The following is a 144,179-nucleotide window of genomic DNA, read 5'->3' on the forward strand; positions in this document are numbered from 1 at the left end:
TTCTAAATTACTCTTATTTACCGTCCTTCCCCCCCCCCCCCCCAACCTTAAGTATTCAGTATAGGTGAATTTCCTTTTGGCTTACTGTCTCAGTTTCTTCAGTGAAAAAAAAAAAATATTACGGTCTCATTGGGAATTACTAATATTATCCCTGACTACTGAGTGTTAAGAATGATTTACATAATCTCTGGGTGACAGGATAAAAATGAAACAACACATCGCTTTCTTAATGTGATTTATTTTGGAGTATCAGAGTTCCTTGTATTGTGTTCAAGGACATTACTGTGGCTTAACATTTGTACTTTTATATAATTGCCTCCAGATGTACTATATTACTGCTTAAAATAGTACTTTTAACAATTTCTTTTGGAATTTACCAACAGTAATCATGGAAATAATATCCCAAGAAGTTAGAACACCACAAAATACCAGAAAGTAACTGTTGCATTTCATAAATAGTAGCTATTACAGGCATCCATGATTTGTGCAAGACTTAACATCTGTGCCCCAACTGGACTAAGTCAGGGCCTGGACTCATAAAGGTGGGGAGGTGCTTGTGCACCCTGTGCCTTTGTGGGTATGGTGCTAGGTGGACAAAAACATTGGAAGTCTGGGCTACAGACTCCTTGCAGTAAGGCACGGAGTGGATTTAGGATCCACCTGTGATGGATTCTATTACATCTCTGCCTTCAAACACAGTAAAATAAAAAGGGTGATGAGGAGAATGACTGGAAGGCCACTGTGCATCTTTTTGACCTGGTAAGTTGCTTACATTCTGCAAACCTCCACTGTTGGATTAGATTTAATTTCCTACCACCATGAGATCCAGAACTCAGGTGACAGTACCTTTAGTGTGTTTTATCTGTCCTACTTGACAAGTCTTTTCCCCTTGCAGACAATGGGAAACCTGTAGTGGAAGAAACATTTAGTTCATGTTTTTTCCTTTAGTAGTACCACAGAACAGACTTGTCATGACTCAGATTTTGCCCACCTGCTTTCCTATAAAATGGTACATGTAAGTACTCAGAATTACTGGTGGGGTAAACTAAAAACAGTTCCTGGAGGTGGGAACTGGAACCAGGGTTTTCCACCCAGGTGCAACATGGCAGTAGTAGGTGCTGCCTGGCTGCTCTGATTTACTGCATTTGGGGCTCTGGGCAACCCAGATCCAGAAGCCACAAAACTGACAAGTGGCTTTTCCTCCAATTGTTTTGATTTGTGCTTTTCAGAGTAGGAACTGACCTCAAGTCTTTCAAGAAGGCACCTCTTTTATTCTAACTGAAAACCACTACCAATAGGCCTTGGGTCCCATCGGTCTGCTAAGATAACTGGAAGCCAAAATAATGACCTTGACTCCTGGTCCTGACAATCCGTATGCAACAGAACACCAACGATGCGGGTGCTAGACGATGTTACGATGCACCAGTAATGATGTTACCTCTTACCTCCCAACACGATGAGTTGTTCTTGTATCTCTCTGGCTTTCACATGTTGAGGCCCAGCCACAACCATTTGGATCTGTAAAGACTGTTGAGCACAAAATTCCCCAAAAGGAATTGAGTTCTATACTTCTGTTTCAAAGTTAGTCATGGGAAAGAATCTGTTGTTTAATTATGTATGGATTTATAAGGAAATACATTCTTGTATTCTTGACTAGATGGGTCTTTAGTGAGGTTAGCAGAGTAGTTGGAAAAGTTGAGATAAGCTACATGCTGTTTCCTGTAGGTGTCTGTTTTGAACTTCATTTTGTAGCAGCTTGTAAACCCCTGAGGATCCAGCAGGTGGGTCTTACCAAAATAAATATGTAGAAATTGTGTAAATAATTATAGTAACACTTCTTGTGGTTTAACCCCAGCCAGCAGCTAAGCACCATGCAGCTGCTCCCTCACTGCCCCCCCGCTCCCAGTGGGATGGGGAGGAGAATCGGGAAAGAAGGTAAAACTCGTGGGTTGAGATAAGAATGGTTTAATAACTGAAGTAAAATATAATACTAACAAGAATTATAATAATGAAATATAATAATAATAATAATAATTGTAATGAAAAGGAATATAACAAAAAAAGAAGGGGGGGGAGAGAAAAAAAACCTAGTGATGTGCAATGCTCACCACCTGCTGAGCGATGTCCCAGCAGCAATCTGCCCCTCCCGGCCAACTCCGCCCATTTTATATACTGAGCATGACATTCTATGGTATGGAATACCCCTTTGGCTAGTTCGGGTCAGCTGTCCTGGCCATGCTCCCTCCCAGCTTCTTGCACACCTGCTTGCTGGCAGAGCATGGGAAACTGAAAAGTCCTTAACTTAGGATAAGCGCTACTTAGCAACAACTAAAACATCAGAGTGTTATCAACATTATTGTCACACTAAATCCAAAACACAGCACTGTACCAGCTACTAAGAAGAAAATTAACTCTATCCCAGCTGAAATCAGGACAACACTAAACAGTGCTTTTGCTGATAAACACTCGCATTAAACTGAACAAATATGGAATTATTTTAAAAATGGAGCTATTGCAGAATAGAGGCTTGATGCCTTCCTGTTGAGACAGAAACTCATTTTTATATACATCTGTCTTGGGGGCGGGGCAGGACTGCTTAGGTGTAAATGGAAGCTAAGGGCCACAACAGGCTGCTTCAGCCTCTTTCTACCCTGCTGCTCTCCTTAGCCGGGCTCTAACAACTAACGGGGTAGTGCATTAGCATTGCTAAATCTAATTGTAAGGGCTCTGCAAGGGAGTGAGTGTTGCAGGGAAATGTAATCAGGTGCCCACACAGCTCTAATGTCTTTGTGGAGTTAATAGACAAAAGTGGGCTTGAATATCCACCACGAATGTGAATGTCATTCTATGCAAGTATCCTGGGCCTCCACGGAGAAATACACCCAAAGGAAGTCTAGAAGGATCTGAACTGCACAACAAAGAAAACCAGGAAAAGCTCCCCTTTTGTTATACCATTGAAAATCTGCCCCCGTGGAGGGCAGAGAGACGGTGGGAATTTCACTCTTTCTGGAGCAACAGCACGCAGCAGTATTTGGCGAGTTTGGGTCAGCACTTCACAAATCCTCTGAGCCCAATCATTTATTTTGCACATCAAAACCCCAGTGAGCCACTGGTCAAAAACTAGACATTAAACTTGCTTTGTTGGTGGCTGGCTCTTGCAGACGAGCCTGGAGGGGGTGTTGGGTTTTCTAGTCTTCTGGCCTGAGGCTGAGGGAAGGGACGATGGAAGCTCTCCATGGAGAATTTAGCAGCCTCCTACCCTTCCCGCTCAGATGGGACCGTGGGGTTGACCAAAAATGAGCAAGCCAGCAGAAAGCAGGAGGCCTCAATGGATTTACTATATTTATCTAATTAGATAACAAATCTATCTGTACGTATGTGTGGATTTTACCCCATAAATGCCAATAGAGTGCCGCAATGGATTCGCAGCACTAAGGGAGGCGTGAAGCCACTCCATCAAGTCAGGCAGTAACTGCAGGGGGTTTGCAGCAACACCAAAGTGCAGTGCCTCTATCTGCTTGAAAACAGCTGTCCAAGGAGACAGACTCCTCAAGATTTCATACACAGCTCAGCGCAGTCCAGAAATCAGAGGAGCAAGCTGCTCCCACAAACCCCAGCAGTGGAGGCTGAGGGCCCCGGTGCCGGCTCCCAGGCTACACCTGCCCGTGCAGACGCTGCATGAGATACTCCTGCGCGCAGAGGGGTTGGGGCGCTGCACAGCCAGGGTCTGCACTGTAGTAAACCTCACCTTGCAAGGTGCAGGGCCACCTGCAAAGAGGAGTGGGCTGATTCAGAGCCATACCAGGCAATTATTTGCAAAAACTGCTGGTTGGCCTGGGCCAACACCACGGCAGGGCCCATGCCAAGCAGTGTAATGATAGGGGTGGTCTCCTTCTAGCATCTGAGAATATTCCTGGCCACTTTTATAGGTGTAGCCTGACGAATCACCAAGAATGCGTTTTTTTCTCCCCATAGTTTTACAACAAGCTGTTTACCTTGACACAGAGAGGTCTCTCTTAAACGCTGCCATCAGCTGGTTGGAGACATTCGCTCTCCTGATAAACTAAACAGAGGCATGAAACAGGTCTCAGAGGAGCTGGGGTAAACCCAGGCTGTTACCTGCTCACAGCACGGGGGAGCATGTCCCCTGCAAGCAACCACTCTGCGGAGGTGACCGAGGGTCCCAGAAAGGCTCCCAGAGAGGCGTGGGCTGCACAGAGCTGCTCGAGGGCAGCCAGCGTAGCTGCATGCCCTCCTCTTCCGTGCTACAACCCAAACTGGGCAATTACACACGGCTTTAATCAGGCAGATGTTTGCAAGGGAACATACTGCCAGCGACGATCAGCTAAAGCAGCTACGGAGGAAACTCTGCCAGCCTGCCCCTTGCGAGTTGTCAGACGGTGATGTGATTTCTTCACATGGTGGCAAGGGCAGGAATTTTAGAAACATGGATACCACGCAGCCACCCTCAGGCAGCGCAGGGCTTCGGGGCGGTCCTGCTCCCAAACCCTCTGCACGTGCTGCAGGGGACAAGGCAGGAGGAGCACTACCTGGGAGCATGCTGCCCTCCCCACGGGAACAGGGACCCTGCTACCCCCCCATTGCGACCTTCCAGCAGGCGCCCAGCTCTGCAACATCTGGCCAGCTGTGCTCACACCCAGTTGTGGCCCCACCAGCTGCTGAATGCAGTGCTGCTTTTTGGGCGCTGCGCTTTGAAAAGCAAGAGCCCAGAGGAGCTATTTTTAGGAATGGGGCAGCACAGACCTTTGTGTCTTCACTCCCTGCACTGTTTTCCAGCTGCAAGGGAGACTCGGAGGGGAAGGAATGCCAGGTTTAGCTCTCTGTCCCTCCCCTGCTGTGGTTTTTTTTTGGTCTGGGAAATGCAGCTTAATCCAGCTCCCCCCTTGCTCCCCAGCCTCTTCTTTGGGGGATGCCTCCCGGTGCACAGCAAAGTGCTTACAGAAAAGCAAATGCATCCAAATATTTTTGGACAGGGCTTCCGAGTGTGCAGCAGAGTGCAGGACTGTTGCTGCTTTAGGACAGGGGATGCAAGAAGAGCGCTGTGGGTCAGCCCAGCCATCACTGGGGAGCGTTTTGGCTAATCCCGAAGGGAAGAGTGACCACGCTGGAGCAACAGCTTCCCATACGAGCATATTTATGTTTTCATGCAGACGATGCTTGCCTCCCGAGAGCCGCTGAGCGCAGGGTACCCGCTGCAGCACCACTCCTGGGCAGGGTTAACAGCACACCGTGAGCGTACGGGGCCCCGGCCAGGCAGGCAGGAGCAGACGGCCGCCTGCCAGGACGCGGGGAGACGGGCTCCAGCCCTGAGCTGCTTGCGGGGGATGATGTCACCGAGATGTGCCTGTTTCCAATCTCCAGCTGCTGGTAGGAGGCCCCATTACCAACCGTCTGAGCATTTCAGGCTGTTGGAAAATGTACGAGGAGGGCCAACACTGCGAATCTGGACAGATCAGCGTGCAAGCAGGCTTTTAAAATAATAGACTGAAAAACTGGTGATTGTGTAAATACGTGTGTTGAACTCGTCAAATAAGAGTCTGTCAGGGCAGCCAAAGGTTTGTAAACAGCAACAGATGCATTGCCATAAAATGCCTCAGGAACCACAAGTTCTATCACAAAACAGACCCTCCTGAAGCCGCCGGTGGGACTGGAGACTGGCATCTGCAGGACTAAAAGCACAAACCTCTACTGCTGGTGCAAAGGGGCAAAACCGACCATCAGAGGAGCCTTATATTGGTTACACATCACCCCAGGATCCCATCACTGGGTCCAACGAGACAGAGGCCATCGTTTCTCCTAGAAGATGTTTTGTCACGTGCTATTGTAACCTGGGGAACCCAATACTTGCAGGTGTTGAGCAAAGCACACGGCTCTCTCGCCAGCAGCAGGGTCTGCTGGTAGGACTATTCTGTAGCTACAAAAATTGTCTCTCAGGCTTCCTCAAATAAGTAGAAACTTAGTAAATCACAGATTTTAATTTGCTTCAGCTGCAGTTCACCACTGTATATAATTCTAAGACAGAGGGTTTATGGAAATGACTGTTAACATGAGGAGAATTAGTTTGTTACTGTCCTGAGAAGAACATGGACATAAAACCAAAATAAAGTATGGTTCTAGTCTGTACTTAGTATCTCTGTTACTTATTTTCAAAAGGATCAGTGAAGGATCCAAATAGAGGAGGCGGCGGCAGCAGAGATGAAGAAAAGCATTTGGAAACTTCACTTGTATGAAATGTTTTGCTGAGTTGGCTTGCACCCACAAGCACTGCCAGTAACCCGCATTTGCAGAACTAGACAGTGTTGCTATAGATGAAGGTTTCAAGGTACTCAGACAAACTCTTGAACTGTGGCTTGACATTAAATTCGGAGCACTTTCAGCACTCCCTGTGGCAGACCAAAACCACCGTGAATAAAGGATTTAAACCACTGATCTGTCCTAAAAGCCTTGCACCCATTCCTATTTGTTTGAAAAAAAATTTGCTGGGTTATGCTTGCGCCTGCAGAATATGGGCTGGATTCCATCACATCTGCCTGTGCCGCTACTCTGAAACCTCAACACCCAACTCCTCCGGGAGCTTTTCCATGAGTTTATTCAACATGCAGCACCATGACCCACGGCGCAGCTGCTTTGCAGCCTGGATCCTGAGACCTCCTGCAGCAGCAGGCTGAGGCCCCAGCCCCACAGACAGCTGAAGTCACAAGAGGCTGCCTCTGCTCCAGGACCTGCCCCATACTGGGAGGCCTGACCACACTGCTTGAGCCAGAGATTCTTCCCTGCAGCACATGGGTGTCTGCCGCGCTTAAGGGCAGACTGCTTCAGCCTTTCGTGTCTGCCTTTTGCTCAGATGAAGGCTGGCATCAGCTTGGAAAAATCCTCAGGATGTTTTGGCTGGCCCAACCCAAACCAGAGCCTCCCTGGGGGCAGGTCAGACAGGCAAAGGCTCACATGGACACCCCTGCTCCACCGCCGTGAGGCAGCTCTCCTCCTGTGGCCCACACGGACCTCCAGCCTCTCTGCTTATCCTCCTCCCTCCTGCACACTCTGGGCTGGTACCCCACACTGCCAAAGCCCCCCAGAGAGCAGCTTTTGTGGTCTAAACATGACATATGTATAGCAACAGTAATTTATTTAGCTGTGAAACATTCAGAGCAGTGAAACCACACACCACCCACCTCCTTCCCCTAGCCAGCCAGCGCTCAGGAAAACTCACATAACATGAAGTGGGCTTTAGAACTAAATCGCAGCTCCACATAGCGATGTAGCATCTGCCATGTGATTTCCAGCCAGCTTTTCCACTGGCCCTCTCTTGGTTGCTTCTCCTAGGGTGCTGTGCTGTGGTTTACTGCAGCACACAGCAGCGTGGCCTTCCCTTGGCTTCTGCTGTCTCGTGCTGACGCGTCTCACGAGACGTCTCACACTAGCACGTCGTCATTTAGTTGACCTGAGGAGTGGTGGAAGGGAAACAAGCAGGCATTTCTGCCATCACTGAGCCCCCTGCTCAGCCAGCATGGGGAAATACTAGCTTCTTACTCATGTCTCCATCCATGAAGTACCTGAATAAACCATCTGGCAACTGTTTCTTTTACTCTCAATCTCCTGTTCCTCTGAAAAGCCAGCCTCAGGGGAATGACACTTACTGATGCGCTCAGTTCTCCAGAAGTAGGACTGTGCAGAAAGAACCCAAAACGTACCAAAACCAGGTACAGGGGGACCAATGACCACTTTCCTTTTTCTGCATAAGGGATCTGTGAGCAGGAAATAGCCACAGGCCACAGTGGGAGCATGCACACACTTTGATGAGGAAAGGAACAAGAGGATGCTGCTGTCCTGCTGGTGTGGAGCATGCCCAGGTAGTCAGGCTCATCTAAGACGGTCAACCACCCTTGAGCTCAAGTATGGGCTATGTGCCACTACATGTTGCTGGAGCCAAAAGATCTGTCCCTCAAGGAGACATGGCACGCTCCAAGAAGTTCTTGCCTGATTGCTGCTGAAATCTCCTGAATCACTTCACTCTCCATCATCTTCTCATGCCCACCTGGGTTGGCAAAAGAGGGAGCCTGTGACAGCCAGATGCCAAATAACGAGGGCAACAACTGCTTACAGGGACTTGCACTTCCCTTCTCCAGCAAGAGAGAAAAAAATAAAAATAAAGAGGTGATCTTAATGCAGATCTAAACAGACGTCTCCTCCCAAATTTCAACCCACTTGCAGTCCTCTTAAGTCTGCTACCACCATTTGTCACTATTCTCTACTGTGACAGGGCATGGGATGGGTGAGAACAGCCAGTACACTCAAGCTGAGCAGTCTGACCAAATTATCTCTGTTGTGTGTGAACTGCAGTCTGCGAGTTTGATAAGAAGATTGTTCATCCCCAGTACTCATATGCTTAGGGGGGAGGGGGGAAGAAATCAGCTATAAAAATGCTGCCCAGAAGACCACCCATGCTGTCATGACTGCCCATGCAGGAGGCCAGAAATAAATAACCACCAGACCAGTGATGCTCGGGAAGCACTTCTACTTGAATGTGGCAACAATCAACTTTGAAGGCAAAATGCAGGACTGCCACAGGTCTGCCCCTAAAAAAAAAAAAAAAAAAAATCTGTTATGCAACAGAGCTGGCATCTGGCCATCCACAAGGAAAACAAATGGCAATTCAGACGGGAGATACTAGGTGGCAGGCCCATTGCTTGTGATGGAACAAGAGCCACCAAAGCAGCTGTGGTCTTCCCTGCCAGGTGATCTCACCATGAACAGATTCTGCACACCAGTTTGTCAGCAGCCTTCTTCAAAGGAAACCCAGTACTGAGTAGCTTACAGAAATTTTCTACAAGGCGCTAAAGAGCTACTTGACCCCCAGGATGCAACCAAAAGATGTGCAATTCCTGCCATTTGTGTGTTCTGCCCTCAGACAGGAAGATATTACTAGCAAATAAGTTACTGAAAAACTAGTTTCTCAAATAAAACTCAGTAGAGGGAGAGATGATAAAAGGCAATGGGGCTGACTGTGTAACTATTGCTAAGTTTAAAGAGAAGTATACATATCCATATATGCATATACATATATATATACTTTCACTGTAGTTCTGTGCATGAAGTGCTAAGTGATAGAGAACTGCAGTTCTGAAAAATTGTGGGACCTCACCAATCTGTGCTATTGCTCTAAGGTACTTTTAAACTTAATTGGAATGCATCCAGTGGTGAATGGGAAACCTGTATTATCTCTAGCAGGATGTCCACATGAGAAATGGCTCTGAACTTATCAATCAGATAGAAGGCATAATCTGCAAAGTGGATTCTATTCTACCTGACAGATCAAGAAAGTTAATAACCAAGTTGCAACCTCAGGGAGGAAAACCTGGCACATCTGACAGCTATCTAAACACGAGATGTAGAACATATCTGCACTACGTTTAAACAGTGTAGTAAGATTGCCCTCAACAGAAAAGGTAAATGAAGGCACAAAAAGAACAAAGATGAAAAAATTGGAAATAGTTTATTTGCTGCATAAGGAAACTTCTTGTAAATTACATATAAAGAAACCTGCTATGCTGTAGTATATAATTTTCAATATTCCACAAAGATAATTGTAATAAATATACAAACCAAAACAAAGTAGAAGACTAAATCCATCAGGCAACCTACAAAATGGTTCATCAAGTTTTATACTTTGCAGCATTAGCATGCTTAAAATCTTGTTGTTCATTTTGAAGTGCTGCAGCAAAGTTCTTTTCACATTTCTTTGGAGCATTTTCAAAACCATCTAACTATAAAATACTGTTCAAAATTAACAGGCATTAGTTAAACCACCCAAGAAAAGTAACACCGAGGTCTAACTGATACAAAGGTGTGATTTTTCTTTTTGCTTTTAAAATCCATTTTAGTTTTGCCAGGGTTAGGAATTATCTGATATAAGTGCACTATGAGTCCAGTCAGCCTGAGGCACTGCTGACTCTTGTCATATTATGACTCTATATAAACTTCATAGATTATATAGCTTTGGAAGATTTCTCTATTAGAGACATATCCACTAACAGGAATAAAAAAAAAATACCATAGTGAAGCTACAGGCTAGTTAGAATGGTTGTACCCTCGAGTGCAGTGTGTGCTTAGAAACCTTTTTGCACAGTTTCATACTATACCACATCGGGCATTTTTATCTGACTTTTAAATTCAAAAGTGCTGATAAAGGCTTTACTGATGCCCCTAGCCTCTAGAAACAACATGTAGAAATTTTTGACACATTTTGCTGTTCTCTACCTACCGTTTCTGCATTTTTTGAAACAGCAGGCTGGATTGCATTTTATACTTCACTGCTCTGGACCACACTGACAAACAGGTCTATTATTCTGTACAGATCTTTTACAAACTGAAAACACTTCACTATGCTTCACTATTACTGAATACTTGGGGGTATAAAAAGAAACTCTCTAAAACATGATTACCTAAAAATATTTGTTAATAAGCTTAATGCAAACATTATGTAGAAAAAAATGGTTTAGTTACAAAAAAATTCATTAGAGGGCCAATAAAAATATACGGAAGAGAAGATCTTTACAAAAGTGAGGTTAGGAAGTATGAGGCATTGACATTCACTGTAAACATCCTGTGTTCACTAGAATCCCTTGTCTAAAGTATATGTTCTGGTTTTGTTCCTGAGCTTCATGGCCAACACTTGCATAGATAGCTAAACCTATCATAAAGGGTTGTTTATACAGACATTTCTGTACTGCTTTGTACAGAACTTCAATAAACTAATGATTTTACCTTTTGAAATAGTTTCATTCCACTACCAGGCAGTTCAAGGATACTATGAAGCATGGTATGATTTTTGTGTACTCAGTGCATTGGATGGGTTGCGACAGCTACCTTATGGTGTGTTAATCTTAAATAATGTTATACTTAGAAGTGTAGCTGTTTGATGTTCTGGCTTAGCGTAAATATCTACTTCTGCTCACTGCTGCAAGGCTCACTTCTGCTCTGCCAAAGACTGCATATGGCAAAATGTCAGGAATCTGAGTGCTACAACATCAAGTAACTAAGTCACTCCCCGGTAACAAGATGCAGTTTATAAACAGTACAGAAGACCTTATGGAGAATTTCACCTCTACCCAGGCAACACGAGTGCTTTCCTCTAGATTAACCTCCCTCTGTTGGGGGAAGCTAGAAAGTACTTTCAGGGTAAACATGACATGGAGTGGTCTAAGTAAAAAGTCTGAAGAACATACTTGCATTTTGGATAGGAAAAGCAGGTGTGTGTTTAGTTACTGCACACACAAATGCACACACATGGGAAGTGGTAGAGACAGACAGACAAATCCCCCTCACAAACAGCACAATAACACAAAAGCAGCAAATTGCCAATTTAAAATCTTATGTTAAGGCAAATCTAGATAAACACCCATAACAGGATTAATAAAAATGGGGAGTTTTCCTTGGCTTTTTTGTTTACTTTTTCTGTGATTGGCTTTTACACATCGATAAAATCTGTTTAAGCACTTTCTGGACATCTTCATCCATTTGACCCTAGACAAGGGGAGAAAGAAGAAAAGATGATTGAATTCAAGCATCTCTCTACTCTTTAAGAAGATTTACAAACTATTTTTGAGGTATAGTAATTAGATCCATTTCCCAAAAGGAAGCAGTGTTAAATTTGTGCTTAAACAGTCATACCTTTTGGGTAGGCTGTCTTAGCTAAAACATGCAAAGGTCTTACTAGATCTGCAGAAGAAAGATCTTTCATTAAAATACCAACACTGTGTAACTGACAATATGCAACCATACCTGCACAGCATAGAGAAGATGCATCCTGTAAACTGAGACAATTTCCTGATGTTGTTTCTTTGTTTCCTGGAAAATAGTTAAGCAGAAAGTCACAGAGCATTCAGAACTGCTGAATTCAGAACTCCCCAACTAGATTTAGAGAGCTCTGGGGAATTACAAACCATAGGCTTAAGCATGCATGGAAAACCAGCTCAGACAGTACTCTGCCACTAGCCATCCAAAACATAATTTGCTCGGAAGTGTGGTCCACAGAAACACTGTAATTCTACCCATCCCAGTAAAAAAGCTGGTGAGATGATATCAGTTGTAAGAAGCGCTGAGCTGCAAAGATGTGGAATGAGCACATACATACTCTACTTCTGAGCTTATCAGCAACCAGAATTGAGAAAAGCCAACAATATTCTGACAAATCAACCCCCAGCTGCAACCGAGCTCTTCCCTGAAGTCAGCGACCCATCTGTCAGCTAATGCCTTCCCTGGGAAGAGGAGGTGCTTACAAAGGTCTTAACCCATGAAATCCTCAGTTAATTACTATATATTCAAACAAGGAAAGCCAACCTCCTTTTCATGATCACAGACAACCACATCCCAGGAGCCATCTTTCCAAATAAATGTGAAGCTGTTAGGAAAGCTAGCCTACAAGAAGGAAAGAATGCTTCTGTCCTGTTTTAAATCCTACCCACGTTCCTAATGTGTTGCGTATCTTTGCCCATTATGCTACTTTGCCAGTCCTTAAGCAGTGGGAGATGAAAGGTCCTTTCGGACTTGGTGGACTGGGATAAGAAACAGTCTGGGCCTTTACACTGACAGGATGCAGTGTTTAACTGTCTGCCTACTTATTTCTCCCCACTGCAAGGGAATTTTTCTGGCCCATATGCATATTGACTCTTCTTTCTGTCTCCTGGGGAAGGTAGGAAAGCAGACACCAGGTAAGCCATTTAGCATGTCAGGCTGGGAATTCTCCTTTCAGAGTTACTCCAGAGCTCTCAACAAAGGCCTCTGGTGGGCAGTACTTTTTTTTCACCCTCAGCAGTGAATTAAAGTGCTCCTTTGGACAGGCATGCTCTTGGAAACAGCAGTTACGACTCAACTCAGCTTAGAAGACTGGACCTTTCATGCACAAACAAATACAATAAAAAAAACCCCCTCTAAGCAGTCCAGAATTTCAGAGAATAAACTGTGCTCCCTTTAAACAGATGGATTTGCTTGATTTGAAACTTCATGCCTTCAGTGACTACTTCCTTCCAGAAAGTCAAACTTATTTTAGCTTAAAAAACCAAAAAGACGTCAGCTGATGAATGTTTTTGAGAAAACACACAAATCCACTGCACACTGGCCATATTTTTCACAAATCAGGGCCTCAGCAGCAGGTCTGGTCACTACATTCCACTACAAGTACAGGAACTTTGCTCCACTATTGATCTGAGGAAATACATTGGGGAAAACAGCTTTCTTTAGTTGGGCTCTTTCTAAAGAGCCATTTGTGACTTGCAGATTCCTAAATGTTTCAGAGAAACAGAGAAATTACAGAGTTTCTGGATGAAAATTCCTTTCCTTGTACTCATTAACTGTGCTCCATTTCAAATAAGGCAGAGTGAAGAATGGCACGCATATCTTCGGAGAACTGGGAATAATGGTGGGTTTACAAATTATCACACTTACAGTCAGTTGGTTTTGCAACTGCTTCACTTGTTGTTGTAACACCTCCAGCTGCTGGCTTTGTCTTTTGGGGGCACTGGTCGAGTAGGAAAGCTGAGAAAGGCTGTTCAATGCTTCTTTTAATTTGCTAACTTCCTTGGACATTTCATTGATCTAGGGAGGCAAAAAATAGGTTTTCATGAAAAGCTGCAAGGCATACTGTATTCTTGTGGGTCTCATCTTGGGGTTATTTGTGCCTTAAATTTAAGAAAAGGCGAAAAACAAGATGTAAATAAACTCAATGGACAAACAGAGACATCATGTAAGCAAAGGGTTACAATGCTTCTCTATCCCCCCTCCTAGCCCAGTCAATTCAAAATGCATTCCTTGTTCTGAAAGCCAGCAGTATTTACAAACAAGGATTGTATTTACCACCTTTACAAATACTGCTGCTGAACACAAGACAGAAACATACCAAACATAGGCCAGCTATTCACAGCTAGCAAAATACATAGCTTTTAATAAAGAAATTTGTAGTGACAGATATGGTAGCTGCAGAGAAAAAAATAGTCAAGTCATGCTAAGGTTGAGATGATATAGTAAAATCAGAATAGTGAATTTTTGCTCCTTTCTGATCTTTTGCTTTCTTGTCTCCTCTGGAATCTCCTCCTGCTGTAAATCCCACTTCTTTGACTTCAGTTGCCTGAATAGTGTGAACTCAACCTAAACAGAACTTAAAACAGGTAAATTGAAAGATCATGCATATCTCCACAGGGGAGGGAAACCAGCTGTAAAGTTAAACATACTGAAAACTTCTTTGATTTTGATATCTGAACTTTTAGATGGGCAAATGCACTCAAAGTTATTTCACTCTGTGACACTTGATACAACATCATCTATTAAGTCACCCATGCACCATCCAACATGTGTTGCAGTCTGAATTCATGTACTACCCCTCCACTGTAGTGAATCACTAACCTTTTTATCTTTATCCTCTTCTAGTTTTGATGAGCTTTCAGAATATCTTTTCATTTCAAGAAGATCTTCTTGAGCTTGATGGTACTTTTGGTGAAGACCAGTCACCTCCCGTTCCTTTGCTTCAAGCAGAGTCTGCATACCTTCCTTCTCTTCTTTCAAGTGTAAAACTTCATTTCTCAGTTGCATAGCATCTAAGGACACATTTTCCTTCTCTTGGATTACATCCTTCAGTTTGGATGACAAAATACTAACTTCACCCTCCAGTGATGACTGCAGCTTTTCATATGTAGCCTTGGGTACCATTGCTTCATTAATTGCAGCTTTTTCTTCCAGTAATTCCTTCTGTAAGTTTCTTACTTCGCTTTCCTTGTTGGTAAGCAGTCCTTTGAGATCATTTATTTCTTCCTCCATTTCCTTTACAGTATTTCTGAGTGCATTCATCACCTGACGGTGTTCAGTAATTGGCAAAGTGTTTTGTTTCTGAGTGTCTAACAGTTGCTTTAGTTCTTCTGCTTCATCTAATACTTTTGTGTACTGGGATTTCATTTCTGATAACTCATTCTCTGCTTTGTATTTCAAAGCATTTGTTACCTGCATCAGTTTCTCATGTTCATCTCTAGGAATGTAGTCCAAAGCTGTATCATCTAGAGTTTTTCTCTTCCTGTAGTCTTCAAGCTCTGTTTGTGCTTCTTTGTACAACTCAGACAATTCACTAAGTTGTCTGTTGAGCTCGTCTATCATTCTGTGCATCGCATCTTTCATTTCTCCAGCTTCAGCACTAGATTCCAACTGTGTCTGATTTGTCAGCTTGTCCTGTAGCCTTTTGATTTCCTCTTGCCCTTCTTTGTACCTCTCAATCAACAATGCTTTCTCTTGATTAATGTTATCAATAACTGAACAATAAGAATTCTTCATTTCCTCACACTCTTCCACAGACAATTTGCTTGCCACATACTGCTCACTTTCTTCAAACTTTTTCTGTAGCTCTCTCACTTTCTCTTTTTGTCTTTCACTTTCCTCCAACGCTCTCTTCAATTCTTGCTTCAGCATTTCAACTTCTCCACATGTAACCTTCAACCTACTCAGATCACAACTGGTTTCTTCGCTTTCAGAGGACACAAGACCCAGCTTCATTTGCCTTTGTACATTCAAAACCTCCTTCACAGCTTCCTCATACCTGTTTTGAGTTTCTTGGAACTTCAGGTTAAGATCAGAACCATTTTCTGAAATGTCTGTGCTATTTAAATGCTCTGTTTCTGGGACTCTAGACTGGACCTGAGATTCTATGTGCTTTCTTTTGGCTTCAGAACTCTCTGATTTCCTCTGCACATCCTTTAAGTCTTCCTGGAGGTACTTCGTTTTTACTTCACTGGGACTTGTCAACTTTTCTTGAATTTGGGTGGCATTTAATGTAGACTTCAGCTCCTGAGCCAAGAACTCATTTTGTCTATCTGCTGTTTGCTCAAACTCTGTTTGGGTTGAATGATAAGATTCTATGGCTGAATCCACTTCTTTAGGTGTTCTTTCCTGTGCAAAAAGAAACCCGAACAATTGCACAATAAAAACAAGTACATGACTATATTTTTCAGAACAGAGTAAGCAAGGAAATCTTGCCACATCCTACGGAGACCGACAATTAAAGCCCCATGGAAGAAAGTTTTAGAAAAATTCAAAACCCAGCTGCTCCCATTTAGTCATCTACAGCAAGAGAAGGCAGTAAGTGCCAAGCTCCTCTGAAAGTCTGGGCTGATCTCCATAAGCTAATAATCAAAGCTATGCAAATTAAAATTCTGCTAACACAAGTGTTAACAACATCTTTTAGAATGTGGTTATCATAATAAACAAAGCTATTCAGTAATTTATGGGAAAAGTGAGAAGATCAAAACACCGATTTAATCCTTTGGAGCAGGGTGTTTCCATGATCTTGCCACCAACAAGCTCGTTAAATTATCTTCGCAGTACACCTCTTTAAAACGGTAAGCAGCTCTTTGTTCTGCTAGCAGATTAAGAGAGCACTAGAACAGGACAAAAAAATGCCACCTGTAATTTGTCCTGCAGCTCCTTATTGTGCAATGTCAAAGAAGCAATTTTTGCTTGCATCAACAGAAGTAGATCTTGCTGGTCAGCTTCAGAACTCACATCCAATAAACTATCAGCACCTTTGGAGAAAAAACAAAGATTCAAAAGCTTTCAAAAAGCTGAAATGCTAACTAGTTATTCTAACCTTTCATATTAAACAGTTTGTTCCCATGACCACTAAGTGCAGTGAGCAAGCAAACTGTTCCTAGAAACTCTTTCCCCAAAAACGTGTTAGATCACCCAATAGAAGCAGGAGGTTTTGGTGGGGAGCTGCTAGTGAAATTACAAAACATTACTCCCAACACGTACTGTCTCTCACGTTCTAAGTGGAAAAGCACAGAGGATTTCTGACCAGATTTCAACATTTCACACCACTTATAACACCCAACCAAATATGACAATAAGGATTAAGTGTTATTGTATACCTGTTGTGCTGTTGCTCAGTCTGTCTTTATTATCTCGATGCAAGGAGTTGAATTCTTCCTGCTGAGACACCAAAAGAAAACGCTTTCACAGAAAGCAGATGTAAAGTTGGACCGTTCACCAAAGAAAAGTATAGACAGTATACATTTTGCTGGATAAAGCCTGGCAAAGTGGGTTTCTTTTATTTCTGGGATCTTGTTTAATTGTAGTGTGTGGCCAGTATTTCAAAATCTGCTAAAGCCATTCAAGTTCCATTGCCCAATTCTCATTAAATACTAATGAAATATGGGCAACTATCTCATAGATAGTTTGGAATGCTGCATCCCCTGTGATAAATAATAGCAATATATTGTCATGTATTAAAAAAAAAAAATCTTCAATACTGTAAGGTAAAGATCAGACAGAACACACTCAACCATTTCCCTGATGTCTTTGGTGAAAGGGTCTCTACTTTTTGCATTGCACAATGCCATGCACTTTGCTGGTATTAGGTAACGATAACTACCTCACAGCATTAATACTTACTTTCATAACCATATTCCTAAATACTAATTCATGACTAATTCTATTTACATATTCAGTAAACATTGAAGTAATCCACACTTGCTTTATAAATCACATTGAAATAGATTTGGATTCCTTTTTGTTCCTAAAACTCAGCTAATTAATTCACAGTAGACTCTGCAGTCAGCAAAACAGATTATTAAGACACTATACTTTCCTTCCCTAAGCTTCGTAAGAACAGAAAACTAATACCTTGCACACTTGATCAGCAAAGAAAGCCTGTCCTTTTCCAGTCATGGGAGTTGAAGTTGATGAGTAGGGAGAGGACAAATCACTAAGCTGTAAAAGATTTTATATAAATAGATATGTATACGTATGTGTACATATAACTACCTCTCTAACATGTGCCCATATATAAATACACACATACATTAGAGAGTACTTTTCCCTGCACTAACACAAGTCACAACTCTAGGTTAGTTTCAAAGAGCAGATCTAATTATTCAGTGCTCTTCTGAGTCAGTATTACATATGCAGTGTAGGTGTTATACAGGCAACATTCCAGTTTAACGTTAAACCTAACTGTTAAACTGCGTTTTGATACTATATAAATCTAGTTAAGTATTTTACTTTCACATGTATATATGCATATAATAATGTGTACATATATATGTATAACTAAAATATACATGATTATTTACTTATAGAAGTCGGCAAAACCAGGAGACATTCAACTTTAGATGGAAGAAGCAATTGCACAGTAAAATTGGTACAGTTGTATCTTAGACTGTGCTGTATTTCAAGCAATTTTGCTTCGTTAACTTAACCAACATGTGCTTTCATGGTGTCATCCTAATGTCAGGAAAAGCACTGATGGTAAGACAGGCATCTAAAATAACAGTGACAGAGCAAATCCAGCCCACATCATTCACATAATGTTCAAAATGCTTTTCACCCCCTAAAAGCAGCTCAAAATTGGTCTTTTCTTTACCTGAATAGGACTGATAGGAGGAGGTGGGGCTTTGCGTTTTTTTGGAGTTCCACTTCTTTCTGAACTTAATTTAGAGCCTTGATCATGCTGAAAGTTTCACCAGCCAGAAAAGGTAGGTTTGTTAGTTTGGTTAGTAAAGTCCGAGCAAGTTGTTTTATAAAAAAAAGATAAATAAATAAAAATCCCACATTAATATCAACTTTAGCAGCTCATGCAGTGCTTTATTTTTTTTTCTATGTAAAGACTACACCTCTACTAACACAAAGATATTAAACATGCCTGACAATAAGAATCTGCCCCCTTGTAATCCATGCTTCAGTGAAAACAAACAAGATTTAGTGAAAAAGCAGAAGCTGACAATAGATTTAGCACTAGTGATCTTAAATACTTCCATTCATACATAGTCCAGTCATACCATTCTTAACGGCTACCATCTTTCCTCTCCACCAACTTCTGCCTGAGCTTGCTGAAAAACCCACCTCTCCACTCAGAGAAGGAATGAACCAATGCATTGCACCCTCGTCCACTTCCCAGCCACCAGCAGGTCTACAAGGTCTACTTGCACTCCAAGATATGATACTAAATAAAAAATGTAAGAAACTAATTTAATGGCCTAAATCTGCTGGGATTCCCACAGGTCAGGGTGTCCAGGAAGATGTAAACAAGGATAACCTTCAGTTATATGTTTTGGAAACAGAACTTTTCTAGATCATCTTCTCCACAGTTTAAAGAGATAGCGAGTCCAAAAGCCAAGGTCCTGCATTACACATGAGAAAAGTGGCCTATCTTCCTGGCACACGTGCACATACACACACGACCTCCCTTCCTTTTCTCACTGAGGCTGCTGGCTGCTGTTACAGAGAGAAGCTAAGTCTAAAAGCGATGTTTCTGAAACACGTTTCTTAAACACGCAACAAAAACCTTTCACACTACAGAGCAGTCAATGGCAGCGCATCTCACAGCAACATTTACTAGTGCTTCTAGTCATGTCAATTACTGTTTTTTCTTAAGTTACAAGTCTCCATAGCCTGAGTATTTTTAAAACCAAAAGGACAAATACCTGCTTTGCTTTTGTCGGTGACTTTGTATCTGTGAAGCAGAAAAGAAGTGGAATTAAGAACAGCTATCAAAGAAAGAGTTATCTGCCATTCCTAATCCATCTCTCAGTTCTACTTCCCACACCGTAAATACTTAATTTGGTTTTTGAATTCCTGTCTGACATTTGAGAAATATACTTTAATTTCCAAATTCCATTTGAACGACATCCTTTCTCTGCTGCTTTTTGCATTTCATATTGAGATAAAATTTGAAGGATTGTGACAATTCTTATTCTAGTACTGTCTTGCACCATTCTTGCACATTAGCTTCCTACTTTAGAAATCTGTCTTAGTTTGATCATAAAACACTCTGCCTGCATTAGTTCCTTCTCCAGCCCCTGTACTGAGGAGCTACATCTTCAACTTTTTCACGTAATAAAAAAGGATCTATGCCAAATTGTATGTAAGACTTCACGATGCTGCTACATCAGCTTACCTTTTCTTTCTCCAAAACACCTCTTTTTGCACTGCTCAGTGCTTTATCCCATGCTAAATATTACCATCTATGGCAAAGACCACATTTTCCTGCTTTTGGGAAGCCTCAGCCAGACCATCTTGAAGATGGCTTTTGAAACTTTTCAGGCTACCTTATGAAGTAAATTTATTCATTGCTAAACATACATGTAGCCAGTTCAAGAAGTGACAAACTACAGATCAGCATCTCTTACATACCCACATCCTGGGACAACTTCGATGATAGGAGATTCTGGATCCCTGTATTCTCAGAGAGCTTGGAGTAATGCAGGGCATCCTGTCCAAAGACGTCTACTAAAGTGACATCTGCACCTTTCCTAAGGAAGGCTTCCACCATGTTAAGGCTACCAGCTTCACAAGCCATCATCAAAGCAGTTCTGGACAAAACAAACAAAACACACACAGAGTAAGTGTCAAGAGTATACCCTTTAAGCACCAGCTCATTTTTCAGGAAAAAAAATGTGACAGTTATTGTGCAGTCAAGTCCAAGATGTTATCAACATTTGCATTGACACATGTATGTAACTGTTGTTTCTCCTTACAAACACCTGCCTGCCCCTCCTCCTCTTCGCCATACTCCCCAGCTGGACCTTCTGCAAAGACCCGTCATGTTTTGCACAGGTCTCCAAACATTTCTAAAAATGGGTTCCTGAGGCTAAGAGGAGAGTCATAGATAGAAATGGCTGCAGGATAGAGTCAGACTATCAAATCTCACTGCCACACTCCAATTACAGCTCTGCAAGTGGTGGTACAATATGAAAGCATTTATTTCATTGCTGCTCTCCTTCACATGTTGCTTTTAAGACAAAAAAGACAAACAGATTTCAACGAAAAAGCAAGACAAATCTCAAAGCTCTTCAGTGAGACTGAGAGATGGGTTTGACCTCAAATCCTGATCTACTCCCAGTTTAAAAAAAAAAAAAAAAAAAAAGGTCCATTAGAGCACAATCAATCCCTCTCCAACACAGGGCAGCTAGACAGTGCCAGATCCTAGAGTAAGCGTAGCATACAGAAGGAGTGTTTTCCTAACAGGTTGTATCTGTTTTTCTCAATTACTTGAAGGGGTCATAAGAGATGTACAGAATAATTACAAACACACAGAAAACCTCACCTTTCAAGCATGCTCTAATATTGCTCTCCTGCTTGGGCATAATTCTACCTTCTCAACATAAAAACATGCCTAATAGGTTGGCCAGGTTCACTGGCAAACATAGTCCTCAGTGCAGATATGAAACTGAAAAGTTACTACAGTGATAATATTTGCTCGATGTTAAGACAATCGTTTCACTGATGAATTAAACATACTCCCCATAATAGGTGAGCCCTGGAGAAGTGATGGCTGTTGCAGTGCTGTGTTAAAAAGTAGTGCTGAGTGGCAACTTGGATAACACCTCCAGAGTCACAGGGATGGTTTTATATTACCAAAATAATTCACTTAGTTTGGACAAGATAGGAAATTGGAGATGCCACTTTCAAGGATTATCCCCTTCCTCTCCCAATAAGGCTTCTTCTTTTTCAGTAAAAACTTAACCACTTTTGTGAACATGAGATGCAAGAGAAGTCACTCTCCTACCAGAAGGAAAGCAAGAAGTAAAATGGTATATTCCATGTTATATCATTTTCTTGCTTCTACACACAGTACTTTCTTAAAAAAGAAAATACAAAAATGCAAGTTTGTCCTATCTATGACAGAAATGCCTTCATCCAATTAAACTAGAAACTCTTAACACTGTCTGTTGATTAAACAGTAAGACAGTGAGGGAAAGGCAGAGGTCCCAGAGTGGGCAGCTCCTCAGGTTCAAAGCACCGATGAGGCCATTCAAACCAACCAAGACAACAAAGGGGTTTTGTTTAGACAACTGAAAACAAAGAGTGCGCTGATAAACTTTGGACTGATAAAAAACAAGTTAGGGCCCAGTCTTATCGTCCCAGGTGCTGCCAAAGAACAATACGAGCATTGTATCACATACAATAATCAAGATTGCTATCAGGTGTAAGTGCAAAGTCTTCTCAGCATCCTCCTTTACCTTCACAGTTTAACCAACTGTTTATAAAACAGTCCATAATTTTCAAAGACTCTTGATCTTTATCAGTGTCATCAAAACAAGTGCATTTTTCACTACAAAAAACAGTTTTCTGATCTATTAATGCAACAAATCTCTAAATGGCACCTTTTAAGAAGACAGCATCTCCACCATATAGTTTTACTGTATTTTTCTCTTGCTGCTGTGCCTGCATTATGGTAGAAAAAAGAACCCTCCACAGATGTTGCTCCCAAGTAACAGTTTTAAGATTTAAGCTGCAGAAACTAACTCATGCCAAGAAGAGAGCAGCATTTAAAACTGGGACATGTACAAAGTGATGTGTGGGTAAGTGCTATCAATCAGATTCTTGTAGGAATTATTTAAAAATGGGATTTACTGCTCTGGTAGCCCAAGGGGAATCTTACAGGCACATCTAGTTTTATAGTTGCACAGTTTCTGTTTCACCTTTCCCTTTAGGCAGAATTCTGTAAGCCTTCTCAACAATCAGGATATGCTGTCTAGTACAGAAGGCATTATTTCACCTAACAACAACTATTTTGGGAAGGATTTGAGAAGAAAGCTTCATCTGACAGTCAGCCTTGGGGAAGAATTAACATGTTAACCTGCTGTACCTTCCACTTTTATCCCTGGTGTTGATGTCTGCTCCATGATCCAGAAGGTATTTGCAGACTTCCATATGACCATTTCGTACTGCAAGCAGCAGGGGTATGTTCCCATCCTAGGAATGCATTTAAAGAAACTATGAACAGTAATTCATCCGCTTACAAATATTACTCTGAGATTTAAAGGTCAGCTATGACCTTTACTTCTATATAGCACAAACGAGGCACTATCAGTACATTTTTCTTGTGTACCATAAATGTAGCTGGGTTTACTTTAATTCCTTTCTTGACCACTGGGGATGCAAAGCATTAGGAGTAGGAATGCTTTCTGCTGTTTGTACTCCCTTTGCTGTTTGCTTTATGCTATAACATGATGATTTTGGAACTACACAATACCTTTAAGTAGCTCCACAACAAAAATGGTAATTTTAACTAAGTACAAGGCAAAAATACAACATTTCATATAACCACAGAATAACTTAGTTGGAAGACACCTTTAGAAGTCATCTGGGGTTTCTCCCCCTTTGCTCTCAATCCAAAGCTAGGCAAACTTCAAGTTACAGTACATTGCTCAGAGACTCATCCAGTCAAGTTTTAAGCATCTCCGAAGGCAGACACACCATGACGTCTCTGGATACCAGTTCCAGTGTTTGACCACCTTCATGGTGAGATTATTTTTTTCCTAGTACCTAACTGGAATTTCCCAATTAGGTCCACTGCCCAAATTCTGACCATTGCTTGTCATCATTTTGTCATGCACCTCTGAGGTTAGTCTGGCTCCCTCTTCCCTATATCAACCATGATGTAGCTGAGGACATTTTTAAGATACTCCTACAGCCTTCTCCTCTTAAGACTGAACAAACCTTTTCTGCCTTTAAAATGCATCTGCTGAAATTTTAGGTCTAACCTCTGTGACAGATTTTTTTTATTAGAAAGACCAGATAAGGAGGAGATAGATCCAAGTAAAAAACAAACGAACAAACAAGTTTAAATATTTTTATGCCTTTTTTTTTTTTCCCTTTGTGCCTCATTTCTGTCAGGTCTCCTCCCTTTACCATCAGAGGGTTTTCTATCAGGCAGTTGCATCATTCCCAAAAATAGACCTGGTTGGTTGTAGACATTTCATAATAGTGAATGTAATGTCCCTGAGCCTTTAGACTACATCAAGTATATTTCTTCCCCTCAGGCTTATCATACTCTGGTTGGGCTTTGTGAGCATGTCACAGCACTTGGCCACATAACAGGCCTTTTCCATACTGGAGTCAACGGGAAGACTTTTAATCATGTTTTGAATATATCAGAATTGATTCTGGCTACCTGTACCAATGTCTCAATTTAATGAGCAGCACTTCCTGCCACTACTGTATTAGCTTGTGAAGTACTTGCCCACCTCTGCTATGGCAAGCTGCAAAAGGAACTTCCTCCACCAGAGAAATCCAAGAAGAAATATAAGCATTGTATTGCTTTGAACTGCACCTGAGATTGGCTGGAGTGAAGGGTAGTAAAAGGTCTGAAGTATCTGAAGCACACAATGGGAGAAGAGGTACGTACCAAATCTTTGACGTTAATTGGACATTTGTGTTCACACAGAAGTTGAACTGCCTGAAGACAACCACATGCAGCTAAAAAAAAAAAAAAAAAAAAGACAAGCATGAAAGTCCATTAAACCCCATTTTCAAAATTTGTGTTCCGCACTTCCACTTGCAATACTGCAGAATTACAGTACAGTCCAAGAAAAACAAATTAAACTGTATTTCTCTGTTTTAAGAAGGAAGGAGAGAAAGACTAAAAGGATGAACAGCAAGTTGTATGCAGAAATACAACCAATATTCATGGTCCAAATTAGTATGAGAAGATACAATCTTTAAAGACTGAAATCAAAATCAACCTAATCTTAAGTATTCCAGTGGCTCTGCACTTGCAAGTGTGCAAGTTAAGCTTTTTAACTGTAATTAACTGAAATTCAGTATTCACAGTATTTATCTAAAAAAATACCTGAAATTTGTAAACCATCACGTGGAGTCACTAGATTTATGTAATCAGAACCTAAAAAGCTCCACCAGGCTGAAGAGCTAGGAATATCAAGCACTACAAAATAGATAGTACAAGCTTTCAACAAAGGAGTTACCTGCATAATGTAAAGCTGTTTTCCCAGAATTGTCAGTGCTGTCTGCTGGACATTTACTCTGCACAGTTCAACACGGAGAAGGAGGGGGGAAAAAAGCAATTAGAGAAACACCAAGAACATAGAACATATGTTTGATGCTAAGGACAGAGTGCTGAACACCTTTGAGGAACGTTTTATGAACTACTCCAGAAAAGAATACTGAAGAAAGACACAGCTTTCCTCTCTGCCAATATGGTCTCTCCTTTCTTGGTACCAGCTCATACTGAAGCCATAGGAAATATTCATGGTGAGAGAGACATCCCTAAAAAATGTTATAGTTTTGGAACAATTTAAATCAGGAAGTAAAAAAGGAAAGAAACTCTCTCCCTTGCCTGAGAAAACCTTCGATTTTTTTTACATCACAGTAAGAGCTAAAGCAACCACATCCTAAGGCAATTAGTCTTGCATTATTTCTCTCGAAGGCAATAAATTTGCATTTGCAAAATTCATTTGCATTTGTAAAAACTAAAGCATCAACAATCCAGTTATATTTTGTGGTATTATAAGCCACCAGCTACTACTGATCAATCTAGACTTCAAAGTAATAAATTAAAAAAAAAAAAATTAAATTTCAAATCTTTATCAAGACTTGTTTTGGTACAGAAGATTTTAGTTTTAGTTTACAGTGAAGAAAGAGAATCATAGAATCACTTCGGTTGGAAAAGACTTTCAAGATCATCAAGTCCAACCATAAACCTAACACTGCCAAGTCCACCACTAAACCATGTCCCTGAGTGCCACATCTACAGGCCTTTTAAATACCTCCAGGGATGGTGACTCAACCACTTCCCTGGGCAGCCTGTTCCAATGCTTGATAACACTTTCAGCAAAGAAATTTTTCCTAATATCCAATCTAAACCTCCCCTGGTCCAACTTGAGGCCATTTTCTCTCATCCTGTTACTTGGGAAAAGAGACTGACACCCACCTCGCTACAACCTCCTTTCAGGTAGTTGTAGAGAGCAATAAGGTCTCCCCTCAGCCTCCTTTTCTCCAGACTAAACAACCCCAGTTCCCTCAGCCACTCCTCATAGGATTTGTTCTCTAGACCCTTCACCAGCTTCATTACGCTTCTTTGGACACCAGAAGATATGACCCTGAAATAATGAGCTTCTAAAAAAACAAACATTAGAGCTTTTGACTTTTAAATGTAGCACTGCCTCCAACACTTCTACGATTTTCTAGGAAAACAGGTTCACATAGATTACCACATTCTGTAACAAAACCCTCAAGATTCTGCCTGTGTAAAATAATTATTTAGCCTGTTTTAATTCAACTCCAGCATGTCAAGATTAGACATTCCTCACACATGCAGTTTATATCACCAACCTGGTCCACAGAAGCAAGAAAGAAATCCAAAGAGATGAATTATTGGAGAATATTACCAATGGTTTTGCACTTATGATCATATTTAGAAATCTGCATATTGTAATAAAATTAGCAGAATATCAACAAAAGCACTGTGTGGTTGTAGCTGGTAAGTGAATGGGCAGCAGATATTTGGTATTAAACATACATCTAGTTGCTGAGTTGATCATGCTGCTGCATGCAATACCATCACTGACAGCTTGATGTCACTGTTTATGCTGTAAATGGGTTCATGTTAGAAGCAGTAGACGCAATGAAATCCCGAAGAGGGGAGCCTCAGTGGTTAATGATGATCCCTTTCCAGGTGTGGAGGAACAGGGGAGTCAGCTTGCAACGAGTATGGACGTGGGAATCAGTGAAATTGGACTCAATATTGTCAGAGACATTGACAGGGGTCAGTCACAGGACAATTGGAGAGCCCTGAGGTAACAAGGGAAAAGCATTTCAGAGGTTGGGATACGGGATCCATTCTCTTTCTGTACCACTGCACTTGAGCGGGGTTATTATTCATTATTTCATCTGTAGTCTGAGCCACAGTCTTACTGATAACTCCAAACTCCTAAAAATCTGTCCCATTCCTCTGATCACCTCCACCAAACTCACCTGGCTTTCTCAAATGGAACAGAGATGGACAACGTCTCTCCTTGCTTACTAACGCACATCTTCAGCCTCAACACCACAAGAATCTTCTCTTCATCTTCACTTTTGTTTTTTTATTTTTTTCCCCATTCTTTCTACTCCCTTTCTAACCTCATCTGATTATTTGAGTATTTCCATATTTTAGCATCTAAACTACTTTAGTTTCTTCTCCCTTTGACTTTAAACTTGACAGACATTTTGATGGTCAACAACAGACAGAAAACATTCCAGTGGCACAATATCAAAACCCCCCCAGAAGTGAAAAAACTTTTTCCCCTATACCTCTTAACCCATCTACTTCCAAGCCATCCAACCACATAGACAAAACACAGGAAGTTAGACAGAAGCCACAACCTGCTTGAAACCCAACCCTGCTATGTCAGATCAGCTGCACATGGAAAACTGTATTTGTGGACCACTCTGGGAAGATACCACACTGTTTTCTATCATTCGTTTACAGTGCCTAAAAGGTCTTTAAACTCAAGCACCTCTCTTGCTTGCAAGAAGACAGGACAACAATATAGGAGTGTGATACAGATTATTAGCAGCAAATGGGTCAATATCTAGTGGAACCAATCTAGAGGAACAAAAGGAAAACTTCAAAAATCAAAATCAATTTAATTTTACTTTACCTGAAGTAACCTCTTAATGCAATCAGGGTGGCTGTTCTTTGCTGCAAGATGTAAAGCGCTGTGCCCTAAATGAATAAAAGCAAAGCTAATTAAGTATTCACAGGAATACTTAATTTAAAAATGTGTCAAAGCGCAGGAATAAACTCTTCCATGACAAAGGCAAAATTTTAAATTACCCATCTTGTTCCTATCACAACACATGAAAAGAAAGGATAGAGAAAATAAAATAAAAACCTACATCAAGCAGAATCTATTTACAACAGACTGTTGTTCAGGCAGGTAACAGAATAATCTTAATGTCTAACTTCATATAAAGGAATGACACAAACATTGTGTCAGACTATACCTTGGCAGAAGTAAGTCTAAGATTGCGCAGTTATGTTTTGTTTCTTAAAAAAAAAAATTCCTATATTACTCAGCCTCCCTTGCAGAGAGATGTCTGTCAAGTGTCTTCATGATTTCTTCCATTTGGCAATGAAAAAGGAACCCAGCACCAAGAGCAAAACCAGCCAAATTCACCAGCTACCACTGTAACAAATTTGTATCATCCATGAAGTGCACGTAAAAGAGGACTCAGAACACAGCCCTACTTTGGTTTGTATCTCATAGATTCCCTTTTCTGTTAATTTATTTAGCATCTTGTGAGCTCATATTTAGCTATGCAATACAGTGATTTAGTGACTATAGATTTATGATGAAAGACTGCAGTCTTTCCTCTAGTTTCATCTTACAGAGCATCTGAAAAATTAGAGGCCAAGACAGCAAAAGAATAAATTATCCATATAACTAAGAAAAGAAGGAGCCAAGATTTAGTACTCAATACAGACAGAGCCACTTGTGACAGTAGAATCTCACCGTAAATAACGTGACTATTACAGACAAGGCTTTCCCTAATGAATACTGGGTCGACACTCTCAGGTGAGAGCAGGCAACCTCTTATTATCCAAAGAACTAATAAATCCTGAGGCAAGATGAAGTATGAATTCTGAATAATAGTCTGTATCAGGTACATATATTCTCTTATCATTATGTATAATCTGAATGCTTCTTCCAGTATCACAGACACTTCCTTATAGAGGCAAATCATTTCCATGTATGACAGAAATTCCCTCAGGCTGCAGTCAGTGGCTGAAACAGAACCCGTGAGCCCAACGTTTACAAATCATTAGTGGAGAGACAGAATGCTGACAGCTCATTCAGGTGACTTGGCTAGCCAAAGAAAATGCTGGGCACAGATTCCACAGATATGTCAACTGAAATCTATTAAGAAGAGTTTGCCAGTTTCAAATTCAGCTCCCATCATTCTCCTAGTGTAGTAGTAATTAAGGCATAGGACTTTTGAGGGCTGAAACAGCATACTTAATAGCTCTCAGCCCTGTTTTGGCCTGTATCAGCTCTTTTCACTATGTCATAATCCTGAGGAAATGTCTTACTGCAACTCCTGCACAGTTAATGGGGTTAATAGCTTGGATATACATAAAAGCAACACCTAAGATCTTGATTTAGCCTATAAAAAGCCTCAAATGAAGTTGACAAAAAGAGTTGGGGGAGGGTTGTTTTGTTTTTTTTAATTTAAAAATAAAAAAAAAAAATGGAGCAATTATTTTGCATCTGGAGTCCACTATAAATCCTGACATTTATAGTAGTAGGGCAAAAGTTTTAAGGGCTTTAGAATCTGAATTGTATGTGCAGAAAACGCAAGTATGCCTAAACCTGCAAGTGTTACAACTGCTTTTCCTACACGGTGTGTGGGGAAAAGCAGTATTGTCAAATCTGTAGTTGCACTCTGTACATCAAGAACTATATAGGCAAATTGAGTGTATTATGCTACATGTGTAGGTTCACAGAGGCATACCTGCACCATCTTGGGCTGTCACATCTGCACCATGTGTCACCATGATCCTGAGGCACTCTGCATGTCCTTTTGTGGCTGCCAGGTGAAAACTGGAAGAGAGCATTTACATGTCACTTTTTTTTTTATTAAGAACCCCTTTCTCTTTCATTCACAAACCAAGTACTGGCAAGTTCTCCCCTCCCTGTCCTTAGATCTTTTGGCATCCCTCCACTGCCTCCCAAGAAGATAATAGCTCTGAAAGTGAGAAGGCACATCAAAAAGGTTTTGTAGTCATACTTTACACAGGCTGCTGTCTCATTAACCCATGCCATATACTTTATGTGCATCTAGTCCCACCCTATTTCTAAACTAACATCCCTAGTAATGGAACATAACCCCACAGAATGCCTGAGCTTGGGGAATTAACGAAGAAAACATTCACAATGACTGACTTTGCTCTAGTCATTCTAGTCAATCCTGATTTCCCCCTTTCAGTGGGCAAAATTCAGTTCTTCTAAAAGGTGATTCAGCTCCTAAATTAAACTAAATCAAGTTGTGCTTCTGCACTGTCCTTTACATAGCTCATCTTTCTTCTGTGTAGAGGGGGAAAAAAACCCTTAGTGTTTGTGAACATCACCTGGAGAAATCAAAACTACTGGATATTTGTGAGACTCTGCTAAAGATGTATTTTTTTCAACTTTTGGTTTTGCTTTCACCTCAAGCACCTGCTTGTTTGAACAGCGGGAAATTGCAGAGGTTACCAACCACACCATGGCAGGATGCACTTAACAGCATCAATTACCAAAGATATAATTACAGAACAAACCAAAGAAGCTATACTGAAATCAAGCCTTTTTACAGCTGAACATTCATGTTTGACACCCTTGGCACCTCAAGATTCACAGAAACAGTCCTATATACATGCTGCTGACATAATCTTGCTGGGAAGCAAAAACGAAGGAAAAGATTCCGAAAACAGAGAAGTTTATATCCTCCTCACGCATATCATGCCAACATCGGCGAGTCTCAAGATACAGGCACAGTACAGACAGACATACTGCTTTCCTGTGCGTCCTACCAATATCAGCTTCATATACAGAGCTGTTTTCCACTGGGAGTGATGTGAAAAACAAATTCAAGACAAAACACTTCCAATTACTATTAAATTGCCTGTGAAAAGTTGGGACCTTCCTCAACATGCCCCAAACTGAAGCAGGCATTATTCCCGGGATGTTTTCTAATCTCTTTTAAAGGAGACGTCCACTTTTAACATCATGTACCCAAGGGAATGTCACAAATCATGTAGCCACACCAACTACTGTATTTAAGAGTCTACATTTTGAGCAACTGCTTCCTTTAAATGTTAGAACTAACACAGAAAGTTCAGCCTGCTAACCAGGGAAACTGGGAATAACAGGCAGGAATGAAACGGGTATTTCTGGCACATAGTATGTGAACTGCCAACACTGTTTCTCTAAGCTGTAGACTTCTTTGCAGCCTTCTTGAAAACTCAGCAGAGAAACAGACCCATGGACAAGATCTGGCAAAGGGCGGAGAATTAATCAAAACAGGAGAGCTCCTGAACAGAGTCCTCTATCAAGTATAGCAACTACCTCACTTCCTACAAGGAGTCCTTCCATACTGGCTGCTGCTGATTGCAAATGGCACACACGCAGCGCTTAAGCTTTGAACCATTCTCTGCAAATATAAAAATATCCTGCGTGCTCATCCTCATGCTTACTACTGCCATAAACAAACCAAAGAGTTAACACTTCCAAGAGCATAAAAAGCACTGCTGCTGGCTGTTGTCTAGTCATTCAGAATCAAAACTTCACGTCCTTTGTGACCAATGCAAAGTTGTGTAAACATTCTTCTTTAGAAGAGGTTTCTCAGGCTCTGGGAAAATGGCTGGGGGAAGGACACAAAAGGAGACTGACAAATTCCAACACCTCTAATTTAGCCGGAGCAACATACCAGCAAATACCAAAACACATTCAGATACATTTGTGTAGACACACAATACAAACCAAAGTCACTTAAATATCAGGAAGGCTGTGAAGCACGCACTTGGCTCACTTACATTTGACAATATTCATAAGAATAATAAATACCTGAATAATAACAACTTGGCTAAATCTGGGACACTGAGGTTTTATGGACAGACTGTGTAGGATGGTGCCAAATGCAACATGAATACGCAAGTGCAAAAGAAGTTTTATTGAGGTAAAATCAGACTGCAAAGAAAGTATCAAAGAGAGAAGAAAAACTTAACCCCTTTCAGACTACGCACCTATGAATACATCAGTCCCACCAGCGCAAACAATTCCCATGGCAGTTCTCAACAAGTCATCACACACGCAGATGTTTTGTTTCACATGGCCAAAAATATTTTCAAGTAAGAAAGGCCTGATTAAAAATATTGCTTCTCCCAAATTGATGGGATGAAAGAAACGTCATCTGTAAGCAGTACAGGTGGTGTGAAGGATGAGAGAACATGTATGAAGGATGTAAAGATCTAATGAGAGCAAAAATATAGAAGCTATATGGACAGTCCCGTGAAAAGAAAGGATGATAAGGTCTAACTCCCAGTCACTTATACGGTGACCAAAGCCAAACAGCACTGGGCTGCTACAGCTCCTTCCCAACTGCTTGCTGTGCGTCCCCTCCCTATGTCCTTGTACTGCTACCATCTCTCACATAACGCAGTAGTGAGATGTTTCTTCTTAATAATTTAAAAGCAATTGGGAGGGGAATGGGGGACATGGTGATTAGCTGCTGGTTTAGTAAACTGAACTGGCTTACCAGGAAATCAGCCCTCCTCAAGAGAGAGAGAACGACTCCAGACCGGCATGACCCTATTACAGTCATATTTAAGTCAGAGTATTTACAGAGCGCTGGGCAAAAACTTCCCCTTGAGGAGTAATTCTAACTGATTTTAAAGTTAATAGCCCCCGCTTTTTAAAAACAAAAACAAAAAAACAACAAACAAAAAAACCCCAAACCCACAAACACTTCAGCAGTAGATACTGAGGGCTCCTGTGTAGCAAGGGAGGTTCTTGAAACAAAGAATGTAGACATTCGTTTCAGTACAGAATAATTCTTTACAAGCTACATAAACTTTCCTAAAATATTTGAGGCAAAAGCTGCAGGTTTCCAAACACTGGAGTTCTCACCATGTGGAAGCCTTAAGCAGTGGTGCATTTTACTTGCATCTTTCATGAATAAACTTCCCTTGATATGAAAGCAAACAACTCTTCCTCCCACTTCCTGGTTGTGCAATGACTTGGGCAAACAAAAACAAACATGTAAGGCTTGATTTGGAGCAAGGGCCACACTAAGGGTTAGATTCTCATTCAGCCTAAAATCCCATTACAACATAGTTAATTTTCCCTTCACAATAGTTAAGCCTGTTAACTACTACTTAGAGCCACATCTTGATACCCCAGCCTGAACTGACTTGAGATAGATTTCTTCTATTGCTGTAAAAGATTTCTATTCTTCCTGAGGGGTGAGATGGTCTTTTATTATTGTTTCCAGACCTTTCAGTGCAGCAGAGGAGCAGCTACCCTTCCCAGTGGTTTTCTCATTGGATCCAGAAATGAAGCACGTCAGCATTTGAGACCCACCTCTGCAGCCGCTGATAAAGATCAGTTGGTTGACACTGCTTTTTCCTACTGGGAAGGTACAGGTCTCATAACTACTCAGTCCTTAACAAGATAAAGTAAAAAATGATGGGTTTTGGGAGGAACACAGAGCCCAGCTGGAGTAAACGGGCCTTGAGAGTAAGAGCGAATACACAGCAAAATTTCATCAGATTCGGAGTAAACTGGAGAACCGCTACAAGACTATCACCTCGAAGTCCTGTCAGGACCTCAAATTTCCTGACCAGAAATGTTACTCAAATAACATTTTCCAATGCACTGATAGAGAGATGCTTTTTATGAATGCTTGGTGACTGAACAGAGTAGACAGCTGTGTATGACATCCCTGAATTAGTTTTAAACAGCAAATTTCTTACAGATAGGGGATGTCAACCGGTGAAGCACTTACAACTGTCCTAAACAAAACCATCCCTTATTCAGGGCAAAGGACCTTTTCCACATTTTGGTTATAAAGTCAAGCTAGCAAGGGAATGGAGACTTCTTCAATCACTGTCTGACACACAGAGTACAAGAGTTCAGATAAAGCTGGTCTTTGCTAAAAGGCCGAGAACAAGTGTTTCCAGAAGTTATTTAAACGTCAGTCAAACAGAAAAGGGCTGTAATTTTTACTACTTGGCTCACATAAAACATTTATTTACAAATCATTTCACCACAGGTAGACCAGAATTAATCCACATTTAGAGGTTACACTTATAAAAATGGAGCTAATTGAGCTTGCTAAGGTGGTGTTAGCAATAAGACATCGGTCTGCCATATCCAGGTTCTCTGCTTAACCATTTGCACAGCTACATCCTGCAAAACTGAGCACAATCCTGTTACTGAATGTTATTTTGACAGCTGGCTTAAAAGAACTGGGTGGTCCATATATCTAGGGCAAATGCCACAAAAGTAGAGTGGAACGTGATAAAATAAGAAAAAATAAATATGAAGTCTTAATTTAAGACAGTAACCTTCTAACTAGGAAATCTTCATCTGTGAAAAGAAAAACAGGAAAAAAAGAGCAGAAAAATTACACCCAATCAGGGGGCTCCATCTCTGTTTGGCAAGGTCATGCTCCAGAGTTTTTTTCATGGCAGAATTAGCATTCTCTGTAACACAGATTTTCTCCAGGGCCTCAAAGTAGTCTGACACATTACTTACCAAAATCCAAAGCAAATAAAGAACATGGTTAAATTATGGATGCTAAGTGAATATTGTATTTGCTATTTTCTATTACGACAAACATGGAACAAAGTCAAACTTATATGCAAGCGTATAATACTACTGTTCTCTGCCATTTTAATCTGAGTGCTCTGAAAATATTTTAAGTGCAAGAATGTTTGAAATACACTATGAACTCACATACACTCATTGTCAAGGTTTATTTTGAGTAAAAACATCCCTCCCCAAGGTAGATCATTCTTCTTCATTTTCTAATGTATGTCAACTCTTTGTTGACTTTTAAAAAGTCTGACTTGTCTGCCAGCAGTTTGATGATTTAGTTTCCTGACCGACCAATAACTTCACACAAACAAACAAGATTGATAACATAAAGATACCGAGCTGCTTGGAGTCTTTGTAATGCTGACTAAAAAAAAAAAATATAGAAATGGAAGACATTCAAGCTTCGCTGCTACCAGATCAGACAGGCAAGCAATTCGCCAGCTATCTCAGTCAGAAAGAGACCCACCGATAACCTGGCTGATTTTTGGCACTGACTTGAGCTTTTACACATTTTAGAGGCAGCACCTAGCTTACAGTGTCTATAATCCCTCAAAGCCTCAATTCCCACTTCAGTAACAACAGCAAGAACAAATACATTAGATGATATCTGGCTTTTGATTGTTTTCCACCACAGGCTGAGTGGCAGGAGTGCTAGAGTGCCTGAGACCTGACCTGGAAGAGAAAGGGCTGCGAGTACCACTAGAGCAGCATATTCTGTGCGTGAAGGAAGTGCCTGCTGTTACTCAGGAGGAAGTCCAGTGTGGTCTCCTCTCGCATGTAGCACAATGACCAGTAATTAGAGAAGAATACAGTTTACTTTTCTGTGAATGGTTTGAGATTTTATCAGCATAAAAACGATGATGAAAGTAAGCCTGTTAAACAAAACAAATTTTAACAAAAATTTAAAAACAAAACATCCTGAATCTAATTCATAGAAAAATTATGTCCTTCAGATTTAAAGACTGGGAAAGTCCCAGAATGGTCCTGAAACTGGAGGTGTTTTCTGCCTTCCTCTGCCAACCCAGATGGGGCTCTCAAAGTTATAACTGTCTGTTCCAGCAAGGATTATGCTTCTATGAGCAGTGCCTGCCCGGTTCTGCTTCTTCCTTGCACCAGCACATGTAGGTAGGTACCTGTGTGGCTGGTAAGCTGATACAGGGAACAAAACCAGTTGAAAACCAAAGCTGCCTTCCACTGTTTCATATCACAGTCACAGGTGCATGCACTCTGTCAGTGCAAAGGAAGGAACATGACGTAGAATTTCACCTTAAATGTAAAAACTAAGATTAAACCCTGAATGTTTCCCCATGAAAGCCACAGAATCTTTATCCTTCCCTGACTGCATTATCAAGAGACAGTTACTCATTTGAGACGATATAGGTCTTAGGAACAGCCAGTCATTTAATTATGGAGGAACCATCCAGATGTTTGGCAAATCAGACTGCCTTAAAGGAAAATCAGACATCTACAGGTACCACTACCAATACTTACTAGTTCTTAAGGGTTTTATTATTTTTTTTTTAAACAAATAAAAGCCATAGCTTCACACTGCACCCATTTAATCTCCTCCTAAGAGTAAAGGTAATAAATGTGGCTTTTCATTAAATGCTGGCAGTCCATGTCATGATCCTGTCACACACATGCATGCAGCCACAAGAGTGCAAAAATCAGCTTAGGAAAAATAGTTACAGGAAATACATTTTGTTTTCAAGCCAGAGTTGGCACCATTACAAACTGAGAAAATTAAGTATTTTGAGTTTTAAGACATTCAATGAATGAGTTGCTATTAACATCTTCTGGAGTGCAGGCAGATTAAGATTTTAAGAAGTTGACATAGGCAGGTATGGATTTACTAGGAGCTATGGGAGATTTTTTCCCTCTCTCCCCCTTAGCACGAGCCACTGCAAAATGAAGCAACGCACACAGCCTGTGTTCTCCTATCTTCTTCTATTTAAACATGAGATGGCATCTGCCCTCTCCCAATACACACAAAACCCTCTGGCAAAACCCCTGCATGCCACTTCTGCGTTAGCATATATTCTGGAACAGCTTTCAAAAAAAAAAAAAAAAAAAAACCAAACAAAAAAAAAAACCCCAAAACCCCAAAACCAAAAAAAACAAATGCAGTTTTCATATAAAGTTTCCAGCTTTGCCTCAATAGCATAAAAAGTCTTGTTTCAATCATACACACCTCGAGGTACAGGACATTAATAAAAGGCAAGCCTGCTGAACGGCTGTTTTCTTAATAGGAAAGAAGCAATTGCATCATGCAACACAGGAGCTGGCAAGCTACAGACTCCTGATTCTAGCCTTAAAACTCAGCAAAAATATCCACCCAAACTGCTCTTCAGAGAGATTTCTGGGATCCCCAGAAGCTTTATATTTTTCATTCTCAGGTTGTGTTCCAGCAGTTCCATTTTCATACACAGTTTTCTTTGGCAAACTCTATTACCACATTAACACAAACTCCCATTTCAAGTCTGAAACGTATAGACTTTTCTTCCATGTACCATTAATTGTAAACATAAGTGCTCACAATTTAGATTTATCATATGAAGTTTCCTGCAGTGTCCATTTTTAAAGTCCCTCAATAACTAACGTCAGCAAATTGCTACAGAGATTCTGCCAAGGGTGAGCTTCAGGGCACTCCTAGGTGTCGACAGAAAGTCTGAAGTTTTGAAGTACTCCTTTTATTTTTGGTGTTGTAGGGTAGGATAACAGACAAAGTACAACAAACAATGAAGTCTCAAAAAGCTTGAAATGCCTAGAAATGAGAGCAGTGTTGCCTGTGCCTCCAAAGCCAAGTTCAGAGGCATGGAGGAAGGCAGAGGAGTAGGGAAGATTCCTTCTGATAGTTTCTTTAAAAACACATCCCACATCTAAAGCCCAAAGGGGTGCACAGTTAGCTTCTCCATATACATGCCTTCTGCCAAAACATCCTTTTAGCATAGGGTGAAATCCCTGAGGATGCCATGGATGTGCCCAGACCAACATAACTTCCTTCCTGAGTTAGGTAAAACCAGCTAGCCATCTGCTGTGCTTTCTTGCAAGGCCAGAATAGAGTTCAAAGCTAAAATTAAGCCCAACAATGAGAGCAATGACTAGCGTCTCCCTTGACCTTCATCCTCCAACACAACCCACTTGGTATTGCTGCCTATGGGCCGGCAAATGCTAATAACCACCTTAGTATATGAAAAGTCATGAAATTAGAGCAAGGAAATCCCAAACCATGTTAGCATAACAAGAGGCCACAAAAAGGCTGGAAAGGCTGAGAACAGCTGAGTAGAAGTTAATCTAAAGAAAATATTTTTGTTGCACGAAAATCCAGCAAGGCTTAAGAACTGCATATAGTGCTCCAAGAACCAAAGAGCATGGATATCCGTATGTGATATGAGGGACGTTGACAAAGGATAGCTCAGGGTTATGTACTGTGTTTGATGTTTCTGTGCCTTTTACACTTATAATACTTCAGACCTCTTCAGATTTGAAGCAACAGAACTATTTGGAATTTTTTTATTAAATTGTAGAAAGTGAACTTCTCTTACTTCATAGGGGAATTGCAAACCAAGTGCAATAGTATGTGCTTATAGTAATTAATCGACTAGTAACACGTTCCTCAGAGACCACTGGTTAAGATGACCTCTTCACATTTGTTTTTATAAAGTCTTTAAATGACTATGACAATATATTTTTATTTTGCATTTCAGAATAACTATACTACTAAAGCTTTTAAGATTCCACATTTCTGAAGAGGAGTAGAGACGGGAACACAGACACGTGCAGGAAAAGGCAACTTCAGAGCTTTCCTACATTTTCCAGTTAGTACTTTCCTAACAGCATGCACCAGTAAAGCAGGTAGCAAAAAATGCAGTGTGATACATAAACGTGATAAATAAGCAGCCACCAGCATAGTCTATTGTTGGAGACCTCATTTTGAAGCTAAAAAAATGAAATAAATCCAACATTTGCACATTGCTGTGTTTTGGCTGTCTGTTCCCTTTCCCTTCCTAGATTAGAGTACATTTTTAAGCCAGCAGCAGCCAGCTGGTGTAATTAAAATCTACACATACAGCTCATTTGGTTGCATAAGTCTTTGAAAAACATGTAAAACAACTGCAGCCCATTACGTAGATATAAATCTGAAAAACAACTGGAGCCATAGCCGTGTCCCCTCCAGCCTTAGAGAGCCTGGTTCTGACCTGACCTATGAGAGGCACGCTTCCCTCGTGCTCCCCTGCCAGCTCCGATGAGTGCAAGGAGCAGCCACAGCGTTCCTCACCCGGAAGCAGAGCGCTGGGTTCTCCCTCCACGTGAGCCAAGCTGCAGCTATTTCAAGCCAGGCATACAAAAACTTCCAACCATCTAGGCTATGCTCTGATCCAAGCAACCAACAAACTTCTTGAAACCTGGCCAGGTCTGGTAAAATCTGGGTATTTGGCAACTCGGCAAATGGAGTTGCTTTACAGGGAATTCCAGCGGCTGCCTGATGCTGCGTTACAGGTTTGGCAGATCCTACCCGTGAGCAGGAGTGGAATGGGCGGCTCACAGGCTATCCGAACATATGTACAGGGGCCCTTCAGAAGATGACTTGCTTTCTTCTGACATGACAGCCCTACTAACAGATAATGACATGCAATAGTTTATTAAGAATAGCCATCCTATCAGCCTGTGTGAAAAAGCAAGTATAAAACAGAAGACACAAGCTGGCTCCTAGAAGAAATTACAGACTGATTGTTTCCCCTTTGAACTCTAGCTACCATCTGCAGGAAGATGCAAAACCCGTTGGGATGTTTCTCAACGCTCAGAGAACTTTATATGAAATAGGGAGTTTGTTCATTAAATAAGTAGAACGTTTGTTTTACAATATAGGAAATCACTAAAGAGAAAAAGTAAAAAGCTTCAGTTTTTCAGAAGTTAAGTTTAGGATCTTTGTAACTGAAATCAAACTAAAAAGCATTAAATTTCTGTCTCTTCAGAAGATGGCTTCTTCACTTTTTTTTAATAACATGAAGGTATAAAAATACTAAAACGTCTTATTAAAAATTGCTTCGAAAATGCGTATGATAGAACCTGAATGCTATTGATTTCAAGTCCTGTCAACAGTATAGCTAAGAACTAAAAATTGCATCATGACGTCTCCAAGTCTAAGTGAGGGATCATGTACTCAAAACCATCAGAAATGGTCTACACAGTTTCAGTCAAGAGCCAGGAACAAACCACTAGCACGAATTCCACTCCATCGATCTCATTTAAAAGCCTGCATGGTTGTCAATACAGTAATATTTGTATGAAATATGGATTTTTTCATGTATTGCCAAATTATAAAATCAAAGTTAAGTATTGCTCCTCTGTTATGGAGATAGAGCATTTCCTCTCACCATACATTAACAACTGGCTCATATTGAATGTAACGGAAAGTTAATTAGCCCAATTTAGTATCCTGGCAGAGGACGGCTTTGCCCAACCATGCCCAGATGTTTCACTAACATTTCTAAGTGTCAGTCCAAAGTAGAAAGCAATTTTTCAGGAAACTTAATAGCAACATCTTAATGGAATTATATTTATAACAATGCTGCAGGGGAGAGGGGGAACAAAAAGGAACAATCAGGATTTGAACCTGAAAAGAACTTCAGGGAAGTTTTGGAGAGACAAAAGCTTTTACACCCAAATCTCCCATGGAAATAAACTTTACAAGAAATTTTGGAATAAGAACAAGATTTCAGCCATCTGTTGGCTAGAGATAAAACACAGGTGGACATCACTGTGGTCTTCCTTATTTTGTCTATGCTCTGAAACCTAGACATTATTGTGACCATCTGGACCATCATAAATTAAATATCATGATAAAAGTAAATTAAAGAATATTTTCTGTTAGGGATTATATCAGGTCACTGGAACACCAATGAACTCCATTCCGGGAGAGGTGGTAATCCTCAGCCACTAGACCTTTCCTGCAGCTCCCACCCTGGAACAATTTTCAAAAGACAGTATGCTTTTCTACTTAAGTGTAGAGTCTACTTTAGGCAATTTTAAGAGATGACAGAGAATCTGTATAAAAGAAACATCTTCTAGAGCATGGTGTTAGGCTGAGGACCCCCAACACATCCACAAGAAAATAATGTAGAGACTGCCCGAATTTCAAAGGTCTCCTAGAGGATTTATAGCAATTTGTAATCAAGAAAGGGAGGATAATACAATTCTTCTTCCATTTCATATGCTCACCTGACTTCTCCAATTTTGAAGATCAGCCATCAAAACCATTTTCTATGGTTTTCTTTCTCAACTAGAACAGTATAACGACTGTAGTAAGTCTGTATTCTTCCAATAGCTTTCTTTAAGATAAATATTATTACATACAAGAAAAGACTCTCTCTCAAAGGTAATTAAAACCTGATTTACTTTTTGAACAGTGATGTCCTTCATGCCACTCACCCCACCTCCTTATACAACAAGATCCGAAAGAGAGAAAAGAAAAATGAATACTATGTACATGATAAATATAAAGGATTTGGAGTTGGAATATGCTCCAAAATTTATTTTCAGTTCAGCCTCCAAGGCATGAACATTCTCGTTCAAATGAAAATATATCATTTCTACTAACTGCTATTGACAATAGTTCTGTGAAAGAGTCCTTAAAGAGTGAATTTGTGGAGGTTTCTAAAGCTTTTTTGTACCATTGTCAGACTCATTTTATTAAACAACAGCGGATTCAATTGCAGTTAAAAAAATTTAGAGACCTGTTGTTTCATTTAATAGTCATAAGCATTTAATTCTAGTTCAGTACCTTGCAGAAACATGCAATCATGGCAGTGATGGACTGGCACACAGACAAAATAACTTCAGGACAAGGAAGCGCTGCCATTTATACATTGTGAATCCTTTCCAAAATTCTCCCCTCTGCCCCTGCAGTCCCCTTCAATAATAGCAGCAGCTTCTTTAAATAACAGCCCATTCGAACACTTGCTCTTGTGGAAAGTGCAGTACATGAATGAATCCTATCCCCTCCTGAAAAGGCTTTGAAAACCCTTTTTTGTTAGTTTAAGTGGGATTTAAATGATCAAATTCCAAACTGGAACGCACTGTTTTGTTGTTTAAGGAAGCTGGACAAAAAAACCCTATCTGGCAGAATAAGACTACAATGGCAGAGTCAGATTTCCAGATAGGTTCTACTACAAGTGTGCTTGGCAATAGTCTGTGCTGTGTAAGTGGGAGCAACAATGGGGCTGTGTCAACTTATGCCAAAGGTGGATTTGCTCCATGGCCTTAAAATTGATTTATTGTTTATAGAAAGGACTGAGTCAGAGGCAGGGTGGTGATGTGGAAAGTCAGGCAAGTCTTAAAAAACTCATTTCATTACTCTGACAATATTTTTTTCATACTTTTTTTAAGAGGTACTGCTGGCGAGTTAAACCTCCTGATGAAAATCTGTAAATACTACCTCTAAGAAATTTACTGGTACCAAGACCTCATTAATTTAAGCACCTCTATTTTACTGCATGTGGGCAAGCCACAAAGAAAAGGACCTATAGGACAGAGGCAAAAGAGGACACAGGTGAAATTTAGCTGATTATGTCCAAAACTGAGCCAGAGCTGGAGCACTTCATAGCAGCACTCAGTGGAATGATGCATACAGTACTCAACAAGACAAACAGAGAAAATCCTGGGTTCTGGTCTCTGTTCCTCTCAGTTCAAGCATTTTATATTAAGAAGCCATTTGATTATAAAACAAAAACTTAGAAGTACCCCTTTAAGCATGAAAAATTAAGAGTCCTCTCCACCTTCCGTTTAAAATAATGTACTATGTTACTAAACTTCAAATAAAGACCTGGGCAGTATTGAGAATTTTGTTTGTAAGGTTATGAACAAAAAGAATGAAAAAGATCCTAAAAGAAACATGTCACACCTTAAGGGAACAATGACAGACCTAACAAACCTGTACTACAACATGTAATTGTTTCTCCTTTTTTGCTTTCAAGCACGTTCCAAAGTCTCTAACCACATTATGCACATTGTTATATAACTGAATCCATCATGTTCTTCTGGTTAGTCACCTTCAGCCTAATTATATAAACAAATGCATCAATATATACTCACAGGGATCAATAGACTACTCATCCAAAGAGTTCCCTTCCCACATGGCACTGCAGACCACTTTCTAAAATGTAACCAGTGAAATATGAGCACAATGGTGGCCAGTTGTCCCAAAAAGACCTCTCCAGATTGTGCTTTCCCAGCATGAGAGTCTCCCATGTTACAGATGAGGTAGCTGACAAACTAGTACCATGCTTCTGCAGGACACTAACAGACCTCAGTGGTGGGCTGCAGCAGGGTCTATGCCTCTAAGCAGAGCTTCTGAGATAGGGCAAAACAGCTATGTTAGGCACCCAGAACCACTGTGCAGGAATGAAGCCCTGGCACCACACTGCAAACATAGGAGAAACAAGCCTACCTATACAGAAATGATGGCTGCACTTCATTTTGCACACACTAAAAAAAGACTCTGAAGGGGGAAGAATGCCAACAAGACACTGCTAATTAATAATAAGCCATACTGGAGAACATTTCTGGGTCACGATACTCTTTGGTAGCTATGTCTCTCCATATCAATGTCATTGTTTCTACACCTGCCAGTCTCTGTCTTTCAAAACTGAGACAGAAATAACCTGAGCAGGCCTGCTAAGTTTCCCAAAGCATTGGAAACAGAATGAGAGTTGACACACTGTATTTCTTATCACAGCAATACTATTTTTCTTCGTTCTCTCTGAAGCTTTCTTTTAAACCACTACAGAGAAATAAATAAAAAAGTAAATGACAATTAAATGAGCATACGGAACAAGCAGAAGCAGAGATCTTCATAGCATTAATTCACATTTGTTCCAAGCAATTAAAAGAAGTACTTATATCTGCATTATTAGTAACAGCATCATTAATATAAATATACGGTCATCAACTTCTTTGTAGTTGCAAATAGGAAAAAAGGGGAATTTTGTAGTGTATCCCTGTAAAGCTGGAAATCATTGCACCAGATCCCTACAGTTACAACAATCCTATTTCTTAGAGCTAGGAGGCTTGTCCATACTCATTGATAATTTCAGTCTTGGTTGGTTACCTAGAAAAATTCATAGTATCAAATTATACACGAAGCTTGCAAACTAGGTGTTACACTGGATACAGCGCAGCTTAAGAATCCAGCTCTGAAGTTATGTTGACTGTAAAAACATGAGATGCTAAACATAGCTGTAATTCAGAAGATTCAATGGAAGTCATGCTTTGATTATGTTCAAAAGAAAAACATGTGTATGCAACTTTTTTAAATGAAAAACATATTTAAAGTGTGGAGAAAGCCCACTTGAAGTAATTAGAGGACGTGGACTTCTGCAGTAAGAAGCTGCAGGTCATTATGAGTCACTGCCATCATTCAGTTTCCTCAGATGCAGAACAGAAATAGAGCAGATGTAGGAAACAGAAACAGACCAAGCAAGAAGCAGAGCGTGACTCAATAAACGTAACCTAGAGGTAATTCATTAGAACTTATTATTTGGTATAAATTGCCTTGTGCTGCCTCTCCCAAGACTAGAAACTGTTCTCCTTTCTCTCCATCTATCCAGAATTTTACGAAGGCTTTGGTTCTGCCATGGGATGCCTATTTCTTATTCATCCATTTAATCGTCTTTCTATGCTGTAAGAAAGAAAGTTTAAGGATAGCAATCTCTTGGCTGTAATTTTCTTACTGGAATCTTTTATCTTCCACAATTCAGGATGTTCACAGGAGAACAAGAGGAAGAACAGAAGAAGAAAATGCTATATATGAAATACATTGAGACTGCAAAAGGAATCTCGTTCACACAAAACTTTGTTGCCAAACTTCAATCAAAACAAGGAACAGTTGCACGAATCATTAGCATCTGCAAGATTTTAAAACTCAGTCACCATAGCTTCAGTTCAAACTAACCCATTAGAAAGAAAATTTGTCTTTCTATGTCATTAAACTAACGTCCATGGGAAAAAATAGCCCCAAAGATTAATGCCTTGTGGAGTGTGCAATCTGCAGTGTGCCATGAAATTCCCGAGTCCCAAAATACCCTGTCCTAAAATGGCCCCAATCTACCCAGCAATCCAGCTTCAAGTTACCTCAGTGGGTTTGTGATTCTGAAATGGCATTTTAAATGTAGAATTACAAATACAGACTACCAGAAAGGAGCTTTCCAGAATGTATTGTGCTTCAGACGAAAAAGAAAACTCCGTTTCCAGGATGGTCTCTGGTTCTTAATTCATGTAAGTGGTATACACATCCAAGTCTGTTTTTTCCCCTCCCTTGTGCTTAAATCACAAGTTTAAGTTGGACTTACGCAGTTTTGCCCTCGCTATCTTGTTTGGTGGCACTGGCTCCCTTTTTACCCAGCAATGAAGCCACTTTCTCAGGATCGCCATTCTCCACCGCCTGCAGCAGCCGATCATCATTCTTATTCCACTCATTGGTCTGGAATAAAAGAAGGGAGAAATATTACTAGTACCAGCACTGTGTCCAGGCTCTCCTGAATGATCCTGCACACATTTATCACCACTGAAAGCTGAAACAAAGGCCCAACCCAAAGAAATGGCACAGAGAAAGCTGCATAAAAGTAATTTGCAATCTGTGCAGCACAGGTTCCCAAGGACTTAATGGCTCAAGCCTAAGCAATCACTGGAGACGACCTCTAACATGGAAACTCTGTAGAAAAGTAGTGCAGGAAAAAAAATCTGTTTGTTCTTACTGTATTTTAAAAAGTTCTCCTTCATTTGTCTAGTCCTGGTTTCTATTTTGGAGCTGCACTGGCCCCATCGGACCTTCATCACATGTATCCTGTGGATAAGCAATGAGGTGCCTCAGCTGATTCACACCCCACCCTAACAACACAGGCCAGCCAAAGCTTTCCATATTTAAGGCTTTTCCCAGCTCACACTTTGTACAGAGTAACAGGTTAAGAGACTGCCCTTTGCAGACTGTAACTAGCTTTACTGAGCTTTTATCCTCCATGTTTGTCTTTAAAACAAACAAATCAACCGCTCAGATAGATGGCACATCCCTAGTGCTGCTGAAAGAAAAGATGACCACCCTACATTTAAATCTTCCCAAACTTAATCCACTAAGTCTTTTCGCTCCTTCTCATCAGCTGAATCAGGGAAAGGACATTACTTCGTAACATGATGATTCTCCCTCCCAGTCTGAACTCTCAGGACATGGTCTATTTCCTCTACCAGACCTCCAAGCTGGATCCAGCAAGATACTAAGAAAACAGAGGACAGTTAATCTTCTGCATCCTATGTGATCACAGCAAAACAAGTACTGGAAAAGGAGTGAAAGGTGCATCCATGCCTTCTAGTCTGGATTGACAACAGGGTTCAGTCTTCAGGAAGAGCAATCTGGTGCAATTAAAAGCTGCATTTGGATTCGTGTTAGCACCATACTACACTCAGGAGAGTTATCTTCAACAGACTATGGCTTTCTCTTTGACATCTCTCAGCTCATCTCCAGCATGACTGCCTATTCATTAGCACTCGATTTCTACACAACTTTTGGAATGACTAAATTCATATTAATACACTCCTTGAGAAATAATCAACTTGAAAAAAACCACTTTGTCCTGATGCTCTACACAGACTCTTTTGCCCCCAGTTGAACAAAAAATTCGATGTTTCTCTGTCTGGACTTGTGAGGAAAAGTGTACAACGTGCACACTGATATGAACTAACTCCACAGGCTGTGCACACCCTGAAAACCAGAACAGGAAAAAAAGTGCTCCAGGTTACTAGTTATTTTAAAACCAAATTAAAAAAAACACTAGGGAGAGTGCAGTCTGAGCAGGAGAGGAGACAGGAGTTGAAAGAACACCATCTGGAACCAAGAGTATGAATGGCAGCTCTGTCAAAGGAAGTGGCATGCAGAAGACAAAGAGCAACTGCAGTCTGTTGTGGCAGTGGTATGACTGATAGGTAAATGCACATCAAGCAGGTTATATTCTTTATTCTTATAGCACTGGAATAAACCTCTGTAGATTCTAGAGCATTAATTACATCAGCAAAAAAAAATTGTTTCCCCTAGCAATATTTAGACTCCATGACAATGAGTGGCCAGCCAAGCAGCAGGCTCCACCTAAAATGAAACTCGTTGCGTACTCTTCATCTGGGGAATGTCATGCTTTAAAGGGAGCCTATTATTAAAAGCAGATGTTAAAAAAAAAAAAAAGTATCTTACTTGTAAATACAGTCCTTTAAAGTTAACACTGTTTGTTTGACAGCATATTATGCCTTTTGTTTTGGAGTTTGTCCTGTTTCTGTGTTTTTTATTATTCAGTTGTATAAGATATTTAAATATAGGATATTTGATGAATCACCCTTACCCACAAATCACGCAGATGACTGTAAAGCATTGGTAGCACCTAACTCCCACACTTTTGTTTTAAATTTTGGAAAAGAAAGAAGGAGATGGCAGGCAACATGACAATCTACACACACACACCCCACACCCACACGTCTAACCCAATACTAACCTGTACTTTGAAAAAGAAATACAACACCTAATTTAAGATTTTCTCTTGACCTGAAATAACCAGTTTACTTCTGAAACATGAAACAGAATAAGCTACAGGAGAATGTTAAGATTAAGGCCTGCTGAAAATCCTTGGCAGAACAGCTTTCAGAAGAGCATTCAGCTTTTTAGTACAAAAACAGCCATGTCTTCAAGAAGCAGCTTCATGAGTATTCCTTCAATATTCAGCTATTAAATTGAAACATTACTGCCATATAATCCAATATTCAGTATTCTGGTATAAGCAAGCAAGCACACTAATGCCAACTCCCAAAATTAAGAAAGAACTGAGATCAAGAGTCAATTTCCCCTTTGAGAAGCTGCTGTGGTAACTATATCCCTGTCTATAATTACACTATCATTAACATCCCAGACCCAAGAGAAACTAACACAGCTGGGTCCCAAATTACCCCTCAGTATTTATCTAGTGTGGAAGCTGCACCTAGGAGATATATAGATATATATATCTATATCTATATATATATATATAGATATACACTTCCAGGGGAAGCCTGGAGTGTTCTGAAAGTGATTCTGATGTTGCAGAATGATGCCATGTTCATGCTAACAGTAAAACATTTTATGACATATGGTATTAGTCTCTTAGAAGAATAGAGAGACTTTACTGTAGTTTTCAACCATGCCCTTTTTGATAACAAAAAATACACACACAAACACAATTAAAGAAAGATTTAACAATGCCTCATTTAAAAAACTGCTTCCTACTTACCTGTACAGCTAAACGGATTCCCTCATATTTAAGAACTAAGCAGAACCGAACTTGGACAAACCGTTACGTAATGCAGTCTCTCACAGGGACCCTGAAAACACTCAGTTCTATCAGATTCATCTCAGTGTCAACGAAAGGCTATCAGTGTACATTTCCTTATTTTTCACACAAAGCTGAGAATTCTTTTTCCTGCTTAGAGGAAAGCGGTAGAGGCTGAAGGCTAGGATAGGAAGATCTGTATTTGGTAGTCATTTTAGACCCCTGTTTTCAGTTCTGTATCTAATTAGTGTCTCTTCTTCTAAGCACTATGACTCAAGAGTTGTTAGAGGAATGAATAATTTTAGAGACTACCACATACGTAATCCGCTTACATTAGTTCTTCCAATTGCATGTTTTCAGATTTCCTTACTGATGCTATAACATCTTTAACACTACTGTACCAGCAATTTGGTTTTGCTCCTGGAAAACAAAAGGATACATGCAGTTTCCCTTCATCATTGTGCAGCAGAGTTATGCTCATTTATAAACTAAAATAGCTGTGTTCTACATAAGATGCTTAAAAGCCATCATGCTGTATTACCCATACAAAAGTTATGCATCTTTTCATTAAAGCAATAAAGATTCCATTCTAGGGCATCAATAAACATGCCATTATTGTAGATGAAATGTCAATTTTATATTCAAGCTCTCTCAAAATTATACACATTTAACTAAAATGCAAGTTACATAAAGGTATTTACAGACCTCATTTTATTTTCAAAATGAAATCAGGGATAAATCTGTCCACACAGAAGAAACAACTATGCAGGCATCAACTGTTGCTCAAGTATTCCTCTGATAGGATTGAACTGTTTTTTTCTTCTGTACTGTGTTCAAAACAGCAGCGTTGTACAATGCCTTCCAGAAGTTAAAGGTACAGCTAATAAAATAAATGGCATGCAATGGACTCTCAAAAACATCCATTCCGATAGGGAATTGTAGCCCTACTACCCATCCTCTTCATGGAAAAAAAATCTAGAAGGAAAGAGAATACATATGACACCCAGAAAGACACCGTACCCAGGACTTGGCAAGCAAATAGGAGGCATTTAAATCAGTAGGGCTCTCACAGTGCCTCATGTAATCAAAAATTGCACAGCCACTGCTGCCCAGAGCAGATCAGAAAATACAGATCTCTGAACAGAGGCAGTGACTACTGCATTACATACAATTCCTGAATCTCTTGTAATATTAGCCTGGTTTTGACCCCACAAATCACATTTATCATTAAGTATTCACCAAAGACTTGGGACGTAACTTCTGCTGGGATGATGCAAAACACGGGTACTCCCAGCTATGGTTAATACTGTTCAGTGTAAAAGCCACCTTGAACTGCCATTTATCATGCAGCACCCAGCATTTGTTTCTCCTGGAAAACATGCATATGAGGGACGCTCTCATCTGCCAAGAGTACGGGAAGGACTGAGGTGGCCAGCATAACTTGACACCTTAACTTCTAAACCCGCTGCATCAAGCTTCCTCCACCGCAACCCCACAAACCATCCCATTCCACTTATCCAGGCTGCCTAAACATTTCTGCTCAGCTGCTCCCCTTCTTCAGCTGCCCCAGCGCCACATCCTGCCCTCTCTATCACAAGGCTCCTCAGCACCCTCCCCTTGCTTTTATCTATACCCACTGACTCAACTTCCAAATTTCATCCAAGTAGCATGGCACCATCCACCAAATAGCCCTTGGGAAGTTTCAGTTCTGTTACTGCTGCTCTTTCAGGTAGTATAAATGAATGTTTCCTTTTGTCAGAGATGCCTAGACACATAACATTCTCAGAAAACCTACGTAGGACACATCAGACTGAAAGTTAACACAGAGTAGCAGTAGGATCTTCAGGAAAATCTCTAGTATAGCACCAGAGCAACAAAAACATCAGATGCAAGCAGCTAAGCAGGTACCTTTCATCAGCAATAAAGCCAAAGTTTTTGGGTTTTTGTTTGTTTTATGTTAAGATTGTTGCAAATATGCAAGTTAGCCAACTGAGTAGTACAGCATGACACATGGTGCTATAACACGCAGCATGCAAATAAAAAAACTTGAGCAGCTCAGTGTAAATGTAAACACACACGTGTAATGAATTTGGAAGAATCTGATCCTGGAACAGACTGCACATGGAGTTTCTTTATCTCCACCCTCCCACCCTGTACCCCGCTTCTGTAGGCCACATGCCAAACATTTATCAACAGCCTTCCTTCAAACAATTAACAGTCTGCAATAACAATGGTTTGTGAATACATGCAAAACTCAGCTGACAAAACAGACATTGCAGTTTCATGTAACAGAACCAGTACTCCACTCAGTACTTCTTTGGGTGGTAGGGGGGTGGGGAGTTGGTTTGGTTTTTGGATTTTTGGGGGGGGGGGGTGGCGGTGTGGGGGTGTGTGTTTGGGTTTTTTTTTACATTTGCATACTGTTCAGTTTAGGTAGCGATAACAGGCATTACATATGAAGAGACAAAGTAAAACTGATCAAAGCTCAAGAAGTGCAAGTTTTTGGATAAAACAAGAAACTTTCAGTCATGCCTAAAAATAGTCATCTTTTCCTATTAACAGTAGTATAATTACGCAGGGGATCAGATAATCCATCATCCCTAATAAACCTTAACTGCAACAATCACCTGCCATGCTGAAGCAAGGAAACACAAATACAACACAGTGATAGTTGAAAGGATGGTAAGCCAAAATCCAAACATCAGGTGGCTTAGCACAGCTGGGCTGAAATTTCTGACTGAAATTTAACATCCCTCTCAAGCATGCTCTTTAGTCTTAATTTTCATTTTTCAGATAGGAAACTGTGCTGTATGGCCTCACTCAGAAGCATCTCTCTGGTAACAGTTAAGTGTTTTCCATATTTAAACATTTAGGAACCTGAGAAAGAAGTTGGCAGGAAAGAGCCAGCCATGCTTAGGATGGAAAGCCACTCCAGCACAGGGTACTGGCTGGTCAAGGTTAATGGAGTGAGGCAGAGGGCAGGAGAGAACCGATTGACTCGATTTACACCATCTGTTTATGATTAGTGATTAAAAAGGGCACGATACTCAAGCCAAATGCAGAGTGTTCACAACATCTTCAATGATCACCATCAAGACAGGGTGAACTCTCAAAAACTGCAGCTCCATCAGGCACAGACACACACTTTGGCAGCAGTTACTGACAGTAATTGTACTGACAGTTGTCAACCCTGTGTCCCCTCTAAGCTTCCTCTATGCACAGGTTATTTCCTCTGCAAACCTAGAGATAATTCTATGGTTGCAAGGTACTAATAAAGTAGCTACCATACTCTTGGGACTGAAACTGCCCAGTAAAAATCCTTCATCACTGGGTTCACACACAGTGTGTTGACAAGTTGACAGATTGTTTTGAGTCCAAAGAGAAACCTTCATATCAAAGTCTATTTTTTATAGTTGAAGCTTGTACTACCTATTTTACACATTGTTTTCTCTGTCACAAAGTGAACATTTTCCTTTCCAGAAAAGAAGCTCAAGAATTAAAAAATATGTTTAAAGGTACCCATTCTTTTTTCATCACCACATCAGGATATTAAGCCTCAGTTGCCTTTGAGATTATCAGTAAATGTCATGCAAGAAATAACAACATATAACAAGAGGTGACAGTTCTACTTAGCACTTGCACACAGTGTTTTTCATATGTAAAGACCTGAGCAAACATTAACTGGACAACAACTTTGTTTCTTTATCTTTGGCATGCAGCCTACAGGAGATGATTTAAGTGACCTTGCATTGTTGCAAACTTACTGGAGACAGAGTTATGTTATCTCCACTGAAATCAGAACTGCAGGGAAGCTGAGTAGCAAATTGAAATTCCTGATAATTTCAAACTCAGCAACTCACTGTCTGAAAAGGAAAGGAATACTTAAAGACTGGCGTCACAAACAATCACATGGCAAAGACACTGAACACCACTGCGTCACAAGGTCATCCACGAAGTCCACATGTGCTGGACTTCCCAAGAGAGTCTTAAAAACAAGAACAATCCTATTGTAGGGAATGCATTCACTAGACAAAACATCTCTCAAAGTTAAAACAACAGACGATGGCTTTTCTCTAAAGAATGGCTTATCTGAAAACGTTTTAACATAGGAGTCAGTGGTATGTGGGTAAGCAACCTACACCTTTCCCTGCCCTCCATCCCCAATTTAGAGATTGTATTTGCCAGTAGCAAACTTGTGTGATGGGAGTGGAAATCTCCCTTGCAGAGGGGCAGGATGTTATTGAGCTTATCAGCAACAGCTTATCCAAGTCTGTGGCAGCAGCTCCTAGGACATTCAGAGCCTAGCAGATGCCAGAAGCTGCTGCCTCCCAGGCCCCTTTCAACTGCTGTGGCTCCCAGCTCTTCCCTGTACCTTTCAAAGTCTGTCCATGGTGCACATATAGCACCAGTGGCATTGCAAGCTGACCTCTGCTGCACCACACTCCACTGAAGCAGCACCCTGAAGGCCATGCCAAAGGATGCTATGTTCATTAACTTCACCACAAGTAAGGTCTTGACCTCTAATTAAGTTGTCAAAAAAGCAAAGCGTGACAATGGCTTTCGAAGTAATTCATCGTGATATTATCTAAATGTCACTAATTGCTACAACAGAAACAGTTTTTTCCAGCTTTGCTTGGCCATCCATGTTCCCTATTTTAGATGACTGACGGCTAATAATATTAGTTATATTTACAAAAGACGACAAAACATTTTCAGCTCACAGAGCTTACACATGCATTTCTTTAAAGGTGGAAACAGCAGCAGCAGTGCAAGTAACCTGTGAACATTTTACAACCAGAAGTGTTAATCCATTGTCCTTCTCTTGCTTCTTGAGCTACTGTGCCTAGTTGGGGTAACTGTCCACGCTAAGTGCATGAGGTCTGTTTGACACTGGAGACTGTATTTGTGTCAGACCATGAATTCCATTTGAACCGGAGATAAAAAGCACCATGGGGAACGCAGGAAGCAGTTGGAGTGAATGAACAAGGAATGGTAACAAAAAAATAATGGTAGATTGTCAGTAAACCTTGATAATTACCCATTCATTGAGTAACTTCTGTAGATAAAGAAGTGATTATTATCCAAGCAAACCATTTTTTTCATGCTGAGCCCCAGAATAATGCAACTGAACAGCAAGTCACTCAGCAGGGCGCTTCTATCAACCAGTGAGGCTGCCTGGAAACTTTCCTGGCAAAAGGGGACTACAGGCTGTGAAATGAAAGAGTCTTTCACCAGCAGAGAAGGGGAAAGATGACCTGACTGAAACGGTCATCTGAGACTGCAAGTTTGGGTGTGTGGGGAAAGTTGTAGAAAAACCTTAGTGTGGTCTTTGCTTAAATAATGACTGGAATTTGCAGCAGGCTGTGAGCTGTGCTCCAAGAACACTCAAGAGGGAAATGAAAATAAATGCATTTAAGAGTTTGCTGTTTTGCTGAGATATCTGTGTTTCTTGTTAGTAAGTTTCTTGTTTTGCTGTTTGGTTTTTTGTGGGTTTGGTTTTTGGTTTTTTTGTTTGGGGGTTTTTTGGTTGTGGTGGTTTTTGGGGTTTTTTTGTTTTTTTGTTTTTTTGTTTTTTAAACAAACCTGTGTTTGGTTCCACAATTTCAGTCAGGCTTTAAATGCAAGTAGCCATAAGGTCAGCACAGGGAATCTGCACAGTTAATAAAGCATAGATAAGTGGCCTCTTCCTAACTCAACTGTAAGATTTCATTTCTGTAAGAGTAAGAAAGTGAAGAGGCTGAGCCCAGAAGTCTGCAAGGGAGGCCAAGAGAGTGTGACACAGTCCACCCAGACCGAGGAATACAGTTGGCCCACATCTAGTGAGCTTAGAAGCATGTGGTGGAGTTCTGTGTGGGTGGGGAGGCACACAGCTCACACATGCTGCTCATTTCACTTCCTAGTAAGGGCCACAATGTGTTTTTCCTTCAGATACTACTTTTAAGCCTTCTAACAAGATAAAAGAAATCAATCTTTGCATTTGAGGAACAGTGGGAATTCCTGTTAACATCACATCTAGGTACACCAGGCCTTCTATTTTCTTTTAAGCAATTACTGATGTTTTCACGTAACCAATTTCATTCCAGTGGAGATAAAGGAAAAGTGATGAGCAAAAAGCTCACAACATGCGAGGCATTAGAACAAAATACGAAAAACTGCATTTAAATCATTAGTAACATACAGCCAGAGCATTGGCAGTAAGTCCAGCTACTGCCCATTTTATCACCTCACACATCACCAATACAGCAACTGGAGATTTATCTTTACTTTCAGATAGCAAAGAATGTAGCAGAAACCACACCACGTGCAACCGATCATTCTCAGTAAGACAGAAAAAAGTAAACCCAAGAATTAATTGCGTGTATTTGTATAAATGAAACACTGTTTATCTTAACACAGGAAAAAACACAAGGGACTTTTTAAAAATAAAAAAGCTAAATCAGTCCTGTTTGAACTGACCATCTCCCATTGTTCTGCCTTTTCTCATCGTTCTAAAGATTTGAGCTACGATGAACTCAGATGACTATTCTTCTTATCTTGAAATTACTCAGTAAATGTTACTAAAACTAAAATACATCTAATGGACTACTGTTTACTGCTCGACACATGGCAGCTCCTTCCTTCAAAAAATCCATGGGGTGTCAAAACACAGACTTAAAAAAAAACCCCACACTTCTCAAATGGTTATCAAAGGACTACCAAGAATCCTCAGGTTTTGCTTTGTGCTGGTTTTGGCTAGGATAGAGTTAATTTTCTTCATAGTAGCTAGTATGGGGCTATGTTTTTGATTTCTGCTGGAAACAGTGCTGATAATACAGGGACGTTCTGGTTACTGCTGAGCAGTGCTTACACAGAGTCAAGGCCTTTTCTGCTCCTCACCCCACCCCACCAGCGAGGAGGCTGGGGGTGCACAAGAAGCTGGGAGGAGACACAGCCGGGACAGCTGACCCCAGCTGACCAAAGGAGTATTCCATACCATATGATGTCATGCTCAGCATATAAAGCTGGGGGAAGAAGAAGGAACGGGGGAATGTTCGGAGTTATGGTGTTTTGCGTTCCCAAGTAACCATTATGCCTGATGGAGCCCTGCTTTCCTGGAGATGGCTGAACACCTGCCTGCCGATGGGAAGCAGTGAATCAACTCCTTGTTTTGCTTTGCTTGCGTGCGTGGCTTTTGCTTTACCTATTAAACTGTTTTTATCTCAAGCCATGAGTTTTCTCACTTTTACTCTTCCAATTCTCTCCTCTATCCTACCGTGGGGGGAGTGAGCAAGCAGCTGTGTGGTGCTTAGTTGCTGGCTGGGGTTAAACTATGACACCTTACACTTAAAAATATATAAACAAGAAACACCATCAGCATGAGATACATGGAAAAGACTGCTTTCTAACAACGTTTTAAGACTGAAGAACTACCAAATGAACAGATTTTAGCTATGTATCAAGGTCAAATAGCAACTCACATAAGGTCTTTCAAGTTTTCAGGATTTCTGCTGCACAACTGCTTCACAGTCAGTTGGGAAAAAGAGAATCATGAGATTTAAAGTGAAATTGGCTGGACAATCTACTCTCACCTTTTATCTGGTAAGTATATTTCAGTGGGAAGCAGGCTGTAAGATACAGAGACAATGCCAACTATGCAAGCAAAGTTTGTTTATTCAGCTATTGTGTTGACTATCTTGCATTCCTCAATACCGTGTTGGACACAATGGTCTGTGAAGACCAGTGTGTCTAATGACCAGGGCATACATCTGAACTCTCTAGTTAGAGACAGTGACAGGAACAGCCTGTTAGCTTTCAACATTCAATGCCATACACAAACCACTTCCTTAGTGGATTGTTTTTAAATTCAGCACCACTTATTTCTTGGTATGAGTATCTGAGCTGACTACGTCTACCTAGATTTTTAGTAACACCCTCCAGTTTCTGTTGACTAGTAAATTTAGTGGAAGAACACGGGTACTTGATGGATCTTCTTGCTTCCAGATGGGCAAATGGACATCCATCGTGCTGGAACTCACTCACCTGCAACATAACCTCACTTACTAGGACTGGCACTTTAGACCCATGGTTCCATCTTTCCTCCTGTCTACTGCTAAACCTCTCCAAACATTGCTTATCTTGCCACTTCTGCACAGTAAGCTGGTTTTCATTAAGTTTAGAGCTGCTGCCCTTTTTTCCTCCCCATTATTCTGCAAAGGGGAACACAGACAGACAGGCTAATTATGAAGTCTGCAGACAAGAAAAAAAATTCAACACCAAGCAGAATTGCACACAGTCCAGAATTACATTAATTGATCAGTATTACTACTGCTGTAAGATGTATTCATAAGGTACCAGCCACCATGGCACCTTATTTTTATATTACAAATGTCTACATGATATCACAGCTCACAATGAAAGCTGTTTCCTTTTTTTTTCTCTACTAGCAAAACTAAAGTAGATTACTTGACAAAGCTCCACTGTCTTAATATTCTCCACAAGCACCAGAAAACATCTTAGATGGTTGTTTTTAAAACCACTTCACATTATTTTTTATATCTACTAGAATGCCATTGTAGGAAGCAATACAATTTCAAAATTCGTAACAAAATATGTATTAAAATCTCAAAACTATTCAGAGTAGAAAAACAGTCTATTTATAGTTGAATTTGTCATTCTTGTAAAGGGCATATCCACTGTTACAGAGTTATAGCCTTCTATTCTGAAACCCATGACAAAGCCAAACAAAACACAGTGCATACATAGAGACAAATCCCTATTCCAAGGAATTATTTTGTTTGGAGTCTTCAAGGGCTCTACCCAACCTCCAAAAGTACTTCATGACTACAAAAGAAGGCAAAAAGTTTCGCTATCTGTCTGATCTTCATGAAGCCACTGATAGATGTTTGTGCCATGGATTGACTTCTAGATCTAATATTTGTCAGTCTCCAAAATCAAATATTAAAGCAGCAAGCTAAGCTTAGCTGCTTTTATTTCCATGGGTGCAATGAAGGATAATCCAAGAGTCATAGGAAAGTTATACCTAAGACACATTCCCAGTTGCACTTGAGAAATTGGGAAAGTAAGCAATTGTTTTGCATGAAAATAAAATCCACTTCAGCGGCCAGAGAAGAGCATGTGAGATTTCACACCACCACATCTTCCCACGTTGTTTATCCTCCACATCACATGCACTTGAGAATCAGACAAGTCTTTTATGCGTCAGACTCTATATGCAGACCATCAACTGCCCACACATGGCAGGCCTTAAGTAAAAGGAGAGAAAGAGCAAGCAGGCACTCACCCTGGCTCCTTCCCTTAGGCCTCATCTGCAGATGGAGCTCCGTTTCTCTACAGGGATGAATAATAACGTGCACAGCCCTTACGCAGATTTTCTGTTCAGCAGGCATGGATGGCCTCACCTTCCATCTGATCAGGGCCACAGCTGGCACACCATCCTCCAGGCACCCTGCGGAAACTCAGTGTCGGCTGCCCCAAGCTAGTGCTAGGGTCTAACTCTTGCCTGTTTGAACAATGATTGAGCTATCCGCTGCCTGGCGCAACCACCCCAGCTCAGTATTAATGGACCAATCTACACATAAATAACCTTCCCATTCTCACCTGAGTATTCTTATCCATGTGTGATTTACTAGAGCGCTAAGTGCTATCGCTACAGTGCTTTTGCTGATTTGGATACCCTGCACCTCACCAAACATGCTAGGATTATTGACACAAGATGACAGAAGTCACAAAGAGACTTTTTTTTAAATTAAAGATTCACTTGGCTCCTATTAATTACTTCTAGGCTAGATTATATTTGCATGCCACAATCATCAAGTTACTCTTCTCTTATCAGAGGTAAGTGCTGCCAATGGTTTGTCTGTTGCAGTCTTGATCCCCCTCTGTGAGGACTACTGTTGCTACTACATCAAGAAACCCTGCTTTGGGTTGCCTAGCTTACACTCTGATTTGTTCACAAGATCCATGCACATTTTCTATAATAAGAGAGCTCAGCAGCTCAACAACCTAAAGACTTTCACCTTCCCAGTACAAAGCCACTGTGAATTAAAAATCTACAACGAAAAGATGCACAAAGCATAAAATCCTGAAGGGCAGTACAATGCCCAGAGTCTCTTTGGAGACAGAACACACAATCCCATGTAAAGTAAGTGGGCCTGCTGTGCTACCAGCCTCTTTCTCATCATCAAAAACATCCCTCTTACAGCCATAACCTCGTTGTCAGGGTCCACGGAGGGCTGACATGAGAGAAATGCCTACTAATAATATAAATCTTACAAAATGTCTCCCTAAAGCCACCCTAGCCCTTTGATGCTTACAAGTAGAGCAACCTGACAAATATCCCTAGTCACACTCTCCATCACATTCTGTTTATATACATTTCAAAGATTGAGACTGCACACCAAGGCTATGCTGGATTATGTGGAGTGCATCTAATGCAACAACTATGAATGAATAACTGCTGAATTCAGACTGTTCCCAGGAGCAAATGGCCAGTCAGCAGCGAGGTAACTCTCATCCTTTTCAAAACATGCTTGTCAATAATTTATGTGAAAGGGTGGAATAAGAGAGGGAGAGCAAGGATTTGTAACAGGTTTTAAGTCTTCAAGGAAGAAGAAATAACACCTAAGAGCTTTGTGAGTCATGACAAAAATGCAAAGAATGTGTTTTGTTGGTTTTTTGGTTTCTTTTAGGAATCCACGTCACATATCTTTAGGGTTCCCTTCCATCTCATGAGATAGGAAACCCAAAATAACATACAAGCATCTTTTTTGCACCCTGTAACAGCATCTTTAACAGATTCAGTTAATAACTGCAAAGGATTGTATAAATAAGCTGAAAATGGGGTAGTTTTCATTTCCGAGACAGCAGAAAGTTTCCAAATTTTATGGGTTAAAAAAGCCAATAAATTTAAGTCTTTTGAAGATGCTAGTATAATCCTTCCAAAACTGAAGAGAACAGATGACTCAACCATATGGCCAAGTTCCACTAAAATTCTGTCTTGTAATCATAAAATATGATGTAATGTAGTTTGGTCCCAGGAGAAGGAAAGGCGTTAGACATATGTGACATTCACAAGCATTCCCTGGATCCATCTGGCTAGCTATTTTACAAAGGTATTACACAAATAAGCATGGTTTTTTTAGAAGTCTCCAAGACAAATATTCTTAAGCCTTCTCTTGGAAAAGAAATGGGTAATGCTCTTAAAATCTACATTAATGCATCAACCATTATTGTTACAAACACTGCTCAGCTAAATAGGTATAATGAACTACTTGTTGCACCTTTCTGCAGCAATCCAGCTTTAAAAAAGTTTGCCTTTATAAACTTTGAAAGCAATCCATGGTTTATTACTACTTCACACTTAATTAACATGAAAATGCTAGAAAAAAAGAGTTTAAAGGACTATTTGCAAATCAAAAGAAGCTTCCCTTTTAAAAATATCTAGGGAAGAGAAAAGAATACACATCAACTAAGAATACATATACACTAAGTGGCAAAGAATATTATTTTCTGCATTATGTAAAGGTTGAATAAAAAAAACTGCTGAGAAGGAAATCAGAGCCATCAACTGTAACAGGTAAAATACTCTTCAATTCATTAATTACCCAAATATGGACAACAGAAGTCATCAATACCTCAGTTATTCAAGTATTTCACATAATCACTTAGAATTAATGGCATCCATTCAGTACATTGTTATCACTCTGGTCCTCATTCTATTCAGGGCACCATTTAAGAAGGTATACACAGATGCCTTAACTAAGCATGTAATATCTAACAGTGCTACAACAAAACTCCACTTCTTATTGCAGGTAGTTTAAATCCACCCACAACTCAAGTCAGGCTACCAGAAAAATAGACAGATTCCAGCAAGAAAAGTAAGGAAAAACGACAAGCAACAATAGTTTAATTTCTCATAGTGACAAAACTAGCAAGGGAAAATTATTGGGGACTGACTGAGATAATTACTCCAAAGCCTTCTAAAACCACCATGTTACAATTCCCCCCTATGTAGTAACACCATGCTCCGCAACAGTGACAGGGCCCTGGCAGCCACTAGAAGAGCTTACACTGAGTATCCTTTTCCATAAGAGTATGCACATTTAACCACATCATGGAAGTTTAGAGAAGCAGCAGAAACCAAGAAGCCAAGTGACTACACAAGTGAGCCAGGAAAAGCATGCATGTTGCCCGACTCCCACTCCAATCCCTACAAAATCAAAGTGTTAGGAATCATCAGGTAAGGCATAAACAAGAAACCAGAATAACTATGGACTGTACACCGACTGTACATTCAAACTGTTCACCAATGTGCAGTACTAGTCTCTTTCTCTAAAACGGCATTAGAGCTGGAAAAGTTTCAGAAGTGCAAAGATGAACCAAAACAGCATCTGTATGAAGAACGAATAGGCTAGGGTGCCTTGGCCTCAAGAGAGGCAAGTTAAGGTGGATACAAAGTCAACAAAAACCAGTAATATGGGGAAGGCAGATGGGGATCAACTGTTCAAGTGTCTTTTCCAGCACAGCGAGGGACCATCACATGACAGTGGAACCAGGTCAAAACCAAGCAAAAGAAAGTCAATAGTAGACTTGTGGAACTCCTTTCAAAGGATGTTGCAGATGCAGTAAGTTTACATGGGTTCAAGGAGGGACTGATCATATATTAGGTAGAAAGATTTACTGCAGATTTGGAAGAGAGATTCATTCAAACCACAAGGAATGAATTTCTATGTTCAGGAAACTGCTTGAGCTGAAAAGAGTCAGCAGCTAGGAAAGTATTATGGAAAGTGTCATACCCACTTGCTCAGTGCTTGCTCTTCCCTAGATGTGCACTGACAGGCACTACTGGAAACAAAAGACTAGGGACCTTCAATCGGAACCAGTAATTGCTGTTCTGTTCTTAATAGAAATCTGTTCAGCCCTGTTGCTTTTTGCACCACAGCTCCTATTCCCTCTCCTGCTCTGCAGAACAAAAATCAATGACATACTGGTGTTCGTACAGCCTGATAGGCACCAGGACCAGGTCACGCTAGAAGCACTGCCCTAAAGAAGCAGCTAACCACACATGATGACACTGCTTTTCTTCAGTAGTGAGATGGAAAGTAGAAAGAAAAACACCAGCATTGCTACCGCTCATCCGTGCTTCACCTCCCCAACAAGCATATTCCTAAGAAAGGAACCCCTGTGTTGAAGCAACCTGTATGCTATAGGTCCCTAGCAATCTCTTAGCTCCTTCTCAAGTATCCAAAGACAATTAAGAAAAGCCAGGCAGTAATCTTGAAATCAACAGGCCAGCTCTATATCACTAGCCCAACATTTTTTAGACGACTGCAGGGAAAAAAAAAAAAAAGGTTTAAAGGCACCAGATTCAGCTATGCTGCCTTAACCACTCAGGCAGAAAGCTGCAATACTTTTGATTGTATGGTCTTCTCAAACCCCAGCCACTGATTCCTATAATCTTCTGGCAAGAGTTTTTAATGACAACTTGAGTCAACGGTTGCAGTCTAAACCGAGGACAAGCTACAGCCATACTTTAATTCAGGGTTTGAATAAAAAACTAAGGATGGATAAAACAGTAATTCTGACAGAGGCTGAGGACACATCTTTACTATGAAAGGATACAACTTCAGTGGACTATCATCTCTTACATTAAGTATATTTTATGTCATGCACATCCCACTATAGAAATATTGAATGATTTGTTGAACCAGCCATTTTGAAAGTTAAACATCTTGTTTATGTACCTAAATATGGATTTGGAAAGGAAGCTCTCAAGAGCTTGGCCTGCATGCTAGCAAAAAAATTTTTTTTTTTTTAAACTATTGAAGTATCAATTACAACATATCAGTTTTGTTTCATCCTTCTAAAAAACTTGACTGCACTAAAAAAAAAAAAAATCAAGGACTTCTATTTGGAAAACTCCACATAGTACTTCAGAACAGCCACGCAATTACTTCTGAAAAACCAAATTTTAAAGATTTTGGCCTGGTACGCTGTTTGAATGGGAAGAGACTGACAAAGATAAGAAAGTGAAATCAATCTCCTGTTACTTTTCCAGAAAAGGTTACAGTGAAGATACTGCTATTAGCAAAATATGGGAGTAATATTACTGTAGTGACTACAGAAATTACAGTGAAGTGTGAACAGACAAGTCCTCCATAATCTCACCACAGAACATCGCTATCTGCTTGAGAAAAAAACCCAAAGTGCTCTTCAGCATCTCCAAAGAACTCTACAAGGATGAGCAATTATGCATTGGAAAGTGTTTCCTGAGGAGTGAGCAAAGTTTTGGCACGCACTCTGCAATGTCACTATAAATTAAACCTCTGTGCTGCAGCTGTCCAAGGCTTTGTACTCAGTCCCTGACACAACACATTGCCTCAGGCTGCTTGCTGAACGCCTGCCCAGCCACTGAACTGGTTTTACTATGCTCCCCTTTGTAAAACTGGGCTGTTATGCTCACTACAGGCTGGCCATCTCCAATGCCACTTCCTTTTAGCGCAAATGCTGTCGATGTCACAAGACGTCAAACACCGGGCCAAAGTTTCAGGTTTGCTGGAAAGTTACCTGCAGCCTCCATGGAATGTTAAAAAGAGCTAGGAGGCTTTTATTCACTAGCTTTTCACACTGGAAATTAAGACAAAGAATCAACATCAGGTATAAATGAGGGGAAGGAGAATTCCACCACTCCAATTCAGTTTTGTTTTGGGGTTTTGTTTTGGTGTAGGCTTTTCGGGGTGTGGGGTGGCGTTTTTTTGGTTGTGTTTTTTTTTAATGAAGGCCACAAACATTTTGGCAAATGAAAAACATTTTGAGAATATTACATTATTTAGAAATAAATTAGAAGTTTTAGATTAATATTGAGCTTCATGGGTAGCTAGCCACTTCCTTAGCTTTGTTTTATTTTAGAATGCGTCATTCTTTTATTTCTATGCCTATGAAAAAGTTTTCCAAACATTTAATGTCAAACAGGAAAACTGAAGTGGAAAGTGGATGACAGCCAGACTAACTGAGCTTTATCAACACACTCCATACATCCTGACACACTATATGTGCTCTGAGTTACCTCAACCACTATGACCAGTCATGCCACTGCTATTTTAAGAGACGTCATATTCTGCAAACAGAAACGACAGAATTTCAATGTAAAGTCCAAAATAACATACTGTGCTGTTTATGATCCATATGTTGTTTGCATGAGACTGCACCACACAATAAAAGGGCAATAAAAAAAAATCCATGCATGTCAGTAGACCTAGAAAAATTAGGTGTTGTAGTGCAACATTTTAATTATTTTTAAGCCATGACGATTATGTTTAAGAAGTATTTATTTAGTCTGACAAAAAAAAAAAAAAAAAGAGCATGAAGAGCATGTAAGACTTCAGGTTTCATTATCTATTTCACTGGCTGCCTATTCACCTCCCACCAGAGCAAGTCAATACTGTGTTTTAGTTGGCTGAAGGAGAAATCACTGGGGAGAAGAGCACAGAAATATTTCTTCTCAACCTCAGAAGTTGAGCGTGCTTCAACACGTGGTCTCTTCCGACCCTGGGAGCTTGGGACTGAACTCTGAACCCTTTCAGAGAGGTGACAGAGCCTGCCTCACATGGATGATCTCTAAATAAGACACTGGTCCATAAGCAGAAAGCTAATTACTTGTATCTAATAAAAAATTATGTTTCTTGCTACTGCACCAAGGCAGCCACTACCAGCACTTACTTTAGACAGAGGTATTGAGTTATGCCAGGAAAAGCCTGGTTACCTTGGAGACCACTCCCAGACAGCTCTGGCAGAACTCACAAGATGTATTTTCCCAAAATGTGTATCTCTGTTGGATACAGTCAGCCAATTTCTATGTGTTTGAGCAGAACACAAGGACACAAAAGAAAACAACCACCGAAGTAGTTAGTATTTAAAACTACCCTCCCAGCATAGCTAGAATTTCAACATAAAGATAAAGGAGAAAATAATTGTCTCCAGATCCTAGTATATATGGGAGTATTAACATCATGGTGTGATAGGAGCCTGCTACACACAAAGGCTTTTGTTTGTTTGTTTGTTTTTGTTAGGGATTGTACAGATAACACATAACAAGTATGTATCACTGAAAACATTCATCTCAGTAGGCTTTCTCCCCATGAAATGTAGAAAATATACCAATTATTTCATTGGTTTAATACAATCTCTGGGACAGAGAGAGAGAGTTGGTATTTAGGGACACATGCTGGAACAAATACTCATGTTTATTTTTAAAAGAATAGAACAGCAGACTCTTCTTGAAATTGCTCCTTCTAAACCGAGCCTGAAATCAGTTGTATCTGGGAAATGCACTGTGGAGCCCTGCAATAAACACAGTCACATGAGAACTGGAAAGAGCTATGAAAAAGGAGCTTAACACATCTATGATGATGCACTGTATTCAAGAATACTTTTGTTCTGTTTCTGAAGACAGCATAAAAGAGTATTTCTTGCATCAACAGCCGAAAAAAAAGGCAAAGAATCCATTCAAAGAGTACAATTATATCTGATTTGCATGGTTAAAGCATTCCAGTTTCCCTAACTGTTTACGTGGGAGGATGGAGCATGTTATCATGGTGACCTGTTCCACAATCAGCTAGACTTAGCTGTATTATCTGTATTTACCTGTATTCCATACACCTAGGTCAGCCACAGGTAGTCCTCAAAAAGGTAAAAAGACTAACTTTTTTCAAAACGTTCACTTCACAGTCACTCTATGAACACAGGTAGGAGAAAGGGAAAATTTATAACCACTCAGTTAAAAAGAAAAAAGAAAAAGCACACACTTCCACATATGCATTTTGAAACTGCCACAGGGAGAGACTGAGCACAAATTTCACCCAGTATTAAGGTACATGCATCCCTGTACATCTCTGGGATGATCAATAAGCCAGTAACAAAGTCAACAGAAGCTACAGGCTGGTCAGGACACGGAAAGCATCATTTGTTTAGAATTCACTGCATTGATTTTACAATTTCCTCCTATTTCAGCATTTCTGCTGAACAGACACAAACACTGATCCAAATTTAAGTTTCTGCCTTTTCTTACTGCATCTGTGCAGCCTACCTACTCACAAATCAAAACATGAGGTATTTGCACTTTTTTTTTTTTTTAAAAAGCAAAGGAATCTTTACCACCACATTCTGTCAGAACTGAACTCTTGCATAAATCAGGCTCTAGGAAAACAGACAGCTCCACTGCCTCATTTTAATTCTGTACACAGCATTGTCAAACAGGAATTCTGGACCCTTTCAACAGAGATGTGTTCCTTATTACGTTAGTATACATAACACCCTCCTGCTTCATAAGACTGCCTGAGGATGTACAAGAAGTGATACATGCCATCTCTACTGCTCTAATAACACATAGCATTATTCCGGTAACATGTATATCAAGGTGGATATGCTTTTGCAGAAAATGGATGCTCCTCTTCTTCGGGAAAGTCAAGTAGAGGTTTCTAGCACTCTACAATAGTCAATCCATCACCACAATTTAAGCTCTTCAGCTACTCACACCCAACTTCCCCCTCAACCTCTTGACCCTGAAGCTTCTTCAGAAGTACAGCACAATTTGTACCTTTGTTACTACAGCAGCTACCTCTTAGGCTGCTCAATCTCTGAGCTACAGAAAGCTGCAACTAGACTGCACCAGCCAGAACTTCATATCCCATTAGGCAAACAGCTCAGCTTCTGCTTGGAACGGAGCCAGATGAGTAGGGAGCAACAGATACAGCAGGAGCCGAAATTAACCAGCTCAACAACATGCACACAACTTGCAGACAACATGCTTTACAAGGCGTGAAGAATTTCAGCGTTTTCAATGGAAAGCACTGATTGCAGAAGGCTCCCCTTCCTCTAGACCAAAATGCCAAGGCTAAGCAAGACAGCCATTTATCTTTGCCTATTATACATAATTACAGACCTATTTTTAGCCCTCAGACAAACGTGTATTTTTCCCTCACCATCTAAATACTGTGAAGTTGTACACAAACATAAGATGGCTTTTAATTCATGACTTACATTCCAAAACCTCAAACAGGCATCAAGTTCTTCTCAAGATAAAAATCATTTTAAAATTCTTTCTGGTTTTAATTTCTTTTAGTGAGAATGCTCTAAAGAACAGAGGGTTGGGCATGGAGCATAATTCTGTTCATATTTTCTGAGTTAGCCTCCCCCTCCCCCCGAACTTTTACCCCCTTGCAGAAGTTCATGCCTGTTGAAAATTGAAATGTCTGCATTGCAGGATGGGCCATTATAATTCAACACATGCTGCTTTGGTGGAGAAAAAGCATGTTTTTGGAATAGCTCTGTTACGGGTCAGGAATGTAAAGCAGAGTTCATATTTCAGATGAAAATGGGAACCAGAGCTTTTTCTTGCAAACCCAACTCAGCTTTTCAGTAATGAAGGAAAAAGAAGTCTGTGCAGTAAGGTCTTTGTAGTGCCCTGCATCAGGCATTTAAGTATACTAATGAAGAGGTCACTGACTGCTTGTGTTTTACAAATGGCAGCATTGCAAAGTCCTGTTTTTACCGCTGAATGCAAGTTTTCAACATTTGCTTTAGAACATACTTTCCTGCTCCAGCCTTTGCACTGCCACAGATGACTGAATGGGCAATCACGTGCCCTATATCATTCCAGATGGCATCCCAGGCTCACAAAACAACTGCACTATTGAAACACCACAAGTAGAAACAGTACAGCTCAAATGAGATGGTATCACAACTATGCATTCTATTCCTCAAAGCTATGCAGACTGTGGTTTGATGCATTGTGCTACAAGTTCCAACACCTCCCCACAGAAGAGGGCAAAATCTCTTTGCACCTAGTCCCACAACTGTTTTGGATTGTCTACTCTAAACAATCCTTTTTTGCACTTAGATTCATGTGTGTTCTTAAGAGAGAAAGATTATGAAAGTCACTACATCTGTACAATATCAATATCCTGTAGTGGAGCATCTTGCTTGCTGGGCTTCTCGGAAGATGGATGGGAAGCTAAGGGAAGGGAAACAAGACCACAAAGAATCCATGTTGCAGAATTTGTCCATCCCTCACTTGTATTTGTCCAAGATGCAGGAATCAGTCTGATAGAGTAGCACATCTTGACTGTTCACTAGATTACAGCATCTTGTTCAGGTAACAGGCTCATGTGAAAAGCTCTTGAGGAACCCAGCAAGAATGCTATACATATCTCCCATTCAGAACATGCATGTTTTGCATGTAAGCTTACCTAATCACTGCCTGTTTTCAGGCGAAGCCTCCCGAGACAAGGCACCTCAATACATTTTTCCCCTAGAACCTGTGCTGCTCCGACAGGTTGGAGGAGGCAGCAACCTGGTCAGAGTAGACACCGGACAGAGAGCATTCCTGAAAGCCGCCCAGATTGATGCATATGTGAGACACTTGCATCTCTAGATGTAAGAGTCAATAATCTCCATCTCTGAAGGGTAAAGCAGGAAAATGTACATCATACAATGAAGCAGGATTATGATAATGACAAAATACCCTATTCTAACTCTTTCACTTCTTGTCTGCTTCAACAGTGTAAAAGTAGCAAGAAACGGGATGCAAGATGTACTGTTTAAGTTCTCAAAACAATGACAGTGACAGAACATGACTGTACCCTTTTGGGCAGAGGTTACGCCCATCAACATAACATGCACGATGTCAGGCAGGAAAAAAAATAATATTGCAATGTAGCAAAATGTTGAGATCTATTTATTTTACAAGAAACTGTGCAGTTAGATGCACGTCAGAGTTCAAATTATCCTAACATTTCAGGGCCCCAGTCATGGTTGAAAGTGCCATTGCACAAAGCACTAGAGAAAACAATCTACCCTTGATTATTCTCAAATTGCAAGTGTAGCCAGATGCTTGCCAAAATAGTATCCAGAATAGCCATGATAAGTAGCTTTATTAAACAAGTTCAATGCAACACTACTTTTAGAGTTGCATCTATTTTACCGAGTGGAATCGGATCTCCTAACAAGTTTATTTAGCATAGGCAGAAACCACATCCCTATTCTTGAATATAAATTGTCAGCTTTAAAAACTGGTCCCAGCTGGTAGCTTTCTGTTTGCACTACTAGTATTTGCAACCAAGTGTCTCAGAAATCTACAGCCCTTGGTAAGGCTAATTTTAGCAAACTCAGCAATACAGGTTTGAGGGTCCTGTTCTCGTTCCAGAATTATTTCTTTTGAAATAGCTTTTAATTTGGTGTCAGTTCCTTCCCCCCCTCCTCCCCCACCATGAGGTTTATGCAATCATTCTATACCAGTACACCTACTCCAAGATTACTGAAAGCTAGGAAGCAGTCTCCAAGATAAATAAGCTCATGCAAGTTTCATGAAAAACAGCTATTATGTCCACAAGAATAATACAGTTCTTCCACCAAAGGCTGCAGCATGAGCTTAGCTGTTTTGTTTGATCTCTGAAATGCCAAACAGCTAACTGCACTACCTGCTTTAGCAACTTGGAACAGCCCCAGCAGACACTGCCTGATGCCCGGCAGGCACATGGGGGACACGGGAGAGAGTTGCCTCTACACTTATGTCAGAAAAGAACAGGAAGGGGAGACACTGAAGGCCAGAGTAGGAAAACCACAGATACTGTGATGAGGTGGAGAAGGAGTACAAAACAACCATGCAGGGAGGCCAGGCTTCACTAGTTCTGCTGCTCACAAAGGACCTTGTGAAATCTAAATCTAAGATTGACTCTGCCCAATCTCAAGAAACATTGCAAAATGCTTGTATGATGTTTCTTAAAAGGGTCACTTTATTTTCTTACAGCTTTTACAGAATATGTAGTCATATTTACAACATAAATCAGGTAGACCTTTTACTAGGAAAGGAGGTTTAAATCGGGGGATCAAAGAGGAAGGTAAGGGAGATCACAACAGGAATGTGTTTGGTACTTTTAACACCAACCACAGCAACTCCACCCCATCATCCTGCATACAAAAAAATTAATTGATTAACTCCCTTAAAAACACTCTCTCTATTGAGTCACTGAAGACTGAGAACTGCATGAACACTACAGAGTTAACCACACTGCTTTCCGCTACTGGAAGTAAGACTCTCTCCCTGTCATTCTCATCAGCTGAAATTATGTTCTCCCCAGCAACTGCAGTGCATGGCAGGTCTGGCAAGCTTACATACTAAAAGACTGAGACAGTTAAGCATTAAGTAAGAGAACACAAATTAACATCAACTGCTGATTTTCCCCACCACTAGGCTTTCTTGTAACAAAGACTAAGAACATTGTAATTAACTTTGCTCATGAAATGCTATGTTCTAAAGTTGGGCCTAATTAGATGCAATATAATTCCTGCCAGCAACAGATAATGTGTGTCTTTCATCAACTTGGGTGATTGGAATTTATTAATGTTCGGCAAGTCTGCATAGCACAAATTATGTTTACCCACTGCTCCACAAACAAGCACGGTGTCTCTTATAGGTATGATCAACTGTATTTGGTATTTTATGAGGGAAATGTGGCTTTCATTTTAGAATGAAACTTTGTAAGAGAAGAACCCTCAAACTGCAAGGGCAAGAAGAGGGAATAAAAATAACAGCATAAGCATAGCAAGATCCTGGCCCAGTACGAGCTTTCTGTGGTACAGATACATAATAAGCTTGCGGGGAACAGCAAGGGGATATGGAAAGAGAGAAGGCGGCACAGCTTAGCAATGATGCTTTTCATTATAGCAGTAACAACAACTAAGATCTATTGGTAAGCACAATGCCTCAAGGGCAGCGTGAAAAAGCCACATGAAGAAATGCCAGAAACATCCTCAAAGCTGCAGTAGGACAATGGAGGCCCCGGCTGATGGTAACTCTCTCCCAAGTTTGTGTCTTCTGAAGTTAGTTTAGCTTGAAATACTTCAGAACTCCACCCACTATCAGCTAAAGAAAAAACAAGGAACAGAACATGGATGATGATTCATGTCAGTGCAAGCTCCTATTTTTCTATTTCAAAAAACACTCAGGCTTCAAGTCAATAGACATATTTTCTTTTCCTTTGGTTTTTTTGTTTGTTCTTGGTTGGAAGCAAAACTTTTCTCCAGGGCTCAGTAGTGGTAGACGATCTCAAATGTCCCAACCCTTTTCCCACAAAGAGAGACTGAAGTGACCTCCTCACTTCTGCAGGAGGCAAGCAGTGTTAAAGATCCAGCTAAGGTCTCAAGCTGACTTTGCCAGCGTAGTCCTGAAGTAGAAAGAAAAACAGCAGGCTGTCTCCTCTCTTAATGTCTTCCCATACCAAAACAGCCCAGGAACAAACAGAAAACTGAACAGAAATGCACAGGGAAGGAGGGGTATAACACCAGAAGTTCTGTAATTTTGAGTCTCCCCTTACAACCCAAAGCTACAACAAATCACACATTTGTTAAGGATTAATTGCATGGAAAACCGATTAAGTCTAGAATTATGAGTGTCAGAAAGACTGGAGAAGACCCTCTAATTTCATTATAAGGTCCTGCCCACATGTCTAATGAGTTACAGTATTCAACAACCAAGGTTTTGATGTCATGTAGCAGGCACTCAGTCCTAACTGTAGATTCTTAGCATATTACATGCCTTTCACCCAACCACTCAGTTTTAATTATTGTTATAGGTGTTGGATTTCAGAACTAGAGCTCCTAGTCCTCTCTTCAATAATTACTGTTGTGCAAATATTTGACTTCTGTAAACACTGTTATAAGAGATCATCTAAGCTAGGCAGTCAGCAAAGCTGCTGAACTCCAGAAAGCCAAATCATTGTGTTCAAAAGCTACAGAAGAAGATACAACTGCATCTTCTGAATAAGACAGAGGCCATACATTATTAAGTTTAAACTCCTGAATGTGTACCCACACTACTAGTCAGCTTATCTAGTTTTGCCATACTTTAGACATCCTGGGTTGATATCCAAGTTTGAAAGATCACAGGATAATGTCTAATGTGACTATTTAAGGATATTTTAAGATAAGCAGTAGGTTGGTTTTGGAACTTACCCTTATGTGTATGCGTTTGAAATGACTCATGAAAAGACAAGACTAAAAAATTCACATCACACATACTACATGAAGGAATTCAGTACATTTCTGGTTCAGCCTTGCATGTTCAGCATGGCAGCACTCTGGCAAACATAGCGAGTATTTGCAAGATTTGCCCTATTAACCAGCCAATAGGTACAACCATCACATATACCACTAGTAACAACCACATTGGGTATGAAAAGATTTATGAGCTTTTAGACTAGAAGCCAGCTGTTAAGTCAGTGTTCATTACATCTGTTCAAAGCCTCAGAAAGAGGTGACTTGCTCTAGCAAGTAACCTTCCCCATAGAGGAAGGGACTTGCCTCACCTATGAATAACAGGAAGTCCAAGATCATGCTGTGTACAGGTCACTGCACCTCCAGAAAGCAAGCTATTCCCTCTGCAGCTCTTTGGAATATCTACTTCCAATTTCTCTTTTCTACAAGGAGATGTTCCTTTGTGTTTCTTAATTGGATGTTCAAGGTGACAAGCAAAACCAGCAAGGAGATATAAACATAGTCTTAAATATTTCAGTGAGTGTGCTGTACAGAAACACTTCAAAGAAATCCAGGTTTGGGGTTTTTTTGTTCATTTTTATTTGTTTTTAATAGTTCGTAAGAGCATGGATTTGGCAATGTTTAAGTTGTTTTTTTTCAATTTTCTAGACTTTGTTTTCCAGCAGATGACTTGAAGAAAAGAAAAAAAAAAGAGGCTGCTTTGAAGAAAAACCTAGCTAGAAACAGAAAAATTGGAATTCATGGAATAAAGTGAATAAATGGGGACTGTACTGCATAAATTCAAATTCCAAGTTCCTGAAAACAGTGGTAACGATTGGAAATTGCAATGAATATTCTTGTCACATTAAACTATCACCATTTCTACTGTTAATAAGGTAGCACTCCCACCACTTCTAACAGACCAGTGATGCATATAGCAAAATCTCAGTTTCCCCACACCTGGTCTGTATGTTGTATTTAAAATCCAGTCAGTTTTCTTCTTTAAACTGCAGGCAAAGGAACTTGGATGATGTAACTTAAGAACACACTGAAACCTTTCCCTATTCTCAACCCAGAAATGCTCACAGCAGCTGAAGCATGCAATATAAAATAAAGCTGATTAAAAGAAGACAAGGGAATTCATTAGGGAAGAGGGGCTTCCTGGCATTCCTTTAAACCATTTCCTGTTCACCCTTGTGGAGTGTAATATAGCCCTAAGAAAATATATCTAACCTCACTCTTTTCAGCTTCATTAAAAAAGTTTTAAAAGCAATTTAAATATCAGATTGCACATTCATAAACTAAAAAAAAAAAGTTATACATATTATTGCCTTTGTCTTCCACTAAGACAAGTTGGTGGGTTTTTTGATTTGGTTTTGGTTGGGTTTCTGGTTTTTTTGGGGGGGGTGGGGTGGTTTTTTGGTGGTTTTTTGTTGGTTTTTTTTTTTAAATGAGAGCTTTCATTTTCCCTGGGAGACGAGGTCAACAGACTAGGGCACTTCCTGTCTGCAGCAATGCGTGTGCTTATGCAGACATGAGTCTTCCGACAAACAATTGATTTATTTCAAAGAGGGGGTCATTACAATCATGGCATATAGCAAGATCACATTCTTTCGTACTTGTTTTGCTTAATCACTATGGATTACTCAAACATACTTGAAAAGAAGATGCATTTCAGCTGTGTGTGAAAACCAACAATTCATCCAAAATCCCACACACACACTGAAAACAGAGGAGATGGCATGTTCTAGGTCAGACTGTGATCATGCATTGACGAAAACTGGGAGCAATCCTACTGAAAACAACTGAGCTATTAAAATGTAAAAGATCTGCTCCTACAAGGTCCTGAGCACCTTGTCACCAGGAACATAGGCCTCTACTTTTCAGAAAAGGTCATTAAAGGAGATCATCATTGGGACCATTTATGGCTTCCATATTTAAAATCACCCCTCTGAATCTTACTGATGGAAGCATCCATGCAAACCTCATGCAGTCCTATTACACCCATTTGTGATAAACTCAAGTGCCCTTGGAAGGAAGGTCAGATTTCCAGCAGTGTGCAACAGCAGCACCTCAGCTAACTACCCACAGATTTTAAACAGCAGGAAACTCAAGAGACAGAAGTTTACAACAGCCAGTAGATATACCAAGGTCAGAACAGTCTGAGGAATCTCAAGCTATGTAGAACTGAGAAAGAAATTAAGCTGGGCACAGTAGAAGCTGGTTGTCTCTCAAGAGAATTTACACAGCCCCCACGTTTCCACAGTATTTGAGCACTGCAGAATTACTTTTCTATCCACCACAATTACCCCATATAAATATTCTCTCACATCTTTAAAATAAGGGAGAGGTGTGTAAATGGGATAACAAGCCCCTGCACAAAGATTACAGAAACTTGCATTGAAAGATGAGGGGTTGAGCCCTTCTTCCAATCTTCTAACCTTTCCTTCTTCTACTGCACTAGCTTGGCAGTTCTCATGCTGTTCAACTAGCAGCTTAAGTCAATTCTGATGGCAAGATTTACAGTATCCATTCCCCTCCCTCTAAATGAGGCTGTACTAAGTTTGTTTACAGCCACCTTCAGTGCATGTACGAACTACTTAAAAATGGTTAATCTGTTTTTCTTATGTCAAAGAATGTAATTTCATAATTGTGTTTGCTGCATATAGAGAGAGCCGAAACAATCCTAGATTCATAAAACTGAAGCTACTAAGCACTATATAGGTAATTTACAGAACAATGAAAAAATAGAAAGACTACTAGTGTTAAAAACAAACATAAATCTAAAAATTAAAATGCTGCCTAGAACACACTCATTAAACCTACGAGAGTTACCCAGGAGACTGGAGAGGGGAATGAGTGCAAGAATTGCTATTGCAGAAGAGCAGGAAGAAATCCGTCATTAAGTAATATTTAGGTTTAATTTCTAGATAGCAGGCTTTTTTCTGTTAGCTTAGACAGACACAACCCAAGTCACCATTGCAGGAAACAGGCAACTTAGCATTTCAAGAATAAATTATAAAGTGACTTGACCTGAATCTAAAAGTATCAGGATACATTTGGGGCGGGGGGGGAAGGAGATTATAAATCTAAATTCCAGGCATGGAAACTCCCTTGTAGGGATTGGGAAAAATACATCATGGCAGAACAATTACATTCTTATGCTACCAGAAGAAAAACACTAAAAAATGCCAAGTACATTTCGGCTACATGTTAACTTACTAAACTTGCCTTCCTGGTCCCTGAAAAACACTTACTTAATTTTCTTCCATTTCGTATCAGGAAGTCTCAGATTGGACTTGGTGCCTTCCCTTCAACAACACCGCACAGCTACACAAAGTACATACTATGTATTTTACAGGCTGAAATAGCAGCCATAGCTGCTTATTTGCCCAAAACTGCAATGAGTTATTGAATGAGAAGAGCCTGGAAACAAGCTTCTGTGGCCAGAGGATAGTCCCATGTTCCCCCAGCTAGCCTAAATTAAAAGAAAAAAAAAAGCAAGTTTGGTGTTTACCACCTAATGTGTAATGACTGAGCAAGCATCCACATTTAAAAATGAGAAAAAACGTACCATACATTATCCCAAAGTCCTAGTCAATAAAACAGAAACTGACGGTCACCCTTCAACAGGCCTGAAGAAACTTACCTGTAGCCATTTTCCCCACACACTGCTCATGTTTGCCACATCCCATTCACTATATCACAGTTTAGCAAGCAATATAATATAAATTACTTTCTCCCTCAAATGATCCTCTAAGGAAAGCAACGTTACTCAAACAAAAAAAATCCAGCCTTCATCTGACCTCATGCATCTTACCATCATCTGAGTAAACGGAGATAGCTGAAGCGCACCACAACAGGAAATTTTCAAGAAATTTTTACTGTGACATTAATCTGAGCTGATGGTCTTCACAAATGCATGGATAACACAACCTTCCTCTTGAGAGCACAACATGCTAAATAACCAGCACAGCAATCCAGCTGAAGCGAGACCTGGCTTGCAAACAAGGAACCTACACTACGAGTAACAAAACCAAAACACCCTGAGCAACTTCAAGTTTACAAGCAAACAACATATGCATTAAGAAGTGGTATTCACTACTGGAAAAAAATTGCTGCCCAACATGAAGCCTAGGGCAGCTTCTTGCCGTACAGCGCTTCACACACATAGCCCTGTTTGCAACACCTATTCCAACATAACTGCAAGGATGCACACCCACTGCTTGTTGTACTTATCACACTTTGACACATGGTGGGAGACAGTTGTGAGACAAATCCAGCAAAAGCAGAGAGAAATAGGCTGTTTGTACCAAGAGAAGTGGGACAGGAACATAATTGGGTGGGCAAAAGAAATCCACAAAAATCCCACCCTTAAGTATGCTATTACTGTGCCAGTCAATGCAGTTAACACTCCAAGACAGCTGGAACTTGCAGTCCTTCTCGAACAACTACATAAGGCATAAGGACAATATGCTGTTCACCTTTCCTTAGCCACAGCCAGAAGAACTAAAGAAAAGCATCCAGCTTCCTCCCCTGATAAACACAGAAATAACATGGTCAACACACAGCCCCCCACAACATCCTTCTCTCTAAATTGGAGAGATAGGGATTTGATGGACTCTGCAGTGGATAAGGAACTGGCTGGATGGTCACAGCCAGAGAGTAGTGGTCAACAGCTCAACGTCCAGGTGGAGATCAGGGACGAGTGGTGTCCCTCAGGGGTCCGTATTGGGACCAGTACTGTTTAATATCTTCATCAGTGACATAGACAGTGGGATCGAGTGCACCCTCAGCAAGTTTGCAGACAACACCAAGCTGAGTGGTGCAGTTGACATGCCTGAGGGATGGGATGCCATCCAGAAGGACCTGGACAAGCTCCAGAAGTGGGCCCATGTGAACCTCATGAGGTTCAACAAGGCCAAGTGCAGGGTCATGCACCTGGGTCGGGGAAACCCCCAGTATCAGTACAGGGTGGGGGATGAAGGGATTGAGAGCAGCCCTGCCGAGAAGGACTTGGGGGGACTGGTGGATGAAAAGCTGGACATGAGACAGCAGTGTGCACTTGCAGCCCAGAAGGCCAACGGTACCCTGGGCTGCATCAAAAGAAGCGTGGCCAGCAGGTCGAGGGAGGTGATTCTCCCCCTCTACTCTGCTCTGGTGAGACCCCACCCGGAGCACTGCGCTCAGCTCTGGAGTCCTCAGCACAGGAAAGACGTGGACCTGTTGGGGCGGGTCCGAAGGAGGGCCACCAAAATGATCAGAGGGATGGAACACCTCTCCTATGAGGAAAGGCTGAGTTGGGGTTATTCACCCTGGAGAAGAGAAGGCTCTGGGGAGACCTTATTGCGGCCTTTCAGTACTTAAAGGGGGCTTATAAGAAAGATGAAGACAGACTTTTTAATAGGGCACGTAGCAACAGGACAAGGGGTAATGGTAAACTAAAAGAGGGTAGATTCAGGCTAGATAGAAGGAAGAAATTTTTTACAATGAGCGTGGTGAAACACTGGATGGAACAGATTGCCCAGAGAGGTGGTAGATGCCCCATCCCTGGAAACATTCAAGGTCAGGTTGGACGGGGCTCTGAGCAGCCTGATCTAGTTGCAGATGTCCCTGCTCATTGCAGGGGGATTGGACTAGATGACCTTTAAAGGTCCCTTCCAACCCAAACCATTCTATGATTCTATGACATCACAAAGGCCTTTAAGAATCAACCTCCAAATCAAGTACACATTTATAGATTAAACAGCTTCTATACCTGTATTCACAAATCACTGTCTTCAACCAAATCCCCTCATCTCCCATTAAAAGGGTTGTATACAGATTTATAATTTCAAGTCTGATTGCATTACTACACAATGTCTTTCCCCATTTTACATATGTTGACAAGAAGCAACGAAGGCAAAACAACTGAAGACATGAATCTGACGGTGCACTAGCTTCTCCTCACTGACCTATCACATAGCTTTTCTTAATGATTAATAAAGTGCTTGTGCATGATGCAGCTTCTTCTGCTTTCAAAATGCAGCAATCTGCCTGCAACTGGGCTGTGCAATAAAATTGCTCACAAGCAGTGCACTGATTAACACTCCATAAGCTCACACTGTTGCTTACTTCCTGGAAGATCCCCAAGTTCACCTACATCTCAAGTGGTGCATTTCACTTAGACTTCCTACACATCTATAAACTATAGATCTGAAATACACATCAAAAGGGCAAGGTCACTGAGGGGTTGCCATTGTTCCTATTGAACAGAATCACATCATATCATAAGCAATCACCCCCCAAAGCAAAAAAAGGGGGGGGGGGGGGGAAACACAACAAAACCCCAACACACTCTAGACCCTAAAAAGAAGCCACTGTTGGATAACCTGCTAATCTGATCATCCTCAATAGCCACGTGTATTTCTATGCTAGATTCAGGGGAAATCCATGCCTCACTGGAGCCCCACCATATGCTTCCATGGAGCCAGCATTTTGGGTTTGGTTCTTGATTCAAAGCTCAATCAAGCAGACTGAAGTCTTTGTACTGACTTCAAAGGGCACTGTTTCAGTGTCTGGATAAGCAGACAGGTTACCCAAGTTTACAAGATTCCTAAGAGGTTTCCTCCACACACAGCAAAGAAGCAAAGATGAAAGAAAAGAGGTATGCACCTGTGAACAGAGCAGAATATGTATGTCAGACACATACATATGCATTGGTAACCACATCGTTTGCAAAGTTATTAAAACACCTTTGCTTCTATCATCATCATCAAGTCAATGCAAGTGTTCTGGACAGTTAACTGTATATTTCATCTGAGATATGCACATGCAGCATATCTGGGGAATGAGACTCCTCAGACAGCTGTAAAGCAATAAATTTAGCTTGAGTTTCAGATTATGTTTGGCTAGTTGTACTATGTCAGCTCTCAAAATCCAAATAGTATAAAGTAGCACTAGTGTTAGGCATTACACCAGAACAACACTGAAAGAGGTTCCTACCTCAAAATACTTCAAGGTAAAGTATGAACTCCATGTAACAAGCAAAATACAGGAAGAAAAGAGTACCTGTGGTAACAATACATGTGAATACAAGCTGCGAGTCTAAAAGATGAAGATATCCTGCAGCTGTAGTTAGAAGACATTCAGCCACGACGGCTTTCGCCAGCACAACGTTAACAGTATTTTTAAAAGCTTAAGGCTGCAGCTACTTCTAGATAGTTTACATCTAGAAGTAGGAAAAATAGCTCATTAAATAGCTTTTCACATGTCAGAATAACTACACAAGTCCAGGCAGCTATACTACTAACGTATGGGCAAGGACACCATAGCTTTTCCTGGGGCGAAGCCTCAAGGTTTTTCAGGCAGCTAAGAGCCTAGAATAAGATACCTTTAATTTTTTTAAGAGCACTTCATATCTTTCAACATGACTGCAAGCTTCCTACACGATGTGTTTCAAGATATTAATCTTTATATAGAATCACACAATGGTCAAGTTTGGAAGATAGTCTAGTCCATCTCCCCTGCTCAAAGGAAGGTCAACTATAGCAGGTTGCTCAGAGCCTTGCCAGTCAGGTTTTGACTATTTACACAAACAAATAACAGTTAACTATGAATGACTATAAATTATTAGCCTTTCATCAATTCCCAATAAAGTGACACATGTAAAAGTCTGTGATATTTCAAAAGTTCATTAGAGTAGGATCATCTGTTAAAAAACTTGAGCAGTTGTTCATAAAACACTTGTACCACTGAGCTATAGCATACATACCAACTGTCCTAACAGTAAGACAGTAACTGTGGTATTACAGCTTTTTCTCACTAGCAAAAAACTTTGTTAGCTTTCAGCCTTCTATTCATCCCGGCTTTGTGTTCTTCTCTACACAGATCTGCAGTTTTTAAACACTCCTTTAACCACTGTAGCTAACACAAAGTGGTCAAGCCCAAACATCACCCATCAACCTCACCTTGCCCAACAAACTTGCCTTCAGCCAACAGAAAGCACCTCCTCACAGCTGTGTTGAAAAGAATAGAGCAACTCTTATACAACTACAATACAGGAAGGCCTCTTCATCCTCATTCCTTCTACCCGCCTGCCCCATGCAGTGCTTCAGTAACTTGACCTTTGAACAAGAAAAGGTACCCTCAATGAAGTGCTGAAAGAACTGTCACAACTCTCCCTAAACACCACATGGTATTTCCCAAGAAGAATGGCCACTGACACTCTCATTCTCCTCTACACTTAAGCTTCACGGATCTTCAGAACATGCATGTCATGAACCTCAAGGAAATGCAAGTGTGGCAAGCAAGGCAAGCAGAAAAGGGCTTGACATGTCCCTAATGCTGGGCATTTGCCTGGACTACATGCAATCAGAACAGCTTCTTGAAGAATAGGACTAGAAAATATTGCTGGAATACGGCAAATATTCTGTTTCAGCGTGATTAACTCCTTAACGTTTGTTGTCTGCTTGTATCATTCATAAGCTCCCAAAACATAAGCATAGGATGAAAAGGCTCAAATGTCCAATAAAATAAAATGTACAGGTGTTATACTCTTTAGATAACACTACAGCACCTGTTCAGAGCAAATTGGTTTTTTGTTCTTAGTAAAGACAAGACAACAGTCTTCAAACGCAAAGACTGGGCCATTCATTAAATCCTCTCCTTTACATGAGTTTTAACTGACAACTTTGACAGCTGGACAGAATTATTTATTTTTTTTTAATCATATCAGGCATGAGTAGTGCCAAAAAGGAAGAGAGAGGATATAGTGTACCACATTAAGAACACACAGACTGCTCATTTATCACATTTTAAATTTATTTTACTTTACATTTAAATCTTACTAACGATAAACAAATAAATGAAAAAATTACAATTGCTTTTTTCCAACTCTTCCAAACTCAGGCCTTTGAACTTTTGTGCTCTGGTTAAAGGGACACAAAAGACATGTTTCTACACAACAAAGATTCCTTTCTTGTTACCAATATATTTAAAAATACTAACTTTTTCCAGTTTGTATATGCCAATTTGCCTTTCTTCTTCCTACCCACCCCCACTTCATGCTGCTTAATTTTGGTATTTGATTTAGTAATGAACTGTTAACAAACTGGCTAGCTTCACATTGCAGTTCTGCTGCACTTATCCACTACAATTTTGTATATTGCTGCCCATAACACTACAGGGTTTAACTCCATTTAAAACAATTTTGTAATGGGAGGGTTCCTCTTCACCTTGGCAGATGTTTTACGTATATTCCTTTTAATGAGGGATCACATGAAGATGGCCAAACCAGCCATCTTAGCATCATCAGAATACAGATGCAAAACGTTCAGCTTGCCAGGCACCACTCAGGCTGGCAGGGCAGACCAGTGTTTGTGGCCAACCAGTGACTAATCAATGTTTCCTTCCATACAGCCTCCAACCCTTCCTCCAGTTCTAGATGGGCGAGCAAGCAAGAAGTCTGGGATAACAAAGTTGACAGGCCTGGGCAGGCAGCACCTGGGAAAAGGAGACACCTTTCCCTTTCCCCAATCTATATTTACAGAAGACTCATTAGCCCCTTGTCATTCTGTGTTGGTAAGAATGTGACTCTAGGGCCAACAATAATGGGAGATATTATTCTTCACCTAATATGGGGCACGAGCATGGGGGGAGGTGGAAGTCAAAAGGAAAGCAGTGCAGGAGCTGCGTCTCATTTCCTTAGGGCGGTGGTTCTGCCACAAACACAGGTGTGGAAAGCAGAGCCCAGATGACTGCAATGCGCTACCAACAGGACAGAGAAACTGCAAGTGGGTGAGTGAGGTCAGCCCTGCAAGTTTGCCCTGACACTTATTCACCCCCAAAGCTGCTTCTGACTTCAAACACAGGGCTTAACAGCATTGCACTTGCTATGCAACTACACTGTAAGACTGGCTGATTAGGACTGCAACTGTCCATGATCAACCCAATCTGTGGATGAACACTGCACACTTAACAGACATGGGACTAGCACCAGACAAAGGAATCATGAATTTATAACTGACAATAACATTTTATCACAGACTGACAAAGACTGGCTGGGAACCCAACCAAGATGTTCTCTGCTATACTCCAGACTATAATCCTGTTTTAGGACCTAACTATGTGTTTATTCAGAGTAAGCCAACAACAACCCAGGTTCCTCTACTATAATTCCAAACACCACAGCACAGTTCTCATTTAACCTATTCCCTTTCCTTTCTGTCCCAACCATTTGGAGATGCTGCAGGTTGTTTCCAGAATATCTGCAAGTTATCTAGCCTCAAACACTCTGCCAAAGCTATGTACTTTCCCATCCAGAGACAGCCGATCAGCAGGCATCCCACAGGAGCCCAGTTATTCCTTCTGACAGAACAGTTACCAAAATAGTAACTCTGACCCTACAGCTTCAACTGTTCCTCCCTTCCCCTCCCTTTCAGACCTTTTCTTTTTCCCTTCTGTTTTCCCCTACCCTTATCTATCGGTCTTTACTTGCCTTCTCCATTACGTTTTCTTTCCACCATTCAAAGAGATGCTACATAACTTACAGGCTGATATTGGCCCCCTCACAGAGGGCTCAAGTGCACCAGAATTACAGTTCACCTGAATAAGGTAATTTTAGAAGTACTTTGACGACATTCCTATTGTCAATAATGAAGAAAAGACACTACTTGATGGCAAGAGGTTCACATTGAACTGACTGCAACAGGCAGCAGTTCTTACTCTATATACTGTAGGACTCAAGACATGTTTAACCTCTTTCTTGCACAAAACATTTAGGCTTTGGCTGGGAAAGCAAGCTCACTAGAGCAGAGCCTTATGCTGTCCAGAACTGGAGGCATGAAGCCAAATAGCTCTGGAGCAGAAAATGGGGTAGAAGGTAGAACCCTTGACTCCTGACAGAGGGAAGGAGAAGCAGGAGCCACAGCACTTGTTCCAAAGCTAAATCCTCCTTTCCCCAGAAAAGGTGGTTGAGGACAATCTACACGTTCCAGAGATCAAGTCTTCCCCTACGCACTGTATAGTGGTGTCAAAAATTATTACTGAAGAACACAGTAAACTGAGGGAAAGCTACAATCATGATGATGTGTTTCAAGCTGATTTAATTCAACACCCAATAAAAGAAGGACACCTAAATAAAAGCAAGTTTCAGTAGTTAATTTTCTAAATAATTGGGTACAGTGGTCAGGCAACATTGCTATTTCACTTCTTAACCAGAGTGAACTCTGTATGCAGGGGTTTTTTGTCACAATTACCCTGAAAGAAAGTAGTAGATGTACACAGAGTGGATAGTGCAATTTTTAATAATCCCATGCTCCTTTTTAGGTTAATTGTCGCTTTCAGTGGATAAAAAAAACTTAAGGGCTGTTTAAAGGAGATCCTGCTTTATTAAAGTTGCCCCACCCAAGTTTTGTTCTCCCACACATTCAGTCCAGAGCACATGGGAACACAAGTGATTTCAATGGAATGCATCTCAGCAATCTTTCCGTTCCAGGCCCCCACGTAGCTTTCTGTACTTTAAAAACTGTTGAATGGGAGCCTACTACTTAGAACATTGGGCATTAAAAAGAAGTGCCAAGCCTTAATTAGCACAGTGTCTAGATTAAGACTGAGATTTTATGCTACAACGTATCTAACTGCCTCATCGTTTTGAGATTTATGGAACAATGACTACACCACAGGCCAAAAAGCAGAAATTTCCCTAAGAACTGCAAACTTTTCAACCCCCACATGACAGTACAACAAATAGGCATTTCCAGAAATACCAGAAGTTAGAGCTGGCAATTAGCATTGGGAAATCCCAGTCTGTCTTGGCTCTGCTTCTGACAAAGCTACTTTTTCTGCTGAACTGCACAGTCAATTTTCAATTTTAAAAGACACTCTACTATTTTAGTTATTCAGTATTGAAGTTATTTGGAAACAAATCCCACTTCTCATCTTCATCTTGTCCAGTCAACAAGCTAGCAATTAGAAGAAAATTGGACCATTGTCAAATTGCAAGATGTGTTTTTCAGCTGATCTTCAATACTCACAGAAAACGGTCCTAAAACTTTTCAGTTTTCACCTACAGCTATAAGTCAGAAAGTGAAAACAATCCAACCCATCACAGCCTTCACACAATATGCCTTTTCTAGAGTAATCAAGAACACAGTTAAAAACAAATCTACCTAAACAGATCACCTAGGTTCCTACAACATCTTAGTATCAAAAAGCTAGATCTTTAAATATGTCTAGGTGCCTAAAAATGTTGATGAGCATCTTGTCACATTTAAGAAGCAGACAAAGCATGTTTAGACAGGCTTAATATCTTTGCACATTTTAAAAATCCGCTCAGCCCTCATCTGCCTGTTTAAGATTCTAGATGCTTTTGAAGTCAGGCCACAAACTGACTAGTTACTACAGAAAACACTCCAACCTCAAATATTAATAAGAGGCTTAATAAGACATCAGTAGCACTGTTTTTGTTTTAATCAGACTATTTCAAACTCTGCTTTTCCAAGCAGAAACAGTGAACTTCCATCTTACTGGGTAGAGACGTTCATTCTCTATCATGTGAATAAACTACAGACAGTCTATAAACAAACTCAAGCCCTGAAGTGATAGTTCCCGGTATTACCACACCAACTTTTTCAAGTGTTACATGTAATAGTCTCTTGCAACAATTAAAATGGTCATCCTTTTAGGTTGTCAGCTTTTAGGTGTTACTAATAGCAGGTTTTGAGTTTGATAATGAGGAACAAGAGGTGAGGAAGGAGTGGGAAAATACAGCTTCTCAGGCAGAAGGGACTAGTTGCTTTGTCAAGACATAAGTGCAATTTCTGTTGTTTTGTCTACAGACTCTTGAAGTGTGCTCATCCACGACATAGCTTCCAGCCTCAGCATTTGCTCCCACCTAGGCATCCTGTTCACAGATTTCTAGTCTACAAGCATCCTCCTGTATCTACACATCACACTTTGACAATGCTCATTTGTAACAGAGCAATAAATCTCATTCCTCCACTCCAAATACACATGTTCACATGGCAACAGTTCACTCCCAGGAAGGATTTCACAGCAATTAAGTGTGTCAAGGAAAAAAGATTCTCCAGTTAAGGGAGCTGCCTGCGCACACAGAGAGTGAATCAGGTGAGGTACAAGGGAGCTGAGCAGCAAAAGCATGAAGTGAGGCATCACTTTCCCATCTAAGAAAGGTCATGCTCCCATCACTCAGCTGTGGACTATATCAATTCTGCTAAATATCAGAATTAGCAGCCTTATTTACTTGTGTGTTCCTGCAACTCCTTTGCTGGCATGCCCACCCCTGTGCTTTTTCAGCCAATAATCTCAGGGTCTGATTTGACAATGCAGCTAAGCCAAGCAACAGCTGCAGAAAGGGATGTCCTGCTGCTGCTCCTCCTCCTTTCACCATTCCTCTCAGGACTGACCCTACAGTGAGACAGAGCAGGGAGTTAACCAGCTATAACTTACTCCACAAAGTAATTTTCCATCACTTTATGTCCCTGAACTGGCTCACTTCAGGGTCAGATACCAAAACCAGAAGGGTAGAGATGAAAGAAGAGGGAGCAGGGATATCTCTTTTGCAAGCTTCAAGACTGCTTTAGCTACAGCACCAAAGCAAAGCCCCACAGCAGGGGCAGAAACATATGCATGAATATCAGCAGATGTGCCCACTTTCAATTCAGCCACTCCAGAACAGCCTAGAGAGCTTTAATACATGAGTGAAGTTTCCTACACAGTCTTCATTCCAGCATACAGTTTTGTGTTATCAGCCCTACTGCTGGAGAAGTGTTTGTGTAATTCCTGTTTCTCACACACACCTTGAAGACCTATTCCTACTCGTCCTCCTCTTCCTACTTTTTTTATGCTAACAGTGAGGCTAAAGAGAAGGGTACCGTTCCTTCCACCAAGACACCTTCCATTCTACAAAATAAGACATTAAAGATTTCCTCCAGAAAGAAACACAGGGAAGGTGGGATGAGAAAAAGAGTCCCTCCATCCCTGCTGACTTTACCCTTATCTCCAATCCAAAAGCAGTTACCACATCTTATAAATTGAGATACAAGTAAGACTAATTCCAATTAAAGCCACCTCCTCTTCCTCCTCCTCACAAATTATAGCTAAGGGCAGCCTCTGGAAACTAAAGAGAAGGATAACTTTCCTTGCTTATCTTGCACAAAATATAGAACAGCTCCTGTTGGCTGTTTTGAATTATGCCCTTAAGGTTTGGCTTCAAAACAGAGGAAACCAGACTGTCACGGATTTAGACTGCTGTGCTCTTAGAGCTGCATATCTAAATTTTAGGTATCTGAAAAATCCTTTGTGGTCAACTTTGTCTCCAGGCAGCAGACAGCAGTAGTATCAAAACAGCAATTACTTTCAGACTCCACTTGGTTTTGGGGAGAGGCTTGAGCAAGTTATCAAGGATAGATAAGTAAGGAATAAATGAAGCAGTGCAATTTATAACAGTGGGTGGACTAGCTACAGAAAGATCTAGTTGCATCACACATGTCACTTAGCCTTTGCTCTACAGCAGCCGCCCAGCCAACTAGCGTAACAGTGTGAATGAAGTCATCCTAACACACAGGCACACCTAACTTCTATAACACCAAGTGTGTTCATATATTAGCCAAGGGACTGTTCTCATTACTCAAGCAGATGCCTATAAAAGTTTTACAGGTGTAGGTGAACTCAAAATAGCAATTGCTGCTACTCGTTGCAACAGGAGCAACAATGTCTGACCACAAAATTCTAGCAGTTCTAAACTGAATGGCATATTCAGTTAGAGGAGACACCAGAGACTTGTGACATTATTTTTATTTGTTGTGAAGTGGCACAAGACACCATGCCACTGGCTTATTCAGTCTAGTGACTAGCAAAAGCCAAACACTGCTTAAGTAGTTAAAAGTGTTTCCCTCGGCTCCCAAAGGTTGGTTGACATATTTAGCTCGTTTATAGAGCTAGTCTTTTTAGGCAGAGCTCTTGCTAAACTGAAGGAGTAGAGCATCCACCAGGGCTGCTGCTAGGAAGCCAATACAGCAGCTGCACCAAAATGCTAACCTGTAGCTCAAAAGACTTTTTAAGCAGTAACCAGCACATCTGCAGATTACACCACAACAGCATCTCTACCTTCCTCCTAGCTACTGAAGTGCATTACAAGCCAGCTAAAGACACAAGCCTAATGGTGTGCCATGAGACCATCTTTACATCAAAGCACAGCCTGTACTAATCCTGAGTGCAGTGTGTAATTTTATTCCTGAACATCAAAACTTCTGAAAAAGCTCAATTTTCAAACCTAATGCATCTTCACCAAACATGGCTGCCCTAGGACCCTGTGGGAATCTGGCCATGAGAAACAACAATACATCACTTCTTTCAAAGCAGCACACAAGTTTAGGATGAAGGATGGAACATTACATTCTTCACAGATCATGGAAATTTGTTACAAATTCCACACAAAATCTGCAAAGTCAATTAAACACAAAGTCACCTATTTCACTGACTGCTTACTGCACTATCAAATAAGCATTAACATTAGTGCATGACAAAAAGGTGGAATGAGTAGCGGTAGCAAAAGAAAGACAAGAACAGGACTAGACTACAGCAGTTCTGCTGCTCCAGGGAAGTATGCTTACTATGTAAGTTCAAGCTTGGGTCTCCACTGATACTGCTACTACTAGCAAGAAGCGATATATGATGTGCAGCCTAATGTCTCTCTAAATGCAGTTCTGAAGAGTCTCCTGTAGAACCTCCACATTTATGTCTGCCATCCTTGCTGCTCAAGCCTCATATCCACCGCTCTTGTCGCACTAGAACTGATAAGCCACAGCTGCCCTAATTGCACAGCTGGTTCCTGTATTCTCACTGACAAAGAAACTCTGCCACTGACTGAGGAGACCTTTCGTTAGGTACTCAAACACCACACTGATAAGAATGGTATTATGCTTAGACAGAAATATGATTGGGTAGTAAAGTCCTTACTAGGCTTAATCCTATACCTGGAACAAATTTTCAATCTGGGCACCAGCACAATCTAACGGAAGTTCTGCAGACCCCACGCATGTGCATGATTCAGTTATAGGGAGCAAGGTAGTGAAATACTATTAATTTGCATAACAGAGAATTGCACTCCAATAGAAACAGCCTACTCCATACCATACTCAGCTGTTGCCTTTGTGCTTGGAAAAGTTTTTCTCGTCTGTAATTCATTAACCTACAACCTTATCAAGGTGGGAGTGAAGAATTTGTTTCCAGCGTGGAAACCAGCAGTCAAACTGAGCAGAAATACTTACGTCACTCTTCCTGAACTTCGCTTTTAAGCTCTTCATGCTGATCACATTCAACCTTCCAAACCTTTGAGGAGCTTTTTATCCTTCTTCAATATCTAAACAAAAAAGAAAGAAAAATAAGATTCCAACTTGATACCATTCAGTTCACTGGCAGCCAAGTCTGAATTGAATTTGCATACCTATATTACCCTTTGAGGATTTAGCCCTCAAGCTCTAAAAAAGATTAACAGCCAGCTAAGGGAAACTTTCTTTTTCTCCAAACTTAAAAGCAAGCCTAAGTCTGACCACAGAAGAACAGAGCAAATCTTTACCAAAAACTCAAGTGTGTATCATGTTATACTAGCTACCTCTTGACATCATTAGATCACCAACACGTTCATACATGTAGGGCTTTCTCTGCCCACTGCCTATTTTAACATTATCATCAGGGCAGCCATTTGTAAAGTGGGAAAAGCAGAAATAAGTAGGCAAAGTCATTCACTAAAACTTCACTATCCTACAACCATGGGTCTGCACTGGGTAGCAGTACCACCACTATTGCATGTACAAGTCTAACCACTAACCAAATTCAAAACTATACTTAAACCATGCATGGCACATACTAGGACAGCTCACCACAACAAGCAGATAGAACCATCTGAGCAAGAACAGAGGTTATCACTGGAAATGTTTTATACTCTTCTCCATAAGAAACTGTACGTGTATTCTTGGAGTCATAGCTATTTTTAATTTGACAGTGCACTATCAGAAACAGTCATGTTCCCCCTTTCTCCCTTTCAAGTGAAAAAAAGCAGCAGTTGCACAAACACACACAACTAACATTACAGACAAGCTGCAAGCTCTCACAGTTGGAACAGGGAGTCAGCGCCTAGGGCAAAGTTTCCTACAGAAAGCTTCAATATACCACATACTACCAATCTAAGACAAATGTAACGGCGAAAAGCATGTTGAAGTAGCACGGCAATGTGGTTTTTCCTAGAGCACAGCAGAAAAACTTAATGAAAGAGCAACATACGTCTGGACTGGGCAAAGCCATCTATGCAAAAACGTTCCAAATTTCCAGTTTTACAGTATGCTCACTGGAATAGCCAGCCCCTCTCATCTACAAGTTTTAGCTGCTATACAAATTCCTTCTGAAGGAACAGTTTAAAGTAAAGGATGTTCAGCTGTATAAACTTCCTCCCTCCACCCTAAAAAAAAGGAGAAAAAAAATATTATGAGTCTAGCCAGAAAAATAAATAACTGAAATGAGGACTGGAGCATAAATTCAAATAGGTCATGCAGGGTCGCTAATGTTTCACATCACTCTTCAGAAACAGTAGATTACAGTTTGATAAGCACAGTGAGATTCAATTGTTTCATAAAAGAAAGTCTCTTAATATTATGAAGCAAGTCACTATGTTCTACATGATCACTCTACTATGAGTTTTAAAATGCAACTACACAGTATACTCTTGGTAGAATACGTACGCACGCTTCCACAAAATACAATCCTAAGTACCGTTCAGGAATAGCGATTAGTGCTAAGTAAACATGTCATTTAGTTCAACCCCATATTTATCTGACAGCCATTTAAGACAAACACAAGTACATTTCTTCAAAAAACCCCAAACAAACAAAAAATCCCATACACTACATACACACAAATACATTTCCCACAGAACACACACCTCCAGTAGGTAATCTGGATGGGGTAATTCTGTAGGCTGTTAAAATATCATTAAATCTAATTAAATGACTCTAAGTCTAATTAAACAGTCATTCTGAAGTCATATCAGATTCCTGACTGCTTTCAGGTATACGAACAAGGGGTTTCATTCGAAGTTCTTGCTTTTCATCTCAAGGAGAACGGGCTTGTGGCATTTTGTTTAATTCTTTAGCATGCAAAAGGGAAAGAAAAAAGAAATTTGCAGAAGCTTTTCACTCCCTGGCTTAAGTGACAATTTCTCAGCTTTTTCCTGGGCTGAATGGAATATTTGTAAAATAGTAACCAAAAAAAAAAAAAAAAAAAAAAAAGGCAAGTTTTGAACAATCAAAAAGAAGGAATTCTTTCAGGTTGCTCTGAGAGAAGCATACCACTTTATTTCTGCTATACCTACTCAAACTTTGGAGAAAGTGTTTAAATTGCACAATAGCTGTCATAACCTGCACTGGAAAGGAGCCTGAACCTCAGCAAGAGCCCAATAATCTCCTAACTCATTCTCTAGCAACACCAAGGATGATGAGCATTGCAAAGACCAGAAATGCCAGGGTGCAAACAAGACAAAAGCCATTACGCTTATATGGCCTTCTTTACATATCACGCCAGCAAAAAAAGGGGGGGGGGGGTAGGGGGGTGGAGGGAGGAAGGAGGACAAAAACCCAAACTGTTTTTAAAACTTTTGGGAAAAACAAAACAAAACCACCATTTAAAGGAACTTTAAAAGCTGAGAAACATCATGCAATATCCCACGAAATCCAAAACTTAAGAGGACTTCTTATTTTAAAAGTTAAACATACTTGACATTTAAAAAAAAAAAAAGTAAACCATTTAATTAGACCAGTTAATAAAATATAAAGAAATCCTGTGCATGGGGAATTGAAAACAAGAAATCTTTCCTCACATACAGATTGCCAAAGAATTGTCTGCTATAGGCTGTCTTTCCCCTTCCCACCCCCTCAGCATTTTTGGCTCCCATGAACGAAAGATTTGTTATAGCTCCCATGGAAGATAAAGTACTCAACTACAGGGCTATGGGGGAGATGACAACTCCTTGTAGATATATGCACAGAACAGCTGCAAAGCTGGACTCTCTTCTGTGAGGAACTTGTTATACAGTCTAATTAACAAGCTTTGCTAGCACTCCTAATATGCTACTTTTCCCCCTTTTGAGGGAGGAAGGAAGAAGGGAGGTGAGCTGTGTTTCTATTAGAAGCCAACTTATTTTTCCCACAGGATACTTCACCTCTTGCGTAAGTGCATTTTATACATTGAATGTGAAACTCAAGTCCTCAGCATAATTAAAAAAGCATGCACAAGCACACAAAAACAGCATTCCCAAGTTTAGTGTGTGTCACATCTGTATTTTTTCCGTAAGAGAGAGTTAAACACAAACATTGAGATTACAGCTTGTGCATCATAATGCCCATAATCCTTCAGCTGTAGAGATAAAACCCCATGAAGCGGTGAGGGCTGCCTTTTCTTGGCACTGTTTAAGGGAGGAAGTCACCTCTCAAAGGGTGTAATTATTGGAATTGATGCAAGAAGAGGTCAGCATCCTGATTCAGCAGAGCTTTATGACAATTGTTCATTTGCCAGAGGGGGGATAAAGGAAGCACCATTAATACACTCCTGTTTTACAAGATAGGAAACAAGTACTAGAAATTCACTAGGGAGCATCAAGACACTTCAAAACAGTATTTCTGCAATGAATCACAGGTATTAACAAGAAGCAACGTCTACTAATAGTGGCATTTCTCCGCTTTCAGAACAAATGTGGTAATACATACTGAGCGCTGTCATTTTGTAGCTGCAGCAAGTTAGCAGTAGAGAAGAGCTTAACTCCAGGGATTCTTAACAGCTAATGCTGATAACATGCTTTTAACCATTAGCTCCAAAATATCTAGTCCTCTATCTCATCTTCCTTCATCTTAACATTAAGAAATAGCTTTCAGGAATACAAGGCACCAAAAACATCTTCAGGTTGGTGGTAAACCCATCTAGTTAAAACAAGAGACATTGAAGTGACAGTAATCTTCAGCCTCAATAATTTTTTTGAAACTGTGTTTTAATACACAATACAATCTTTAGGTTTAAACATAGAACACAGAGTAGGATAATCTTTCCCCACTGATTTACAGTGAGAAACAACAATACTGACACACTTTTTCCTTTCATTAAATTGCATTAAAATCAGAGCAAGGCCTTTCAAAGAATCTTACAATTAACACCTTGAATGGCCAAAGATTCAGAGATGCTACAGTAAAACAGCCTTAGTTTTACTAAGTAAAACTACAAGTTTACAGTAAAACCATACACTGTGCACACTGTTCATGCCAATGACAGTTACCCTTTACTGATAAGTGCTGAATTCAATTAATTTGGGTGTCAAAAATCCTGCACCTCTTTCAGAACACCCTGAGAAGCCTCCATCTCAGACAGTGCTCTTTTGCAGCAAAGCATGATTCATGTCGTTAACTAATTTCCCCTTCCCCTCCCAAAAATACTTCAGAAATGTTTTTAACCTTGTGAGATTACAGAAAAGAACTACAGACTCCATGCAAGATCTGGCAACATAAGGGGGGGGGGGAGAAAAAAGGGTCTGGAAGAATACCATTGCTGCCATACACTTACATCTCCTTTGTGTGCATGCACCTACGCTCACAGGGGAAAATAAGGGGCCCCAGAAGTGTCTTCTCCCAAAGCACACCACCACCATTTATTCTCTGGATGATCACTTTCTAAATCACAAGTCCTGCTCTGACCCAGAAGCACAAGCCTTTGCAGCAGCCAGCACTGCAGGGCAGCCCGAGGCATCCACACTACTAGCATCTCTTCTGCTGCCCACCTTCAGTACCCAACTTCTCAAATGCTTCACATGCCTGATCTCCCCGACCTACTATCCTGTACCAAGAACATGCCCAAACCCAGGCTTCTCCTTAGCATTGCTAAAGCCACAGTACCACCTGGAGGCATTGGCCATTGCCCAGCCTCTTTGGTTGTTCGTACATAAATACAGCAAGCCCACGCTGTCCTAAAAAAATCCACACAACACTTCATCTCTGACTACCTTCTCATTTCCACCCAGCTGAGCATATTCTTCTCTCTATTCCTCAGGCCAAAGCAGAGAAGCACGTATCACGTGACCAAAAGCAATGGGAACATTTCCCCACTCTTTATCACCACAGCTCAGTTTTTCCATCTTGAGTAACCCATCCTCCTATCATAGGAAAAGTCAAATGGAACAGAATTTTTTTAAACTTCATGTCACCTATAAAGATAAATAATTCTTGGCTTGGTTAACCTACTATTACTTACTAATGAAAACACACTGAAAAATGCACTGAGAAGCCCAAGCACTACACAAGAGTGGGAGTGATTTATATGCAGTTAATCCCACTCTAAACAGAATCAGACATCAGAGATAGCAAGGGCCTTGGTTAACTTAGTACAATCCCTCTATCTGTTCACAAATCACTGGCAAGGATGTGCTGAACTGTACAAATTTAAGCATTTGAGCCCCAAAGTTAGAGCTCCATAGATACTGCATCACTAACAAATCTACAGCTATCGCTCCTACCTCCAGAACACTTTGCATCAACTCTCTACTCTTACACTTCCTTTTGATATTCTGAATTTGCAAACATTAAACTTCATTTGCAACGGATTCAGCTGATGCAGTACCAGCCTCTGTGGATATTACACAACGAATACAAACCCAGGCAAGACTGCTGATATGGGGATATGTGCAGTTTGTTAAATAGTGTTTTCAAAATCAGTTCTAGACAACTAGGAGAAAGCTTGCATCAACAAGGCCTTAGACACAGTGAATTACAGGAGAGGATTAAGAGAAAAATCAAAATGTGACATTGCCCGGATTTGTTTACTTGGCGTATCAGACAGCACTCCAGGCAAAACTCTAGCTCAAGCAAAGTCCAGGCAAATTTGTCATTCATTCATTACATACAACTTTACTCTGTTCTTATTCCAGTTCTTTTGTCTGGCAGTGTCTGTCAACACACATCCAGCTCACTGAAGAGCACAGTAAGAGACAAGACTTGCTGCATGAACTAGGACATACTGCTGTCTTTCTCTGCTTTCAATTTCCCCATCTGTAAAACAAAAAGGCCCCCTCTTGCGTGCCCCTCAATTTTGAGACCATATTCTCTGGTTTGATCATACATAAGATACGCTGCAGTTCTGAAGACTTTTCCATGTTCAATGCTTAGTCCAACAGGGCTACATCGGAACTGAAGCATCCAGCTACAACTAGAAATAGAGAAAAATGACGCAGAGTCCAAACTTGTGAAATGCCAGTTCTTAGATGAGAAACCCCCATGGATAACAACAGCTAGTACTTGTTTATACTTACTCCCTTCCTAATATTCTGTATCAACCATTCAACTAGATGCTCTTCAGAATCAGCAAACACGACAATATGTACAGATGCAACGTTAAATCTATGAAGAGACATATCCACCATGACTTTACGGATGAATATTCTGAAACAGCCTAAGACAAACCAGTCATCTATTAGGGCAGGAGTTAGGAAGATGGGAACATCAATTTAATTTACCTAAGACAGTGGCCAAGCCCCACTCCCATAAACTCTGCCTCTATACTTTTGAAAGGTCTTGGAAGGGTATCCTACTGAAAACTCCTGTAGTCTAGAAATACCTTCAGAGACTGTGCTGATAACACAATTCCCCTATTCAGCTCCCCAGTTCTTGGGTAGGGAAAATGCTTTAGCCGATGAAAATGCAGTACCTTTTTTAAACATTACCCAAAAATGGAAAGAGAGTTGGGTGTGTTTCCACTCCTCCAAAAAAAAGGTACTAGGAATTCAGTTATTTTCTATCCTGAAAGACTATCAATGCTATAAACTAGCAAATCAGCAAGATCAACACCTACATCTTAGTGATAATCAAGCGATTTTTATCTGATTTTATTCAGGTTGTTGAAACTTAGATTCAATAGCAGCAGCACCAGGTGCCATACAAATACTGGAGAAGAAGATCTAGTGTTTAAGATACTTCCCACAGCCTTCAGACACCTATGAATCTCTAGATCTCCCTTAGAGTTATCATGCTGCTGTCTCAGGCAGGTCCTTGTAAACAAGGTCCTCAGAAAGCACTCGAGTTTCAAACTCCCCAGAGACATTTCAGGGTGTCCCAGTGCCTTTGGGAAGCCAGACATCTGCAACAACCAACAGTAGCTCCCTGCCTCTCAGCAGTTATGAGGAAAGAAGTGGAACATCCTCAGCTACTGAAGTTACAGTCATAGACAGACCAGCGTACAAATTCTTTTTCTATTGTAACAACTGAACAAACTTGGCCTTCCACTTTACCCATCCCCCTCAGATTCAAGTGAGAAAACCCACGCATCTTGCTTTACAGTATTTTGAATACCAGCAATGGCTTCCAGGCACAAAACCAGAAGGAGACTATAGCAGCTTTAGAAAATATATGTAAGTTATTACAGTATTCATCCAAAATGCAAGATCTGCCTGCAGAGAAGGACTTGAGTCAAGATCTAACACTTCCCAGGCAAATGCACTAACTGTTAGGCCAGAGGCTCTCTCCTCCAGAGGTGGTCTCAAGTTCAGCACACCAACTACCACCATCACCTCCAGGCATTACTGGCCATCCTGCTCTGGATCCCAACACAAGGGAAGGATGCGTTCTTTCACTGCTGTGTACTTCCACTCCAGCAGTCCTTGGCAAGCACCTCGACTGGTAGCTAGTCCTAAGTGCCAGTGGAGATCTGCAGTTGCTTCCACACTTCACCAGACTCGCATTTGTCTCTAGCAGTTTGACAGTGATAAGCTCTGCTCTAATGTATTGCCTGAATTACAGCTATTTGCACTACTTCCTCTATAACCTAAAAGTGCATTATTAGCTGACCCTCAAAATCTAAGGAGCAGCAAGGACTGACAACTCTGAAAACAAGCTCCAAGCTACCTCAAATGCAGAGCTATCACCTATGTGCATTCACAGGCACCTAGACAGCAACTCCAAGGAATGCAGGCAAGAGAACAGGATTCTCAGACATGCAGGAAGTATGCACACAGCAGGAAAGCCAGTTACTCGAATCTATAACCTGAGAACACGTTATGGATTGCTATGCTCCCACCTTGGGATTTGCAGTGGTCTACTAGCTCTGCCACTAAGCAAGGCACTACAGCTTTGAATTGATTTGCCCTAATTTTGCTTGTTTTTTCTCTGTAGTTATTTCAAGCATTATCCCTGTGCAAAAAGAACTAGCCCACAATCAGCTCTCAAAAGGAATGTGATTATGGTATTGTTGCGGTAGGATTTAGAAATTGCCAACATCTCACACAAGAACTTAGCTTTCATGTTTCTCCAGGCACTGCTTCTCCCTCAAAAGAGGCACAAACTCCTTATCAGAGAGGGGGAGAAAAAAAGTAACATAGTGGGGAACATACAAAAAGAAAAAAAAGAAAGAAAGAGACGAGGCAAGTGAGTGAAACCTCTTGTGAAATGCTTACATCGCTTCATGAGAACAGCAGCCTCCCGCCTAGTCTCCCCTCCACTTGATGTTATCCACCTCTTGGTTCAGGGAAGGAAAGGGAAGGAGGTAGCATTTTATTGCTTTGCTAGCAGATGCACTCTTGAAAGAGGGAAGAGAATAGCTCAGGGCCAATAGAGACTGGAAGGACGGACGTCTGCTACTGCATAGTGACTTATTGGCACTGAGCCTGGCTTCAACTCAAGAGAACCCTAGGCTCACATCAAGCCTCATTCTACTCAAATGCTCTTTCACTCTGGTTCATATGGCTGTTATGCAATTCTTCTATTTGTAAATAAAATCTCATTGACAGCTTTCCATGAGTGTCCCAAGACAAGAGCCAAGCAGGTCATTGACAGATATTTACAAAATTCATTTACTCCTCGTTAATCCAGGACATCAGAAAGCCTTTCTAAAATGATGTATGTGTAGTTTTTGGCATTCGATTTTTTTTTTTTAAATAACACACACCAATCTGCAACCCGCTGGGATAAAGCAAAAAAAAAAAAAAAAGAAAAAAAGACTACAGCTTCTACCAAAGTGGCACTCACTCTGCTAGACTGCAAGCGTTTTATATCAGTTCTGTAATAAGCATGCTCACACTCACTATAGAAACAAACGGGAGAATTTGTTAAGATCCTGCAATGCTGATGAAGCGGAATTTAACTAGTCTTTTCACAGGGAGAAACTTAAGAATGTCACAAGTGGCAACAGCAGACTGCAGAAGGCTTGTGCTGCCAAACGCTGTGCAAGAGAAAGCAAAATCTTTCGCTTGCTCTGTTGGAAGTTAGAAGCACAGGTTCCTGGTTAAACTTGACGCGGCTCCTAAAGCAGCCTATTTAATTTTTTTTTCTTAACAGCTACAGAAAGTCTTGATCTTTCAAGCCCCCGCTGCCAGAGGAAGGCGTAGCCTTCGTGCGTGCCCGAGGCGCAGGAGAAGACGCGGCTGGCAGCGGTGCGGAGGGACCCGGCGGAGCCCGGCACAACCACCGCCCCCCGGGGAGCCCGGTAGCCAGCCTTCCCTTCCCCGAGCTCCCGCTAAAACCCCGGAGAGAAACCGACCCACACGAGCACCGAGACAACGCCGTCCCCGGGGCCACCTTTTTTACCGGAGCGAGGCAATCTGAGGGTCTCCCCCTGGGGCCGGACTTAACTCCTGTCAGGGCCCCCCGGGAGAAGGCGTGAGGAGGCGGTACGGCTGCCCCCGGGACTCAGCCGGACCCGCGCTGTCACGGACCGGGCGACTCCCTCCCTGAGGAGGCGAGGGCGGCCCCCCCAGCTCCGCTCGGGGCTGAGGGACCCGCGGAGACCCACCGACGGGAGGGTAGGGGGGTGTGGGTGGGGGTGAACCGGCGCCGGCCTGACCGCACCGAGGTGCTACCGCTCGCCCCCGCAGGCAGCTGTCACCCCCCCGCCACGCACCGAGGGGAGAGGAAAAAAAAAATTCTTTCATAAAACTACAAACAAAGTAAATAAAAATAAACAGCCAAGCGGCGGCGACCCACGGGCTGCGCCCCCTCCCCCCCGGGGCTCTCCACTCCCCCACGCCGGGGAAACGCGGCTCTCTGGCAGCGCCGGGGGAAGAGGAGGGAGAAGTTTCCTCCTGTTGCGCCCCGCAGAGGGTTTCTCCCCTCAGGCTCCGCCGGGGAAGAGCCCGGCGGCAACGGCGGCGGCAGCCCCCCGCGGTCAGCGACGGCGGGCAGGTGGGCGCCGTACACAAAGCCCCTATTCACAACGCCCGCCGCCGCTGCGTGCGTGCGTGCACGCAACCTTCCCCCCCCCCTCCCCGCCTCCTCACGCCGAGCCGCGCTCACTTCATGGAGGAACCGCGTCCCGCTACGATCGCCTCTCACCACCGGGAACCGCGCACCGAGCAGCGCCGCTGCTGAAGGGCGGAGCGGCGCGCCCCGGGACACTCGGCCGCTCCGCGCGGATAGGTCGGGGGGGGGGGGGGGGCGTGACATCACTCCGCGGCCACGTGATCGCGGGGCTCCGGCCCCCCGCGGGGGAAAGGGAGGGGCGGGGAGGGGGCTTCGCCCCTCCCCGCCCCTCCCTTTCCCCCGCGGGGGGCCGGAGCCCCTCGCTCGCGGAGGAGGGTCACGTGGCGGCGCGCGGAGCCGGCCCTCCGTTGCGCGGGGCTCCCGCCCTGAGGAGCGAGTTGCTGAGGGAAAAGGGCGGAAAGAGGCAGTTGTCACCCGGCGTGGTGTTGGTGGGAGACGCTTCTAGGAGCCCACCCGGCTCGCCCGGGAAGGGTATGTGGGGAGTGGGGTGCCTAGTCCCTTCCTCCTCTGGATGCCTTCTGGTCTCCTCAGGAGAAAGCTCGGGGGGGGGGAAGAGGGGGGGGCAAAAAAATACATCGAGTTCTTCAAGGAGTGCAGGTGCTTCTGCGCATGAGAGAAGTCCTGCACTTCAGTTCTCCCCAAAGCTTCCCCATGCGTTTAATTCCCTTTTCTCAGACCCCTAGGCAGGAAGGACTGCTTCAGAAGAGAGAGAAGTGGGGCACTTCTTGTTTAATGTCCAAGTTAATGACCGGTGTAGTATTTGGTTACACAGGAGCTTAGAGATTAGAAAATCACAGGTGGGGTTTATAGCTGTGCCAAGGTACTGCTTCACTGGATGTGCTCCAGAAGTGTCTTCTGTGTAGGCCAAACCCCTCTTCTCAAAGTTGAACGTCCAGAGCGCCCTTTTTCGAGTCTTCTGGGAAGCCGATGGCAAACCACCTTGCTGTCTCACCAAAAAGATCACAGTTGCCTTCACCTGTACATGGAGCTCTGTACACTTCCTCTACGAATTGTCCTGTTAAGTGAGTTGGTGAGCCTCTGCCTACCGTCCCACCATGACAGTCCTGCCAGAGTTGCTAGTCATCTTCCCATCGTGTCATGCCCATCTACTGGTCCCACTCACCACAACCACATTCCCCGCCTGAGAAGGTCTCCTTTAATCTCTGTGATCGCTCTTATCTTCTCTGTTCTCAACCATATCCACACCTTCTAAAGTGGCAAACAGTACAAGGGCGGAAATGAGCACTTCAAAACTTTAGGTCATTATTGTAATAGTGGCAAGTATTGTTATTAAACAAATACACTTGATTATCACCAGGAGCATACTTTCCCTCTGCTAATCTGCAGTCCTTACCTTGGCCAGTTTGTTTTGCATGTGTTTTACCTTTGAGAACAGCCATCATCGTGCCAGCACTGTTTCCTCTCTTTTTTCTTGTAAAAAAGATGCACACCAATGTTAATCTAATGTAGTTAATGCTGAGAATTTAATTTGCACAAAAACAATAAAAACAGGAAAATTAAACTTTCCCTGCAATGCTAGCTCAGCAGCTACAAAACATGTTGCAATTATTATGCAATTATTTTTAATTCCACTTATTTTTAAAAGCCAAATACATGTGTACAGTATGGTTAGAAAGTCTCCTGCCTGCTTCTTCCAACACCAGCAAAATTCCATGTAATCACGTGTGACTAACATGAACGTGATTTAATATGCGAGTACTACCTCTTGCATTTTGAATAGTTTGACTACGTAGGATTTTTATTTCCGTTCTCAATGCCAGCATATCGTAAAGATGGGGTTTGGGGATGTTTGCATGGGATGGTCACATAATGACACATGAATAATAAATAGTACATTTTGGCTACGGTATTATAAAATATTCAGTTCCTGAGAACTGGGAAATACCATATTTACCAGTTCCCAGAGAACTATTGTTCATCGTCTTGTAAACTGTGGGCCAAGATAAAGGCTTTGGGCTTTGTAGTGGCAGCTAGCTTAAATGCATTAAACCAAACTGATCTGGCTGACAGAACCTGACTGCCCTCTAGGTTAGTCTCCTTGCACCGAAGACTGTGCTTTGATCTCTTCTTTTCTGAGCCCCCTTTTGGGTCCCTCTCGAAGGGCAGGGCATTGCCGCTCATTCAAAACACTGCTATGTAATTTTGTGGCTGAAGCCTCTGCAGGCAGAGTACAAGATTGGGAGTCAGGAGATCTCAGCTCTATTCCTGATTTTGCCCTCAGTGTGCTGTAGGACTCTGCGATAGCCATGTTTTTCCACATGTGCTTCTGCTGCCTATCTATGGGGTGAGAACAACTCTTTGAGAGTTTTATTAAATGCTCAGCATGAGCTCATAGAAGTTGTTACTGAGAGACTAATCTGCAGGAGGCAGAAGGTGGAGTATATCCTATACAAGCAGCTTCTCTCAAAATCTAAGTATTAGCACATTGGCAGTGCAATGCCCTTCCCATGTCCCTCCATTCCTTTGTACAACAGGCATGAGGCGAGCATGGGAGAGGAGGAGAATATCCTCTTCTGCTCAGGCTCCTGGAGAAGCTGGGGGGTTGCAGCCAGTTTTGACTTTGAGCGGCTGCCCACAGTGAGGATGTAATGAAACCACCCGTGCATTCCTAGCTACTTCTCCAGAAGGGAAAGGCCTGGAAGTGGCTTAAAGATGTCTTTAATCACACCTTATCGCTCTGTTGCACTATTTCGATAGCATCTGCTAATTAGCTTACTTGGCATTGTTAATTTTTTTTCTGCTGCTTCTGGCTAGTTGTTAAAAATTTTTTGCTGCTTCTGGCTACTGCCTTCTGCGGAACACAAAGCACTGGTCACATCTCCACTTAGAAATTATTTGCAAAGGAAATCACACTCCTGAGCTGGCTGATCACTTCCCTGCTATCCTTCAAGCAGCTTAAACTTGTTCTATGAGCTCTAAGTGCCACATTTTCTCTTCCCTTGTTGGACTTGTTCTGCTCTGATTATTTCCAATCTGAATATAGTTTGTTTTGCTAATCCTGGCTGTTATTTTTTGGTGAAAGACAGTTTGAAGAAAGTTTGGGTTTAGATTTTGAGACATGATTTTGTTCCCAGGCTGTGCTTTGCCTACCGTAAAACATTTTTTTCATCCTTTGTGACAGATGTCCTCCATAAATGCAGGAATCTGTGGTAACAAGTGGGAGCGCTAAAAAGTGTTGGTTATATCTGCTCCCACCAGAGCACTTTGTTTTTTCAATAACTTGTTAGCACAGAAAGGAGGTACTTGATGCCTTTGCACAGTATGGTATGTTTCAGAAAACTTGGTTGGGAATTTTTCTCCTTTACGGTTTCTGTGCTCTTTGTGTAGCAAGAGCAATGGGCCTGACAGGGGCAACACAGGAAAATACTAAAAATTGAAGAAAGTCACAACTGGAGCTGCTCAGACAGGGCTCTTAACTGAGACAAAATCTTGAGAGAGAGGAAAGCCTACCTAGGGACTTCTTTTACTTTGAATTGATCTTTCAAAGGCTGAAGGAAAATTTTCACTTGCTAGATGGGTATTTCCCCTGCCTCCACCAACCTTCCTTCTTCCTTGTAGTTTTTACATCTACGCTCTCCTCTTCGTACCTTTCTGCATAGAGTCCCAGTCTATAATTTGTTTGACCTCGTCACAGTCCCAGGTGACATTTCTAGAAAAGCTCCAGAGAAATTCAGTTGTTTTGCCCTTGCGATTCTTCCTGTGCCGCAGGGCCCTGCTTTGCCATGGCCGCAAGAGGCACTGCGAGGCTGGGCTGCCCTCAACTGGGCCCCCTAAATCTGAATATTCCTCCTCTACCATAGGAGCGGAAATCAGGAGCCGAAGGAGGAGGCCAAGCTGTCTGTGTCACTGTTGCTAAATCCTTCAGGGGTTTCGCAGCAGAGATCAGCTGGACCTTGGGGAGCCTGCATTAAACAGCAGCCTTAGCTGGGTGGGACTGAATGGATCAGTTCCAGTTAGGAAAGAGAACAGTCCTCCAGAAATGTAGCTTACTGTTCTCTCCCTATGAGAGGAAGGGCATTATCTGCCTCTGGATGTATTTTTCATTTTAGTTTGTAGCCACTGGGATATACAAAAGGAATTAATGCAATCCTTCTTAACTACAAAGAGTAAAAATCCTCTTCTTTTTTCCTTTCACTTTCTCACATTATTATGGAAATCTGTGCTTGCATGTTAGTTTCTTTGATATGAATGTGTTTTCTGTAGGTTTAACTAGGAGAAAAATAATTTCTTGGCCTTTTCACTAACATCCAGTGTAAAATAAGTTTATCTTGTACATTTTCCCTGTGGGGACCACAGCTTGGAGCTGCAAGGAAGTGGGCTTGATGATCTAATGCAGCTTTCCCACAGAGACTCATCCTCAGAATTATTCTATAACATATTTAATTCTTAAATTATTTTAACAGCACAAGTCCATGGAAACAAAAGACAATTACGCACTCCTTCTTACACAATCAGATTGTGCCTGAAATCACAGTGCATCTATGTGAATAATTTAAAAAGGAAAAAGTGCTTCATTTTTTCTTATAGAAGAGCTCAGCAAGCAGAAAGGCAACTGTCCAAATAGACAAGACCTTTGGAGGTAAAGAACAAAGCTTTGTTAAAAGCCTTTCTCATAATCAACAGGGCGTATTTCAGGTCTCTATACCATGAATGGACTGGTTTTGTGTAGCATCCTCTGCTTTGTTTTTTCTGACAGGAGTGCTTCATTCTCACCTGCACAGCCACTCCTGCACAGGGTCATAGCGATTCTTTGCATTTCGGCTTGCTCAACTTTTCTCCATTCTTCCACAAGTGAGAGGAAGATTTTCTCTCTGCTTGGCCCCACAAATACGGCTGGGGACCAAGATCACGCATGAGAAAATCCCTTGCTTCCCGGTCCCTGCACAACCTAGAGGCTTCCCTGCAAGCTTGAGGGTTGACACCTCTCGAAAGCCTGATGGGAACGACTGCGTGAAGCCACCAGACTACCAGAGGCCGGGCAGAGCACACCTTGCAGAGAGCTGGCTTCCACCCCTCCGCAAATATAAAGGCCTCTTTGAAGGCACACCATTGAAAGTCCTGAAAGGCCAGTTGCCCAAGAACAACCAGGAAGAAGATTATAGTAATCTGAGGATCACTAAAGAGTAAAATCCCTAGTATTCAACTACACCAGAGAGCACCTTGATTATGTTGTAACAGCACAAAAGTCAAAGAAGTTCCCACAGGAAGAGGCAGTTACATGCCATATTTACTCCACGCCATGCAGGGAGTTGCTTTGTCTCTACTCTTGCTCTAAGGTTTCTATTCCATTCAGAATTTGTAAATCAATTTCCTCTTCCCATTCAAACTGAAGAAATCCACATTCCTGCATATTTTATATGACTATTTGCATTACAGAGAAACCAGGCACCTGGCAAATGGCATTTCAAACTGCTTATTTTTTTGTCTTTGCTCCTTACAAGATTTCTTAATGTACTTGGCATCTGCAAGCTGAAACTTCAGTTCTGTCCCACGCTGTATTCCCATGACACAATTTCTGCTGCTGATTTTGTTGTGGAGGTGCAAAATCCCATATGCATTCTATCTTTGTTGTCACTCTTCCAGCTTTTGGAAAATAAGTTTCCTTACATCTCCAGAAGAACCAAATCTCACTATGTCAGTCATTTGTTTTGTTTTTTAAAATGCTTCCTCTGATACAGAGACTTTCAGACCACATTTTTTTGTTCTATGAGTCTTCATTTATTTTGAGGCTTTAGAATCTTTCTTTTGTATGTATAAATCAAAACTTGTTAAAAAAAAGAAAGGAAAATCCAAGATTTCTTTCCCCTGTATCACTGTAATCAGACTAACAATTTGTTTGGGTATGATTCATATTTGCATGCAAAGCCCCCTGCCTCTGCTGGGGTTGGTGTAAATGACTGTCAGACCTTCCTTTTTACTTCTCAGAGATGGCTATAGCATTTATGCTGGATCACAAGAAAAAACATCAAAGGGTTGGAAAGTGGGATGGGATCCAAGGTTAAGACTCTGTGATTTAGTGTGGAGACCCTGGAGATTTCTGCACTTTGCACAAGGACAGATATAAATCTTACGTAATCCTGCTCCAGCAGAGAGGCTTTGCATAAGGACTTCTACAAGTGAAGCACCTGATTACCACCAAATATGTAGCAAACGAAGGAGTGAGACTAAATCTTTGATATGCTGTACCAGTTCTTAGAGATCGTGACAAACCAAAACATCACAGAGGAATGCAATTGTACGTAGAAGATGTTAAATATGGACCCAAGGGCAGAGTTTCATGAAGTGATGAGATCTGGGTTTAGCATTATCAAGGTTAAAAAAAGCCAAAGCCACATTCTCCACAGGGGTGAACCAGTATAAGTTCACTCCACTCCACAGAAATCATTCATAGCTTTTTGAAGTGATTTCTTTAAAGTGATTTCTTCTGTCTAGTAGAATTTTTCCCACATGGAATATCGTGTGTCTGTACAATGCCATGGCTGAAATGTCCTCCATTCTCACAGTTTTACACTGTGCATTTGGTCTTTTGCTTGAATGTTCAGTCACAGACATTTCGTTGCCTACCGCCAAAGTAGCCTCAATCCATCTGTTTAGCAGGTTCCTCTGGCCTTGAGGGAAGAAATAACTTTGCTGCTGTGGAATGACTCACAGGATCAATTCATCCTGTGTGAGGGTTTTGTCAAAAGGTCAGTGGTCACCAGCAGGGTGATCCCCCCTTCTCCTTCCCACACACTCATCCCTCTTTCGTGACCAATTGGGATTCATGTGTCCATGACTGAGTCTAGGCCAAATCTCACCCTTCTCTCCCAGTCAGAGAAACACATGCAACAGAAGTCCCAACATGCTCTCACCACAAACCCATCTGCTGCTTTCCGATTACACCAAGCATACCACAAGCCTTTATTTTCTAGGAACAATTAAGACTTGTTCCTCTGCCTCTGCTCCCCTTCCAGGTGGAGAGCTGGGGCAGACAGATAGGTCTGGCTATCAGCAACGCTGTCCCACCAAATAGACTCTGTCTGGTAAGGAGGAGAGGAGGGTTTTGTCTCCCAGGACTTGGTATGTGAACCACTTTTATTCTCTTGCTTAGAGAGCTGGCACCTGGGAGTGAAGACACTCAAGCAGTAACCATTTTCTTCACAGTTGGTGAGAATTTAGGAGCTGAAAGAATGTGAAAGGACTCAGCAAAATGAATAGTCATGACTGTGGGAGGGGGCCAGCAACACACTACAGGCTTGGAGCCTTTCCCGAGTGCGTTAGCCAGCTAAGTGGATAGTGGAATACAAGGGATACCCAGCAATGCAATCCATGTGCACATCAGTGTAAACACCATGTGGCGGCTGTGCTGATCTGATGCCACGTTGGATGTGCTCAGATCTAAGGCAGGTCACATTTGTGCTGACAGGTGCCTAGCCATGGACAAATCCACTAATAATTACCCTGAAACCATGGCCTGCTATAACTGATGGTATGCAGAGTTCCTAGAAGTAAGACTCTTATCCCCAACTTCTGTTTGGGATCAGCAACATCTTGGAGTGTCTTACTGTTGTCTTTCAATAAAAAGAAAGGACAGATTTCAATTCACTCATACCAGTTCTTTCAGTTTCAAACTTTTCCTGAGTTTGAACTGCTGTCCAAGAAATGAGACTAGAGCACTGTCATGGTTTAGGCCCAGCCGGCAACAAAGCACCACACGGCCGCTCACTCACTGCTCTGCCCCAGTGGGATGGGGAGGAGAAAATGTAACTAAAAGACTCAGGAGTTGAGACAAGGACAGGGAGGGATCACTCACCAATTATGGTCACAGGCAAAACAGACTCGACTTGGGGAAAAAAAAAATCAATTTAATTTGTTACCAGTCAAATCAGAATAAGATAATGAGAAATAGAACCGTATCTTAAAAACACACGTTCGCCCCACCCCTTCCTTCTTCCCGGGCTCAGCTTTGTCTCTGATCCTCTACCTCTTCCCCCTCGCAGCAGCACAGGGGGACGGGAATGGGGGTTGCGGTCAGTTCATCACACGCTGTTTCTGCCGCTCCTTCCTCCTCAGGGGGAGGAGGACTCACACTCTTCCCCTGCTCCAGTGTGGGGTCCCTCCCACGGGGGTCAGCCCTCCACGAGCTTCTCTGAGGCGAGTCCTTTCCACAGGCAGCAGTCCTCCACGAACTGCTCCAGCGTGGGCTTTCCCACGGAGCCATGGCCTTCTCGGGGCCCAGCCACCTGCTCCGGCGTGGGGTCCTCCAGGGGCTGCAGGGGAATCTCTGCTCCACCGTTAACCTCCATGGGCTGCAGGGGGACAGCCTGCCCTCTCACCACGGGCTGCAGGGGAATCTCTGCTCCGGCGCACCTCCTCCCTCTCCTTCTTCACTGACCTCGGTGTCTGCATGGTTGTTCCTCTCACATCACACTCCTCTCTCCACTGCAGCTTCTTTTTAAGCAGTCTTTCGGCTTCTTAAATACGCTATCCCAGAGGCGCTGCCACCATCGCCAAGGCTCGGCCTTGGCCAGAGGTAGGTCCGATGCTGGAGCCAGGGAAGCTTCTAGCAGCTTCTCACAGGAGCCACCCCTGTTGCCCCTCCCCTGCTACCAAACCCGCACCACACAAACCCAACACAAGCAATTTTTTGCAAGAGTGGCAACTTATTCAGAAAGGTCTGATCTCACAAAGGGGCTGGGTGGTACCAACCTCTGAGGAAATACAGAGCCTGACTCTGGAACATGTTAGCTTTTGCCCTGGGCACGGGAGTCTGTTCTTGCAGGCCATGACAGCGAGAGCCCGGCTGACAGTCTGGTGCTTCTTCCATTTCCTTTAGCTTTCAGTTTTAATAAAGATCATTAAATATAAAAAATGAACATTTGTTTCTAGTCAGTTCCTAGTTATTTCCTTCTGTTGCCCTGGAAGGAAGAATACAACTACTGAGAGAGGTGGATACACTTTATTAATCGGCTTTTAAGTGCATTTAAAAATAAAAGCTAAGAAACTATAGCCTCAGGTTGAAATTATTACTGGAAGGAATGGAACCATTTACAATAAAATGTAATAATAAAGCACAGAAAGTAATTAAGATAGAATTGTTTACTTGGGTACTTGCTTGCCATTTTATTTTACTCTGCAATTTTAAAACACAAATCTGTTTTGCAAATAAACAGTGCATACGTATTAGCAGTAAGGATGTTGCCAATTCCATTTTAAGCAGTTGAATAACAAAAGTATAGCTGCAGTTGGACACGGAAGAGCGGAGACAGATGGATACAGCAAACATTTTTTCTATGCATATTAGATAGTTGGTGCTTGTTGGAATGAAGTAAATACCAAGTACCTTAAAATAATTTTTATTGCCTTTTCTCAGCATTTGTTTCTGCAACCATTTGTGAAACCAAGAGTTTTTTGTTTAGAAAATTAAAAAAAAGGAAAAGTCTCGAGAACACTTGTGCATGTGAAGGCTCACAGAATGGATTGTAAACCATCATTTTCTGTTATTGTATCATAAAGGACAAAGTCACCTTCCCCCTTTTATCAAATGAGCCAAATTTTGTCTTCCAAACTCTACAACAGCATAATTTTCTCTATGGAGCTGTCCCTGAAGATAGCCCCATAATTGAACCAGATTGCTAAATAGTATATTAAAGTTACTAATTGTAAATATTTTAAATGAAGATGCTAAAACCTTTGCATTTGGATATATTTGTACTTTCTGTCATTAGTTGAGCCCATATGTGTTCTCTATCCAGAATTTAATTCCTGCTGGGAAAAAGTCTTGGCCTCTGCTATTCTGACTTTTGGAACAAGTTTTGTATACCTCTTTTTGTCTCATTAAATCTCCAACAGCTTTCAATTCAGCTCAAAGCACATAACTTCTTACAATTTCATTAAATCACTTTTAAATTCAGCCTTGGTATTTACTCCAGAATCCTGCATATGTTTTGCTGTGCTCCTCTGGATGTTGTAAGTCCAGTATATATGAAGTAGTATGCAGAATGAAATTGCAATCACATTCACAATAATTATATCTGGAAAATTGTGCTGGTTTTGGCTGGGATAGAGTTAATTTTCTTCATAGTAGCTGGTATGGGGCTATGTTTTGGATTTCTGCTGAAAACAGCATTGACAACACAGGGATGTTCTGGTTACTGCTGAGCAGTGCTTACACAGAGTCAAGGCCTTTTCTGCTCCTCACCCCACCCCACCAGCGAGGAGGCTGGGGGAGCACAAGAAGCTGGGAGGGGACACAGCCGGGACAGCTGACCCCAACTGACCAAAGGGACATTCCATACCATATGATGTCATGCTCAGCATATAAAGCTGGGGAAGAAGAAGGAACGGGGGGACGTTTGGAGTGATGGCGTTTGTCTTTCCAAGTGACCGTTATGCATGATGCAGCCCTGCTTTCCTGGAGATGGCTGAACACCTGCCTGCGTGGTGTTCCTGATGGGAAGTAGTGAATCAATTCCTTGTTTTGCTTTGCTTGCGTGCGTGGCTTTTGCTTCACTTATTAAACTGTTTTTATCTCAACCCATGAATTTTCTCACTGTTACCCTTCCGATTCTCTCCCCCATCCCACCGGGGGGAGTGAGTGAGCAGCTGTGTGGTGCTTAACCCAGCTGGGGTTAAACCATGACAAAAACTTATTGTTCAAAGGTTGCAATAAGATGGTAGCTGGCTGCAATGAGATGCTGACTGGTGAAGAAGACAGTCTCTGGTACCAACTTCATCCTTCAGCATGTTCAGTGCTTTGAGAGAGTTGTTTGCAGCACTGTATTTACTGAAGAAAGCAAATAGGTCCATTTGCTTTGAGAGTCTTTGTTAATGTAATTCATGGAATGAGAAATTCCCTTGGGAATGGCAGTCTTGCCTTTGAATTTAATTTTCATTTTTATTTCTGACAGAGCTTTCATGCAGCTTTTGAACTTCCCTTCACCTCTCTTTCTCAGCATCATTCCTTCCCAAGACTCTGCTGTCAGTTCCAGGAACCTGACCGTCTCACCTGCCATCCTTCAGAATATATCAAATCAGACCTTTTTTCCTCAGTGAGGAATGAATATTATACAAGTGAATAGAAGGGCTCAGTGAGAGACATCTTCCAAGCCAGGATGATAAGAGCCTATGCCTGCTCTAGCAAGCCATTTGGAGCTTAGGCCTCCGTATTTACACTACATGCAGTTGGGAGTTTTTCTTTCAGATAACTTTCAGTCTTGTCCCCTGAGCAAAGCGTCCCCAACACAGGTGGTTCAAAGACATCCAAAGTGCAAATCATTGATTTAGACCCATATACCCCCACACCCCCCAAAGGAGTTGGAGCATGTTTAAAGGGCGTCTGGGATGGAGCTGCTTCTGAATCTAATTCATATGCGCCAAAGTTGTGCTGCAAGTCAAACCAACACGATGGGAGATTCACTCTCAAGCCACACCAAACCAAAATGTTAATGTAGACACAGTCAAAGCTTCCTGACTTATTTTAAATTTGTTTACTTTAACTTGATTTAGGAACCAGAACCAGGACAGTCCCTTTGTCTTGCTACACAATAGCAAATGCCTGTCCAAATCCCCTCCCTGCATGTGAGGAGGTAGGATTGCATGATGTGTATCTGTGTATGAAAGCTGTATCAAATTAAATTGAATCCATGCCATGCCAATAGGCCTTTAAGTCTCAGTTAACTCATGATGGAGTGATTGCCATCGGTATTTAGCAGAATTTAATCTACAAAGTAGCATGTATTGCCTTATACGACTGGTATCCAAAGAAGCATTTGTCCATCAGGAATGACTTCATGCTTCAGTAGTCCAGAAGGTTAGCAAAGAATGTGATGTTCCTCATAAAAGGCATAATTGAGCTAATAGGATCATTAGTTTAAAAAAATCCTTAACTGTGTTGCAATTAATTAATACCTGAAATCAGTAAGAAAAATGATACAACTTATCACTCTTTATGCTTTTTGAGGTTTTTTTTCACTTTTTCCTCTGCTGGATGGTTAAAGAACAGTCTCTTCCCTTCAGTTTATTGTCAATTTGTGCTCAGTCTCAGGGTAGGAACATTAGCACAGAGTTCTGCTTTGTGGGCTTCATGCTGTACATGGGAACTGCGTTTATTAACATCAACTTTTTTATTTCATGAGGATGTTTATTAGTCAAGAACTTTGTGAAAAATTACAAATCTTAATTTTGTGCCAATTTAATACAATAGATTGTCTTCTCATTTACATATATAAGGACGATTTATGTTGTTTATTGCATGTAAAGTTCCTTTAAAGTGGATCCAATAACATTTTCACTGTTTTACTTGCCTTAGTGTAAATAAGAACCTATCCATATGCTCTATTCTTTTTTTCAGCTAATATTAAGTGAGTATCTGGTCCTGGAGCAAGATCTGCTTCCATTTACATGGTTACAGCTCCCAGTAACATTAAACCAGTATAGAGGTTGGATCCTTAGGTATTATCTCATTATTAAAACTAATTATGGGAGCGTTAACAAAAGCTGAGTAAGTGCTGAATCATAAGATCATGACTATATCCTTTACCAGCATTCCAGCCATACCAGTATAGATGGCAGATTGGACTGCTCTTTTTTCATTGGTTGTTTTTAATTCTCCTTACTTACCAACTACGAAATACAGGCTTGGAATTTACAGTCTCTAAAACAAAATAAAATTAAGTGGAATCCCTAATAATCCAAAATCAGGATGTACCATTAACACAGAGGTACTTATCTGATTATTTACTTGCTGTTTGGGTTAGGTTGCATCACAAAAGACCAGCTCAAAACTGGTTAAGAACACAGCTAAGCCAGCCACATCTTTGCACAGAAATGTTATAATACTTGTTAGCAAAAGGAAATTATGCTTATAAATTGTACTGTCAAAAAGAATTCTTTTTACTGCATATCCCATCAACTAATAATTGTTGGAGTATTCAGTCTGGAGCTGCATAAGAAGTTTATTGCTACTTCCTGGTCCTTGTAATTCTCAAAGGGCAGGCATTCATTTATGGAATTAAAATGAAAAAACACAGATGGCCAGTGTTGATAACCATACTAAAAGCAGTTAGGGGCCAATCCTAGAAACATTTACTTACTCAGATAGCTTCTTCTCACGCAAATAGTTCTATTAAACTAAAAGAGATTACAGATATAAAAAGGGGATGAAATGCATAAATGTCAGAAAAATAGCTAAAATCTGTAGCAGTATGTATATTATGTCTAGTTGAAAGCATTCCAACACATAGTCATATTCTTCAATCTTTATTTCATGAAAATGTATCAATCTAAGCTTTTCCATTCCCTGCTACAGAAGTGATCTGAAGATGTGCAGAAGAGAGCAAGTGCTTCTCGTCAAATCTCCGGGTAGTGGCAGGTTGAGACTCTGTAGATCAGCTGATCAATAAGATCAATTTATGTTTAATTTAAATTTTAATCAGTAGGAACACATCCTAAGATTTTATTGCTTTGGGATGAGATGAGATCCATAAAAAAAGAATATATGAAGAACATGAAATGCTTCTATTGAATATTGGGGCAGTGTCTATTAAACTGGAAATTCAGTGCGTAAGATTCTTTCATAGACTATCTCCTTGGGGCTATAAATCAAGTGTGCAGGAAATCCTTACTAGTGTCAAGACCAGCTATTAAACATCATTTACGCTGACAGTTCCCTTCACTGATCAGAGGACAATTCCAGTTTCATAGCCATGCATGTAAAGAAATGCCCTGCATTCAAAACCTTCCCATGCTACATGTGTAAATTTTTGAGAGGACCCTGCATCCATCAGGTTTTTTAAAACGGTTCCATTAGTAATGACAATAATTGATGAAATATGTTCCTCTAGTTCCTTCTCTCCCTTCGCCCTCCCCCACACCTTTTGTCTTTCAGTCTCCAGCCCATTTCCTCTGTCTTTGTCTGGATTTTTTCCTTTACACCTCCCCTTCATCCCTTTGCCCTCTTCCATGACCTGTGTTTTCTTTTCCCCCCATGGTTTGCTCCCCTCTGTTTGGCTCTGTTTCTCCCACTCTTGTTGTAACATTCTGTCTCTCTGCTCCCGCATTCTCTCTCCCTCCACCCATCCTTTCTTCCCAGGTACTGTGTCAGAGGGCAGCCTTAGTGATGAGATTCAGTTTTTCTAAGGCTGCTAATCATGGATTGATCTTTTTAAAGACGATGTTTTAATTAATATATCTAGATTTATACCCAAGCCTGAGTACCTCTACAATGAGAATTGTTATACTGTAGAGCAGACAACCAGAAAAAAGAAAGCTTCTATCTATCAATTAATCTGACTAATTATCCAAGCTATCACTGCTCAAAACGTACTACCTTCCCAGAGCATACTACCTTCCTGGAGCCCAGATTTCCTTGCTCCCCCCCATTAACTACCTAGGAAAGCAGAAGGGCACTTGAGCATGCCCTGAAGGTCAAATGAATGTGAACAAAATCCAAAAGCTGATGATAAATTCCCACTATCAGGCCAAAGTGAGCACCACTTCCAGGGCTGAACAGAACACAGTTTGCCACTGGGCTTCCCCACCAGCTCGTCAGGTAGCTATAACTGACCTCAAGTATACTTGCAATTTTAGTTATTTATGCATTTGGAACTCAGTTGCATTCATATTAAACCTTCTTTACATTACTCTGCCAATGAAAGGGGACCTCTGAGTAGCTGTAAATTACATTAATATCTCAGACTGATGTGATGAGGCATTACAGGAAAGTGGTTGCTGGCCCCTGGAATTCAGCACAAATTCAGGAAGGAATTTTCAAGAGCGGATGGATACCTTTCCAGGAGATGAGCTTTAGCTGTTGCAAGTTACTGGACTGGGTGAAAGATTAACTGAGTGTGTGATACAGGCTACACCTGTGATGAGACTGAATGCTCATGGTGGTCACTTATAACCATAAAAATCAATCCATCTTTACTTTTTTTTCTGTAGATGTTTATCTTTTTGTTTCTTTGCAAACAACTCTAAAAGATACAGCATTTTTGTAATGGTAGGAGAATAAAGATACAGTAATGTTCTTTGCTTGGTTTACTTGTTACCTTTGAAAAGGATTCACATGGAAAATCATGAATAAGCTTTTTAATAGGAGGAAAAATTGTGTGAGTGACTGTCAATCTGAGCATGATAGAGTTCTTCTGTACTTATAAACTCTGATGTTTCCCAAGCAGATTTTGAACAGAAACTTCATGTTCATACCCAGGTCACTGATAAAAATCATTGCTATTCAGGTGCTCTGATTAACTTAGTTTTGTGAGGTACAACTCCTGGTCCTTTCCATTCGGCTGAGATCTGCCTCTGTCCCTCCACCCCAGCCTCCTCTGTCTCTGAGGAGTAACGATCTGGGAGATAGGAATACTTGATAACTGTGTGATTACGGTCAGAATGCTCTATAAATGTTTTTAAAAGCAATAATAAAAATGTGCAAGTAACAACAGATAACCCTGGAAAACCTCTCTTACTGCTATAAAGACATCACTCAAATGTGGTTTCTTTTTCTGTCAACAAAAAGAAGTTCCTTAGGAACTTAGGTCTAGACTGGGATTTCCTAAAGTTTTCATCCTGGGTAGATAAGGAGAATGGGTATGATATTAGCTAAGGGCTGCATCGGAAAATTCTCCTGCACAGCCTCAAATAAAAGACCCCTCTGTGGCTGTTACAGGGTTTTGCAGACTGGGAGGAGGAGAAGGGATTCGGAGAGCATGTTTGGAAACTCTTAAGCTAATGATAACCCTGATCTGGATCAGTTATAAAAACACAAAGGTCATACTCCAGTAAAAAGTCCATGTTGGACTGAAAAAGCATTCTGCCTTTGAAAAGCAGGGAGGGTTTTACCTAGATCATTTCCATAAATACTGCAAAAATGTGTACAGCGTGGCCTCCCAAGCAATTGTATCAGCTCAGCTGGGGAGGCTGTGAGCCCATGTCCCGGGGTGGAGTGTGCAATGGGGACTCTTTATGCTGGCCTTGCCACCAAGAAAAAATAGGAAAGATGTGTAACTCTGCCCTAAAAATTGAGCTGTGTGTGTATTTTTGAGCTGTGGGTATGTTTGGTGTACGAACACAGCACAATCAACTTGAATTTTAAATGAAAACTTATAGCACAAATTTTGGGGCAAAGGAAGGGGGCGAGGGAAAAGGTTGAAAATGTATAGTTTGTGTTAATAGTTCTGAACCTCCTTAACTTTTAAGCAGGTTAGCAAAATCAGAAAATTTACAGCAAGTATTTTGCTTTTATGTGCATACATGAACAGAAATTTATTGCAGCCTCTTTGTAAGTATAACTGTATCCAGCTAACATTAAGAATATATTGTAAGGTGGGTGTGGGACATTGTTTTCTGGGTGTGAAAGAGCAAAAAATACTCTTTTGAATATAAATGACACCTCAGTTCATAAATGTGCACTGAACACAGATTCAGCATTTATTACTTCTTTTCTGTTGTTCTGTTTTCCAAATGATCCTGTTCAAAGTTTTTATTCTTTTTCTCCCTAATCATGTTTCATGGCTTTTCTTTGTGGCTCCTTGTCCCTTTTTCTATATTTTTCTTACACACTGTCCAATTTCCTCCTTTTCCTCCTCCTCCTTTCTCTCATTCCCTCTTACTAGAGGCGTTCTTCTTAAAATAGTAATACAGCTACAGAAAAAAGGTTAGTCAGATCCACATAACCATACATTCCTACCATTTCTACACGTCCTTCACCTTCTTCCATTCCCTTGGGCTGTCTGTGACTTTACAGAGCGCCCTATAGTCACTGCATGTGTATGAGCAAGCTGTGCCCGAAACAGCTCGTGGCCAAGCTGCCTGTTGGGAGTGGTAGCCGCTCGGTGCTGACACCTGCGTAAGGGTGAGCACAGTCTGCCATAGACCTTTGTTAACACAGGCTGAAGCAAAACAAAAGATTTTGGCCCAGTCTGTGCTTTGGCCATGGTTAGTTTACTAATGCAAATATCCCATGTTGCAGGAGCCCAGAGGGAGTTGGTTTCGAGGTGTGGTTAATGCCCATTGCTGGTTTTCCCCGCTGATCCTTACATGCTTGCATGTGGATGCAAAGTGAGCGCACGAGGTTCTCCCAGAAGTTAGAGTGTAAGGAACACCTCCATCTTTTGCATGGAAATCTGCAGCTGATGCAGCCTCACTCATTACAGACTTTTCACAGCAACTAGTTTCTGTCCTGGTTTTGTTTGTTTGTTTCTTAAACATAGTCCTGCAATGTACACTTAATGAGGTCAAAAGCTTGTAGTGCTTTTTTACCAATAAGTGTTTCTTGGTCTTCAATAGTTGCTTGAACAAATAACCTTAGCCATAGCCAGTAACTGTGCAGATTCCCAAATTAACTAGCGAGCTGGAGCTGATCTATTACCTATAGTCAGCTTTAAGACAAAGGGGTTGCAGACATAATACGTGTGCAGAATTGACAAATGGAAAGGAGAAAACGGATTTTAAAAATTAAATAAAACAGTAGACATGGCATTTCTACTGAACATAGTGCCGTAAAAAGGGAAAGTATTATGCAACAAAAGCATTAAAAATAAGGGAAGATCATTCTTCTGGGTTTCGTGGGTGTCAATGCACATCCCTGGCACTGTCAAGGAATTCTCATAGGCTGGCTTCTAGACTTCACCTATGAGTGCTTTGCAAGAGACTGAAGATAAATCAGGATATCCTCATTGCGCATATTAATTTTTAAAAATCCTTCCTTGATGTTCTGGAAAAGCAATTTAGAAAAGCCTCTCTGTCCATTCAATGCAATCACAGGCTCCATAGACAGAAATTCCTGACGCATTGAAATCAATCTGCGTGTGATACTCCTCCCCCATCACAGACAGCACAGTAAATCCTGGTTTGGTTCCAGAGACCTGCCATGGAGAACTGCTTTTAGAGTCCTTACAAGTTCCAGTGTCCTCATATTACGAGAAATGTAAAAGGCAGTGACACCAGAAGTCTGCACCTCCTACTCGACCATGGGGGAGGTGGGTGAAAAGGGAGTTCCCTCTCTGTAGTTTCTAGTAAAATCAGGTATTTGTGTGTCTGTCTAATTACAGGAGGGAATTGTTGACCTTCAGCTACGGACCTTGCCCTTTTTCAGTCCCTTTTTCCTTTTCCTACTGCCCCTGAGGCTCCGCAGCTTGTCACGTCTACCCAGAAGGCGATCAATAATGTATTGGCCTTACATTGATTCAGTTCAGCCTTGCCACAGATAACAGCAGCATTGATAGAGAAGGCTGCTTTGGGAGCAGAATAACTGTTTTCAGCCCATCACCCTCAGCTGGGAAATACACATGTTTTTTGAGTTATGAAAGCCTAGGCCCTGCTGCTAGTGGGTGTTTAAAAGCTGCATATCTTGATACTTGGGAGGAAAAACCAGAAAGAAGCTAGATGACACACCACATCTTCTGATTGCTTACAATCAAGAGTGCTTGACTTGTGAAAATCATACAATTTTTGCTTCACCTTTACTCTGGACAGACAGGCACACACAACCTATAAACGGTGTCCTGGAAAACGCCCAAATTCTTAAGGCAATAGGCAAGTTAGTCTCGAGCAATATCAGATTAATCCGTCCCAAATAAAATAGAAATGGAAGCCACAGAGCTTGACTGCATTTTCAAAGGGGATTTTAGCTGCCAGCCATCTAATTATGTTTACATGTTTCTCTACCGAAAATGCAAGTCATGGTACACTGGTGAAACAGGAAACTTTCACATTCCACAGGGTCCAGACATCATAGAAACAACCGTGAAAAGTTCACACGGCAGGTCAGCTCGTCCTGCGTTGCTTCAGTCAGGCACCATGCATTTGTGAACTGGGAAACTCATCGTCAGTGCAGCCCTGGCAGGACTGCAGACATGCCAGAAAGTGTGCCAAAACACTGCTTAGGGCTACGTGGGTGTGCAAGTGAGTTGCTGTTTAAAACCATGAGCTGTCTAACATGAATTTGCTCACTACTAACTGAGAATATTACAGTTAGATAATCCCTGCTTAAGCTGATTTTCAGTTGTCAGATATCCTTTATTAGAGATACAGTACAATTCTCGGCTTGTGCCATTTCCTTGACACAGTAGTGCTTAAAAATGATAGAAGTCAGTCTAAATTCCTAGTGTGATGGATATAAATTCTTCATGGTAAAAAAAAAAAAAAAAAAAAATTCTTTTGTTTTCCAGGCATGACCACAGGCCCATTTAGCCTTCAGCCTTTGTTATTCTGAGTAAATTCATCAAATAGAGGGTTTAAATTAGAGAGGAGCCAGGATCAGAAACCTGGATCCTCACCAACACTCTGACCTCGGGCATGTTTCAATTACTTTCAAAGAGTTTCAGCTGGGCTACTTTCTATAAAAAAGACCAGACCTAAACCCTTGATCTGGACATGCTGAAACTGCAAAGGTATTCAGTTTCAGGTCTAAACAGCATAGCTTGAGTTTGCAAAGAGCTGAAACCAAGTTTGTCATTACAAAATAGTGACTTTGGGTGACTCCATTTTGGGGTGTTGGATATGAGATAAAATTAAGGATTGTGATTTTTTTAATGTCGGTGCTTGAAATATTTCGAACATCCAGTTATTTTAGAGAGATTTCTACCTCAAATCACTTGTCATTGTTTGAATACTTTTTCCATGGAGCTGTTTAATGGTGGCCAGGAGCTACTTGGAATTCATTGTTTCACAGATAACTAGTGGATTTAATAACAGAAGAATGGTGATTCTATATATATTAACTTATCTGGCACACTTTAAAGTATTTGGAAATCTAATTCAATATGTACAACTCTATGCTTCTGCTTTACAACTTTGCCAGCAATACAATCTGTATCATTCACTCAGAGATGTCCACCGAGGTTTTACACTTCAGTATGTACCAAGTAAATCCTATAAGCATGTAGCTGTCTCCACATTTTGGCACCACAAAGAGATATATCCTGAGCCTTTGGCTTGTAATCCAGGTGTCCTGGAAAAAACAAGCCATCTACCATTTCAGGTAAAATGTTCCTTTAGCCCACAACAGCATCTGGCAAGCCGGGTAAGGTGAAGGTAATGTCCCTCTGCAGAGCTCGCTGGTCTAATGGTATTGTAACAATTAAACATGGCCAAAGAGAAATTTTGTTCTGATTTGCGTCTTTGAATTACAACTCTGATGACAAGGAAGTTACCCTTGTGTAAATGACAACAGCACTCAAGCCCAAAGTGAAGTCCATCTTAAAGTTAAACCAGTTTCAGTACTTAATATTGATTATGCTGTCTATTACATTTCAAGCTAAATGTCTTGTCCATAAAAGTCTGTTACAGTCTTTCAGCAGAGCAGTCTACACTTGCTTCCAACTGTCCTTAAAATAGCACTGCACCAAGACTTTTGCTGTAACACTCTTGCTGTTTACTGGCCTTCCTCTGCTAATGGCTGTGCTTTTTATATGAACACAAAACATACGTTTTTCATTTCCTTAGAATAGTAAGAAATCTTTTTACAGAAACTGCTGCCTAAGCAAATTACAAGTCTATAATATTTCCATTGAGAGATCTTACTTTCCCAATGTTGAGTGCTTTTGGTGGTGTGTTACGAAGTCCAGAAACACGGAGTGAAAATTGTTCTTGTGACCACAGAAGCATTTTAGATTTTTCTGGTAAGGCCCATATCCAGGTCATTTAAATGTATGTTTGCTTTATGCTTCCTTTTTCCCTTCATAAGTTATAGGGATTCAGAAGAGATACAGATTTCTTTCTGGAGATTGTTTTCTAAATGAGAGCAGAAAAACTTTCACAGGATTTATGTTACACTTTGCCTTACTGGGGAGAAATAGGCGCATCTGGATAGTAGCTGCATCAGCAGTCCGCAAGTACCTCAATGTCTTTATGGGGATCATTGCTGGCCAGTACAGCTAAAAGCCATCATTGGCTTCTGAGGACCTGGTGGGGTAAGAGACAGGGGAAGTGAAGAGAGATGCAAACCCTCATTCACCAAAGTGATTCATCTCACTTTTGCTTCACACAAAGCTCCTTCTTTTGGGAATGAAATAACTCTGTTGGGCCCAACATAGTGGAGCAAAGTGTCAAAAGTTTAAAGCTGTCTATAGTAAAACTTGTATTACAGACTCAAATACGTGGCCTGAGAGCCTGATGTACACAGGTGTGCAGGTTAGGAAGTTGTTGGCTTTTTTATACACATATTGTAGATCTATGTCAAACTGAACCTCGCATTTACTAGTCAGGTTTTCAGTAACTACAGGTGCAATTTCACATAGTCATGTAATCATGAAACAACATTTGCAGGTTTTGCAGTTGTGTGTCTGTGTCCTAGCAACTTTGCAGACTACCTGGTTGTGTGCCCATGGACTGATAAGGACCAGCTCCCAATGTATGAGGCCTCTGACTGAGTATGTCTGCGTATATACAGTCACGGTTTTCTCTAACTTGCTTGCCATGGTGTCTACCTCCCATTTCGCTCAGTTTGAAGGAGTCAAGGGAGGGTCCTTGTATTTTATGAAGCTAAACAGATGTCACAGTACAAACACCCAAGACAGGGATGGTACACAGCACTTTAGTTGCATTAGTTATCTAAACCAAAAAAAAAGCCACCGAATCCAAGAGTCTCACTTGGACCACCTCCAGCTGCAGAGGAATGTAAGGATAAAGACAGAGTAAGAGTTTACTCAGGAAGAAACAGGATCTGGCTTTGCATTACGAGGCTGGAAACAAGGTTACGATAAGTAAACAAAGGAGAAAGTCTCTTTCTTCACTGCTTCACTGGCCTGTCCCTTACCTGTAATTCCTCTGGCCTGCTCTGTACTGCAGATGCTGGGGCATGTGTGCCTGGTGTCCCCTGCCTCAGCAACCAGATGATCCAATGAAACCCAGGTTTCCCTTCTGTCCACCCAGTTACGGCTCTCTAGCTATACTGGCCCTTTCATGCCCATGGAAAAGCTCCATGGCTTAATCAGGACTGTGATATTCAAGTCCTGTGGGGATCCTGGCTCCCATCCTGCCTGTCCTTCCTGCTTAGAAAGGCCACTGTCTTACATTTTTCTCCAACTCCTCCTTCTCCAGGCAGTATAATATACATGGGAAAATCCTTCTCAGCTCCACCATGTTCGCACTGTGCTATGTATTCACTGTAAAACACTTCTATTTTGTTTAGTGGTTTTGGTTTGCTACTGGAGATCTCACACCCATAAGGCAGGTCAGGCTACTGGGCACGTTGACTAAGAAGCCTCTGTCCCACTTTGCTGTGAGCTGCAGGACTTCCCTGCGTCACAGGTGAAGAGGTCACTGCGAAGGACTCGGGTCCAAGCTGGTTGAGGTCTTTAGCCAGTTACCACTGGGTCTGGAAGGAGAAAATAAGAAAGGACTAAGGCAGGAGCTGTGTGATTAGGCTTGGGGGAAGCCATCTCTGCATTAAGGTCTGGATGGGCTAATGAACAAAGGTGGGTAATGGTGGAGCTGGGAAATTCAAGCTCTCAGACCTTGACTGGATTTGACACTAGTTGTGAAGGGAAGGGGAAAGTCTGATCAAGCTGATTAGCTTGGGATGGGACTTATCCCAAGGGACTGCAAAGGGTTAGGGCTGATGCTGTCAGGGACAGGCAGGATGGCTGCATGCCGACACTGTGGCAGGGCTCGGATTAATCCCAGGAGCATTCAGAGATAGTGTTTTGGTTGTCAGGAGCTGATGAATTGGGCTGTGGTTCAGAGGTGGTGCGGAGCTAGGGGAAGCGAGTAACTCAGCTGTGTTTCAGCCTGACTTTGCACACGTGGCCTGTGAATCCATTTGTTTAACCTTCTCACTTGCCAAGAGTCAGTAGGCAGCTGGTCAGTCAGATTTCCTATCTCTCTTGGTCTCCTGGCTGGCTGTGATTGCCTCTTTATCCAGACCACAAGGCAAAGGAAAAGAGGGGATTTGGAGGGGAAAGGGGAAGGTGGAAATATTGCGTGTGCAGGGAGCAGGGATGCAAGCAGTTTTTACTTGAGCATCCATAAAGATTTTGAGCCACTGTTGGATTTTTTTTACCAGTGCACCCACTCAAGGGAGTTAGGCATAACTTCTCAATGTATTTAACTGTGTCTTCCAGATCTGGTCCTTAAAAATGCTTGAATCATGCTGTGACAGCAAACAACCTTTCATCTGGTAGGCTGGATAAAAGTAATGGTGATGCACAAATCAATCACTTCTGCCTCAGAAGCAGAATCCATAACTTCATTTCAAATTTGTCTCTTCCAGAACTGTCTGACATGTCATCAATCTGGCTTCTGCTCCTTCCACTCCACTCACCAGACACCCTTAGTTGCACTGCTCCATCCTCTCCTGGCGCTCCTCAGACCTCCCTGATTTTCCACTATTGTTCTGTGGGTTCCTGTCTTTGTTCTCTCCACTGTATTGGGCTGATCCTCACATTATTACCCCTTCTGTTTTTTCCCCATTTACCCGCAGATCAACCTCTCCATTTCTGAGCCAAACTTTGTAGATGCTTTTCCCAACAGCTACACCTGCCTAACCAGTTCGTACCCACGCTCCTGGTTGTGTCATCCTCACGCCTCCCTGTTACTCATGCTAAAACAACTGTTTATGGTGCCATGTGTGATGTTACGTGTTGGAGCAGGTCAATGAACTCCTGTATGCTAAAAGTGTTTGTGGAGAAGGAGAAAAAGGCATTGCCCATTGCACTTCACTTCAGTGCTCCTCAGGCTGCTGCGTGGGAATAACACGGGGGTGGTGACGGGAGAGGAACGAGTGCTGGGAGCGCTTGAAAACCACAGGCTTAACTTGGCTTCTTTCAGACAAGCCTATTGCTCTGGGCATCTGCCTGTGTGGTGTATGGTGAGTGGAAATAGTCTCACCTTGCCTGCGCTTGGGGCTGCTTGGAAGCTCTGTGTGTGGGTTTGTGTGGCCCAGAGTCCAAACTAATGAGCTCCATTAAAGACCAGTTATACTGAACCAGCCTCCAACCACCCTCCCCTGCGTTTCGTCTGTTCTTCTCACCGCTGACATGGACAGAACTGAATTCCTCTCTCTCTAACTCTCTTCCTTGCACAGCGCACAGCACCACAGGGGCTCCAAATCAACTGTGTCCAGCACATTTTTGGTGTGATTTTCTGTGCATTCCTCAGATGTCAGCCTCACGGACTTAATGCAGTTTGCGCATGCTGATGCTTACAGCGGTACTACCTAGCAGATCCTGCTAGCTGCTTCGCTTCTTCTATGGAAAAGCATTTAGCATTTAATAGGGAGGAAAATAATAGTACTCTATAGAAACAAAGTTGGAAATGTCTGGGATATACCCAACGAATGAAAATTCGATACTGAATGAGATCCTTCCAGGCGAACTTTTAGCCCCAATTAAATTAGAATTTAATAGAAAATTTTATCCATGTTATAAAATGCTATAGACTGGTTTAAATATTTTGTACAAAGGCACTAACCTTCTGTGAAATTCACTTGGCCCTTTTCATAATGTTTCTCAGCTGCATCTGTTTAATATTCTCATTCTGATGGACATTTTCTGAAGATGCTGATTCTAGATTGCACTTTCTGTCCACTGGTCTAATGGCAAAATTAAATAGAAATCTTAAAAATATCAACTGATTGGCACATTGATGAGAAAACATCCAGAGTTGAAGACTAAAAGGTTGCTTTGCTACGAGGACTGGAATTCTTTGGCGTGCCAACAAAGTTGCCAGCTGGCTATAATAGAAGAAAAAAGAGCAGAGCATCTGCAAGATATTTACAGTAAGGGTAGAGGGAGGAGGGGAGCAGCCTTCAGAGTTTTTATCAGTGGTATGCAGAGGTCAAAACATTTATCAAACCAATTTGATGTGAAAAAACCTAATGAGAAAGCAATTTTGAACATTCTGAGCAAGGCTGATGAGTTGCGTCTTCCTAAGTGCACTTTGGTTCTGTCGGGAACCAGACGGCGGGAAAGAGAAGGGGCAGGGGGAGGAAGGGGGAGGAGGCTGAAGGAAGCTGATTCCTATGTGTAAGGGTGTATGGCAATGGTGTGGAACTGCTGGGCTGTTGCCTGTGCACAGCCAAGGCCTTGGCTTCAGCTGCCTTACCAGCCGTCCCCGTTCCCCCTGCCCTGAATGGATTTCATTATCCCTGTCTGGAATGCAGAAGACATTTCTTCCAGACAGTAATATATGTATATAAACAAAGTGAAAATTCAGAGGAAGCAGATGCTCATCCCTCCCAGTCTCAGCTGACCCCTGGTAACTCCTGTCCCACACGGCAGGCTGGGGGAGGAAGGAAAAATTCCCTCAGTTATCCTCATTTTCCTCGATTATTCCCTGCTGAAAAAGCCCAGGCTCCTCTCCACCACTCTCTGCTACTGTCCTTCACCATCCTGCAGCTCCCAGTCCTGCTATTTTGCAGCGTACATGGCTCTGCCCTGCTAACTGCGATGCTCTCCACAGCCCCTGCCTGGCTCTGCAGGCTGGTTGGGCTCTCCAGGAGTGTAACGCTGGTCATTTCTGGCTCAACTCTTCAGCCTGGGGCTACTGGAGCTGACAGGGGATTTCCAGGAATGGGTAAGTTTTCCAGCCTTTGCTGTCACTGCTGGAGCACAAGGGACTTTCCGACATGCGGACTCTTATTTCCGACACTGACTCAGAAGGAAGGCTAAAGGAGGTGGGTGTTATAGCCTGACTCTCCCCCAAGAGGTGAAATGTGAGCTTTATAATCCCCTGTTTTAGATGAATTCAGGTCCTCAGGTATGAAGGGTATGAAAGACAGTATGAAGCAAGTTTTGTCTTCCCACTTTTCTCCTCTCATTTCTCATACATTAAAGCAGGTCAGTTCAGGGTCTCAGCCCTCCCCGCCACAGAAAGTGTGCAGCTCATGATGGCCACTTCTTCCTCAGGATAGAGAGAGTTAGGGTGCTCCTGGAGAGGAAATTTCAAATTTCATTGCCAGGAGAGTTCACTCTATCCTCTTCCCTGTCGTCTCTCTGACCACTCTTCATCCAGCATCTCCGTGATACTTAATCAGTTCAGCCAGAAGTGAGGTGCTCAGGCTGGCAAAGGTGGATCAGTGTGAGAAACAATGATGTTTGCACAGTTACTGGGCAATACAAAGAATTGTGCTTGTTGTGGAGCTCCTCAGCTGTTCCTCAGAGCCTTGTTCAGCCCACCATCGGGGTGAGCTGTGAGGCAGCAGGACTGTGCAGCAGCAATCTCCACCACAGCAATTCCTGGGAGGTTAGTCACTGACTTCCCAGGAAACGGGATCCAGTCCTGAGGGTCTAAAACTTTGTTCTCTGGTTTGTGTGCGATGGCTGGGGTGACTCCTCTGAAGCAAACCCAAGCAGAGAACTGGTTTAAGCAAAAGCCTCTGGCTTTTTTCCTCCACACCCTGCCTGAGGACATTTCTTATCCACTGGTGGCGGTTGTTCAGAGGGAGACGAGTGAAAGCACACTCTAGACATTAGCCGTGAGCAATGGCAACTGGTTTCAGGCATATGACTACCAAGGAGTAGTGGCAACTCCTTGTTCCTCACACTGTGCCTATACTGCTTGCAGCTGCAGTGTACATTAGAGCTGTTTTCTGGCTGCTGTCAATGAAGTTAATTAATCCTAAGAGACCAAAACCACAGCAGGACTAGACTGTGTACAGTCTGGTTTCCCTCCTCTCCCTGCCCTCTTTTCCTTGACAAACTGCCCTACCCTGAGGCTGAGCTGAAGCTCAGGTAGATGAGAATTCCCTGACACCCCTGCCTTCAGCTGCTTGAAAATACCTATATAAAAACCCGTAGTAAAGTGCTTGAGTTAAATGCATATGATCAAGTTTGTGAAAATTAGTAGGCCACGTACCTGACCTCCCGTAAAAATTACATGAGCTTATTCACAGCATCCTGCTGGTAATTTCAGTCCTGCAAAACTGAAACCAAATACAGGCTGAGAGGTGTTTTTTTTAATTAAAAAGCTACCAGCTGCTTAGTGTGTGGCAAGCCTGGGTAAGCAGGAGAAGAGCACAAGATCCTTCACTGCTCTTCAAGCACCCCATGCTAAGCTTTCTTGGCATTTACACGTCACTGTACCGCCCACCTAATATCCCAAGATATTTGTTTCAAGACAGGAGGGACTATGGAAAGTTTTGGAGCAGGTAGCTGCACCTGGCCTGTGCAAGGCATTGCGAAGGCTTGAGGACTCCTATGCAGGATGCTTGCAGCCCTTTTTCTGCTCCTCTGGTGGAGGAGGTTTTGGTGGGGAATTTAGTCTGAGGAAACAGTGACAAATGACCAGTCTGTGGAGAAGGGATTAGGAGGAAGGGGAGAGGAGAGAAAAGAGAAGATAATAGGGAAGGAATGTTGTTCTTGGAAGAACATTTTAAAGAGGAAGCAGATCATGTAACAGCCATGGGCAATACCGCTTGCATCTTTCATAAAAACAAGGGAAATCAGTGCTGTGATTCACCTCGTAGCATGATACCACCAGTCTTGGACAAAGAGACAGTGAGGGTCAGGGCTGGCTGTGTATCTGTGTCTCTTGGACAGTCACAAGCCTTCTGCTCCCCTTGTGATTTGATTTACCTAGGAAATGAAGACATATCCCTGGGACTATTGCTCCACAGTGCAGCCTACCATGTAAGATGGCTCTTTTCCCACATCCCTCTTGAAAACAGGGCGTAAACCCACTCTGAGGCTCCATAGCATGCTCTACTCTAACTCTTCGCAGGGAAGAGGGATGAATGCTGGCAGCCCAGGGAGCACAGTGGCTAGGCATGACTCCAGCTCTGAGGTAGCAGCAGTGCAATGAGACGATGCAGAAAATGGCTGTGTCAGGCCATATAATGCCACAGCACGGTGCATAAAGCTGGTATCAGCATCATTTTGATATTCATGGGTTTCATTGCATTTGGAATTGCAATTACTGCCCCATTATATGTTGTTCCTGCATCTGGGACTCCTTCCTGTGCCCGTAACTTATTTAACTACCCCCGTTTCATCTTAGGAGAAACTAAATTACCCGTAAAAGCATTGAGCCCTTCAGTGCCTTCTCCCCTGCCTCTTTTCATACCTATCGTTGTATTGCCATTGATCCTGTCCATGAAAACTTCGTGTGTCCATTAAAAGGGAGCCTCAGCTCTGATCTGCAGCAGGCACGCAGGAGCCACGCAAACCTTTCCACTTCCTCCAAGGTCGGTGCCTCCTGCTCTGTAACATGGTTCCTTGGGGCACAATGTTGCTTCAAAGTACAAATTCCATCTGGAAGGGATCTGATAGCTCATCCGGCAGGAGTCATTTCCTTTAGGTAAAATGCCTTTTTTTACACTTGGCAGGGATAACAGTTTCCGAAACAACTCTCTGCATGGAAGTGTTAGCACAGAGCGTTTTTCTGTTGTTTTGCCTCCGGGGTCTCAGTAGGAGACATACGGGGAGACTGCTCAGATGGGGACCTCTTGACAGAAAGCACGGTCTCCTCTGAGCAGCTCCATGGGGTGTGACTCTGCCGGGCTCCTCAGTGCCTCCACGCAGAGCAGCAAAGTCTGTGCTGCTTGTTCTTATGGTGCGAGAAAAACACTGTCAAATATAAATAGGAAGGCACACCCAGCACTGCTGGAAGGGGAGCTCCAAGAGCTATTAACTCACTCATTTCATTATTCTGCTGTTTTTTTCATGAGTCCTGTATTCCTGTTCCATGAGGTTTTTCAGTGACCTATTTTCTCAGCAAGCCACAGACTCTAGGGACGGGAGGGCAAATACAGAATAACCTGGTGTGGACAAGCCCATCTCCCTCCGATGTGGGCTGCTAGGGGACATTGCATCCCAGCATGGCCACGACAGGAGCAGGCAGCTGAACGGCCACTGCAAAACTCCAGCAAGAAGCACAGGGCAGGAGGTGGCCTGCAGCAGCCTCGCCACACTGGTCTCTCCCTCCACCACAAAGGGTGGCCTGAATCTCTCCCAGAGGTCCACATACCACAGCCTGCTTTTCCTTCAAGGCAACCACAGAAAGATTTATTTGTCTAAAGAAAGGAGAAGCAAGGGTTTTAACTCCTTACTGTTGTAACTGGTCAGTGGATTGCTGCTGTATGTAGCTACCTACCAGGTGGTCTAAGCCTCTGAAGTCAGGGAGCTCTGGGACTGTGGGATGCTGTTATTTAACTCTTCCTTCTCTTGGGAGTGATGGAGACCTCCCTCATCATGGGAGGTAACACCTTAAATCACTACAGCTGTTCCAGAAATGATTGGGCCCTGGCAGCTGTTAGAGATTTTAGCTATATGATCTCTCCAGTTTCAATACAGCTGGGCTGAAATAGCTTTGCTTTGGTTTGTGCTCCAGATACTCCCAAGCAGCAGCTCACCCTTGTTTCTTGGGGTCTAAATCTACACCCACACTATGTCCCTTGCAGCACTAATCACAGGCCTTTTGCTTACGCTGGGATGTTTCAATTTCCATCACAGGCTTCAGAGAAACTGCCACTGTCCGTAGGCTTCATACTTCCACAGCTCTGCCACCTTGGCATATGTCACAGGGAAAATGCATCCAAAGCAAATACTGATGCTGCAGAAAATGTGCTTGGCAGTGTGAAGACGTCGTTCTGCTCTCTGCCTCGGTCCAGGAGCTCTGCTCTCCGCCCCCATCCCACCACCCTCGTCTTTTCTGGGCCGTGACATTTTGCCCTCATAACCATCCTGCTTCATACCTTATCCAGCAAAACTGACTTCACTTGGTTTTAGCAGCTTTGCCCTGAGCTATGCAGTGGGCCATTATTTATTATTCTGCAAACCACGCTGAAGCTTTAAGAAGGTACATGGCTGCATTCCTACTCTGCTGCGGCAAACCTTGCTCCTCTTCTCTGTCAGGAGGTCACAGATTTCTTGACATACGCACTGTTGAGGAGAGGAGAGGGAGAGGAGAGGGCTAGGCTGCAGACTCTACACAAAATGCTTGCAGAAGGTGGCCTGGTTTTAGGCATCCTCTCATTTTCCAGTATTTCAGTTAGGTTCCTTGTTCAGTGTCTGCAGAAAGTGTCTCATGGTGTGTTTGTTTAACCGTGACAGCAAGTGGTGCTGGGGGACCGCAAAATGCATTTTTCTCATAATAAACACTCCCCATTCTGTTAAGTGACTATGGAGCACACGTAACAGCCTGGATTTTCTTCGGGTCTGGCTGCCTGGAGCCCTGTTTATCCTCCTCTGGAATTTCTGCTAATTGTGCTGAGAGCAGAGACCTCTGTTTGGACTAGCTTTTCCAGATACACAAGAACACTTGGTATCATTTTATCGCAAATGAAAGATGGAAAAACTTCTATCTCTTAGCAAAATCATTGGGCCAGGAAACCTAAAGACTTTTGTGATTACAGAGCGGGATACTACTCATTTAATTTTAGCCATCTAAAAGCCATGGCATCTCACCTAAGCTATTTGTCTGGTCTCTCTCTATAATCAGTGGAAGGAGATAAGCCTGTCTGGGGATGACTCATTCCATCTATTTTAGGGTGGGGTGAATCACCCCTTTGCAGCTGCTTTTCTCTATCTGTTGACTACAGAAGGAATCAAAACAAATCCCTTAGACCAGAGATACCTAATGTGAAGTAGCTAGAGTTACAGCTAGAATCACCCACTCTTGGTAATACTGAGAAGCACAGTCTTTCTGCTGCCTGAATGTTGTCCTGTGTGGTGAAAGTATTGCATGATAATAAAAATAAAAGTGATACATCTTCATCTCATTTCCACACGCTGTTATGAAGGACCCAGCAGTTCCTTTTAACCTATTGCATTTTTACGTTCTGTATTTTCCTTGGATGGCAGAGGAGTTTTTTAGCCATTGAATAGGTTGACTGAGTGCAGCAATGCCAGCTGTCCCAGCCTGTGACCTGCATGCTCCCACAGCGATGGAGAGGCCCCCCACAAGCCACACAGGGGACAGGTGGAAGAACTAAAGGCCATTTCCTCAGCAACTTAGTCCTGGATTGCTGACTGAGTGCAGGAGCAGGAAGAACGTAACGTATGCTATAACATATAGAGTAACTATAAATGCAGTTAAGCATCACAGCGCCTTTCCTATGACTTTGACCTAGAGCTGCCTCCACTCTGTATTCCCTTTTGTGCATGAGAGCTCACTTTGACCTCACTCACTGCAGCTGCACACCAATATATTCCCAACTTAAATACTAGTCCAAGTGAGATGTGAATCTGGTCCAGCTCCTCATTATGTTCCTGTTGCCTCCCAGTTCAGTAAGAGTTGCTGTGGCGTAAGATACCTTGCCTGGCCCAAGTGGCCCGGCTTTCACTGTGGCTGGCTGGCTGCATCTCCAGGCAAGAAGATCTGCGATGGGGCATTGGATATATGCTGGGGGACCAGCAGATCCCCCATGTGGGCACGTGGCCTGGATTGGCCCTGTGGGAATGTCTGGAAACTGAAGTGGGGTGATGTGCAGCAAAAGGAAAAAATTAAAGAAAAGCAGTTGGGAGGGAGAGGCAAGTGTTGTTTTTTTAATAGGTGTGTAGCATCACTCCGTAATTGCTGTCTTTATGTCTGTGTAGGTGCTTGTGTGGTCTTATTACTCTTGTACTTCTGTCACTGACTAAAATTGTTTAAGCAGTGTGTAAATTACAATTAAAAAGTATCCACGCTAGCTTGTCCTAGGGGTTGATTTTTTTACTCAGAAGTACCTGGTCCCAGGCCAAGGTCTTTTCCGCAGGATGCCAATGTGCTACGTGGCGAGAGCTTCTGTTTCAGAGTTTTCCATCCGGGCTTTTGAATCCTAGGCAACTGCCAAGCCGCCTGCCAGGCCGGTTAAGAGATTGCTCAGGGTAACAGTCCAGAGTCTGTTTAACTAAGATTTTCCTACAGTTACATAAGGAGGGTGTAGAATACCAGTTAGGGAGGAAAATTCAAGCTTGTCTTTAAAAGGCGAAGTGAATTTCCCCCATCTCACCTGCTATATCTGACCGCACCCTCTGCTCTTGCACCGCCAGCTCGCTGTCACTCAACAGCTGTTTTCATCTTCTGTGCTAGTGCTGTTGTGGAAACCTCTTGTAAGAGCTCATTCCCTGGCCAAGAATATTTGCTTATTGAGTATTTCTTTATCAGTCCTGGCTGATTTGCAGTCTCACAGTTTGCAGCTTCTTCTTTGTCTTCCTTTCCAGTATGTCCAAACTGGCGGCATCTTCTGCACCGGTTCTGCGCTATGTCTAGTCCCTCCTCAGATCCCTTCCCCAGGCTGCAGCCGCACAGTCCCATCTTGGCCATGCAATGCCAATTCAAATTCTCTCTGGCCATTTGTTCTAATATTGCTTTTAAAAGAGCAATGATGTGAGAGCTCTGGGATACCTGGGCAAATTCCAGCTAGAAAATCTTGCTTAAAAGAACTTCCTTTAGTAGTGACTACAGGAAATGTTATTCTTCCCTGTCTGTCCTACCAAAAATGGGTGCGATCTCGCTGCTGTCATCCCATCCTTGGCTGAATTTCAGTAGGAGGATGCAAATATGATGAAAATGGTTTCATGACAGATTTATATGAAAGTGTCCTCAAATAATTAATATGAGGATCAATCTAGGGAAAAACTATTATTAACAATTCACGTGGGGGTGTTAAGTGTCAACCCCCAAAAACTTCTTCCATGAGTCACCTTAGACTACCCTGGTGCCTTGATACAATGAAAAAGTGTATCTGCAAAAGAGTTGTCATGGAAACATAAAAATAGCTCTGGAAGGGATGTTGAAGGCCCTTCCTCTGTTACAAGATAAGATCAAGTATAATTTAACCATTTCCGACAGACATTCTCTAACCTATTCTTAGAAACCTCCTCAGCTTCCCAAGGCAACCTGCTCCATTACTTCAATTTTTCTGGAAAGACAGCAGTTTCTAGACAGCTGATCATTCTTGTTGGCATCCTTATTCCTCTTGGTCTACATCTTTTCTGAAGAACATTTTCCCAAAACAGACTCAGGTTCTGCAGGTGAAGCTTTACTAGTGCCGATTTGAGGTGAATTATTACTTTCTGCATCTTATTTATTACATGTCAATGTGATGTTTACATTTTTGCATCAGTATGGCACTGCTGGCACATGGCAGGATTGTAACCTGCCAGAGCTCCCATGAAACATATTCCTTCTCCAAAAGAGAGTGAATGAACTGTGGATACATCGCGTAGTCCTAATAGCACATTACAAAGGGGGCCTTCCCTTTCCACAGCTTTGAACACCTTATGTAGCAGACTAATTTGGATAGCAGGAATCATGGTGAAATTTAGGTGCTCCTGTTTGGACTGAAATGGTTTTAGCTGGGACAAATACCACATCCCTATGGATGCGTTCAGAGTTCACTGCCTGAAGCCCCATATGTGCACGGAGGAACGGGTCCACGGTGGTTGGTCCTATGCAGTCAGAGGTGACTCCTTCCCTCTGAGAAGCCCGTGTTTGTGTCATATGCGTACCACTGAGCAGGGCTATTGGCACGGTTCGCGTGCAAGATTATTGATTAGGTTGTGCTAGGAAAGCTGAACCACCCAGAGCCCGCAGACTGTTTTGTTCCCTGTTGTGAATGTGTCTGCTGGGGGTGGTATTGCTTCTCATGCTGTCTCAACCAGTTTTTGCTTCATAGTATTATTTGAAACAAAATAATTTGATAAAACTAGTTGAATTGTTTTATTTAAACTGTTTTACCATTGAAAAATATGGGCTTTCACTGCATGTGTTTTCTGGGGGGGGGGGGGAAGGTGTTTTTAAAAATTTCTCTTTAATTCATACACTGAAATTATTTAGTTTGGACATTGCATTTGAGTTTTCTTGGAAAAGGTGCAATTTGGTTTCTTTATACCTCTGTACTTTTCTGTACTCAGGCTTCTCAGCTGAACTGTATCTCCTGTGATATGAGTCCTGCAATATAACTGTCTCCCTTTATCATGATGGATGATGGTGGTATTTACAGTTTGATAAGCTTCTATTTAGGAAACACCTGAATTCCAGCTTCTGGGTTTTAAGGCAAATATTTCAAGGTTCAACTTCTCTGCCACTGAAAAGCTATCTTTTTCCTCCAGAGGAAAATAAATTATACTGTTCTGCTGAAAAAAATGTTGGTGCCTTGAGCAGCTCTGGGTCTTGCTGTGGACTTAAGAAATGTCCATTTGCAACAGGGCAGGTGGGATGCCCTGTGGTGGTGGCATTTGTCTCTTATCAAGGAAACCCTCTTAAATGTGCTGCTTCAAGACATCTCCAGGCACCCATTCTTGAGGGCACCTTCCCTTCACAGGGGATGGGGGTCTTTGCACCTACACCTGGATGTGGGAATGATATGGTGTCCAGGAGAGAGCAAAACCCTGTGTCCTCTACCAGGTCTTTCTACTGACCGGGACCCAGTGCCTCGAGTGCACCTCGCTCCCCCTTCTCCTTTGTAGCTGCGTTCTCCCTGCAGGTGCCTGCTGGGCTCACAGTTGTGCTGTAATTAATTGGCAATACCACTCATCAAGCTCAAAGGGCCGCAGCGATTTCATATGGCAGAGGGGAGAGAGTGCAGACAGGCGAGAGGCAAGCTTGCTGCCAGCCTTCGTTAGCCACGAGTGAAGAGTTAAAGCTCTTTGGCCTTTGCATAATGGTGATAGGCCTGTAACCAGTAATTTCAATCTACTTGCTGACCGGTAAATGAAAACTCTGCAAGGACATTGTTGTTTTAGTGCTTGAACAGGCATTTGACATCTGGTGCAGTGGTGAGTGAGTATTGCTAAGGTGGAGACCTAGATATCGTTGAAGGGAAAATGTGCCTAGCAGGGAAAGGAAAGAAATCTGTAGTAAAAGCAGCTCGCAGTGACCCGACAGCATCCGTTCACATCATGGCGAAGGGTATGAAGGGCCACCGCAGGCAGCCCCCGGCCAATTTGTTGCTCACCTTAGGGCAGGAGAGGACTTCGTGCAGGGGGACTGTGCATCCAGGACACATCTGCCTGTGCCAACTACAAGAGCCAGTGCAGGGGCTCACACAGCCTTTCCCTGCTGTTTAATCATGAGCTGACGTCTCACACTCTCAAGAACAGCAGCAAGGTCAGCGGGTGGCATGAACCAAGGACAGTTTTTGCTAGGCAGAGCATGTGGCCACCCTGTTTTTAAGGACAATAACTGAACATGAGCTTTTCTGTGCTTGTTGCTCCCAGGACACCAACATTTCCTCCCTGAAGAAAATGAGGATCACATGGAAGTGTGGGATTGAGAAGACACAGCAGCCAGCCTTTGAGCTATGATGGGCCACACAGCCACTGCAGGTGTTTGAGGGACACGCACCATGTCCTCTCCTGCAGCATCTCATCAGATGTGCTCCAGAGAAGGAGTAGCCCATCTATGACCAGAGACTATTGCATATCCCCTTGGACAGCTGGGCGTGTGTCCATCACATCCAGTCTGGGTCACAGGACTGAGTGTCAAATCAACAACAGGTCATCAGAGGAGAAGGGACTCGTGTCTGTGGCCACATGGTTGCACATCTAGGGGACTGAGGAAAGGGGGCAGCTGGAAGCGGGCTGCCAGTACAGTTCAGATGGGTCCTGAGGAAAGATGGTGGAAGACCTGGACAGGTGACAAACTTTTCTTTGTTTGTCTCAAGGGACTTACCTTTGAGGTGGCCAAAGGAGGGCACTCTTGGTGCTTATGGCAGCATCTGCTTCCCTGTGTCTCTCCTGAGACTCTGTCCTGGCCTGTCTTAGCACCAGTTCTCCCATGCCAGCACATTTCCATGATATCCTTTCTAGTTTCTGCTAGGCAAAAATATAGCAGTGAACATGTTTTCCCCATTTCTAAAGAAAAGACAATTATGAGGATAAACCTGATCTCTTTTCCATTCACTAGTAAAGACTGACTTTTGCATAATAAAGTTATGAATACCCAAATGAAAGGGGAATAATATAGTATGCACTAGATTAGAGGCAAGATTTCTTAGCCTAGCAATATGACTCAGTTATTTGAATACCTGCATCTCTCCACAATATAAAGGAACAATGCTTATCACCTTCCTTCCTGCAGCTGGTACAGCCAAGACTTTTGAAACTGTCTGCCTGAAGTTGTGTCCCCAAGCCCGCTGTCTGAATAAGCTGTCTGATTTTCAGACATTCTGAGCCTTTTACAATTCCCACGTGATTCTGCTAACAGAAAATCTTGGCCTCCGAGCCTTGCTGTTAAATTAAGCAGTGCCAGGTCTGGCTGTGATTATTAGAGCTGAGAAAAACCTCCAGTTGTGTTTCACTGCATGCCAGGCAGAGCTGGCCGATGTCCTGAGCAGACCTGTGCTAGGTTGTCTTTTCAAGCAGATTTGCACAGCTGTGCTCAAAACAACACCCCAGAAATGTGGCCCCACATATAAAAATGCTGTGATAGTACTCCTGTAACTCCAGTATTGATGCAAAGCAGCTCTGAAACTGGTGTAGGTACCAGCAATGGAAGCGGTGAAACAAGTAACAGTGGAAAAGGCTGCTAGGATATGCCCATCTGAGGAATTTGAGATGTTCTGAGAAGTGGAATTGAATTTGCTGGGGTTTCAACTCACGGGATGGAAGAAAAAGTCCTGTTTCAACACATGTTTCTAGTTTGTATAATAAACTGCTTTCGCTTTGATGTTTTTGAATATTCAAACATTTTTAAACGGTGTGTTATATAATACAATACAAAATACAAACACTCCTATTTTGTCAAAATGAAATCTTCATAGGCTTGAGACAAGGTTTCTCTTCATAAAATAAATTCGGAAGGTTTGTTCCAGCTTCAAATGAATCAACCAGGAAAATCTTTAAATCTTCCACAGAACAGAATTTTTTTCCTCCAGACATATGTCAGCAGCTGCTGCAGCTGATGTGTCTGCCTAGATCAAAGGAATCGGGAAGGGGCGGTGAGACAGCGTAGCATTCATCCAGCATGTGATAGCGAGCGCAAGGGTTAGTGCCTAGAATCATGATGCCATCGTATGAATTATAAAAAATCCTCAGAGTCAAGAGAGACATTTGTGTCCCTTTCCTGGTTTAGAGAATATTTATTTTGCAAACTGGCTGTGGAAATATTTAAGTACAAGTAGCGGTCAGTCAAACCTTTACATTTCAATGGGAGTTTTGTATTAATCAGGAATAAAGGGTTTAAAAGTTAGACCGATATTTCTGCAGATCTGCTCTACTTGTATATAGAGAATTGAATATATGAGTCACTAAATGTGATACTTGGCAACAACAGTGGCTTTTAGGATGATACTGTTGTTCTTGTGCTCTGTTCTTTGAAGGAATATTGTGCTGTCAAGGTTAATTCAAAGTCATGCAGAATTTTGCACCTCCCAGGTGGCTTAGTTTGAACATGGCCAGTGAGTTCATGTGACTTTGAACTCACTCTGCTCTCTTCCCTCAGCTTTAGTTCTTTAATGATGTCTTTTTGTTGATTCATTGCCTGTGAGTGCACAGATAACCTCTCCTTTTCCTTGTAGCTCAAATCATCCGTGAGCACAATATAGCCTGTACGGTTCAGCTGTCTGATTATCAGAGCTCCCTGAGTTTGGAAATGAAGCTTTCCATGTCCATCAAGTTCCAAATAATCAATGGGAGAAGCAGTTCAGAAATTACGAATTACAGCCATGGTGCATGAGAGAGAACCAAAATTAGTGCTGGTTTACCTTAACATGCCAGGTTATAGTTTATGGCAGTTCTGGAGTGTATAAGGAGACATTTAGTCATGCCTGCAGCTGGGGTGGGAACCTCCAAAAGAGAGTGGGATAGAGAGAGGGGGCAGGCAGTCAGGTCAGCTCTCCCATACTTGTCATAAGCCGGTTAATGAGTCAGAGCCCTCACCCCAGTTGAAGTCATTAAAGCTTTCGTGTGTCTCTAGCAATCAGACACATAATGCAGATGTGGGTGTCAACCGCCAGTGTTGCAAACCGCACTTCCTTGAATGGGCGTAGTGAACCACATGGGGGGAACCACAGGCACTGATTTTTATGAAGCAACATAAAAAGCTTTGCTTCAGGACCCATGTATTTGTTGGGTTTATATATGTAACTGCCTAATGCTTTGCAAAGTGTCTCTTATTAGAAAAATGTAATTTTAAACAAAATGCAGTCATTTTTGATAGCAAAACTTTGTAGGTGTAATACTTCTCTGGGAATGGTTCTTTGGAAAGTGAAGGGAATGTTATTGGTGTCTGGAGTTATCTAATGGGAGAGTATGACTGAGCCAGGCAACTTGCCTCGAAGGTGTATGGTGGTAGGACAAGAGGCAACAGACACAAGCTGGAGCATTAGATAAAAGGAAAAACTTTTTCGTTGTGTGGGTGAACAAATCTTGAAGCAGGGGCCAGAGATGTAGGGAATCTCCATACTCGGAGATCTTCAACAGTTGGCTGGAAAAGTGCCTGAGCAACCTCATCTCATGTCCTTGGAGCAGGGTGTTGAACTGGGCGACCTCCACTTGGGTGTCCCTCCCAAAATTATTAATTTTAATGATTCTATGAATATAACCAGCTGAAACCCACATATATTTCTCAAATAAAAGCAGATTCCTAAGGAGAAAGTCTCTAAAGGTGAAGTTACAGGTAATAGCTAACGCTTCCCACCAAGAAGAGTAAGAGTGGTCCTGCCCCCCTCGCTTGCATCTCTGCTCCCAGCTGTGTCTTGCCCTCTCCCTCGTGTTTGTTCCAGTGCTCATTGGGCCTTTCGTGGGACCACCTCGGCCCCTAGCCTGGCAGAGTGCTATCAGGAGTGATGCAGGCTCAGGGCAAGTCAGGTCCGGCAGAGCAATGGTGGTCAGAGCATTTGGAGCAGGTGGGATGTGGCAGAGAAGGAGCCTTCTCCTTCCTTTCAGCCACGGTGACCTGTTTGATTAGCTCAAGCCAATGCATACAACTGCACCCCGGTGAAGCATCCATGAGGCAGACCATTCAAAAAAGAAAAAGCACAGCACTTCCAATTACCGTAGCATACATCATACAGCCATGCAACTTCACATTTAGTGGACGATTATCCTTAAGCAACTCACAGCAAATACTAGGAGCGCTAAATACCCGTGTGCTCACGATACAGACACTAGTATATGTTTTCCTCGCTTTCCAGAGAGCTAAACCAGAGGAGCTTTGCAGGGATCTTGGCCATCCTAGACCTGTGATTGCCATCTAGCGGGCTCTGCTCCTCATGCAAGCTCAAACGAGGTCGGTGCCTCCCGGAGCAACTTGCTGGAAACGGCTGTGCCGTGTCCTTTCCTGCCTTTGCTGGATGGTAGATCCTGTCCCATCTCCTCTGTGCTGTGTCCCTGCTGTGCTCTGTCCCACCAGCGTTTGCAGATGGAGCTGTTGCTGCCATCCCACTGCCCAGCTCCATTGCTGGTAACCGGCTGAGTCCTAGGGCACTGCAGGGCCTCTTCAGAGGAGCCCAGGAGGACACACGCTCACCCCTTGTGCCAGGATGCGTGACCAAGGTGTCCTGTCATCGCATGACCGAACACTATTTATCCCCTGCCACATAGGGCTATCTACAGAGAGCAGGTTAGGGAGGTCTCTTGCTCAGCGAAGCTAATCCAGGGCATTTTGTGAGCAGTGCATGAAGTAGGGCCAATGCCTACACCAAGGAGACCAGTTACACTCGCCTGGGGCATGACACCATTTTACAAGCTCCTGCTTTCTCACTTTGCAAACTGCCTGCATGGATGTTTGTGTCCAGAGGTAGAGGACCACTCTCGTCTGGCAGCAGCAGGATGGTGTGAGCTCTGACATGGCCTCTGCTAGATCGGGCTGCCTGAGAGACTGCAGCTTTTCCATAGGATGGCTTCCTACAATAATGAATGATGTATTTAGCCTGAACCAGAGCTCTGTCCTGCAGACAGAGATCGGAACCACTGGTCAGGTATGGACTTGGGCTTCCCACCATGTGCTGGGGGAGGGAAAAGCCTGTCTGGGCACGGATGCAGGGACTGGGTTCATGTGTCACTACATATGCCCTTGTGTGGTACATCTGTGGCGCCGCCTGAGGATGAAACTGCTTTATTTCAGTCTGACCTGTACAATTAATTGGGCCTACTTGTCCTTCCCGTGGCATCAATGGCTGAGGTCTTCCCTTCAGGGGAGGACACAGGAGTAAGAAGCTGCTGAGGGAAGCTGTGGAGGAGGGAGAGTTCCCCAGAGGGGTGAGCAGCCCTCCCAGGGCTCGACTGTAAGGCATGAGCCACACTCAAACACCAGCCATGGTCCAGCCGGAGCTCTGCCACCCGCCTCCCCGCTCCCAGGCATCACTAGAGGGAGATGGAGCACTGTCTTGTGGCCCTGCCCGGAAGAAGCTCCTTAAGCCCCATTTTCCATGCCTTTTCTTTCTGCTTGAGATTATTGCTGGAGATACGACATGGCGGAGCACGCCGGATTCACTGGGCCCTCGGCATCTTCTGCTGGGACCCCGCGGGGCTGCCCCTGCTGACACCGGGGGCACAGAGCCCTGTGATGGCAGCCTGCACCGACATGAATGCGCTCAGTCTGCAAAGCAGCTAAGAGGCAGCGCCTGTATTAGGGTCTATACTCAATGTGTAAGAGGACATGAGAAAGAAGAGTCGGCTGTGGAAGTCTTGTGCCACTGTAAGGGAAAAGCAGCAAGAGGTCCCACGAAGCAGAATTGTAAGCGACAGTGGGGGGACACGAGGAGCTGAGAATGGCTGAATTGCAGCAAAAAGGCAGGGTGTGAAGGAAGAAATCTGTTCTTACTGAGCAATGTTTATATAAATACAGCCAGGAGCAACCGCCCTTCCCACACACAACAGATAGCTAGCCTAGCTCTCGGGTTAAAGCAGTGGGCGGCTGGGAGCTGAGCGAAGCCAGAGGAAGGACAGCATGTGGTGGCAGGCACTCCTGCCTGGTCACTTCAGATCGAAAGTGACCATCGGGCAGAGCTGGGACTCACCTCGCAGAACTTTGTCTGAAGGTTAAGTGTCTAGAAGAAGCTGCCTCATCTTCCAGTGCAAACAGCAGAGAAAGACACCCGCATAAGGTAACTCACCTCCTCCTGGGACTGACCTCTGAGATAAACGGTGTGATTCATTCTCTTGATTTACTGTCTCTATTGGCTACAGAAGGAGCCTACACACCTCACCTAGAAGAGCTGCCTCGTTGCTGGCTTGTGCTGGACGGACCAAGCATAGCTTTTAATTGGATCCGCCGTGCATCTTTGCCCATTCCACACCAACCTGTTTCTCCTCCATCAAGCATAAGCAAACACATTTGCCAGCAGGATGCCTGCCAAGCATATCAAGGACTGGGCAATGCACTGTTTGCACAGCTTTTCTAATTTCTGATTTGAATTCACCTGGTTTTACATTCTGGTCACAAGTTCTTGCAATGTGTTTCTCTCTTGTAAGTGTTTTCTCCCCATGAATTTATTTAATCACTATATTCAAATGTCCTCTCAATTTACATTTTGATAAAAAGATGAAGGAATGCATTCTTAAAGGGATTTTGAATAATTTCATTACTCTTACCTTCTCCAAATTTTTTTAAATCTTTAAAAAAATTGCCAGCAGAACAGTTTGCCTGGTTCTGAGCTGGACTCATCAAGGCTACATACAGGATCAAAATTACCTCCCTGATCACGTGTGTTTGTCTCTTGGGTACAAATTCAATTTTGTCACATCACACTGGGAGCTTTTGCTGAGCTGTTGAACCACTATGACTGTTGTGTTGTTTCACTGCCAGAGGTTCCAGGAGAGACTCCGTCGCATATGCCTGATATTTTTGTCTACAGCTTTGTAAATTTCCTTCGGTTGTGTTAGAAATACATTTTTACAGGACACTTCCAAGATAAATACAGTAGTATTGGAAATTTTGCCCCAGATTTTTTCTGTTTGATGAAATACGGGCTTTTGGGGAAGGTTAATTTTGTGTCCTCTCTATTTTGCTTTCTATGTCTCCTTTATTTCTGCATTATATTTACCTCCTCCTCCTGCCTTTCCTCAGGAGAGACGTGCAGATACAGATGAATCTGCGTCTCTCAAACATTTGTTTCCTAGTCTTTGTCATGTGGATTGTATTCCCAATTCAAAACTTAAGCAAGCTGGAGTGTTTGCATTCTGAAATATGTATGCCACATTATATGACAAGATTATAGCAAACAGCATGAAATTGAGCTATCATGCTGTTCTCAGCAGTTATTTTTCTCTGGTACATTATACTTTTAAATTTATCACTGATGGTGTAACACTATCTTATGTATAAAATTGCTACAAATTCTATATTTGAGACATTCTTGTGTTTCCTTCAAACTTTGTTTTAGAGAAATAAGAAATGCCAGTCCCAGGACTGGAAGTGGGAGGTGCTTGGGGACTGGAGGACTTATAGCACTGGTTTTTACCAGCGGGTAAATCGGTTCTCCTTTTTTTATTATTTGATTTATCCACTTGTCAAATAACAACGAGTGCAGTACCATACTACCATAGCTTATAAAATGATTTGAGACCTATGGACGGAAAGTATATTTATAAATAGGGACTTATGATTAGAAAGAAGCAATTTGCATTGTATCAGCTATGAATGTGCATGTAAAAGGTCAGCAAAATGCATGCAATTCTCCTCATATTGACATCACAGTCCTGGGCAAAATGTCCCTTTCTGCAGAGCAGCAGCAGTGGATGAAGACTGCTAGTGTCTGGGAAACAGGCCAGCTCTACTCTGAGGACCGCACTGACCAGGGATGCTCCAGACTGGCTGGCAGTGTGAGGGAGCGACCTTCCTTTAGCTGCAAGGCTGTTTGGCCTGGCCAGAGAAGCCCTGTGCTCTCCTCCGAGAGTGTCACTTCTGCCCCTTTGGGTCCACCAAACTTTTCACAACCTCCCCCTTCAGCAGGGCTTGGCTGCCTGCCCTGGCCGGCTGTGTGAGCTCTCAGTGTGGCTGGCAGCCATCCTTCCTGCTGTCAAACCAAACTTCTCATCATTAGAAATCATTGCCTCGGGGACCTGAAAAAACACCTCCCCGCTTTCCCAGAGACCATTCGAAAGGCTGAGGCACTACAAGCCTGCCTTCTTCCAGCTCCAGGCAGCCGACCTGGCTAAACAGAGCCCTCCATCCTTCTCTGCCAAGTGCAAGTGCTGCACTGGGTGCCACAGCCTCCCAGAGTCCTCTGCCAACTAGCTGGTGTTGCTCTGCATGCTGTCTCCCACCTCCTCCTTCCTGGGACAGCCTGATCGTCTCCATTATGTCCTTAAACAAATGATCAGCTATGGAACTGCCAGATTGGGTCACTGGGGGGGGAGGGGGAGAGAAGGGGAAAAAAAGGGAAAATAAAAAGGAAAAAAGGGAAAATAGAAAGAAAAAAAAAGGAAAGAAGAAGGAAAAAAAAAAAGGAAAGAAAAAGAAAAAAAAGAAGCCCCAGCATTTCCTCAGTCTGAAGGAGTGGAAAGCAAGGGGGAAGCTGTGTACTTTGAAGTGGCTGCGCTCCCCCAACAGCAGCAGTTAAGGAGCAGCTGCTGGGGGTTATATTCCTCACGCACAGCTTCACTCATGGTGTCTGGACACATGAGTGAACTGTGGGGAGAAAGGAAAGGGAGGAAAGGGAAAAAAGATTACAATCAGACCCCCCTCCCAGTACACCCTGTTTGAATGGTTGCTGGTGGTGTGGTGAAGCCCTTAGTAAATGCTGCAATTCCCCTTCTCCCTTTTTCTAAGAAGAAAATGAAGACGAGCAAATTCATGCAACCATCATATTTCATTCAGGCTTCTCCAAATCCTGGTGGAAAACTCCTGAGAAAAAATCTAGTTAATATGGGACCTGCGCCTCAGAGCTACAGGTTCTGCATCTTCCGTGAGTGCCCCTGACTGAGTGTGACATTTGCAGCAACAAAAAACATTTAAAATCTGAGAAATGGGAATGCTCCTGCTGCAAGTCCCCAGATGATTCTCACTGTAGCACAGGACGTTGCATTTCACAGATGTGGCCAGATCCCTTCTAAGCTTGTTGTCGTGGTTTAACCCCAGTCAGCAACTCAGCACCACTCAGCCGCTTCCCCCTCCCCCCTCCCAGTGGGGTGAAGAGGAAGAAAGGAAAAAAAAAAAGTAAAACTTGTGGGTTGAGATAAGAACAGTTTAATAACTAAAGTAAAATATAATACTAACAATAGTAATAATGAAATATAATAATAATAATAATAGTAATGAAAAGGGATATAACAAAAAAAGGAAAGGGGGGGGGAGGGAAACAACAGTGATGCACAATGCAGTTGCTCACCACCCGCTGACCAATGCCTGGTTAGTGTCTGAGCCGCGATCCGCCCCTCCCGGCCAACTCCCCCCTGTTTATATACTGGGCATGACATTCTATGGTATGGAATACCCCTTTGGCTAGTTCGGGTCAACTGTCCTGGCCATGCTCCCTCCCAGCTTCTTGCACACCTGCTTGCTGGCAGAGCATGGGAAACTGAAAATCCTTAACTTAGGATAAGCGCTACTTAGCAACAACTAAACCATCAGTGTTTTATCAACATCATTCTCACACTAAATCCAAAACCCAGCACTGTACCAGCTACTAAGAAGAGAGTTAACTCTGTCCCAGCCGAAACCAGGACACTTGTACATTCAAGCTCCTCCCGAGCTGCTCAAATTGCCTGAGAAACTAGGAGCCCTGTGTGCACCTACATGGATGTCAAGCCCATCACCTGCTCCTGTGGCTGCTTTCTGTTCACCCTCCAGACTCACTGAGACTCACTCTTGCATCTGCTTCTACTTCTGGGATGCCTGTGACCCTTCTGCTTCCCACCTTGTGGCAGGGCCGATGGGGGGACACCCTGTCATGCTCTGCTGGTGGCACTGCTCTCTTCCATGTGTGCCCCCCATTCCCATCTCTGCCCCATGCTAGGGGCTCTTCATGCCCCTCGATTTGTTTTCCTATGACTCCAGTTCTCCCCTTCCCACCTCCCACTGTGTCCCCGGCTGCATTTACCCTCTGCTGTGTGCCCCAGGGCCACCCTGTATCCTTCAGGCCTTTTTCCACCTTTAGCTCCCTGTCTGTCAGGACTGCATGCTACAGAAATCCAGTCTGGTTCATGCTTTAAGACTCTCTTCAAATTCAAAGATGGTCATATCCAGGGATCTGGCAGCTAAAGATACAGCACATTTGTGAAACTGAGATCCTATCTGCAATTTCAGACATGTCCAAATTCAGAGGACGTTAAGACATTTTCTTATTTTTGCTCATGCCTGTCTTGAATTAAGACCCTTCACAAATAGTTGTGTGAGCCTGTGGTCATGCTGGCATACTCGGACAGATGCCGGCAAGTCACTGACCAGGAGCAAACGCTGCTCTTGCCAGGGGGGCCTGAAGCACTAGCCAGACTGAAATAAGGGGGCCATGGCTGAGACAACCAAGGTTGCTTCTCCTTGTGTTTGTTCCAGCTGTTTGCAGGGCCGTGGGACTGAGGGCATGTTACGTGTTAATAAACTGTAGTATGCTGGCAAGATAGCTGAATCGTGTAGTCGGGTTTTTCCTCCTAATGGAAACAAGGACCCAAGTATCACTAATCATCCTAATTGCAGGCAGTAATGTGACAGATCCAAGAAGAAGAAGAAATAAATGCCTGTTTCCCAGGAGGAATCTCCATGGAGATGAGAGGGTATGGGACACATCTGGCCCCAAGTACCCAGGATCGATACATACATTACGGATAGCAGCAGCCAGTGTGTGCACTCCCGTCACCTCCAAAGTAACAGTCTGCCACCAGCCTGTTTATGTCTGTCACAGCGTAATTTCATCCCCTGAGGGTGATCTCTGCTCAGCCTGCAAACCAAAATGGGGGAAACATGACTGCAGGTCCTTGCGTTTCTCTCTGACCCTGCCTACCTTCGGCAATATCCGGCTGAGCATCTTCAAATACTTGGCAGGGGGTGTGGAGCATCAGTGGACATGTTGCCATTACATGAGAGAGCCACAGGTGGTTTTCCTCGGGTTAGACCAAGCCCCAGACGAGGCTCCTCTCCAGACTTCTCTGAAGCACAACACCGTCTCATGCTGGACAATGTCAGGGCTTGTTGGCTGACGTCCTCGCAAGCCTTCCTGCTGCACTTGCAGCAACAAGTCACCCATACAGCTCCTTCTGATCCCCGGCTGCACAGCTGGTGCTCCCCAAAAGCCCCAAGATGTCTGCTTCACCCCTGCTGACCCACCCAGCGCTCCCAGTTGGGATTAGGCGGCCTGCTTGGCCCTTTTTCTGTTGTGTATGGTGTCCGCTTTACCCTTTTGCCCCACCACTCACAGCGTTTCAGATGTTTTAATGGATGGCAGCATCTTCTGCTTGTTTCTCCCACCAGAAATCCAAGTCATGCCCCAGCCTGGCAGCCCTTGTGGCCTACCCAACACTGACACTTACATCCTATTAATCATGAGATTAACCCATGGGTTAATAACCCATAAGGTAAGATAACGACATGCACTGAGTATAAACTGGGCCTATGGTGTGAAAAGTGATGTCTTCTCTAGCAGTTAACTTGTATGGAGGGCATCATGCGCCCCATACTTGCATGGATTTGCTTCTATTATTTTCCACACATATGCAAATATCCAGTCTTGGCTCCATCTCTCCTAATTAGGGAGGCCTCATGATTCACCGTCATTACATTTAGTAGATCTCTGTGAACAAACTTTAAAATATCAAGATTCCAGGGCACAAAAGCTCTTTTATAGCCTTCATTCACCATTAAGCTTGTGCTGCATTCTTGCCATTTTGAAATGACCCCTGTCTTGAACATTGCATCTTGTGATGCACAAATTGACTACAGGAAAAGGTTTCTAAACTAACATAATTCATTATTGATAATACAATGGTTGTATGCTTTATCTACAGATCTCTGATCTAGGGAGTCGTTATTTCTTAGAGCCTTTGTCATAGCAAGGGAGAAACACTGGAGAGTATATTCAACATTATTGTGTATGAACAGCACATTGTTTTACAATATTTTCATAACATAAGCCTGTTCCAAGTACCAACTGGAATATCCAGAAGAGTGCTCTTAACTGATGGCTCCAAATTCCCCATTGGCATCGCGTTTCAAAGTGGCAGCTATAACCTCCCCAGTCCTCGCATGCATTTCTCATCTCGTCTGAAACGCACGTATTTATACAGAGCCTGGCATGACTCCAACGAATCTGTTGCGATTTATCAAGTGAATATCCTGCATTCGGAAATTGCATACTTACCTACACAGTGGGCTCCTCTGCTACATGAACCTCCTTGAGACAGCTCCTTCCCCAGTGTCCCCCCAGCCTCTCCTCCTGTTTCCTTGTTTATTCTCCTGCACATCGGCATTTCTGGCTGTGCGCCTCCATATTCCCACACGACTTTTTGGGAACAGCGGGTCACACCGTCTGCTGAGCCATTCACCCCTCATTGTGCACGTGTGCGGTGCTGGAGAAGCATATCTTCATTTCACAAAGAAAAGCCTATTTATTTTTCTAGGCTCTTTATGGCACATGGGTAAGCGATGCTGAGGTCAGTACA

General features: G+C 42.2%; 1 protein-coding gene across 3 annotated transcripts; it reads right to left on the bottom strand.

The window, feature by feature from the left end:
- Window positions 1–9,509: 9,509 nt before the first annotated feature.
- RAI14 (retinoic acid induced 14) lies at window positions 9,510–96,862 on the bottom strand. 3 transcript variants are annotated; one of them, XM_050913049.1, is made up of 18 exons: window positions 96,811–96,862; window positions 86,773–86,864; window positions 44,486–44,616; window positions 29,293–29,381; window positions 27,438–27,502; window positions 24,762–24,819; window positions 24,185–24,255; window positions 22,643–22,749; window positions 20,185–20,363; window positions 19,476–19,504; window positions 18,416–18,502; window positions 17,677–17,763; window positions 16,923–16,980; window positions 16,459–16,577; window positions 14,419–15,945; window positions 13,465–13,614; window positions 11,803–11,868; window positions 9,510–11,544 (listed from the first exon to the last, which is right to left on the bottom strand). In XM_050913049.1, exons 2-18 carry the CDS (start codon window positions 86,806–86,808, stop codon window positions 11,467–11,469), a joined length of 2,937 nt encoding a protein of 978 aa, XP_050769006.1. In that variant the 5' UTR covers window positions 86,809–86,864; window positions 96,811–96,862; the 3' UTR covers window positions 9,510–11,466. The 3 variants fall into 3 exon arrangements, with proteins under 3 accessions (XP_050769006.1, XP_050769005.1, XP_050769007.1); XM_050913048.1 differs by having other exon boundaries at window positions 16,923–16,983; XM_050913050.1 differs by lacking the exon at window positions 18,416–18,502 and having other exon boundaries at window positions 16,923–16,983.
- Window positions 96,863–144,179: the final 47,317 nt, after the last annotated feature.

The sequence above is a fragment of the Gymnogyps californianus genome, chromosome Z (assembly GCF_018139145.2).
Source record: "Gymnogyps californianus isolate 813 chromosome Z, ASM1813914v2, whole genome shotgun sequence".
Lineage (NCBI taxonomy): Eukaryota > Metazoa > Chordata > Aves > Accipitriformes > Cathartidae > Gymnogyps > Gymnogyps californianus.

Coding starts and splice junctions, on each gene's coding strand:
- RAI14 (XM_050913048.1), bottom strand. CDS start 86,808: ATGAAGAGCTTAAAAGCGAAGTTCAGGAAGAGTGAC. Junction 44,617..86,772: donor CGAAGTTCAGGAAGAGTGAC/GTAAGTATTTCT, acceptor CTTTTATTCCAG/ACCAATGAGTGGAATAAGAA. Junction 24,256..24,761: donor AACAGCTTTACATTATGCAG/GTAACTCCTTTG, acceptor TTTTTTTTTTAG/CTGCATGTGGTTGTCTTCAG.